This window comes from Pongo pygmaeus, chromosome 9, assembly GCF_028885625.2.
Source record: "Pongo pygmaeus isolate AG05252 chromosome 9, NHGRI_mPonPyg2-v2.0_pri, whole genome shotgun sequence".
NCBI classification, from domain to species: Eukaryota; Metazoa; Chordata; class Mammalia; order Primates; family Hominidae; genus Pongo; species Pongo pygmaeus.
Genome location: NC_072382.2, coordinates 19,291,899 through 19,416,583, shown reverse-complemented (window position 1 = coordinate 19,416,583; position 124,685 = coordinate 19,291,899). Strand labels below are relative to the sequence as shown.

At 43.3% G+C, this 124,685-nt stretch overlaps 1 protein-coding gene and 2 pseudogenes across 2 annotated transcripts; 1 reads left to right on the top strand and 2 right to left on the bottom strand.

Annotated features, from left to right (window-relative positions):
- Window positions 1-5,737: 5,737 nt before the first annotated feature.
- NUP160 (nucleoporin 160) lies at window positions 5,738-79,276 on the bottom strand. 2 transcript variants are annotated; one of them, XM_054439526.2, is made up of 36 exons: window positions 78,940-79,276; window positions 78,569-78,680; window positions 66,677-66,887; window positions 66,139-66,361; window positions 63,839-63,917; window positions 63,181-63,295; window positions 61,942-62,100; window positions 49,669-49,746; window positions 49,310-49,407; window positions 46,966-47,050; window positions 45,639-45,707; window positions 43,512-43,595; window positions 43,045-43,215; window positions 40,865-40,964; window positions 40,431-40,596; window positions 39,854-39,981; window positions 39,616-39,776; window positions 35,930-36,063; window positions 34,605-34,675; window positions 33,724-33,883; window positions 32,110-32,179; window positions 30,998-31,096; window positions 29,392-29,511; window positions 25,939-26,034; window positions 25,739-25,833; window positions 25,549-25,645; window positions 25,350-25,455; window positions 20,362-20,522; window positions 19,519-19,579; window positions 16,125-16,235; window positions 15,807-15,930; window positions 14,059-14,160; window positions 12,529-12,670; window positions 10,708-10,833; window positions 7,985-8,089; window positions 5,738-6,838 (listed from the first exon to the last, which is right to left on the bottom strand). In XM_054439526.2, the coding sequence occupies exons 1-36, from the start codon at window positions 79,037-79,039 to the stop codon at window positions 6,749-6,751; spliced, it is 4,209 nt and encodes a 1,402-aa protein (XP_054295501.1). In that variant the 5' UTR covers window positions 79,040-79,276; the 3' UTR covers window positions 5,738-6,748. The 2 variants fall into 2 exon arrangements, with proteins under 2 accessions (XP_054295501.1, XP_054295502.1); XM_054439527.2 differs by lacking the exon at window positions 78,569-78,680 and having other exon boundaries at window positions 78,940-79,062.
- LOC129007562 (protein yippee-like 5) lies at window positions 67,623-67,978 on the top strand (annotated as a pseudogene).
- Window positions 79,277-117,408: 38,132 nt separating the features above from the next.
- LOC129009206 (U2 spliceosomal RNA) lies at window positions 117,409-117,580 on the bottom strand (annotated as a pseudogene).
- Window positions 117,581-124,685: the final 7,105 nt, after the last annotated feature.

The window sequence follows — 124,685 nt, the reverse complement described above, 5'->3', positions numbered from 1 at the left end:
TTATTTTAATGTCATCATTTATTTTTGAAACAGGGTCTTGCTCTGTTGCCCAGGCTGGAGTACAATGGCATGATCATGGCTCACTGCAGCCTTTTCCTCTTGAGGCTTAAGGGATCATCCCACCTCAGCCTCCCAAGTAGCTGAGACTACAGGTGCATGCCACCAATCTCAGCTAATTTTTAAATTTTTGGTAGAGATAGGGTTTTGCCATGTTGTCTGTGCTGGTCTGGAACTCCTGGGTTCAAGCCGTCTGCCCATCTCAGTCTCCCAAAGCACTGGGATCACAAGCATGAGCCATTGCAGTTTGCCAGTTTATGTACTTATTTATTTCGAGATGGAGTTTCGTTCTTGTCGCCCAGGCTGGAGTGCAATGGTGTGATCTCAGCTCACTGCAACCTCTGCCTCCCTCCGGGGTTCAAGCGATTCTGCCTCAGCCTCCCAGGTAGCTGGGATTACAGGTGTGTGCCATCACGCCTGGCTAATTTTTGTATTTTTAGTAGAGATGGGGTTTCACCATGTTGGCCATGGCTGGTCTCAAACCCCTGAACCTCAGGTGATCCACCTGTCTCGGCCTCCCCAAAGTGCTGGGATTACAGCCGCGAGCTACCGTGCCCAGCTGCCAGTTTATTTTTAGGTAAAGATAGGGTCTTGTTTTGTTTCCCAGGATAGACTCAAACTCTTGGCCTCAAGCCGTCCACCTTAGCCTCCCAAAGTGCTGGGATTATAGTTGTAATGAACTGCAACCAGCTTGCTTTTTTAAAAAGCTCCTGAGATTATTCTAATGCTTAGCCAGAGTTGATAACCATTGGCTTTTTTCCCTAGCTTTATTGAGGCATAATTGATACAAATTGTATATATTTAAGGTATATAATATGATTTGATGTACATATACATAATGAAATGATTACCACCATCAGTCGTTCAATAAAATTTACAGGAGGTTGGACGGGCACGGTGGCTTATGCCTGTAATCCCAGCACTTTGGGACGCCGAGGCGGGCAGATCACAAGGTCAAGAGATCGAGACCATCCTGGCCAACATGGTGAAACCCCGTCTCTACTAAAAATACAAAAATTAGTTGGGCGTGGTGGCGTGTGCCTGTAGTCCCAGCTGCTCTCCAGAGGCTGAGACAGGAGAATCACTTGAACCCAGGAGGCGGAGGTTGCAGTGAGCCGAGATGGTGCCATTGCGCTCCAGCCTGGTAACAGAGCGAGACTCCATCTTTAAAAAAAAAAAAAAGAAAAGAAAGAAATTTATAGGAGGCAAGTCGGGGCACGGTGGCTCATGCCTGTAATCCCAGCACTTCGGGAGGCTGAGGCAGGTGGATCACCTGAGGTCCAGAGTTCAAGACCAGCCTGACCAACATGGTGAAACCCCATCTCTACTAAAAATACAAAAAGTAGCCGGGCGTGTTGGCATGTGGCTGTAATCTCAGGTACTCAGGAAGCTGAGGCAGGAGACTGGCTTGAACCTGGGGGGTGGAGATTGCAGTGAACTGAGATCACGCCATTGCACTCCAGCCTGGGTGATAAGAGCAAAACTCCGTCTTAAAAAAAAAAAAAAAGTATAGGAGGCCATTATTTTGGACTGAGCTCCTGTACTAGGCCCCAACAGACCATACCCAAATGGAGTTACTCATGCTAGAGTTCCATATCATTAAATTAAATAAGTTGTTTGGCTGGACATGATGGCTCATGCCTGTAATCCCAGCACTTTGGGAGGCTGAGGTGGGAGGATCACTTTAGTCCAGGATTTCAAGACCAGCCTGGGCAACATAGCAAGACCCCATCTCTATTAAAAAAAAGAAATGAAGTTGTTTATGTCACCATCTGGGAAATCAGGAGACAGAGATAATAGCCAAGTCCCCAAACAGGCCAGCTTTAGTCAGCATAAGGAAATCCTCTCTGTTTTAACCTTTACAAGGAAAGTAACTTTGAAACCATCTCCAGCCTGGGCAACATGGCAAAACTCCATCTCTACAAAAAATAATAAATTTTTTTTTTTTTTTTTGAGACGGAGTCTTGCTTTGTCTCCCAGGCTGGGGTGCAGTGGCGCGATCTCGGCTCACTGCAAGCTCCGCCTCCCGGGTTCACGCCATTCTCCTGCCTCAGCCTCCCGAGTAGCTGGGACTACAGGCGCCTGCCACCGCACCTGGCTAATTTTTGTATTTTTAGTAGAGATGGGGTTTCACTGTGTTAGCCAGGAAGGTCTCGATCTCCTGACCTTGTGATCCACCCACCTTGGCCTCCCAAAGTGCTGGGATTACAGGCGTGAGCCACTGCGCCCAGCCAAAATAATGCAAATTTGCCTGTAGTCCCAGCTACTCTGAAGGCTGAGGCAGGAGAATCAACTGAGCCCTGGAGGTCCAGCCTGTAGTGAGCCGTGATTGTGCCACTGCAGTCCATCTGGGGTGTGAGAACAAGACCCTGTCTAAATAAAAAAAGGAAGCCACCAAGCTGTGTTTTGTTGTTTTCTGCTTTCCTTAGCCTGTCTCTGTCCTCTGTTTAGCTTGTTGGAACACTCATTCTATTTTATGGAAGGAAGTGTTGCCCAGTTCACACAAGTGATAAATAAAAGCTAATTAAGATCTTTAGGCTGGGCACAGTGGCTCATGCCTGTAGTCCCAGCACTTTGGGAGGCTGAGGTGGGCGGATCATGAGGTCAAGAGTTTGAGACCAGCTTGGCCAACATGGTGAAACCCCGTCTCTACTAAGAATACAAAAATTAGCCCAGCATGGTGGTGCCCACCTGTAGTCCCAGCTACCTGGGAGGCTGAGGCAGGAGAATTGCTTAAACCCAGGAGGCAGAGGTTGCAGTGAGCCAAGATTGCGCCACTCCCATCCAGCCTGGGTGACAAAGCAAGACTCCATCTAGAAAAAAAGAAAAAAAAATCTTTAAACTAAATTTGTTGCAATTTGTCTTTTGACAAAGTCAATTAACATATCCACCACCTCATATAGTTACCTTTTTGTTTGTGTATGGTGAGAAGCCTTAAAATATATTATCTTAGCCAATTTCAAGTGTACAATACAGTATGATTAACTGTAGTAACCATACTTATGTAAGTGAGTGCAGGTCTGGTGGCTCGCCACTTGGAGAGCCCTGAAACAAGAGCAAGGTATGGTAGAAAGAAATACCAAAACTAGCAATGGGGAAGTGGCTAGATTCACATCCAAAGCAACCACTTCAAATTTCTGGGGAGAAGGCAAGGGTTTAAAAAGGGAAATGATATTGGTGGCATGCAGGCGCTGTGCTGAGTACAAGGTCCATGTGTCTCGTTTTGGTGGCTATCTTGGGTCTGTCACCTGGAGTGCAGGCACTGGTGTCATCTCAACAATGGCCGGGTGGTATTGTAGACTAACTACCTTGAGGTAATCTCTGGATTTTTGCAGCTGGGTCTCCATGCTCGGTCTGTCTCGAGATTAGCCCCTGGGTAAGCACATAATTAGATACAAGCATGCAGTTAGATAAATGTGCATGGTATAATGGAGTGTATGGTGAGAAAGGGAGGAACATGATATTTCAAAGAAAGTACATTTCAAGGCTAATATTTTAAGACTAAGGAGAAGAAAAAAGATTTCTGCAGCAAGCTTCAAGGTTACATATTGAAACTAGGGAAAAAAGAGAAAAAATGATATAAAATGCATTTTCAGGCTAGATTCGTTATGAAACTGTCTTTGCAAAAATCATTAACTCAGAAAATTATGACAGTGAAAGGTGTCAGACCTAAGTGACCCTATCGTGCTTCTAACCTCTAAACTGTCCTTGTTCATTCATTCCTAGGCATAGGCCAAACTACCTTTGGGAATGAATTTAGTGTAGTTTATGTAACAGTCCTTCCCAAAAAGCTAAACTGTTCTTGTAAAACAAATGAAAGGCCACCAGCCACAAAGTCAAGATGAGAGGGGCTGGATTTCTAAATATTACCAGCTGTTATTCTGGAGGTCATAAGATTTGCAACTTTCCTAATTATTCTTGAAGGTAACATCACTGTTGTCAACCTAAGATGGGCCTTTTGAGATGTCTTTTCAGGTTTTTCATTTCTCACAACCAGATGGCCCCACCTGGACCTGCCAACCAGTTCTGTGCCGCCACCCAGGAATTGACTCAGGAGAAGACAACAGCTTCGACTCCCTATGAGTTCATCCCCAAGCCAACCAATCAGCACTCCTGATTCACTGGCCCCCTACCCACCAAATTATCCTTAAAAACTCCGATCCCTGAGTTTTCAGGGGAACTGATTTGAGTAATAATAAAACTCCAGTCTCCCGCACAGCTGGCTCTGCGTGAATTACTCTCTCTTTTTTTTTTTGAAAAAAGACAGAATTTCACTCTTATTCCATGCTGGAGTGCAATGGCGAGATCTCGGCTCACTGCAACCTCTGCCTCCCAGGTTCAAGCGATTCTTCTGCCTCAGCCTCCTGAGTAGCTGGGATTACAGGTGCACACCACCACACCTGGCTAATTTTTGCATTTTTTTTTTTTTTTTTAGTAAAGACGGGATTTCACCATGTTGGTCAACTAGTCTCAAACTCCTGACCTCGTGATCTGCCCGCCTCAGCCTCCCAAAGTGCTGGGATTACAGGCGTGAGCCACTGCGCCTGGCCATGAATTACTTTCTCTGTTGCAATTCCCCTATAATCCCAGCACTTTGGGAGACTGAGGTGGGCAGATCACCTGAGGTTGGGAGTTCAAGACCAGCCTGCCCAACATGGAAAAACCTTGTCTCTACTAAAAATACAAAATTAGCTGGGCGTGGTGGCGCATGCCTGTAATCCCAGCTCCTCGGGAGGCTGAGGCAGAGAATCACTTGAACCCGCGAGGCGGAAGGTGCGGTGAGTGGAGATCACGCCACTGCACTCCAGCATGGGTAACAGGAGTGAAACTCCACCTGAAAAAAAAAAAAAAGCAGACTCAAAGCTGTGAGAAAAGTGAAGTGGAAGGATTGGGGGCATGCTCTGTTCTGGTCGGGACTCAAAATGAGGAAGGTAGAAGACAATGGACAGAAGAGCTGGGCTGGGTTGAGCATGGGTTCTAGGCCTTGAACCTAAACAACAAGCACAGGAAAAGTTGGTCAGCATCTTGTGAACTGCCACCATGGAAACCACTGCATTGATCAGCAACACAAATGGGGGGAGTGGGGGTTTCTGGAATAGGGCTAGTCTCTCACTACTTCTTGCCCTCCAGAAATGGCTACAATAGGGTTTGGTCTCATTGTCGCCCAGGCTGGAGTGCAGTGGCATGCTCAAGGCTCACTGCAACCTCTACCTCCTAGACTCAAGCCATCTTTCCGCCTCAGCCCCTCTAGTAGCTGGGGCTACAGGTATGCACCACTGTGACCAGCTAATTTTTTTTTTTTTTGAAAGATGTGGTTTTGCCATGTTGGTCTTGAACTCCTGATCTCAAGTGATCCGCCTGCCTCAGCTTCCCAAAGTGCTGAGATTATAGGAGTTAGCCACCACGCCTGGCCCTTGATGTTTTCATACTATGAGTTATGATCCATTAGTCACTCATGAAAACATCAGGATACACAGTAGGTGAGGATACAAATTTTGTGAAACTTTTCTTTTGATTATATATGTGTATGTAGGTCAAAATGTCTTTCTTACTGTCACTGAAAGCCACAGGTTTAGAGAGCTGGGAGGACAGGGGCTCTCCCAGTCCCTAATTGCATGAAATGCCTCATATTAATCATAGTAGAGCTAAAATGAAAAAAAAAGAAACACACACCTCAGTATCAACAGTACCACAGAGAAACTCACATTGTTAATTAAAGTATATAATGTAAATATGGTATTGAAAGTATAAAAATTAAAGGCTTATGAAAAACTCAAGAAGGGTCAAAAGGCTATACAAGCAAGTAGTATACAGATCGTTTCCTTAAAAGATAAATTTTAATATATAGAATAAAATCCAAGATGATTTTATTATTTTTCACTTTCCCAAAACTTGTGAGCATGAATGCTTCTGAATCTGACCAATGAAGTTTACATTTTGGTCCAATACATTATGAGACTAACTTGTATGATCAAGTCCAGCTTGATTATCATAAATCATAGAAGTTAACAATTTACTCTGAGAATCTGTTGCTAATATAGATGATGGATTTCCAATTTTTTCTTAGCTAAGAATTTACTCAACTTTAGCTCAGAACCAGATTCAAAATATCTTCTTTAATTAGCTGGTCATCATTTTAGGCTTAATCTAGGCAAATTATTTAATACTTGATTGAAAATCATACAAAACTTCCAAAATAAATAAAAGAGTACACAAAATTATTAGCTTTTGTGTACAATACAGAAAATACATGTCAGTTCTAGACCAAAATAATTGCATTAAAATACAAAAGGTGATAGGGAAGAATTAAAAGATTTGCAGTGACTGCTTTTGGTGGTCAGCTACAAGCCAACAACCCTCAGCTATTTTGGAAAGTGAAGGTGGGTCTTAATTTGCAGATAATGAATGTCTTCGGTAGTTTAAAAAAATATAAACTCTAAAAAAGCTTGTGAATCATATACAAGAGCAGCTATTTGAGACCAAGGTTGAACACCAGAAATTGTGTTAGCACCACCAGCAAGCACAGGGTCCTCTGACTCTTCCACCCTCCTATCTTGTGCAGAATGCAGACTTGAATGTTGTACACATCATTTACAGTTACAAAAATCGGCCTTGAGTACAGGGTTCCTGTAGGGTAGTCTTAAGCCCTAAGAGGCACCAAGCGGTTACAAAGGCTAGGTGACAATCCGGATCACAAGGTCCGACGATATAATAAATCCCGTGTTGCCTTATCAACTTTTTGCTGGTAGTCCTCCAATTTGTCAAGTATTTTCTGGGACAGCTATAAGAGAAAAGAAGGAAAACATTACATAACAGCTCAACAATGGAAAAATATTGAAGTTATTAATAACTTTGACTTCACCAAGTAGATTCCACCTTATAAAGATGTTAGCCACTCTGCTTCATAAAATCACCATTTGTTATAGGAGTCTCCTCTGTGACTCTACTGATAAAACTAGGCCTCTCTGTTACATACAACATTTCAGTCTCATTTTCTGAATGAATTTTCTAAGTATGGAAATCGTACCAGTATTTCTAATAAAAGGATCACTAACTCTTTTCTCAGAACCAGAGATGCTGCATCTGATATAACTAGTTATTAGCTGCCAAGTGAAATATAGAACTAATATTTTAGATAGGCTCAGGAGGCACTCTATCTCACTGGTAAACAAAATAAGCCATCACTATAATGACTCAAGGAAACACTATTGTTTTTTATGTTAAGGCAAGCAGAGCAAACATATGACTCCTGAGAAATGTTGTTGTATATGCCAACTTCCCTCAGGACAGTGATAATTTATCACACTGTATTTCTTTCTTTTTCAGGGTGGGGGAATGGAGTCTCACTCTGCCGTCTAGGATGGAGTGCAGTGGTGCGATCTTGGCTCACTGGAACCTCTGCCTCCCGGGTTCAAGCAATTCTCCTGCCTCAGCCTCCCGAGTAGCTGGGATTACAGGCACCCGCCACCATGCCTGGCTAGTTTTTGTATATTTAGTAGAGACGGGGTTTCACCATGTTGGCAAAGCTGGTCTCGAACTCCTGACCTCTCAGGTGATCTGCCCGTCTCAGCCTTCCAAAGTGCTGGGATTATAGGCGTGAGCCACTGCGCCCGGCCTGTCATGCTGTATTTCAAGTACCTGTTTACCTTGTAGGGTCTGCCCTACCAAACTAAAAGCTTTAAAGGACGGACCGACTGCTTGCCATTTGTCTCTGTATAATTAACACTTACACAGTTCCTCATTATGTTTTCTTGATCCCGTTGCTTAGATCCTCTGCCGTATCTATAAAGGGACTGGGCAGTTTGTTAAGGGCCAAAAATAGGCTTTTGTCCTCCCTTTCTAATCCCGGAGAACTGAAGATTAAGCTGTAAGGTGTAACTGCTAGTGCAGGGGCTTACAGAAGACGTCCATGAAAGGGCTGACTTACTGCGATGTTGTGACTGTTGGCACTGTTCTCTCCCAGAGCTTGGAGAAGCTGATCAATAGAGGAGTATGGAAGCCACACCATTGGGGCTGTTGCGGACAGTGGAAACTAAAAGGAAAATGTTTATTTGAAAACAGTCTGCAAAGTGTACCATTTCTTCTGGGTAGTTGCTTTCATAGGACTCTGTAGAATAAAATACCCTTTTTTTTTTTGAGACGGTCTTGTTCTGTCGCCCAGGCTGAGTGCAGTGGCACAATCTCAGCTCACTGCAACCTCCGCCTCCTGGGCTCAAGCGATTCTTGTGCCTCAGCCTCCTGAGTAGCTAGACTACAGATGTGCACCACCATGCCTAGCTAATTTTTTTATGTTTATTTTTAGTAGAGATGGGGTTTCACCATGTTGCCCAGGCTGGTCTTGAACTCCTGGCCTCAAGTGATCCACCTGCCGTGGCCTCCGAAAGTGAGCCACTGTGCCCGGCCAAATAAAATGCATTTTTTTCCCCCACCACAAGAAACTGTGTGTATACATGTGCATGCACATAATGGGAACCCTCTTTTCTCCAATTGGGAAACTTGTCATTTTTTTGGTTAAATTAAATATATTTAAAAATTCAGGTCAGCTGGGCCTGTAATTCCAACGTTTTGGGAGGCTGAGGCGGGCGGATCACAAGGTCAGGAGTTCGAGACCAGCCTGGCCAATATGGTGAAACCCCGTCTCTACTAAAAATACAAAAATCAGCCAGGTGTGGTGGCACACATGTAGTCCCCAGCTACTTGGGAGGCTGAGGCTGAAGAATTGCTTGAACCCGGGAGGCGGAGGTTACAGTGAGCCGAGATCGTGCCACTGCACTCAAGCCTGGGCGACAGAGCGAGACTCCGTCTTGGAAAAAATAAAAAAATAAAAAAATATTTCATGTCAACTTTCTGTTTTTTTCAGACAGGGTCTCACTCTGTCACTCAGGCTGGAGTGTAGTGGCATGATCATAGCTCACTGTACCCTCAACCTCCAGGGCTCATGTGATCCTCCCACCTCAGCTTCCCACATAGCTGGGACTACAGGCACGCACCACCATGACCAGCCAATTTTTTTCTATTTTTTGTAGATAAAGGTTCTCACTATGTTGCCAAGGCTGGTCTTGAACCTCTGGGTTTAAATGATCCTCCCACCTTGACCTCCGAAAGTGCTAGGATTACAGGTGTGGGCTAGTGCACCTGGCTGATTTCATGAGGGTTGAAGCTGTAGTTAACTACAACTATTTAGACCTGGCTCTTCTATTATATTTACCATCTGTATGAGCCTGTGATAACCTCTGAGCCTGTTCCCTCATGGGTTAAAAAATAGAAAATTAAAACATTTCTTCATAAGGCTGCTATAAGGATTAAATAAGAAAATGCTTGTAGAGACTTAACACAGTCCCGGCACACACACAATACCATTTTGTTTACCTCTCTCCACTGAATCCTAACTAATGCCATATTATTTTGATAGAGAAAGATGAAATTCCTATTTCATAAACAGGAGACTAGAGATTCCTAGAGTGTCAATATTTAGTTGTATAACTACAGATAGTAAAGGTTAAATACACTAATATATCGTTCAATTTACTCTCAGATTCTCACCTTACATAGCATGATAATAAAAAGAAATGCCTAGGCCGGACATGGTGGCTCACATGGGTAATCCCAGCACTTTGGGAGGCCGAGGGGGGTGGATCACTTGAGGTTAGGAGTTCCGGGACCAGCCTGGCCAACATGGTGAAGCCCCATCTCTACTAAAAATATTAAAAAATTAGCTGGATGTGGTGGCAGGTGCCTGTAATCCCAGCTACTCAGGAGGCTGAAGCAGGAGAATCACTTGAACCCGGGAGACGGAGGCTGCAGTGAGGAAGTAAGCGGAGGCTGTATCACTGCACTCCAGCTTGGGCCACAGAGCAAGACTCGGTCAAAAAAAAAAACAAAAAACAAAAAACAAAAAAAAAAACAACAAAAAAACCATACATACATATATATATATATATGCGCCTATACAGATAGATGTTCCTCAACTTATGGTGGGTTTGTTTTCCAATAAACCCACTATCAGTTGAAAATATCATAGGTTGAAAATACATATAATACACCTAACCTAATGAACAACACGGCTTAGCCTAGCCTACTTAACCATGCTCAGGACACTTAACCTATAAAGTTGGGCAAAATCATCTAACAGAAAGCCTACTTTATAATACACTGTTGAATATCTTGTGTAACTTATTGAATACTGCACTGCAAGTGAAAAACTCAACAGTTGTATGAGCATTTTATTTATTTATTATTTATTTATTTATTTTTGAGATGGAGTCTCGCTCTGTTGCCCAGGCTGGAGTGCAATGGCATGATCTCGGCTCACTGCAACCTCTGCCTCCCAGGTTCAAGCAATTGTCCTGCCTCAGCCTCCCAAGTAGCTGGGATTACAGGTGCATGCCACTGCATCTGGCTAATTTTTGTATTTTTAGTAGAGACGGGGCTTCACCATGTTGGCCAAGCTGGTTTCGAACTCCTGACCTCAGGTGATCTGTCCGCCTCGGCCTCCCAAAGTGCTGGGATTATAGGCATGAGTCACTGTGCCTGGCCATGAGTATTTTAAAGTATGATTTCTCATAAATGTTCATCACTTTCAAACCATTGTAAAGTTGAAAAATTGTAAGTCAAACCATTGTAAATTGGGGACCATTTGTATATGCCTACCTCAATTCCGAAGTATTGATGTCCTTTTCCCAATACAGCATCCACATATTCTGACACCAAATCCACAGCTTCTTCTAAAAGGTCATAGTTTAAGTATAAACGAAGCAATTCAGCAGCGTCAACCTTCTGTGAAAAGTCAGTGATTAAGAATATGTACCTGTTTCCCTCCTACTTGAGTACTGACCAAAGAATGTTGAGTGGCTGATTCCCTAACATTTGTATTTCTCAATATAATTAAATCAGTGCCTTGGTTTACTCATCTGTATCTTAGGATAAGAGCTGATAACAAATCTGGGGAGTTAGGGGGAAAAAAAAAAGTTAAATCCCTAAGAGCTGTTACCTCTAGGCAGTTTGGGAGGCCCTTATCTGTTAAATAGCCTTCTTCCCCTGTTTTATGACCTAAGACATATTTTAACTTCTCTCCACTTCAGTTTCCACAGTTGTAAAGTCAACAAACTTTTCCTGAATACTAAAGTGACAATATATTCACATAATACGAAATATATGAATGACAAATGCAAAAGAAGTTCAAAGAATCACCAGCTTTAAATCTGAAGTCTCTATTTGGAAGAGCTCTATTAATTAAGTATGCTTTCTATATTCCGATTTGATCACAATCTTACCTTTACCATCTTACCTGCCTTCCCTACTTTCCTATTTATTTATTTTTTTGAGACAGAGTCTTGCTCTGTCGCCCAGGCTTGGGGGCAGTGGTGCAACCTCAGATCACTGTAACCTCCGCCTCTGGAGTAGCTGAGATTACAGGCACGCACCATCACATCCAGATAATTTTTGTATTTTTAGTGGAGATGGGGTTTCACCATGTTGGCCAGGCTGGTCTTGAATTCCTGACCTCAGGTGATCTGCCTGCCTTGGCCTCCCAAACTGCTGGGTTTACAGGCATGAGTCACCGTGCCCGGCCTCCTTTCTACCTTTAAAAAGAAAAAAAAAACAAAAAGAAAAAAAAAAAAAACTTTCCTGATTTTAACCTTTAGATTTTCTCTTTCCTTATCCTACTAAAGGTGGGTCAGATGCAGAAGTTCTCAAACTTTAGCATGCATCAAAATCAAATTAGGAGCTTCTTAAAATATAGATTTCTGGCTCCTAGCCTGAGATAATCTGATTCTGTAAGTCTAGGATGAGGAATCTGTATTTTGAAGAAGACTGCCATCTGAATAATTCTGATGCAGACAGTCTAAGAACCCATTTTTGATTTTTAATAGGTGAAACTGGGAGTGGAGAAGGAACCAATCGGAAACTGGTTGTGCTCAATTAGTTGTAAACACTACGGCACTCAGACCAGCCATACTGTTATATTATTTGAAAAGTACTCCACCGACTCCTGTGAGTTTTTTGAGGTATGAAGAGTAAATCCTGTGTCATGCATATGCTCATTGTTCTAAATATAAACTCATTGTTCAGTGAATATAATAGTAGTCATTAACCTAATTCCTAATCTATGAAACTTCAAATCTAAATACACAGTAGTACTGTGGAAGTGAATTTGAATTGTTCTTATGGTTTTAGCTATGATGAAAAGCTTCCCAAAGTACGTAAGTCAATATGTTCCCATAAGTTATCACCCCATCTTTTTCTTTTTCTTTATATATTTTTAAATTTGAATAGAGATGGGGTCTCCCTATGTTGCCCAAGCTGGTCTCAAACTCCTGGGCTCAAGCCATCCTCCCCTGTTGGCCTACCAATGTGTGGGCATGACAGGTATGAGCCACTGCAATCAGTCCATATTTTTAATCATCTCATGAAGTTATCCAGAATCATAAAGAGTGGGTTCTTACTCTGTACAAGTTATAATCTGCTTACCTTGTAACTGTTTATAAGCCAATTAGGCAGAGGCACTCCATGAGACAAGAGCTTGTTGATTACACAGTGGTGATACAAGTTATTCTGGACTTTGTACCTCTCCAGGTAAGTGGATAATAGTCGCCATGCTTCATCTGTAGCACTTGAAAAAAACAAAAATGACTAATGAGTTTCAGATTCTTAATAGCTATTTAGAGTACCATTCAAAGCATGTATTTACAAGGAAAACTTTTTTTTGAGACAGGGTCTTGCTCTGTCACCCAGGCTGGAGTGGAGTGGTGTGATCTCAGCTCACTGCAGCCTCAGCCCCAGATTCTCCCATTTCAGCTTCCTAAATAGCTGGGAATACAGGCATGCACCACTATGCCCGGCTAATTTTGTTTATGTTTTGTAGAGACAAGGACTTGCTATGTTGTCCACGCTGGTATTAAACTCCAGAGCTAAAGTGATCCTCCGACCTTGTCCTCCCTAAGTGTTGGGATTACAGGCAGGAGTCACCATGCCCAGCCTTACAAGGAAAACTTTAGAAATTAACAACTGAATCAATAATATAGCTAAATGGGAACAAATATTATTTGGGCTAATGTGACTTAGGGGGATAGTACTAGAAACTAGATGTCTTGGGTTCGTATATTCCTCTCCCAGTAATGTATTTAGTATTTAGTAAACAAACGTATTTAGTAAACGAACGTTATTTGTTTGGCTATTAATACATAATTCATTTAACTCCTTTGTTTCTGCATTTCTAAAACAAGAAACTGGTTCAGAACACTGGTTCTCAAACCTGATCAAGCATTAGAATCATGCAGAAGTTCTAACTTAGAAGACTAGGGTGATTTCTCATAATCTGTATTTTAATAAGTTATTCTGATGTGCTAATTTAGGGGTTGAAAACTAATGTCAGAGAACTTCCAAATTCTAAAGTGCTATCACTCTAAAGTGCTAAGCTGTATAATACCAAGTGCAATCGCAGTTCAGAAAGGGAAGTTTACTGAGGGTTAGGAATGTTAGAGAAGGTTTCTGAAGAAGCTGAAGTACATTTACGTGGACACAAAGTGGGTGCACTGGGGAAGTATATGAACAGAAGAGATCTGAAGAAGGTATAGTGGATGATGGGGGCTGATGGGTGACAGACTGCTGAACAGCAGCTGGAGACAAGCTATAAGAGGACACTGTGACGAAACCATGCAGTGACTGCTCAATGGAAGAAATGGGGGAAAAAAGGAGGATAACACTCTGAAACAAGTAAATACAGATTGTTGCCTGTAAGAGTACCCTTTCCTGATATGAAACAGTAAGTCTTTGAGGAGGGGGATATGGAGAAGGAGACATTTCATAGGCAAAGACATCCTAGTTTGGACAATAAACGACATGATGTCACCTTAATTATAAACTTTCCAGCCCCTATAAAAACTTAGCCAAAAAGAAAGAAAACAGTGAAATGATCTATATAGGACAATTTAGTCAGAGAAAGACAGTTACAGCTTTTAGAAAGGCAAAACCACCCAGGGCTGAACACCAGGGCTGTACCTAGACTCCTTAGTAGTGATGACAGATGAGAGCTGATTGGCTGCTAGCCAGGCCCAGGCTTCTGCTTGTGCTGCCTCTCCTCCAAATTGCAATTTGATGCATCTGGAATGAAAATGGTTCCACACTTGAAAACCGAACGCTGAAACATACCACTTTAATTTGATACTAAAACTGGAGAGATAGATGACAACTTCATCTCTAGTCTTTTGCTGAATTCACTACTGGAATATTGGATCATCTCTTCCTCAAGTTACGCAACTGGATACCTACAAGGACATGAGTAAGCATTAAGAGACAATTTACTTCCAAGATAAAACTAATGATGAAAAATTCTTTCTTCTTTTTTTTTTTTTTTGAGATGGAGTCTTGCTCTGTCACCCAGGCTGCAGTGCAGTGGCGCAATCTCGGCTCACTGCAACCTCCACCTCCCAGGTTCAAGTGATTCTCCTGCCTCAGCCTCCCGAGTACCTGGGACTACAGGCCCATGCCACCATGCCTGGCTAATTTTTTGTATATTTAGTAGAGACGGGGTTTCACTGTGTTAGCCAGGATGGTCTTGATCTCCTGACCTCATGATCCGCCCGCCTAGGTCTCCCAAAGTGCTGGGATAACAGGCATGAGCCACCGCACCTGGCCTCTTTTTTTTTTTTTAATTAAGATGGAGTCTCGCTCTGTTGCCCAGGCTGGAGTGCAGTGGCGCAACCTCAACTCACTGTAACCTCCGTCTCCCAGGCTCAAGCGATTCTCCTGCCTTAGCCTCCCGAGTAGCTGGGATTACAGGCACACGCCACCTCTCCTGGCTAACTTTTGTATTTTTAGTAGAGATGGGGTTTCGTCATGTTGGCCGGGCAGGTCTCAAACTCCTGACCTCAAGTGATCTGCCCACCTTGGCCTCCCAACGTGATGGCATTACAGGCGTGAGCCACCGCACCCGGCTGAAAAATTCTGAAAGTTCAAAATTATTTCTAATTCACAAACTTCTTTTTTTTTTTTTTTTTTGGAAACAGAGTCTTGCTTTGTTGCCCAGGCTCGAGTGCAGAGGCGTGATCTCAGCTCACTGCAACCTGCAACCTCCACCTCCCAAGTTCAAGCGATTCTTGTGCCTCAGCCTCCTGAGAGGCTGAAATTACTGTTGTGTGCCACACCTGGCTAATTTTTGTATTTTTAGTAGAGACAGGGTTTCACCATGTTGGCCAGGCTGGTCCCAAGTGATCCACCCGCCACAGCCTCCCAAAGTATTTATTAGTAGGATTACAGATGTGAGCCACCGTGCCTGGCCAAGAAATTCTTCTTCTTTTTTTTGAGACAGAGTCTCGCTCTGTCGCCCAGGCTGGAGTGCGGTGGCGCGATCTCGGCTCATTGCAAGCTCCGTCTCCCAGGTTCACGCCCTTCTCCTGCCTCAGCCTTCCGAGTAGCTGGGACTACAGGCGCCCGCCACCATGTCCGGCTAATTTTTTTTGTATTATTTTTAGTAGAGATGGGGTTTCACTGTGTTAGCCAGGATGGTCTCAATCTCCTGGCCTGGTGATCCGCCCGCCTCGGCCTCCCAAAGTGCTGGGATTAGAGACGTGAGCCACCGCACTCAGCCTGAAATTCTTTTTAAGAATGCTTGGATGGATTAAACAAAACACTTCTTCAAACCATAAATGGTATATGGGCTACTTGGCTTATGACGACTGTTTCACACTGAGCAAGAGGATAATATATTTGCATTAGAAAAGACTATAAAAAGATAATTTTATACATACTTGAAGGCAAGCCCTTCAAAGACTGGCGTTAAGGGAAGCTTAAAAGTCTGACAGAGTGATATGGCAGTGTCAAAGAGGCCCGCCTGAACCAAGAGAGTGACCATTTCCTCTGCTGATGAACTTCCTGTGAAAATGGAAAAAGATTATTTCGTGTAGCCAAGGTATACACAAATGAAACCAAAGATTTTGCTTTGTTGATGAGTATCTCTGAGTAATAACCCATGCTTTATACCCATCTACCATGCTACATACACTGCCTGGACCTAAAATGTGCTCTTGGTGCTGACAAGTCAGAGGCTTTAACTCTTGAATTCCTACCAGCAACTGCAACCGCTGATGGATCATGCTGAGCCAAAGTGAGGCGGATGCGAGCCAAGGAACACTCTTTCTCCAGATCTTCCAGTTCCAGGATTTCAATCTGTCGATTTGCTATACATCAAAGAAAAATATTTTGAACTCCCAAAATACAAAGAAGTATCCATTAGATTAACGCAACCTGTCAGTTTCCACTGAACATTAAGTAACATTCAATCTAATTTCCAAATGCATGAAGGAAGGAGAAAACAGGGAACTAAATAAATGCTAACTTAAACAAATTATGCAATATCCCATGTCAAATCAAAGTATTTTAACAACTGCAGTTGAGGAGGTGCTTACAAGGTAGTACATGTAATTTCATTTAACTCTTTAAACTTTTTTTTTTTTTAAGGAAACAAATCTCGATCTGTCACCCAGGCTGGAGTGCAGTGGCATGATCTCGGCTCACTGCAACCTCCGCCTCTTGGGTTCATGTGATTCTCTGCTTCAGCCTTCCGAGTAGCTGGGATTACAGGTGTGCACCACCATGCCCAGCTAATTTTTGTATTTTTAGTAGACACGGGGTTTCACCATGTTGGCCAGGCTGTTCTTAAACTCCTGACCTCAGGTGATCCAGCCACCTCAGCCTCCCAACGTGCTGGGATTACAGGCATGAGCCACTGTGCCCGGCCTAAAAAATATTTTTTCTACAGGGTCTTGCTATGTTGCCCAGGCTGGTCTTGAACTCCTGAGCTCAAACGACCCTCCTGCCTTGGCCTCCCAAAATGCTGGGATTACAAGGCATGAGCCACTGCACCTGGCCTCATTTAACTATTATAATTGTGAAATACTGTCTGTCATCTCTATCAATAAGAAAGAAATATGACCAAACTGTGAGAGGCAGAATTAAAACCAGGTGTGTCCAAATCTAGAGCCTCGGCTCTTTATGGAAGGATGTCATGCCTCTGTGGTAATAGCAAAGAACCTGATAAAAAAAAGGTTGGAACTAAGTTGATTTAAATACAACATACAAGAAAAAAAACCACACTCTTATTTAAGCATTTTCATTTCTCTTACTGTTGTACAACATTTTCGAAGTGCTACCAGACAACCTTTAGCAGATTAGAATGCTGAAAATAAACTAAAAAGGAACTTTACAATATTTTTACAGCAATGTAATTATTATATATAATATATAGTATATAACAATGTTACTACTATGTATAGTATATAACAATGTAACTGTATATGTTACAATATAGCTACTGTCTAAATTACATGTATAGTTGACCCTTCAACAATGCAGGGGTTAGGGATGCTGACTCCTGAGCAGTTGAAACTCTGCATATAACATTTCATTACCCAAAAACTTAGCTACTAATAGCCTACTACTGACCAGAAGCCTTACTGACAACCTAAACAGTCGATTCACACATATTTTGTATTTTCTATAACTTTTTTTTTTTTTTTTGAGACGGAGTTTTGCCCTTATTGCCCAGACTGGAGTGCAATGGCGCGATCTCAGCTCAATGCAACCTCTCCCTCCCGGGTACAAGTGATTCTTCTGCCTCAGCCTCCCAAGTAGCTAGGATTACAGGAATGCGCCACCACGCCCAGCTAATTTTTTTATTTTTAGTAGAGACAGGGTTTCTCCATGTTGGTCAGGTTGGTCTCAAACTCCCAACCTCAGGTGATCCGTGCTGGGATTACAGGCGTGAGCCACTGTGCCTGGCCTATATACTGTACTCTTGGCTGTGGTTGTTTTGAGACGGAGTCTTGCTCTTGTTGCCCAGGCTGGAGTGCAGTGGCGCGATCTCAGCCCACTGCAACCTCAGCCTCCCGACTTCAAGCAATTCTCCTGCCTCAGCTGCCTGAGTAGCTGGGATTACAGGCACCTGCCACCACACCCAGCTAATTTTTTGTAGTTTTAAAGAGACGGGGTTTCATCATGTTGGCCAGGTTGGTCTTGAACTCCTGACCTCAGGTGATCCACCCGCCTCGGCCTCCCGAAGTGCAGGGATTACAGGCATGAGCCACCGCACCCGGCCTATACTGTACTCTTAAAAGAAAATGTTATTAAGAAAATCATAGGGAAGGCAGGCACAGTGGCTCATCCCTGTAGTCCCAGCACTGTGGGAGTCTGAGGTAGGAGGATTGCTTGAGTCCAGGAGTTTGAGGCTGCAGTGAGCCATGATTGTGTCACTGCATTGCAGACTAGGCAACGGAGTGAGACCCTGTTTCAAAAACAAAAACAAACAGGTTTAGGCAAGTGTCCTTTCCCCTCAGTGATTTTCCTTAATGGTGTCTGGGAACTCTTCTGCTGCTCCTTGGTCAGCAGAAGCTGCTTCTCCTGTATCTTGACATTTTAAAAGCCGTATCTCTTTCTTCAATTGTCAAACCATCCTTTGCTGGCATTAAATTCTCCAGCTTTAGATCTTTTACCTTCCTTTTGCTTTAAGTTGTTGTGTAATAACTTTTTTTTTGCAAATCATGTTAGAGTCTATAGATATGCCTTTTTTATAGCAATACTGTACCCACATAAAAGCTGGACTTTCAGTATGAGATAAAAATGTATTTTGCAAAAAGCACAAGGTTTTTGTACCTACTGGCGAAGCTGAAGCAACAGCTTCACAAATTTTCTCTTCTTTTTTTTACAATGTTCCTTACACTGGATTCATTTTTCTTGAAATGGCAGGCAACCTCAGCTGCCGGCCTCAATCTACAGTAGATATCAAGCAGTTCAACTCTTTCTTGTCATGTTATGACTTTTTTCTGCTCTTTGGGAGCACTTTCAGCGTCACTAGTGACACTTCGTATGGGTCCCACTAAACATTATTTTTTTTGAGGCAGAGTCTTACTCTGTTGCCCAGGCTGGAGTGCAGTGGCACAATCTGTGCTCACGGCAACCTCCGCTTCCTGGATTCAAGCAATTCTCCTGTCTCAGCCTCCTGAGTAGCCGGAATTACAGGTGAGGGCCACTACTGCCCAGCTAATTTTTGTATTTTTAGTAGAGATGGGGTTTCGCCACGTTGACCAGGCTGGTCTTGAACACCTGACCTCAGGTGATCCACCTGCCTCGGCCTCCCAAGGTGCTAGGATTACAGGTGTGAGCCACCACACCCGGCTTCCTTAACTTTTTCAATATTTCTAGGCTATGTGGTTCAACTGGGAGTTTTTTCAAATTGTGACAATCTCCAGAAAAAGAATCCAATATACTTATTGAAAACAAAAATCTGTGTATAATAGATGCCTGCAGTTAAAACTTGTGTTTTACAAGGGCAACTGTTACTACTATAACATTTATATATTACTATTATATGTAGCTTATTTAACTACATATTTCTATCATAATACAACTAACAATAACAATATTACTACTGTCTAGCAAAGAACCAGTGTGAGACTCCTGACTCACTGGGGGCAGCTGTGCATTCTCCATCATGATTCCTCTTAGGGGATGCTCCAGGACGATCATACTGATAAAACAAAACAAGCAATTTAACTGTGAAAATCAGTATTTTATTTTGATATCATTAACTGTGATTCAGAGCTTTTATGCTTAAATTTTCTCAATGGAAATTATTTTTGTTTCGACCAGCAGAGCTCTTCTTACAGAGGTACTGTAACTATGAGACAAAGAAAGTTCTTTGCCAAGTTGTTAACTTAACCATAACATATTACTGAGTCCAAGGACAGGGATTTGATCTCCATGTAAATCAACTAATTTTTCTTGGTTCCAGAGTTATATATATAACAGAAACAGCTGCATGTATCTGACCCATCAGTATGATAGGAAAAACTCAAAGTGTGTGTCCTTTAAAACAGTAACTGTAGTCTGCATTAACAAACACAATAGAAATAAAAGCAGCTACCATTTACTGAGCACATTTTGTGGGCCAGGCACTGTTACTGTTCTAAGCAATCGACTTGAATTATCTCATTAATACCCAAACAATCCTATAAAGTAGATATTATCCACATTTTATGCCGGAGAACGACAAAAGATTAAGTAACTTGTCTGAATTGGGTCAGGTCTAACTCCAAAACCACTCTGCAATATTTCTTCCTACAATAATTCTGAACTTGAGAACTAAAGGGGTAGTAATATACAACAACTGAATTGTAAACATAGATTTTCTTCACAAATATCTCAGTAGAAATTGTAAATCAAAAGAAGCAAAATGACGTAATAGTTTTGAAAGGACCAAAACAAGTAGATTTAATGACCCCAAAATTCCAGGATGAAATGTTTTCATACCACTGCACCAGACACTGGCTGCACAATCCACGCATACTCTGGACGAATAAGTCGTAAACAATTGAGAGCAGCCAGATAACAGTTGCCTTGTTTCTCAAGTCCCCGGAGAGTTCGAACTTCTCTGCCAAGCCGCATTCCATACTCAAACATCACTGTGCCAGCTATGAGGAGATAATAAATTAGACTTTAGAACTTCCAAATTTTTTTTCTTTTTTTGGAGACAGAGTCTTGCTCTGTCGCCCAGGCTGGAGTGCAATGGCTTGATCTCAGCTCACTGCAACCTCCACCTCCCTGGTTCAAGCGATTCTCCTGCCTCAGCCTCCTGAGTAGCTGGGATTATAGGCATACGACCACCACGCCTGGCTAATTTTTGTATTTTTGGTAGAGAGTTTAGTAGCGAGTTTCACCATGTTGGTCTCGAATTTGTGGCCTCGTGATCCGCCCACCACAGCCTCCCAAAGTGCTGGGATTACAGGTGTGAGCCACCACGCCCGGCCTTCCAAAATTTGTTTCTCTAGAGATACGCAGAGAGAATGCTATCCCTAATCAAATGTTAAAATTTAAAAAATTGGGTTTGATGTAACCCCTGCCCCCACCCCCCAAAATCACATGTTGGTGAGGATGTGGAGAAACTGGAACCCTTTTGTACTGTTGCTGGGAATGTCAAATGGTGCAGCTGCTATGGAAAACAGTATGGCAGTTCCTCAAAAAATTGAAAGCGAAATTATCATGTCATCCAGTAATTCCACTTTTGGGTATATACCCCAAAGAATGGAAAGAGGGGTCTCAAAGAGATATTTCTACACCCATGTTCATAGCAGCATTATCCACAATAGCCAAAGGTGAAAGCAATCCAAGTGTCCATTGATGGATGAACAAAATTTGACATATAAATACAACAGAAAATCATTTAATTATCTTTAAGACATCTTTTTTTTTTTCTTTTGAGACGGAGTTTTGTTCTTGTTGCCAAAGGTGGCATGCAATGGTGCAGTCTCAGCTCATTGCAACCTCTGCTTCCTGGGTTCAAGCGATTCTCCTGCCTCAGCCCCACAAGTAGCCAGGTTACAGGCGCCCACCACCACACCTGGCTAATTTTTAAAGACATTTTTAAAGAAGAAAATACTGATGCCACTACAAGGATGAACCCTGAAGACATTATGCTAGGTGAAATAAGACAGTCACAAAAAGACACATACTATATGATTCAAGTAGACAAATTCATAGAGATGGGTGGTAAAATGGTGGTTGCCAGGGAATCGGTGTTGGGAGGAACAAGTAGTTGTTTAATGGGTATATAGCTTCAGTTTTGCAAGATGAAAAGTGTTCTGGAGATTGGTTACACAATATTGTGAATGCACTTAACACTCCTGAACTGTACACTTAAAAATGGTTAAGATAGCGGGCGTGGTGGCTCATGCCTGTGATCCCAGCACTCTGGGAAGCCAAGATGGGCGGATCATGAGGTCAGGAGATCGAGACCATCCTGGCCAACAGGGTGAAACCCCATCTCTACTAAAAATACAAAAAAATAGCCAGGCATGGTGGCAGCCTCGGGAGGCTGAGGCAGGAGAATGGCGTGAACCCGGGAGGCGGAGTTTGCAGTGAGCTGAGATTGCGCCACTGCACTCCAGCCTGGGCGACAGAGCGAGACTCCGTCTCAAAAACAAAAACAAAAATAAAAGAACATAGATTATCAGTTGGGTACAGTGGCTCACGCCTGTAATCCCAACACTTTGGGAGGCAGAGGTAGACAGATCACCCGAGTCCAGAAATTTAAGACCAGCCTGACCAACATGGTGAAACGTCTTCTCTACTAAAAATACAAAAATTAGGGGCTGGGTGTGGTGACTCATGCCTGTAATCCCAGCACTTTGGGAGGCTGAAGCAGGTGGATCATTTGAGGTCAGGAGTTCAAGACCAGCCTGACCAACACATGGTGAAACCCTCTCTCTACTAAAAATGCAAAAAAAATTGTCGGGCGTGGTGGTACATGCCTGCAGTCCCAGCTACTCAGGAGTCTGAGGCAGGAGAATCGCTTGAACCTGGGAAGGCGGAGGTTGCAGTGAGCCGAGATTATGCCACTGAACTCCAGCCTAGGTGACACAGCGGGACTCTGTCTCGAAAACAAACAAACAAAACAAACAAAAAACAAAACAAAACAAAACAAAAACTAGCTGGGCATGGTGGTAGGCGCCTGTAATCCCAGCTACTCGAGAGGCTGAGGCAGGAGAATTGCTTGAACCTGGAAGTGGAGGTGTGAGCCGAGATCGAGACACTGCACTCCAGGCTGATTGACAGTGAGACTGTCTCAAAAAAAAAAAAAGAAAAGAAAAAGAACATAGATTCTCATTTTTATAATACTTTAGTTGCACATGTTCAATAAGATACTGAAAAGTCCATTGTTCTGGGACAGCATGGGACTCCAGAAATTAAAATATCATTAAAAATTCTTTTAGTTTTCAAATAAAGCTATTTTTCATTTCAACAAATATTTTTGAACACCTGCAATATGTAAGGCACTTTCAGAAGAACAGCCTTGCTCTAGAAAAACCTGAACATTAATCTTGCTAAACTGGTACTAAGCAGGTTGATATAATGTTGTTGTGAAAGCAGATACTGAGAGATCTTTAATAATTTATATTTCCCTTCCTATATGATTCAAGAAAATAAAGAAGATGCAAATATGTTTTACTATTAGGAATCTTAAGAACCTGCCTATGAATAAACTCCATCTATTTTTTTCCAACGAAAATCAGCAAGAAACCAAAGAAAATTCTAAGTAAAAATGGTACAAAAATGTTAGACATTCCACAGTGATTATATTGTAAAATATAATCTTAAAACAATCTCACATTCCGTTCATTTTAGCTGTTCTGATAAATAATTCATTGATAATATAAGTCCAAATTAAGATACATTCTACAAAAATGACTGACCTTTATGCTTCAAAAATATCAATGTCATCAAAGGCAAAGTGAGGCTCCAGATTAAAGGAGCCTAAAGCCATCGCACAACTAAATGCAGTGTGTATTCTAGATCCAGGGTGAGGGCAGTATGGGAGGGATGCGCTATAAAACACATTATTGGCCAGGTGCAGTGGCTCACGGCTGTAATTCCAGCACTTTGGGAAATGGAGGCGGGTGGATCACCTGAGGTCAGGAGTTCAAGACCAGCCTGACCAACATGGTGAAACCCCGTCTCTACTAAAAATATAAAAAAATTAGCCGGGCGTGGTGGTAGGCAACTGTAATCCCAGCTACTCGGGAGGCTAAGGCAGGAGAATAATTTGAACCTGGGAGGTGGAGGTTGCAGCGAGCAGGCACGGTGCCACTGCACTCTACCCTGGGCAATGGAGTGAGACTTCATCTCAAAAAAAAAAAAAGGAGCAGCTGTGGAAGCCCAGACACCAGGAAAGTGAGATCTTCGACACAGAAAAAGAGAAATACGAGATTACAGAGCAGAGCAGGATCAATCAGAAAGCTGTGGACTCACAAATTTTACCAAAAATCAAAGCTATTCCTTAGCTCCAGGGCTACCTGCGATCTGTGTTTGCCCTGACAAATGGAATTTATCCTTACAAATTGCTGTTCTAAATGTCTTAAGAAGAACCTAATTAAATAACTGATGACATAAAAAAGATCATGATGTCTTTAACTTCCTCCCAGAAGGACCAGCAAAAACAAACAAGTAAGTAAATAAATAAATGGGTATTGAGAGAGAGAGGAAGGGGGAAGAAATGAAAGGAGGGAAGAGGAGAGAGATAAGAAAATGATGTAAAATATTAACAATTGGGGAATTTAGGTGAAAGGTATATAGGGAGATATTCATTGCATTAATGTTTTAACTTTTCTGTAGACTTGACAAATTTTACATTAAAAAGTTGAATGAAGAAAAAAGAATTCACCAGGATATCATTTGATAACTTCTAAATGTAATATTTTTTTGAGACAGGGTCTCGCTCTATCACCTAGGCTGGAGTGCAGTGACATGATTTTGGCTCACTGCAACCTCCACCTTCTGGGTTCAAGAATAGCTGAGATTACAGGCAACCGCCACCATGCCCGGCTATTTTTTGTATTTTCAGTAGAGAGGGGATTTCACCATGTCGGCCAGGCTGGTCTCGAACTCCTGACATTAAGCGATCCACCTGCCTTGGCCTCCTCAAGTACTGGGATTACAGGTGTGGGCCACCGCGCCCAGCCCTAAATGTAAATTTTAGTCCCCTCTTTAAGGATTTTGCATTTAATTGAGGGGATGTGGGACAATCTAACTACAGCTAATGTAGAATATCATCTATTATACTCATAACCTAAGCACATTTAAGCAGTCAGAATTTTGCTCTAAGAACTAAAATGTGGAAAGGGAGAAGGCTAATGGTGAAATAGCACAGGAACTCAAAATCAGTCTCAAAAATTCATGCTGTCTCTAGTGAAAAAGCTAATTTCCTTTATTTATTTATTTATGAGATGGAGTTTTGCTTTTCGCCCAGGATGGAGTGAAGTGGCATGATCTTGGCTCACTGTAATCTCCGCCCCCCACCCCACCCTGTTCAAGCAATTCTTCTGCCTCAGCCTCCTGAGTAGCTGGGATTACAGGTGCCCGCCACCACATATGGCTAATTTTTGTATTTTTAGTAGAGAAGGGGTTTGGCCATGTTGGCCAGGCTGGTCTTGAACTCCTGACCTCAGGTGATCCACCTGCCTTGGCCTCCCAAAGTGCTAGGATTACAGGTGTGAGCCACTGCGCTAATTTCCTTTATAACTGGACAGAAGATGCACACAGAATGCCATTTCAGTGGCAACGCCTTGAGAAAGTTCTAGAATGGAAGTAAGGGCATATCTTCAAGGTAATCTTCACAAGGTTTAAGCTAATCTTGTACTTAAACACATATTAAAAATTACCTAAGTCCAACACACAATATTTTGATAAAACATGATTAAACTAATAAGGCTGTCTGCAAGAAACTGTCTGGTTACATTGCTCACCCTTGCGGTAATTGTGGCGATAGATGTGAAAGGCATACAGAAGTTCGTAGTAATTGTGAGTCATAAGGTCCACGGCTCTAGCACGTGACTCAATTATTCCCACAACCTAGAGAAGGGGAAACAATCAGATAACTAAGTCAGTAGCAATCATGGCAACCACCATACTTGTTGAAAGCCATCACTGGATAACTAAAATTACCTCATTATGCAGATTCACATAGGGAAACTCTACAAGATCCTGTAGCTGTGAGCGTTCACAAAGAACTACCACCAACTGCCGTAAACAATCTAATTGCCTAGAAGGAAAGAAAGGAATATGAGGGCAAACTATCTTAGTAGGTTAAACAGAGTTGGTAAATTGTCTTCTCTAAAAAAGACCATGAAATTACCTGCTGGAATCAGGAATTTGGGTTAAGGCTTCATATGCTTGGCTATTGTGACCCAAATCCAAATGATGTTTGAAAATGCATGTCCTTAGAGTAGCCTAAATATCAAATGTAGATCAAATATCACAAAGAGCAATAGAAATGAACATACCACACCCACAACAAACCTTAAAGAAAACAACCAAATTGCAGCCAATTCTTACCTGACTTTTCCAGTCATCACCTGCTTCAGTTATGGCTGATGTAGCCAACTGAATAACCAGTTCAGGCAAACCAATGACATCTAGTAATCGTAAAACCTAACGGGAAATAGAAGAAATTTCTGTTAAAATTAATATTGTAATGTATTTCAAACTAAATTATGGTTTAAAATTATTGAGAAAGGTAAGCAGTCCGGCATGGTGGCTCACACCTCCAATCCCAGTACTCTGGGAGGCTGAGGCAGCAGGATTGCTCAAGGCCAGCCTGGGCAATATGGCAAGACCCCCATTTCTACAAAAAAATTTTAAAAAATTAGCTGCGTGTGGTGGCATGCACCTGTAGTTTTAGCGACTTGGGAGGCTGAGGTGGAAAGACTGCTTGAACCCAGGAGTTCAAGGTTGCAGTGAACTTTAATCCTGCCACTGCATTTCAGCCTGGGTGGTACAGCACGACCCTGTCTCTATCCTCAGTGCCTAGTATACAGTAGTCTCTCCGTAAATACTTGTTGAGGCTGGGTCTGGTGGCTCACACCTGTCATTCTGACCAACATGGCAAGACCCCATCTCTATTAACAAAAAAAAAAAAAAAAAAAAAAAAAAAGCAAGCTTGTTGAATGAAAGAATAAATACGATTTCACTACTAACTGTTCAAGTCACAGATGAATGTAAAGAATAGTAAATAAATTAACACCATAGTTTTATAAAAACCCTAAAGATAATTTATTAAATGACTGACATAATCCTTTTTTTTTTGAGACAGGGTCTCTATCAATCAGGCTGGAGCACAATGGTGTGATCTTGGCTCACTGCAACCCCCACCTCCTGGGTTCAAGTGATTCTCCTGCCTCGGCCTCCTGTGTAGCTGGGATTATAGGCATGCCCCACCACGTCCAGCTAATTTTTGTGTTTTTAGTAGAGATGGGGTTTCACCATGGTGGTTAGATTGGTTTTGATCCCCTGACCTCAGGTGATCTGCCTGCCTCAGCTTCCCAAAGTGCTAAGGTTACAGGTGTGAGCCACTGTGCCCGGCCTGACAAACATTTTTGATTGTCCACCCTGTCAACGTCTGCCCACTCCCCTAACCATGCACATTTCCCTATCTCATATACGTGAAATTCTCTAATACATATGTATGATGCATCCAAAATACACGTTTATAAAGGATGAAGATAAAATAAAAAGTTTTAAAATTATTTTTATTAACTTTTTGAGACCGGGTCCTGCTCTGTTGCCCAGGCTGGAGTGCAGTGGCGTGATCATAGCTCAGTGTAGCCTCGACCTCCTGGGCTCAAGTGATCATCCCATCTCAGCCACCTGAGCAGCTGGGACCACAGGCATGCACCACCACGCCCAGCTAATTTTTTAATTTTTTGTAGAGATGGGGTCTTCCTATGTTGTCTGGGCTAATCTCAAACTCCTAGGCTCCAGCGATCCTCCTGCCTTAGCCTCTCAAAGTGTTGGGATTACAGGCGTGAGCCACTGCACCCACTATAATGGACCTGGAAAATTCTTATCTTCTAGTGACATCATAGCCACCGCATGTATTGCTCACATGTTTTTGGTGATGCTGGTGTAAACAAACCTACTGTGCTGCCAGTCATATAAAAAGTATAGCATGGCCAGGCACTGTGGCTCATGCCTATAATCCCAGCACTTTGGGAGGCCGAGGCAGGTGGATCACTAGAGGCCAGGAGTTCGAGACCAGCCTGGCCAACATGGTGAAACCCTGTCCCTACCAAAAATACAAAAATTAGTGGGGTGTGGTGGCGCACACCTGTAATCCCAGCTACCTGGGACACGGAGGCAGGAGAATCGCTTCAACCTGGGAGACAGAGGTTGCAGAGAGCCCAGATCACACTACTGCACTGGGCAACAGACTCGGTCTCAAAAAAAAAGGAAAAAAAAAAAGTATAGTATATACGATTATATAAAGCACATAATCCTTTTTTTTTAATTTTGAGACAGGTCTCACTCTGTCACCCAGGCTGGACTGGAATTCAAAAGAATTGTCATTAGTAGTAAAGTAGAGGGTTGTTTTTTTTTTTTTTTTTCTTTGAGGTGGAGTCTTGTTTTGTCATCCAGGCTGGAGTGCAGTGGCACGATCTCGGCTCACTGCAACCTCCACCGCCTCCTGGGTTCAAGTGATTCTCCTGCCTCAGGCTCCTGAGTAGCTGGGATTACAGGTGCACACCACCACGCCCGGCTAATTTTTGTATTTTTAGTAGAGATGGGGTTTCACCATGTTGGTCAGGCTGAGTCTCGAACTCCTGACCTCGTGATCTGCCCACCTCACCCTCCCAAAGTGCTGGGATTACAGGTGTGAGCCACCGCGTCCGGCCAAGGGTTAAGAGCTACAAATCTACTTCAGTGTAAATTCATTTATCTAATAAGCAATTAACAAAACAGTGAAGACTGCTTTTGTGGCATTTACTTTCTGGTGGGAAATCCAGATAAATTCCAGTCTAAAATATAAAATCAAGTATGGTGAAATGTTATACAATCTGGAAGTGTGTACAACAGGATGAATAAAAAAGCTTTTCTGCACAGGCCAGGCAGAGGGCACTATCTGAGGAAGTGACAGATAAGCAGAGACCTGAGTGGAATGAGGGTGTGAGGAAGGGCATTTCAGGCTGACAGAACAGCAGGCAGAAAGGCCCTAAGAGAATAGAGCATGCACTTGACTTGAATGAGACAGTAAGAAGGTCACCATTGTTACAATGGAGTGACAAGAGGAAAGAGGGGCAGGAAACAGGTCAAGAGGACCCTCAAGTCCAAATTATAAACTAAGGCTAAATACAGCATTACTAGTCAATTCCCAGAAATATCAGCAAGACTAATAAAGTGCAAATTAAGTAATAAAATTCTAACGGCAACTGGGCTAATACAATACCATGATGAAAATTTCATTTCAGTTAAAAATATTTATCACATTTCACCATTTAACCCTAATTATAGATCCTGGGAAAAAATTTTAACTTAAAATATGTTTCTTTAATTTCTTTTTGTTTTTTTTGGAGACGGAGTCTCGCTCTGTCACCCAGGCTAGAGTGCAGTGGCATGATCTTGGCTCACTACAACCTCCACCTCAAGGTTCAAGTGATTCTCCTGCCTCAGCCTCCCAAGTAGGAGGGATTACAGGCACCCGCCACCATGCCAGTCTAATTTTTGTATTTTTAGTAGACGCAGGGTTTTGGCATGTTGGCCAGGCTGGTCTCAAACTCCTGACCTCAGGTGATCTGCCTGCCTTGGCCTCCCAAAGTGCTGGGATTACAGTCATGAGCCACCGTGCCCGGCCATGTTTCTTTAATTTCTCTAGGCAAATTCTTTTTTTTTAAATTTGGAAGTTCAGGGAGCAACTAAATTTTTGTAGTATTTTTCTCCAAAAATAGCAAAGCAATGTATTTCAGATGTGTTTTTACACAGGGTGGTATAAGGCCAAACCAAGACATGATGTACCTTGTCATAATACTGCAGCCTGGGGGAAGACACGATCTCCCCATCCTCTGAGCGAATCAAGCGATCCAAGAATTCCTCTTTGCCTACTTCAGATGCTGCCTGACAAAAACATTCCAGAGCCTGGAGAAATAAAATATAAAATGACTTGTAACAGATCATTCAAATTCTAGGTGCTATAAATCAGGGGTTCACATGCAAGGGAAAGCCAAAAAAGAGACAAGATTACTTAACATGGTCTACTCTGTGTACAGTTTCTGACACATCTGAATTCTATGTGATGCATTCATATTTTAAAAAATGTATCTCACATTTAACTTAAGTGCTACCAATTAAAAAGTAAACATTGGCCAGGTGCGGTGGCTCACGCCTGTAACCCCAGCACTTCGGGAGGCTGAGGCGGGTGGATCACGAGGTGAGGAGTTTGAGACCAGTCTGACCAACATGGTGAAACTCCATATCTACTAAAAACACAAAAATTAGCTGGGCATGGTGGCATGCACCTGTAATCCCAGCTACTCAGGAGGCTGAGGCAGCAGAATCACTTGAACGTGGTGGGCGGAGGTTGCAGTGAGCTAAGATCATGCCACTGAACTCTAGCCTTCCAGCCTGGGTGACAGAGCAAGACTGTCTCCAAAAAAAAAAGAAAGTAACCCTTAATAAGATGACTGACACATACATATATAATAAGGCAACTGTAGCAATATGTTAACAATTGTAGAATTTGAGTGATAGGTATATACTGTTCACTGTAAAAAGTCTTTAAACTTTCCTGTCTGTTTGAAAATTTACATAATAGAACATCAGGGAAAAAATTAAAACTTTAAACTACCGTAATGAGAAAAAAGCAGCATAAAACAATAAAAAAAATGTATTTAATAAGTAAATTTGGGCTGGGTGCAGTGGCTCATGCCTGTAGTCCCAACACTTTGGGAGGCTGAGGCGGGCAGATCACTTGAGCCCAGGAGTTCGTGACCAGCCTGGGCAACATGGGAAAACCCCATCTCTACAAAAAATTAAAAAATTAGCCAGGAATGGTGGCTCACGCCTGTAGTCCCAGCTACTTGAGAGGCTGAGGTAGGAGAATCACTTGAGCCCAGGAGGTTGAGGCAGCAGTGAGCCGTTGATTACGCCACTGCACTCCAGTCTGGGTGACAGAGCAAGACTCTGTCTAAAAGAAATAATAAAATAAGTAAATAAATTTGATTTATAAAAATGTATCCTGGCCAAACACGGTGGCTTATGCCTGTAATCCCAGCACTGGGGGAGGCCAAGGTGGGAGGATCGCTTGAGTCCAGCCTGTGCAACATAGTGAGACCCTGATTTTACAAAATAATAATAATAATAAAAGGAATCTCTAAAAACACACAGGGGCAGGAGAGTTCTAATATTTTCTTATGTTCTTGAGTCTTATCTAAATTGCAGAATACAAGAAAGTAAATAGTCCTTACATGTATATAATGCCTTTGACTGGCATTAGTACAGTCTTCTTTAACTTTATCTAGAGGATTCTATGTCTCCCATCCCCTAAAATCTAGTCAAATGGAAGCTAAGCAACTTCCTTGCATTAAAGTTTATAAAGTTTATTTGCCATTCAAATGTAGTTTACCTTCTGTCCTTCTCCTGTAACTAGGTAACACCTTCCCAGCATAAATCGACAGGAACCAACATTGACTTGACACCAGGGATGTAGCAGTTGAATATAATCCTTAAAGGCATAAAAGGTGCTTTGTGATTAGAAAATAAATGTTAATTAAGGAAATACTCATTCCCAAGTTCTTCTTCACAGAGGATGAAAAGACAGTGTTTGAACGAATGTTTTATTTCCTGACATAATTCTGAGATTAAAACCTACCCCTGTTGCCTTCCTTCCTCATCCATTCCCCCTTTCCTTACACAAACACGAGGCCAGTAACACACATACACATACTTTACATCTCAGCAATTTTCCAATTTTTGGTATTTATTGGTTCAATGACTAGATTCCAGTAAAGGATTTATATGAAAACAATAGTACATTTGTATTACTATAAAGAAAACCTAGCAGAGATAATTTCTTCAAAAGACACTCTAGAGGCCAGGCGCGGTGGCTCATGCCTGTAATCCCAGCACTTTGGGGAGACGGGTGGATCACCTGAGGTCAGGAGTTCGAGACCAGCCTCGCCAACATGGTGAAACCCAGTCACTACTAAAAATACAAAAATTAGCTGGGCGCGGTGGCACGTGCCTGTAATCCCAGCTACTCGGGAGGCTGAGACAGGAGAATTGCTTGAACCCAGGAGGTGGAGGATTCAGTGAGCCAAGATCATGCCACTGTACTCCAGCCTGGGCAACAGAGTGAGACTCTGTTTCAGGAAAAAAAAAAAAAAGATACTCTAGAAAAAATAATGTTAGGAATTATACTGTCCAGAGAGAAGTAGAGAAAAATCTCTTTCTTTAAAAATTTATTTTATTACTTTCTTTAAAAGCCTTTAGAACCAGGTATTCTCTCAGCCAAGTACTAACCATGCCCAACCCTATTTAGCTTCATAGATCAGACAAGATCAAGCAAGTTCAGGATGGTATAGAAATAGAGAACAATCTCTTTGGGGTATGTCTTTGCATAATCAAGTTTAAATTATTGTGGTTCTTTAAAATGCAGTTAACATTTACAAAGAAAAAAATTCAGCAATCCCATGCTTTACAAGAATGTGTAGACGTGAAATGTTCAAAGGAACTCACCTGCAATTGTACATATTGGCAATTTCCCATCAAACATTCTAGAAAGAGACAACCAGGATTGCTAGGCCATCTAGTCATTGGTTAAGGATATTTCTTAATTTTTGTTGGCAAATCTTAAACATATACATTGGGCATCAAATTCAGAAAAGTCCATAAAATAGCTTAATTTACAAAAACAAGGCAGAGAAGTTGGCCAACCACATGTTCTTTCATCATCACTAGAATACAGTTAAACAGTTACTTTTATACCAGGAGACTTGTTATAGCGCTTAGAACTCAGGTAACTATGGAATAAAGCATCTATTTCACCAGGCACGGTGGCTCACTCCTGCAATCCCTGTACTTCGGAAGGTTAAGGTGGGAGGACTGCTTGAGCCCAGGAAATCAAGACCAGCCTGGGCAACACATAAGAGTCCTGTCTCTAAAAATAAATAAAATTTTAAAAGCCTGTATTTCATTCCTGGGTGTTTATTTTCAATTCCAGCTGGTGTACCGCAGAACACAGTATTGGTGCCAGTGGACATCCAGCACATAACATGGTACCTGGCATATAGAGCCATTCAATAAATATTTGTTGAATGAATAATGTCTTTTTCTTTTTTTGAGACAGAGTCTCACTCTGTCTCCCGGGCTGGAGTGCAAGGGCATGATCTCAGCTCACTGCAACCTTTGCCTCCAAGGTTCAAGTGATTCTCCTCCCTCAGCCTCCTGAGTAGCTGGGACTACAGGCGCACGCCACCAAGCCCAGCTAATTTTTGTATTTTTCTGTAGAGGTGAGGTTTCACCATGTTGGTCAGGCTGGTCTTGAACTGCTGGCCTCAAGTGATCTGCCTGCCTTGGCCTCCCAAAGTGCTGGGATTATAGGCGTGAGCCACTGCAGCAGCACCCAGCCAAATGAATAATGTCCTTTTTTTTTTTTTTTTGAGACGGAGTCTCACTCTGTTGCCCAGGCTGGAGTGCAGTGGCGCAATCTCGGCTCACTGCAAGCTCCGCCTCCCAGGTTCATGCCATTCTCCTGCCTCAGCTTCCCAAGTAGCTGGGACTACAGGCGCCTGCCACCATGCCTGGCTAATTTTTTTTGTATTTTTAGTACAGACAGGGTTTCACGGTGTTATCCAGGATGGTCTCGATCACCTGACCTCGTGATCTGGCCGCTTCTGCCTCCCAAAGTGCTGGGATTACAGGTGTGAGCCACCGCGCCCGGCCAAATAATGTCTTAAAACAGACCTAGGTATTTCATTACATAGGCAGAATAAGAACCTTAGACTATTTAGATAGAAGAGAGCTGCTTTTTTCTTTTGAGAAGGAGTCTTGCTCTGCCGCCCAGGCTGCAGTGTGGTGGCACGAGCTTGGCTCACTGCAACCTCCACCTCCCAAATTCAAGCGATTCTCAGCCTTCCGAGTCGCTGGGATTACAGGTGCAGGCCACCACGCCTGACTAATTTTTGTATTTTTAGTAGAGGTGGGGTTTCACCATGTTGGCCAGGCTGGTCTCGAACTCCTGGCCGTAAGTGATAAGCCCACCTCCACCTCCCAAAGTGCTGGGATTACAGGTGTGAGCCAACGTGCCTGGCCAGACGAGAGCTTTTCACTGGCTTTTAAATAAAAGGATACAAAAGCTGCAATAAATAACTGGTAATTGCAGTAATCATTTCAGGCCAATTCAATCCAGTTTGGCTCAGAGGTGCCTTTGGCTGAGAGAAGAGGTGAAATATAATGTGTTTTCTTGCAACTTCTTGGAAGAATAACTCCACAATAGTCTGAGGACTAGATACTTAAAAAGAAAAAGTTATGACAGTTTTGTGTAGTGGTAATTATCAATTTTCAATTAAAATAGTCTATCAATTCATTTTATGCTTGTAACAAATAATTTAGCACTTCAAAACAGAAAATGTATCATGGGTATATATCCAGTGGCAATATAAATAAAAGTAGTTTGTAAACTGTGAAGCACTATAAAAATGCAATAAAAACACCATTCACATCAAAGTTATAGTCATTTCTTTTCACTGATCTCACAACACTTAAGTGCCTTCCCTAGAAATTCTTCATGATAAATACAATTAGCTCCAGGATTTCAACTTTTATACCAGAACAATACAAAATAAATTCTCCAGAATAATGGTTTTCAAACATGAGGGATACTTTTAAATATCTGTTGACTAAGATTACAGAAGTTACCATGAACGTAATAAATTTTAAAATGATTTTGTTAATCACTGGAGCATCAAAACAGAATGGGAAAGCAGCAATATATACACACACACACACACACACACATACATATATACCATATCCTTAACATATGCCTGATCTGGTACTAGTTTCACAGACCCCATGCCACAAACGGAGATCTCAGGCTACAGCTTACTCATGCCTTCTGAAAGCAAAGAGCCCAGCCAAACTTTCTATGGCAAAGTGGCAAAAGACCACTTTAATGAATATGCAATAAATTCCCAGTTTAAAATGAAATGTGTACATAGTCCACTCCTTACCAAACCTATTTGCCATTAAAGCACCAGAGTCTGTTAATTCCAGTACTGATAAGTGTTGGAGATTAGACTCCCTGTGAGAAAAGGGGAAAAGACAGCTTAGTAAATTCTCCTATGCTAAACATTACTTCTACAAGCTCTTCTACGAAGAACACTGTCAATTTAATTAATAAATTACATATAAAAGCTCCACTGCAAGCACAAAAAAAATTGGAAATCATTATAATATAGATTGTTGCCCATAATATCACTTCGTGACCCTTCAATGAGGAGCCAGAGCAAACAGGATGGTTTATCTTATTGAAAATGTGAATCTCGGCGGGGTGTGGTGGCTCATGCCTGTAATCCCAGCACTATGGGAGGCCGAGGCGGGTGGATCACCTGAGGTCAGGAGTTCAAGACCAGCCTGGCCAACATGGTGAAATGCCACCTGTACTAAAAATACCAAAAATTAGCCAGGTGTGATGGCAGGCGCCTCTGAACCCAGCTACTCTGGAGGCTGAGGCAGGAATATTGTTTGAATCAGGGAGGTGAAGGTTGCAGTGAGCCGAGATCACACCATTGCACTCCAGCGTGGGCAACAAGAGCGAAACTCCATCTCCAAGAAAAAAAAAAAGTGAATCTTGTAATTCTCGGATTTGGCTATAAAGAAGCTCAGCCTACCTAAAGTAACTAGCGTAACATTTTGTGTATGGTCTTTCCTTCTGGTTTCATCTTATTTTATATTCAACATAATTTATATGTACATACAAACATGTAATACATAAGTATATGTAATACATAATTTATCTGTACACATACATACAGTCTATGATTACATGTGACTTATTTTCATTCTTGTAAGTTGCCTTCAACCTGTAACAAATAAAGGCACCAAAAAGCTCTCTGAATCTTAACGGCATATAATTTTACAGCATACTGTTAAAAATCTTTTTCCCGGCTGGGTGTGGTGGCTCACGCCTGTAATCCCAGCACTTTGGGAGGCCAAGGCAGCCAAATCACCTGAGGTCAGGAGTTTGAGACCAGCCTGGCCAACATGGTGAAACCCCATCTCTACAAAAGTACAAAATTAGCTGGGCATGATGGCAGGTGCCTGAAATCTCAGCTACTTGGGAGGCTGAGGCAGAAGAATCACTTGAACCTGGGAGGCGGAGGTTGCAGTGAGCCGAGATCATGCCATTGCACTCCAGCCTGGGTGAGAGAGAGCGAGACTCTGTCTCAAAACAAAAACAAAAACAAAAACACTAAAACTTTTTCCCTTTAAGACAAGGGGAAAAATAATTAAACTCACAATTTACATTTTAAATAATTGGGATAATGAAACTCACAGTGTGTCAAGTGGAACATCAGTTGCCAAGCACTCACTTCCCCATTTAATGAGGTAATAAGATAAGAGTAGGGGAGCTGTTCGATGTAGTAGGTCTTGCTGAGCTTGAAAGAGCTGACCAGTTCCCCAAATCACCTATACGTTATGGGTGGGTGGACCAGACAAGAAATTACAGCAATTAGTAATGGTAACTCTTACGGCTCAGGTGGAGGTAAAATAAAATAACAAATACGAAGGTCACAATACTGTAAAAGCAACACGTTTCACATTTTACGGTAGCAAGTGGCAAAATATCTTCCCAAACATTAACAGTCAAAAAATAATCAAAAACAGCTCACCAAGTAATGGAAGCTGATGATGAAAAGAAACCAACAATAAAAAGCTTAACTTTCATTAAATCTATGGGTTCAGAATTAAATAAGAGGGCCAGGCACAGTGGCTCACACCTGTAATCCCAGCACTTTGGGAGGCTGAAGCAGGCAGATCACTTGACCCAAAAGTTCGACACCAGACTGGACAACATGGTGAAACCCCGTCTCCAGTAAAAATTACAAAAATTAGCCAGGCATGGTGGCGGGCGCCTGTATTCCCAACTACTTGGGAGGCTGAGGCAGGAGAATCGCTTGAACCCAGGAGGCGGAGGTTGCAGTGAGCTGAGATCGCGCCATTGCACTCCAGCTTAGGTGACAGAGCAAGACTCCATCTTAAAAAACAAACAAACAAAAAAACATTAGCCTGTGTGGTGGTATGTACCTGTAGTCCCAGGTACTCAGGAGGCTGAACTGAGCCCAGGAAATCAAGGCTGCAGTGGGCCGAGATCGAGCCACTGCACTACTTCAGTCTGGGCACAACAGAAGTGAGACCTTGTCTCAAAAAAAAAAAAAAAAAAGAAAAAGAATTGAAGAGATGAAGAGACACAGGGAAATCTAAGTTCTCTCATATACTGCTGGTGTTGGGTAAAAAAACAGGTATGACCATTATTATAAGCAAATTTGGCAGTACTACCAAAACCCTTAAAATGTGCATTACCTGTAGACCAAATTCTAGTTCTTAGAACTTATTCTAGAGATATAATTAAAGATGTACAGAAAGTGGCCAGGCATGGTGGTTCACACCTGTAATCCCAGCACTTTGGTAGGCTGAGGCAGGCAGATCACTTGAGGCCAGGAGTTCGAGACCAGTCTGGCCAATATGGCGAAACCCCATCTCTATTAAAAATATAAAAATTAGCCAGTGTAGTGGTGCGCATCTGTAATCCCAGCTACCTGGGAGGCTGAGATATGAGAATTGCTTGAACCCAGGAGGCGGAGGTTGCAGATTGCACCACTGCGCTCTAGCCTGGGCTACAGAGCAAGACTCTCAAAAAAAAAAAAAAAAAAGTGCAGAAAATTATGGACATAAGGGAAAAACTGGCAACAAAAAGAAAAATGTTGATGAGATTTATAAAGTGGAAGAACAGAACAACCAGATTACAAAAAATACTATGTAGTTTATTTAAATTTTACAAACAAACCAAAAAGAATGTGCATGGAAAAAAAGTATATAGCAAAATTTAAGTAGTAATCACTGGGTAGAAAATTATAAATTTTTAAAATTTTTGCTTATATATATTTTGTAAAGGTTCTACAATGAATATCTTATTACTTCTGTGTTCAGAAAAACTGACAAAACTTATAATTTAAAAAACAAAAAACCTGAAAAAAATGGAAGAATCTACATAGATCAAAAAGAACTTAGTAAAGGTTAACCAACCTAACAGACTTTCAGGAAAGGTTCATTTTTCAACTTGGTGATCTTAAACAAATTATCTTCCCAATTTTTTTTTTCTTTTTTTTTGAGATAGGGTCTCACTCTGTCATGTAGGCAGAAGTGCAGTGGCGCAATCACAGCTCACTGCAGCCTCAACCTCCCGGGCTCAGGTAATTCTCCCATCTCAGCCTCCCAAGTAGCGAGGACTACAGGCTTGCTGCACCATGCCCGGCTAATTTTTGTATATTTTTGTAGAGTTGAGGGTTTGCCCAGACTGGTCTCAAACTTCTAGGCTCAAGCAACCAGCCCACCTTGGCCTCCCAAAGTGCTGGGACTACAGGTATGAGCCACCACATCTGGCCTTTTTCTTACTCTTGCTTGAAATTCTACCATTAGCAATGTATCTGGGTTAATAAGTTCTTTTTTTTTTTTTTTTTTTTTTTTTTGGAGACAGAATCTCGCTCTGTCACCCATGCTGGAGTGCAGTGGTGCAATCTCGCCTCACTGCAAACTCTGCCTCCTGGGTTCAAGTAATTCTCATGCCTTAGCCTCCTGAATGGCTGGGATTACAGGAGTGTGCCACCAGACCCAGCTAACTTTTTTGTTTTAATAGACATGGAGTTTGGTCATGTTGGCCACGCTGGTCTCGAACTCCTGGCCTCAAGTGATCTGCCCACCTCAGCCTCCCAAAGTGCTGGGATTACAGGTGTGAGCCACTGTGCCCAGCCTGAGTTAATACATTCTGACTTAAAATGTGTAAGTACATTTATACATTTTAAGTCAGAATTAAAATGGGAGCCCCAAAGGACTTTTGGCTATGTACACATTAATATGAATTGGTTTAATTAGATTGCTTCTTTGACAGGCTCAAATGAGATTACTGACTTAGAAAAAAAATGGGACATCTGACTGTGGGGAGAAAAATAATTTCTTAGCATGGGACATTCAGTAGGGTGGGTGATTAGGACTATATATTAGCAACAAGAGTCTGGTGGTCTAAGAACAGAATTAAAAAGAAAGCACAGAATAGAGTTAGGAGGACCACAAAGATAAACCTGCATCTCAAAACTGTGTTTAGGGTAAGCCTTGCACTGTAGAGAGTTCTTAGGTTGGGCGAGGTGGCTCATGCCTGTAATCCCAGCACTTTGGGAGGCCGAGGTAGGTGGATCACCTGATGTCAGGAGTTTAAGATCAGCCTGATCAACATGGTGAAACCCTGTCTCTACTAAAAATACAAAAATTAGCCGGACACGGCGGCACGCACCTGTAATCCCAGCTACTTAGGAGGCTGAGGCAGGAGAATTGCTTGAGCTGAGATAAGGCCACTGCACTCCAGCCTGGGCAACAGAGCAAGATTGTCTCAAGAAAAAAAGAGAGAGAGACAGGAAAAAAAAAGAGTTTTCTTTTTCTTCCTCCATACTAAAGGGTACGCTTACCACATTCATAGTTACTAATAATACTACATTTTGGGAGAGCCAACCTGGGAAAATTTTCCACTACTACACATACAAAGGTTAAGAGTAAAGCAATCTGCTTCATATATGTTTTTTTAAATCTACTGTTAAGTTCCAGGGTACATGTGCAGGATGTGCAGGTTTGTTACGTAGGTAAACGTGTGCCATGATGGTTTGCTGCACAGATCAACCCATCACCTAAGTGTTAGGCCCAGGATCCATTAGCTATTCTTCCTGATGTTCTCCCTCCCCACCATCCCCTCCATATATGCTCTTAATCTATAATCTCACAAGGATTACAATGCTTATTCATTCTTAATTCAAAAATATTTACAGAGCATCTCATAAGGCCAAGCTTGGGGGAATAAAGCAGTGAACCAAGACAAAAGTATCTGTGCTAGTAGGGCTGACATTTTGCTCCTAAGTGCTTGTAGGCCTATATCAGGTTTTAGATTTTACAAGTTTTCCCTCAAGCAGTACTTACAGCATCTCCAAGCCTCATTAACAGCTGCTGTAAGATCAAAAGATCTCTGCAGATCAGGAAACGAGTACTGGCGATTTTATGCACCCCTCTGCACACAATATACCCTGCTGTGTTACTACCATAGAGCTGGGAAAGATTCATTCGAATATTCAAAGGCTGAGCTGTAAAAAGAAGAAAAATGGAGTTGAATGCATCATTGTTTTAATCAAAGAGGCACATTTGTTGTTCTGTCATTTACCTGGATTGAATCCCTTTTCCATTTCCACTTCTGTTTCATAATCCATTTCCCGTATAAGTAGTCCAATTGCATGGATTGGGTTCCTAATCTCTTGCAGTTTACTACAAATATCCTCCATCACATTTTCTCTATAAGGACAATTACAAAACTCTTATTACTACCGAGAATACGTAAGGCAAGTTCTATATGTCCTATAAGCTAAATACATTATGAAACAAGAGAACCAGATAAAGGAATGAAGATAATCACTCTGGCGTATAAGATACAGTCCCTCTACATAGCAAATTTCCTCTCAGTTTTTCATAAACAACACACAAAACAAATGTGAGAACACTTTTGCTTTTTAGAATTTTTAGCTCAGTTAATTGTTAAAGCATATTTTACAAGTCTATTTCTAGACTTGAAGTCGTGTTAAATTTTCTGTTAAAAGTAGAAATATGTATTTAGAATCATGGCACATCAGTTTGACTTTAAGCTACTACTTCGTACGCTCTGGAACATACATTAAAATCCCAACTTTGGCGCTAAAAATGCTGAATTTCCATTAGGAAATGCACTTTACCCTAATTCTCCTTACACATCAATAGTGATCAAATCTTCCAGAATCTGCTCTGCAGCCTTTTCCGGAGACTGTAGGTTATAACAACTCATTTCCATTATAACTGACATATCCATAGTTACTGATTCTTCAATCAGCCGGAGGCATTTTATAAGACATATGACATCCCGAGCGATATCCACATCTACAAATAAGAGAAAGTTAACATTTATGTCTTAAGCCAATGACAATCTATGGATTGATATTACATTAAAATGTTAATAATTAAATGACAAGAAATCTATCTGAGGTCTCAGAGATGCTTTGGTCTCTTAAGTGTTCATTAAAATATTTGTGGTGTGGTAAAGTGACCAAGACAGGTGTGGCAATCGATATTTTTTGTATCCATGTGAAACGAAGCATAGGGTTTATATAGGAAGGTGATTAAATATGGACATAACAATTACTATTACCATCAGATATGGTTGTCTCATCTTCTGTCAAAAGGTTCTCATAAGGCAGGAGATACAGATGATCCACTAAGGAGGAGGGAATAAGGAAAGACAGGTACCCCTGGAAATACAAATTTTCCAGTTACATTTTTTTCAGTAAAATTTTAAAGGTATAAAATAATTGAGATGTGCATCTTATCATGAGGACACACGAGAGAAACCCAAGTTGCAATACACTCTATAAAATAATAGGTGTAGTCTTGGCTGGGCACAGTGGCTCACATGTGTGATCCCAGCAGTTTGGGAGGCTGAGGTGGGAGGATCACTTGAGCCAAGGAGTTCAAGACCAGCCTGGGCATCATGATGAAACCCCATCTCTAAAAAAAAAAAATTAGCCAAGTGTGGTGGCACGCAGCTTTAGTTCTAGCTACTAGGGAGGCTGGGGTGGGAGGATCACCTGAGCCTGGGAGGTTGAAGCTGCAGTGAGCCTTAAGAGTGCCACTGGGCCAGGCGCAGTGGCTCACGCCTGTAATCCCAGCACTTTGGGAGGCCGAGGTGGGTGGATCACAAGGGCAGGAGATAGAGACCATCCTGGCTAACACAGTGAAACCCCGTCTCTACTAAAAATACAAAAAATTAGCCAGGCGTGGTGGCGGGCGCCTGTAGTACCAGCTACTCGGGAGGCTGAGGCAGGAGAATGGCGTAAACCCAGGAGGCAGAGGTTGCAGTGAGTTGAGATCATGCCACTGCACTCCAGCCTGGGCGACAGAGCGAGACTCCGTCTCAAAAAAAAAAAAGAGTGCCACTTTACTGCAGCCTGGGTGACACAGCAAGACCCTGCCTCAAAAAAACAAAACAAAACAAAACAAAAAAAAACAAAAGTAGTCTTCAAATAACGTCATTCCCATGAAAGACAAAGAAACGCTGATAACAGTTTGAGGTTAAGCTAAAGAGACACAATAACTAAATATATATATTAGATTGGATCCTGGACTTTGGGAGGCCAAGGTGGGCGGATCACCTGAGCCCAGGAATTTGAGACCAGCCTGGTCACAACATGGCGAAACTCCGTGTCTACTAAAAATACAAAACTAGCCAGGTGTGGTGGCGCGTGCCTGTAATCCCAGCTACTCTGGAGGATAGGCAGGAGAATCTCTTGAACTCAGTAGGCGGAGGTTGCAGTGAGCCGAGATTGCACCACTGGACTCTAGCCTGGGCGACAGAGCAAGACTCCGTCTCAAAAAAAAAAAAAAACAAAAACCAAAAAACATTGGATCCTGGATCAGGAAAAAAAATTATGGGCACAATTGGCAAAATCTGAATATAAACAATATATATATTATATTTGGCAAAATTTGAATATAAACTGTATAATATTACATCAATATCAAATAACCTGATTTTTAAATTGTGCTGTGGTTATTCAATATCTGTGTTCTTAGATACATGCTGAAATATTTAAGGATATTTAAGAATAAAGGAGCATGATATCTACAACTAACTTTTCAGTAGTTCAGGAAAAACTGTTTAGAGAAAGAAGAAAAGCAAATGGAAGTTAACAAATGATGAATCCAGATGAAGGGTATACAAGAATTCTTTGTGCTATTCTTGTAACTCTTACCTTAAGTTGGAAATTACTTCAATATAAAAAGTAAATAGGCCGGGTGTGGTGGCTCACGCCTGTAATCCCAACACTTTGGGAGGCTGAGGCGGGTGAATCACCTAAGGACAGGAGTTCAAGACCGGCCTGACCAATATGATGAAACCCCATCTCTACTAAAAATACAAAAATTAGCCGGGCGTGATGGTGTACACCTGTAGTCCCAGCTACTCAGGAGGCTGAGACAGGAGAATTGCTTGAACCCCGGAGGCGGAGGTTGCAGTGAGCTGAGATCATGCCACTGCACTCCAGCCTGGGTGACAGAGCAAGACTCCAACTCAAAAAAAGAAAAAAAAAAAAAAAAAGTAAATAAATACAATAAAATACAAAAAAAGTATAGAGAATAACACAGAAAACTATTTAAATGAATGAATCACAATTTTAGGGGAAAAAATACAAATGCAAAGTCCTAAATGCTAACTGCAACATTCACCAGACTAACATTCGGCAAGAGCCACTGAACTTGTTTTCTGAAGGCATTTTGTTATAAAAGCCACTGAACTGTCTCAAGAAGATCTTCTCTATGCTTTAGCTCACTTACTTTTTTCAGCAGGCACACCATGTTTGTGTGTGGATTCAAATGTAGGGCAAGAGGATGAGAGAGGGCTTCTTGATACTGAAGACAACAGGCATAGAACTTGCACCAGAATTCTTGTTGTAAATTTCGAAACTCCTCCTGGGAGAATTCATACTCTGTTACACTTCCTTGAAGCTGGCAAAGAAGAAATGAAAGAAATTAAACTTTTGATGCCATTCAGGACCTCTGTCCACAAAAAATATAATTGTCCAATATCATTGTACTAAGCTACGGCCAAATGAATATTCCTTACGTATTAAAGGCCATAGACTATGCAAATGTGTATCTGATTCTCTAGTTAAAAGGTTTAAACATTTATACGTTCCAACGAACAAGGTCAAGTGAAGAATTCTAATAATTCCTCGGTCAGTACCAATCTGCCCTATATCAAGATGGAAGGAATTCTTATTCTTTCTCTACCCAAGCCTCACCTCATTTTCAACAGCTAAAGTAACTTCTTTCTTCAGTTCACTCCAGGAAAGATCCAAATTCCTCTCAGTTCCTCGGCAGAAAATCTAACATTAAAAGACATTTTAGACTTCTATATAATAGCCAAAACTGAATGAAAAATATTTCAGTTTAGAAGACATAGAGGCAATGTAAAACTATATAAGAGATTTGGCATACCTGGAACACACATCACCTGAGAGAAAGTTAAGAAACTGGGTGTATTTAGTCTGGAGAAAGGTGACCTGGAAAGATTCTTAAAATACCTGAAGGGTTGATTTATAGAAGAGAGGCTTCCTTTTCAATGACACAGTTTGGGAATAATAACTCCCACAAGAGGTAGTGAGAAAGTGGTCAGTGGAGGTAGAGACAATTAAAGGCTGAATAACTATCACAAAAGCCTCAGAAGGCATTTCTGTTTTATGTGGGAGGTCAGACTAAAAGATTCTAATATAATTTTCAGTTATATGAGTTATTGTATTTTATATCCATCCATGAAGCTAAGTAGTAATTTAAAGAAGCCTATGCAAGCTGGGTGCGGTGGCTCATGCCTATAATCCCAGCACTTTGGGAGGCTGAGGCGGGTGGATCTTTGAGGCCAGGAGTTCGAGACAAGCCTGGTCAATATGGCAAAACCTTGTCTCTACTAAAAACTACAAAAATTAGCCAGGTGTAGTGGCATGTGTCTGTAGTCCCAGCTACTCGGGAGGCTGAGGCAGGAGAATCACTTGAACCCAGGAGGTGGAGATTGCAGTGAGCCAAGATCGTGCCACTGCACTCCAGCCTGGGCAACAGAGCGAGACTCTGCCTCAAAGGAAAAAAAAAAAAGTCTATGTAACTTTTTTGTTGTTGTTTTAATAGAGATGGGAATCTTGCCATGCTACCCAGGCTGGTCTTGGAACTCCTGAGCTCAAGTAATCCACCCCCTTGGCCTCCCAATGTGCTGAGATTACAGGCGTGAGCCACTGCACCCAGCCAGAAGCCTGTGTAACCTTAAAAAATCCTTTCAGTTTTTTTTTTGTTTTTTGTTTTTAAAAGATAGGGTCTCACTCTGTTTCCCAGGCTGGAATGCAGTGGCATGATCAAAGCTCACCACACCCTTTACCTCCTGGGCTAAAGCAGTCCTCCAACCTAGGGCTCCTGAGTAGCTGGGACCACAGGTACATGCCACCACACTGGCTATTTTTCTATTTTTTTTTTTTTTTTTTTTTAAGAGATGGGGTCTCCCTCTGTTGCCCAGGCTGCTCTCAAACTCCTGGGCTCAACAAGTGATCTTCCCGCTTCAGCCTCCCAAAATTTTGGGATTACAGGTGTGAGTCACCACCGTTGGCCAAAGAATCCTTTTGTAAAGCACTGGGCTTCTCTTATATAATGAATTTGAAGCTAAAAACCTTTTTTTTTTTTTTTTTGAGATGGAGTCTCACTCTGCCGCCAGGTTGGAGTGCAGTGGCGCAATCTTGGCTCACTGCAACCTCTGCCTCCCAGGTTCAAGAGATACATTCTTCTGCCTCACCCTCCTGAGTAGCTGGGACTATAGGCGTGCGCCACCATGCCCGGCTAATTTTTGTATTTTTAGTAGAGACGGGGTTTCACCATGTTGGCCAGGATGGTCTCGATCTTTTGACCCCGTGATCCATCTGCCTCAGCCTCCTGAAGTGCTGGGATTACAGGCGTGAGCCACTAGGCCCGGCCTACAGTTTTCTTGAATCTGAACCAAGTCAGACCTTCACTGTCCTAATAAAAAGGTCAAAACAGTATAACCAAAACTAAACAAAAAACCACTTTAAGTTTCTCTCAAGTACAGAGATTCTATGCAGTGCAGTATGGTATCTTTTTACAGTACTGTAGGTAGAGGTTTCTCTTTCTAACTCTGGCATGTGTCACTGATTACTGGGAAAGTGGTCCCCCCCCCAACCTCTCCACCAGGAATACTGTATTTAATGGAAAGAACATTAAAAAAATTATAAAAGTATTTACAAACACACATATGTATCAATACAGAAGTACATTCAGTGTTTAATATATGCAAAAACTTAATAGTAATTAATTATATAATACAGTAATAAAATAAGAAATAGTCTTAAACAAACAGTAAATTTTTTTTTGCTGACCTGTAAAGCCTTACATAAAGCTTCATTTGTGAATTGTCCTGGTGTAAAAAGACTTTGCAGATACATCTCCTGTTAGAACATTAAAACAAAAGTTACTATTGTCCTAAACAAAATTTGGAATTCAACACATAACACCAAAGTCTGAGTTTCTACTATATGAACATTGCCATTTTGCCCTTCTATATGTGGGCAATAACAGTAGTACGGTTACATGTTTTCATACTGAAAGTGAAGACTGCAATGTCTTTGAGTCAACTAGAGGTACTATACTTAAAATGGTGTGCTCCTCACGGAGAGCTTCATTGGGTTCTGACAGAAAACAAGCTTTGTCAAATGCCAATCTTAAATGGAAGAAGCAAATCTAATTGGTGATATACATTGGTAAGAGAACAAGTAAACGAAGCTGGTTTCTACACCATCTATGGTATTCATTTTATGACTCACATGTAAAAGAAATGGAACCAGTAATAATAGGTATTATATGCAAACAAAACAAAACAAAACAAAACAAACAGCAATAAACTCTCACAAGTAGGGAAATGAAGTAGAGAGAACAACATGGAAAAATCTCATATTGCCTAATGATTTTGACCAACTCTCCTAAACCAGATTTGCCCCCAAGTAGTAAATCTGACTAACAGTCATTCAAGTTTCCTTCCTTCTACTGAGCTTTTGGTAGATGATAAAATGACCAAAATGAAGGAGAAAAACAACAATTTTAGTAATCAGCGTATGATTTTGGCTTTTAGACAAAAGCCAAGTGCCAGTAGTTAACTGGAACGATAAATAACTACCACCAATAAACTCTTGGGATTAAGAGTGCAGTAATATTCAAGATTTCTGAAGTATGTTTTCTACTCCTGCAAATAGTCACTGTTTCAGATCCCAAGCCCATAATCTTTAATGTCATTTTAACACTAAGGCATCAACTGAAAGCTTTTTTATTTATCCTGATGGTGTCCCTTAAAAATGTGGAGATTTGGCCGGGCACAGTGGCTCACGCCTGTAATCCCAGCACTTTGGGAGGCCGAGGTGGGTGGATCACCTGAGGTCAGGAGTTCGAGACCAGCCTGACCAACATGGTGAAACCCCATCTCTACAAAACTACAAAAATTAGCTGGGTGTGGTGGTGCGTGACTGTAGTCCCAGCTACTCGGGAGGCTGAGGCAGGAGAATTGCTTGAACCTGGGAGGCAGAGGTTGCAGTGAGCCAAGATCATGCCACTGCACCCCAGCCTGGGCCACAGAGTGAGAGACTGTCTCAAAAAAAAAAAAAAAAAAGATCAAAGTAAATCATTCCCTTATATAACATCTGAGCATTTACTTACTCTGGGGTCTTGATCATCTCTGATGACAATCTCTTCCTCTGGCAGAGGCTGCATAAAAACTGGATTCCACTGACCTGCAACATTACTAGAGACAAAAAAGTCCACCAGTTTATATAGAAATGATCACTAAAAATGAAATGTATGCTGTTGGCAGTATCTGGGCAGGGAGGACCCCATCACAGAACCCTGCAATGACTGCTTCATCAATTCTATTAAAAACATTTTTTTTTTAATAAGAAAGAAAGAAACATTTTTAGCAGAGCCTAGTTTTTATACAAGTTTGCTTACCAAGTTTTAATAAGTACCTTCCTAAAATTGAAACTCATTGTTTCAGATCCCAAGCCCATAATCTTTAATGTCATTTTAACACTAAGGCATCAAATACAAAGAATAGCTAACTTTTATTCTGCATTTACTATTTGCTAGATATTATGCTAGATGCAGTTTTAGACATTATTCATGTATGCCTTATAATTCTTTGAAGGATATAGTACTCCCATTTCACAGATGTACAGAGTGAGGCTGAGGGTACGTCAGAGCTAGTAAATTGCACAACTAGGATTCCAACCCTGCTCCAACTCTGCCTGCAGCCTGTGCTTTCTGACTACTTGCTCAAATGCCATCTATAAGTAGTACTTTTTTTTATCTTCTGAGGTATGGCTTCAGGTCAACCTGGCAGGCAATCATTCCCAGAATTCTACCTTAGGCTCTAGAGTTATCAGGGACCCAGAGGGTTCAATTAATTCAGTGGTCTTCAAGGGAGCCTCTACAGATGTTTCAGGGGTTAGACAAGTGTTTGCTTCAAAATGGTTTGTTTTTTATTTTTGGCCAAATTTAGCAGTGGAGGGCTGTATACCAACTTTAGTGACACTAATGTTAAGTTCTGACAATCCATTATCATGGGACCAGCCAAAAATTGTTTTGTAAAATGTATTTTTAACTACCTAAAGCTTGCAAACTAATATCATGTACATTAAAAAATATTAGATACTAAATATATCTAACATTAGATATAATCAACATTAAATTGTGTTATAATTTTATACTCATAAAATACTACACATTCATAGCTCACTGAAGCCTGAACTCCGAGGCTCAAGCAATCCTCCTGCCTCAGTCTAAGGTGCATCATGCCACTACACCTGGCTGGTTTATTTTATTTATTTATATTTATTTATTTATTTTTGAGATGGAGTCTCGCTTTGTCGCCTAGGCTGGAGTGAATGGCATGATCTTGGTTCACTGCAACCTCCGTCTCCCAGGTTCAAGAGATTCTCCTGCCTCAGCCTCCTGAGTAGTTGGGATTACAGGCACATGCCACCATGCCTGGCTAATTTTTGTATTTTTAGTAGAGATGGGGTTTCACCATGTTGGCCAGGCTGGTCTCAAACTTCCAACCTCGTGATCTACCCACTTCAGCCTCCCAAAGTACTGGGATTACAGGCATAAGCCACCGCGCCCGGCCGCTAGTTTATTTTTTATAGAGACAAGGTCTTGTTATGTTGCCCGGACAGGTCTTGAACCATGGCCTCAGGCAATCCTCCCACCTTAGCCTCACAAAGTGCTTGGATTACAGGTATGAGCCACTGTGCCCGGCCCTGTTTTAAAATAAATTTGAGAAGCACTGCACTTGTCCAATCTATTTCTCATCTCATGATGAGAAAATTGGAAACACAAAGGCTATAGTGTCCTAAGGAAGTTGCAGGAATCAGGAATAGTCTTAGCTTAGAAACAAAGAAAACTCCCAGATTAGAGGTATTTTGGATATGTGCTATCTCTCCCAAGAAATATGACATTTTATCTTAGTCCAATCCCCAAAATTCTCATTTTGTCCTAAAACAAAAATGTAAAAAATAACACAAAATGCACAAGAGGTATTTCAGGAAGACAGTAACAAGACGAAAATCCAGGGCTGAATTATTCGAATGAAAACTCTTGACTTGGTTCTACATAAAAAGCTCTCGTCTTTTTTTTCTTTTTTTTTTTTTTTGAGATAGAGTCTTACTCTGTTGCCCAGGCTGGAGTGCAGTGGAGCAATGTTGGTTCACTGCAATCTCCGCCTCCTGGGTTCAAGCGATTCTCATGCTACAGCCTTGCCTCCCGAGTAGCTGGGATTATAGGCACCTGCCACCAGGCCCAGCTAATTTTTTGTGTTTTTAGTAGAGATGGGGTTTCACCATGTTGCCCAGCCTGGTCTCGAACTCCTGAGCTTAAGTGATTTGCCTGCCTCGGCCTCTCAAAGTGTTAGGATTATAGGCATGAGACACGGTGCCCGGCCTCTCTTGTCTTCTTAGCATGAAATTGCTTGGGGTGAGGTAGGATGACAGAATTAAGTGACCCATACTGTTCAAAGTTGATGTATTTCACTACTGTTTGGTTCTCAGCATCATGCCACAGGGCCCAGATATCCGTGGAAGTTAAGGCAAAGTCAATCAGTGTCTCCTAGGAGGAAATGTGGGAAAAAAAGGGATAAAATAAGAAAGTAGTAGTTCATGGTGACTTACTTTTTCATCAGTAGGAGAGGTAAATGTATGAAAACAAAACATGGTACCACATGAATTTGGTAAAGTCTAAATGAAATTTTGTTCCATATATCATGAAATAATTCCATTTTAAGACTACAATCCCATTATACCAAAACAGAGTTAGCCAATACTTCTTTTTCTTGTACTTATGTGATATGCAAAGGATGAATCAACCTACCTGAGAAGTGAACAGTGAAGAAATGTGATCTAGACTATAGCGGTTACCCTCAGTGCTCACCAACTGGAAAATGCAGAACTGTTAAAACACAAGATGATCATTTATTACCTGAAATAATCAACATGTTACTTTTCAAAGCAAGGGCTATTACCATTCAGAAACCTTAAAAAAATTTTTTTTTTTTTGAAACAGTCTTGCTCTGTCGCCCAGGTTGGAGTACAATGGCACGATCTCAGCTCACTGCAACCTCCGCCTCCTAAGTTCAAGCTATTCTCCTGCCTCAGCCACCCGAGTAGCTGGGATTACAGGTACCCGCCACCATGCCTGGCTAATTTTTGTATTTTTAGTAGAGACGGGGTTTCACTGTGTTGGCCAGGCTGGTCTCGAACTCCTGACTTCATGATGCGCCTGCCTTGGCCTCCCAAAGAACTGGTATTACAGGTGTGAGCCACTGCACCTGGCCAAAAATTTTTTTTCTTTTTCTTTTTTTTTTAATACTTTAAGTTCTAGGGTACATGTGCACAACATGCAGGTTTGTTACATATGTATACACGTGCCATGTTGGTGTGCTGCACCCATTAATTCATTTACATTACGTATACCTCCTAATGTTATCTCTCCCCACTCCCCCCACCCCACGATAGGTCCCACTGTGTGATGTTCCCCACCCTGTGTCCAAGTGTTCTCATTGTTCAGTTCCCACCTATGAGTGAGAACATGTGGTGTTTGGTTTTCTGTCCTTGCGATAGTTTTCTCAAAATGATGGTTTCCAGCTTCATCCGTGTCCCTACAAAGGACATGAACTCATCCTTTTTTATGGCTGCATAGTATTCCATGGTGTATATGTGCCACATTTTCTTAATCCAGTCTGTCATTGATGGACACTTGGGTTGGTTCCAAGTCTTTGCTATTGTGAATAGTGCCACAATAAATATACATGTGCATGTGTCTTTATAGCAGCATGATTTATAATCCTTTGGGTATATACCCAGCAATGGGATGGCTGGGTCAAATGGTATTTACTGTAGAAATGATCCCTGAAAGTATAGTCTTCAAAAATTTTTTTCTTTTTCACCCACACAGGCCAGGTAGAACCACTTTATTTTAATGTAGTAAAATACACATAACGTCAAATTTACCATCTTAACTATTTTTAGCAGTGTTAAGTATATTCACACTGGTATACAACCAATCTATAGAACTCTTTTCATCTTCACCTTGCATAACTAAAACTCTATACTCAATAAACAATTTCCCATTTCCCTTCAACTCCTAGCCCCTGGTAACCACCACTTTACTTTCTGTCTCTATAAACTTGACTACTCTAGGTACTCCATGTAAGTGGAAGGATCATATATTATTGGTGCTTTTGTGACTGGTTTATGTCGTTTAGCATAATGTCTTCAAGGATCGCCCACGTAATAGCATGTGTCAGCATTTCCTTCCTTTTTTTTTTTTTATTTTTTTTTTGATAAGGAGCCTCGCTCTATCGCCCAGGCTGGAGTGCAGTGGTGAGATCTCGGCTCACTGCAAGCTCTGCCTCCCAGGTTCCTGCCATTCTCCTGCCTCAGCCTACCGAGTAACTGGGACTACAGGTGCCTGTCACCATGCCTAGCTAATTTTTTTGTATTTTTAGTAGAGTCGGGGTTTCACCGTGTTAGCCAGGATGGTCTCCATCTCCCGACCTTGTGATCTGCCCGCCTTGGCCTCCCAAAGTGCTGGGATTACAGGCATGAGCCACCACACCCGGCCCGTCACCCAGGCTGGAGTGCAGTGGTACGATCTTGGCTCACTGCAACCTCTGCCTCCTGGGTTCAAGCGATTCTCCTGCCTCAGCCTCGCGAGTAGTTGGGATTTACAGGCACGCACCACCATGCCCAGCTAGTTTTCATATTTTAGTAGAGACAGGGTTTCACCATGTTGGTCAGGCTGGTCTCAAACTCCTGACCTCAAGTGATCCACCCGCCTCGGCCTCCTAAAATGTTGGGATTACAGGCGTGAGCCATGCAGCCTAATTTTTGTATTTTTAGTAGAGACAGGGTTTTACCATGTTGGCCAGGCTGGTCTTGAACTCCTGACCTCAGGTCATCTGCCCACCTCGGCCTCCTAAAGTGCTGGGATTACAGGCGTGAGCCACTAAGTCCAGCCTAAATTAACTGTTTTTATAAAGAAAATTTACTGTAAATTGATAAGAGTGATGATGACCCTTTACTTATATGCAGCTGTTCACAAAAAAAGTATTAAAGAAAAAAAAGTAGCAAAATTCCCTTTTGAGAAACATAGGGTATGAAATATGAAAAAAAATATGTAGTGCTTATATCCATTCTAGCCTGAACCTGTGTTTTAAAACCTACAAATCTCAATCCATTAGTGGGACATAAAATCAATTTAGCAGGTCTCAAACAGCATTAAACAAACAAACAAACAAACAAAAACCCAACAGTCCAAGCTGGTCTTACATTCCTGAACTCAAATGATCCTCCTGCATCAGCCCCGAGTAGCAGGAACTATAGATGTGCACCATCAGGCCCAGCCGAAGATCAGTTTTTGTGAAGAAAAAAGAAACAAAATACTACAAGTTCACTATAATCTGGATAGGCTAATAGTGTTACATAGCTGTCAAAAAAGTTATTCTGATTTTAGGCTTCAATGAAGAATCATAATGCTCAAAACAAAGGAAGTAATAGCTCTGCTCAATTTGACACACTCCTGAACTACTACATTCATTCCAGATCTAACCTTTAGAGCAGTGGTTCTCAAAATGTGGTCCACAGATTCCTAGAGGTCCCTCAGACCATTTCAGGGGGTCAGTGAGGTAAAAATCCCTTCCTTTTTTTTTTTTGAGACAGAGTCTCTCTCTGTCACTTAGGCTGGAGTGCTATGGCACAATCTCCGCTTACTGCAACATCTGCCTCCTGGGTTCAAGCAATTCTCCTGCCTCAGTCACCTGAGTAGCTGGGATTAAAGATGCCTGCCACCATGCCTGGTTAATTTTTGTATTTTTAGTACAGTCGGGGTTTCACCATGTTGGCCAGGCTGGTCTCAAACTCCTGACCTCAGGTGATCTGCCTGCCTTGGCCTCCCAAAGTGTTGGGATTACAGGTGTGAGCCACTGCACCCAGCCCCAAACTCTTTGCATAATAACACTACATTATTTGCCTTTTCACTTTGTTAATATTTGCATCAATGATGCAAAACCAGTAGAGGGTAAAATTACTGGTGTCTTAACATAAATCAAGGCAGTGGGACAAAACTGAACACCCTTTCAAGAGAAAAACACTCAAGAAACTAGGAATAAAGGGGAACCTCCTCAACACGATACAAAGGGCACTTATGAAAAATTCAGGCTGGATGCTGTGGTTCACACCTGTAATCTCAGCACGTTGGGAAGCCGAGGTGGGTGGACTGCTTGAACTCAGGAGTTTGAGACCAGGCAACATGGCAAAACCCCATCTCTACCAAAAATACAAAAAATTAGCCATGCGTGGTAGCACACATACTTGGGAGGCTGAGGTGGGAGGATCGCTTGAACCTGAGAGGTGGAGGTTGCAGTGAGCTGAGATTGCGCCACTGCACTTCAACTTGGGTGACAGAGTGAGACACTGTCTCAAAAAAAAAAAAAAAAAAATTCAGAGCTTACTGTTGCATCACAATGAAAAAAAGAAAAATTCACAGCTAGCATTATACTTAATGGTGAAACACCGATAACTTCTCCCTTAGCAATACAAATCAGGAATGAGGCAAAGATGCATAGCATGGCCAACATGGTGAAACCTCATCTCTACCAAAAAACAACAATACAAAAATTAGCTGGGCATGGTGGCACATGCCCGTGGTCCCAGCAACTCTACTCAGAAGGCTGAGGTGGGAGAATCGCTTGAACCAGGAGGTTGCAATGAGCTGAGAGTGCGTTCACTGCGCTCCAGCCTGAGTGACAGAGTGAAAAAAAAGACAACAAAAAAGATGCAGGTTCTTGCCACTTCTATTCAACATTGTACTCCAGGATCTAGCCAGGACAATTAGCACCCACCTCCCTCCAAAAAATTTTTTAAAAACCCTACAAGAAAGAAGGAAAAGAAAAGAAAGAAAATGCATCTAGTTTAGAAAGGAAGTAATAAAACTAACTTTTTTTTGTGAGACAGGGTTCCGCTCTGTTGCTCAGGTTGAAGTACAGTGAGGCAATCAGGAACACTTTAGCCTCAACCATCCAGGCTCAAGTGATCCTGCCATCTCAGCCCCTCAAATAGCTGGTACTATAGGAATGAGCCACCATGCTCAGCTAATTTTTGCTATTTTATAGAGACAGGGTTTCGCCATGTTGCCCAGGTTGGTCTGGAACTCCTGAGCTCAAGCAATCCGCCCACCTCGGCCTCCCAAAGTGCTGGAATTACAGGTGTGAGCCATTGTAATCAAAAGTTTATTTTCAAGTGACATTATCTTGTATAAAGAAAATCCTAACGAATCCATTACAAAATCTATCAGAACTAATAAATGAGTTCAGCAAAGTTGCAAGATACAATTATGAATGTATAAAAATCAACTGTATTTCTATAAACTTCCAATGAGCACTCTGAAAATGAAATTAAGAAAATAATTTCATTTATAATAGCATCAAGAAAATTTCATTTACAATAGCATCAAAGAATCAAATATTTAAGAAGAAATTGAACAAAAGTATAAAACTTACACTCTGCAAACTAAAGCATCCCATGTTCATGGATCAGAAGACTTAATATTGCTAAGACGGCAATATTTTATAATATCATCTATAGAGGCAACACAATTTTTATCAGAATCTCAGCTGACTTCTTTGTAGAAACTGACAAGCTGATTCTAAAACTCATATGGAATTGAATGGGACCCAAAAGAGCCAAAACAATCTTGAAAAAGAAGAACAAAGTAAGAGGGCTCACACTTCCTGGTGTCAAAATTTCCTACAAAGCAAGAGTAATCAAGTGTGGTACCGGCACAAGGTCAGATATATAGATCAATGGAACAGAATTGAGAGCCTAGAAATAAAACCATGTGTCTAAGGTCAAATGATTTTGAGAAGGGTGCCAAGACCATTCAGTGTTAAGAACTATCTTTTCAACAAATGGTGCTGAGAAAACTGGATATCTACAAGCAAAAGAATGAAGTTGAATGCTTACCTCACACTATTAAAAAAAAACCCACAAAACTAAAAAAAAGAATCAAAGTCCTAAATATAAAAGCTAAAAGTATAAAACTCTGAGAAGAAAACATAAGAGTAAATCGTTATGACCTTAGGTTTGGCAAAGGATTCTTAAGGTATGACACTATGAACAAAAGCAACAAAAGAAAAAATAGATAATCTGAACTTCATCAAAATTAAAAACGTGCTTCATGGGACACCATCAAGAAAGTGAAAAGACAGCTCACGTGGTAGAAAATACTACTTGCAAGTCATAAATCTGATTAGAGATTTAGATCCAGAATAATACAGTTACATACTATATAATGATGCTTTGGTATATGGACTACATATACAATGGTGACTCCATAAGATTAAGTTTATAATACCATTTTGTTTGTTTCTTTGTTTTTCAGACAGAATCTTGCTCTGTTGCCGAGGCTGGATGGTGCGATCCCGGCTCACTGCAACCTCTGCCTCCAAGTTTCAAGCTATTCTCGTGCCTCAGTCTCACAAGTAACTGGGATTACAGGCACATGCCACCATGCCCGGCTAATTTTTTGTATTTTTAGTAGAGATGGGGTTTCACTTATATTGGCCAGGCCGGTCTCAAATACCTGGCCTCAAGTGATCTGCCCACCTTGGCCTCCCAAAGTGCTAGGATTACAGGCATGAGCCACTGCACTGGCCTGTTTACAGAATTCTTACAATTCAATAACAAAAAAGACGAACTAATTAAAAAATGGGCAAATGAGAAGACTGAAGCTGGATCCTTTCCTTACACGATATACAAAAATCAACTCAAGATGGATTAAAGACTTAAACATAACACGTAAAACTATAAAAACCCTGGAAGACAACCATAGGCAATACCATCCTGAACATACGAACGGGCAAAGATTTCAAGACGAAGACACCAAAAGCAATCTCAACAAAAGCAAAAATGGACAAGTGGGATCTAATTAAACTTAAAAGCTTCTGCATAGCAAAAGAAACTTTCAACAGAGTAAACAGACAACCCACAGAATGGGAGAAAATATTTGCAAACTATGCATCTGACGAGGGTCTGATTTCCAACCTCTATAAGGAACTTAAATTTACAAATGAAAGGCAAACAACCTCATTAAAAAGTGGGCAAAGGACATGAACAGACACTTTTCAAAAAAGAAGCATGCAGCTAACAAGCATATGAATTAAAGTTCACTATCACCGATCATTAGAGAAATGCAAATCAAAACCACAATGAGATACCATCGCTATTAAAAAGTCAAAAAATAACAGATGCTGGCGAGGTTGCAGAGAAAAGGGAACATTTATACAATGTTGGTGGGACTGTAAATTACTGCAACCATTGTGGAAAGCAGTGTGGTGATTCCTCTAAGAACTAAAGACTAAAAACAGAACTACCATTCGACTCAGCAATCCCATTACTGGGTATATAACCCAAAGGAATACAAATCATTCTACCATAAAGACAAATGCACATGAATGTTCATTACAGCACTGTTCACAATAGCAAAGACATAGAATCAACCTAAATGCCCATCAATGACAGACTGGATAAAACATGGTACATATACATCATGGAATATATGCAGCCACAAAAAAGAACGAGATATGTCTTTTGTGGAAATATGGATGGAAGTGGAGGTCATTATCCTCAGCAAAATAATGCAGGAACAGAAAACCAAATACCACATGTTCTCACTTATAAATGGGAGCTAAATGATGAGAACTTATGAACACGAAGAAGGAAACAACAGACATTAGGGACTACTTGAGGGTGGAGGTTGGGAGGAGGGAGAGGAGCAGAAAAGATAGCTATTAGGTGCTGCGCTTAATTCCTGGGTGATGAGCAAATCTTAGAACAAAGCCCCATGACATGAGTTCACCTATGTAATAAAGCTTCACATGTACCCTCAAACCTAAAACAAAAGTTTAAAAAAAAAAAAAAAAAAAGGGCAGCCAGGCGTGGCGGCTCATGCCTGTAATCCCAGCACTTTGCGAGGCTGAGGCTGGCGGATCACCTGAGGTCAGGAGTTCGAGACCAGCCTGGCCAACATGGTGAAACCCAGTCTCTACAAAAACACAAAAATTAGCCAGACATGATGGCGTGAGCCTGTAATCCCAGCTACTTGGGAGGCTGAGGCGGGAGAATCGCTTGAACCTGGGAGGCGGAGGTTGCAGTGAGCTGAGATCACGCCACTGCACTCCAGCCTGGGCGACAGAGCAAGATTCCATCTCAACAACAACAACAACAACAACAACAACAAAAAAGCAAATGATCTGAATAAACATTTCTAGAAGGAAGATACACAAATAACCAATAAGCACTAAAAAGATGCTTGGCATCATTAGTTATCAGGAAATTAAAACAAAAACCATAATGAGATAATACTTCATACCCACTAGGATGTCTAGAATTAAAAAGTCAGATAATAACAACTATTGACAAGTATACAGCAGCAGTATTCATAATAGATAAAGGGTAGAAACAACAAAAATGTCCAACATAAATGAAAAAATTCCAACACAAATGAATAAATAAATGGTGGTATACAACTGAAAATTATTCAGCCATAAAAGGAATTGAAACCACCTTCGCAAAAATCATAACAGTGAGAAAATTATGACAATGAAAGAGGTCTGGGCCAGGTGCAGTGGCTCACGCCTGTAATCCCAGCACTTTGGGAGGCCGAGGCAGGCGGATTACCTGAGATCAGGAGAGACCAGACTGGCCAACATGGCAAAACCTCAGCTCTACTAAAAAAATACAAAAAATTAGCCAGGCATGGTGGCATTCGCCTGTAATCCCAGCTACTTGGGAAGCTGAGGCAGGAGAACTGCTTGAACCTGGGAGGCAGAGGTTGCAGTGAGCTGAGATCGCGCCACTGTATTCCAGCCTGAGTGACAAAGCGAGACTCTCTCTCAAAAAAAAAAAAAAAAAAATGAGAGAGATCTGATCTAACAAATTCCATCTTTTTTTTTTTTTTTTTTCCTGACAGAATCTCGGTCCGTCACCAGGCTGGAGTGCAGTGGCGCAATCTCGGCTCACTGCAACCTCTGCCTCCCAGGTTCAAGCTGTTCTCCTGCCTCAGCCTCCTGAGCAGCTGGGACTACAGGCACACGCCACTATGCCCAGCTAATTTTTGTATTGTTAGTAGAGACGGAGTTTTACCATATTGGCCAGGAGGGTCTCCATCTCCTGACCTCATGATCCGCCCACCTCAGCCTCCCAAAGTGTTGGGATTACAGGCGTGAGCCACTGCGCTGGCCCACAATTCCATCTTGTCTTTAATCTCCAAACTGCCTCTGGTCATTCCTGAGCATGGGCAAGGCTCACTTTGGGAGAAATTTAATTTATAGTTTAAATAATAATAGCCCTTCCCCCAAACCAAACCACCTTGGTAAAACTAATGAAAGGCCACCAGGTTAGGAAGATGAGAGGAGCCCGAATTCATAGTTAAATGATTACCAGTCATTATTCCGGAGGTCATAAGATTTGCAACTTCCCCAATTACTTCTGTAAATAACATCACCATTGTAGCACCTTACACTGGCCTTTTAAAATATGTTTTCGGTTTTTTACATTTCTGGCCCTAGCCAGATGAGCAACTCTTCTGTGGCCCCAACCCAGAAGCAGACTCAGCGCATAGGATGGTCTTCCACACTCCTACAATTGCATCTCCAACCAGTCAGCAGCACTCATAGCCTCATCCTGCCTGCCAAACTATCTTTGAAAAACCCTAGCCTCTAAATTTTCAGGGGGGCTGATCTGAGTAACAGTAAAACTCCGGTCTCCCGTTTAGCTGGCTCTATGTGTATTAAACTCTCTCTATTCCAATTCCTGTCTTGATAAATCAGCTCTATGTATTGGGCACTTACAGAATGAAGTGCTGACAACACATGCTACATGGATGAACCTTGAAAATATTAAGCTAAGTGAAAGAAGCCAGTCACAGAAAACCACTTATATGATTCCACTGACATAATATGACCAGAATAAGTAACTTGATAGAGACAGAAAATAGATTAGCAGTTGTGTAGAGCTGGGAAGAGATGGGGGAAGGGAAGAATGATAGCTAAAGGGTATGTGGTTTCTTTTTGAGGTGATGGAAATGTTCTAAAGTTGACTATGATAATGGTTGCTCATATCTGTGGATATACTAAAACTCATTGAATGGTATACTTTAAATGGATGAGTGAATTACATCTCAAGAAAGCTGTTTAAATAAATGAATAGGCTGGGCGTGGTGGCTCGCACCTGTAATCCCAGCACTTTGGGAGGCTGAGGCGGGTGAATCACCTGAGGTCAGGAGTTTGAGACCAGACTGGCCAACATGGTGAAACCCCGTCTCTATTAAAAATACAAAAAATTAGCCGGGCATGGTGGCAGGTACCTGTAATCCCAGCTACTCTGGAGGCTGACGCAGGAGAATTGCTTGAACCCAGGAGGCAGAGGTTGCAGTGAGTTGAGGTCACGCCACTGCACTCCAGCCTGGGTGACAAGAGCGCCAAACTCCATCACAAAAGAAAAAAAAAAAGAATAAAGTGAACCTGTCATTTCAGGGAAAACAAATGACAGTATTTGTTGCCAATGATACATTTCAAGTTTTAAAGTGAAAACTATAATTTCAGAAAACTCTGTATCCACTAACATGAACTCCAGAGCTTCTCAAGGCTCTTCTGAGAGATCACCAATGATAATATAATCAATGATAATAATTGTGCAGAAAGGGTTAACATAGCAGGCCTGAGGCTGCTCTCCTCAGAAAGTCTTGCTTGTACTCTGGGAGGCCGAGGTGGTCAGATCACAAGGTCAGGAGTTCGAGACCAGCCTGGCCAATATGGTGAAACCCTGTCCCTACTAAAAATACAAAATTAGCTGGGTGTGGTGGCGGGCACCTGTAGTCCCAGCTACTCGGGAGGCTGAGTCAGGAGAATTGCTTGAACCTGGGAGGCGGAGGTTGCAGTGAGCTGAGATCACACCACTGCACTCCAGCCTGGGCGACAGAGCAAGACTCCGTCTCAAAAAAAAAAGAAAAAGAAAGGCTTGCAAAGTTGGCAGTGTTCCCATGGTTCCCTAACTGGTAAGGATGTTTTACTGTGCCTAGACTGTTTGCACAAACAGTGCAGTTTATGCAGAATATTTGTTTTCCTTCCAGGAGCCTGGAAATTTGGTTCATGCTAGGCAGAGGGTCCCTACATGACCAGTCCCCCATAAAAATCTTGGGCACTGTGCCTCTAGCAAGCTTTCCTGGGAAACAACATTTTACACACGTCATCACAATTCAGTGCTGGAAGAATTAAGCATGTCCTGTGAGACTCTACTGGGAGGGGACTCTTAGATGATTGTGTCTGACCTCAGGCTTTACTCCATGTGCCTTTTCCCTTTTTTCACTTTGCTTTGTATCTGTTCACTGTAATACATTTTAGCTGTCAGCACAACTACATACTGAGCCCTATGAGTCCTTTCAGAGTATTACTGGACATGGAGGTGAGGTGGTCTTGGGGATTACTCCCCAAAACAGTAATTTAGATACTGCATAATAAAATGTGTCAATCCACATCCAGCCAGTTTTAATTTCTAATAAATTATAGATATAACCCACATAAACAAAATCTCTTTGCAGTTCTTGGTAAGAGTATAATAGGGTCCCGAGACCAAAAGTTTGAGAACCACTATTTTAGTGTGACAAACTAATTGTTAACATGTCGAGGAGATTGATCAACAGGATGTTACATGAATAACAATGGAAGGAACTAAGGAAGTTAGAGCAGGGTCAATTCTTCTACCACAGACAACCTACATGCAGAGAAGAGCGTACTAAGAGGAGATAGATAGGTATGTTCAAATAGTTCAAGGGATGTCCTCCAGAAGAGAGAATAGAACAATTATGTGCAATCAAGATAAATGTCTTGATAGCATGATACTTTTGGGCCATAATATTAGGAAAAAACTCCAAGAATGAGCTCTTCCTCTTCCCTTCCATTCCGTTCCTGAGCAATTCAATCTAAAAACCAATAGGTACCTAGAGCAAGGTAGATATCCTTGCTGGCCAGAAGGTAAGGGTGGGGAACTTGGGGGGCTGGGGTTCGGCATAAGGAGTCAGTCTGAACAGGCTGAAGAGAACATCGGTGCAGCCATGTCCCAGCACAGGAGTGAGAACACTAGTGAGTGAGAAGGGCACACATGCAGGGGTGATATGGCCAGGTGTGATGAGGCAAGAGCCTAGGGACATAAGAAGAGTGTCCACATTTGGGACTGCCTGACTTTGGTGGGAGGATCAGGAACAGTATGAGACAGCTTCCACGTGGACAGAAAGCTTGGTGCAGGATGGAAACTCAGGTTGGGTGAGGAGGAGGTCCATTGCATGGGGGCAGTCTGGTGGTCTCAGGGCCCAAACAGGGTAAGGAGGGCATCCACATTGGAGCAGCAATGTGGAGTGGGCTATGAGATCCCAACAGAAGTGAGAAGGGCATCCAGGAAGGGCTGTGGCCTAGCGTGGGGACTCAGTGGGGGAATCAGAGCTCCTGCATAGTAAGGGAGACAGACCTTACCTCACTGCGCTGTTATTAGGATTAAATGGATAAAATGCATATAGCATATGAGCCCAGAGTAAGCACAATCCCAGTGTTTGCTATTATTAATGTGCATAAAGGGACTGGCACAGCACCAAACACACAATACTCAACAAATGGCTGTTTATTAAATGATTACACTATTACATCACATCCTACATATCTCATCTACAGACAGCAGCTACTGTCTGGATGCTAAGCAAATTTATTTAGAAAAATTAACTTAACCATAACCACTTAACATCTACATCCCTTTCAGGAATTCTGTTTTTTCACCTAGAACTCCTAATTTGCTCTTCTTGTTTAGTTTCTGTTAACTTGTTAGTTTCCTTTCATGTTACTTTAAACTCTCTACTTCCTTTCATATTGACCCCTCCTTCAAGATCTTCTAATTCACATAGTAGCACAAAACCCAACCATCACCTCAGAAACACATTTAGGTCGGTGAAAAGAGCTTGAACAGACTCACTGAGTCTACAGCCATTTCTCCACATCAGTACACACAGAATAACTTGGTATGTGTCTTATTTGTTTCATACCTGTCCTCGTTTTGGTGCATGCATGTATATCCCCAAATAGAGTCCCATGGCGGGGGAATAAGCAAGCCGTAATTTGTGTCCAGTTCCAGCAGTAAGCCGAAGGTCTTTCTTCACAGGGACATACTCCAGCATGTCAGCTACCATTAGGCACATTTGCTCCTGTCCAAGAAAATAGTTAATAGGTGATATTCAAGGGATATTCAGGCTAGAAGAACATACCTTCTGAAAGGATGGACCTTTCATTTTATCTACCGCTCTATCTAGTTTATCTGCTAAAAGACCTTGCAAGGTTTTTGTTTTAAAAGGGCTAACACGGGCCGGGCGCAGTGGCTCACGTCTGTAATCCCAGCACTTTGGGAGGACGGGGTGGGTGGACAACCTGAGGTCAGGACTTCGAGACCAGCCTGGCCAACATAGTGAAACCCCATCTCTACTAAAAAGTACAAAAATTAGCCAGGTGCAGTGGTGCATGCCTGTTATCCCAGCTACTTGGGAAGCTGAGGCAGGAGAATCACTTGAACCTGGGAGGTGGAGGTTGCAGTGAGGTGAGACTGCGCCATTGCATTCCAGCCTGAGTGACAGAGCGAGACTCTGTTTCGGGGAAAGATAAAAAGAGGGAGGGAGGGGCTAACATGAAAAACATCTCTTCAGTCTGAAATATAAGATCAGACTTATATAAAATATAAGCTGTATTTTTTTTAGATGAATCTTGAAAACCATTTTACCAACTTACATTTTTAAAACATATTTGTTGCTCTTAAATGAAAGGTCCAGTCTGGGTAATATGGCAAAACCCCGTCTACAAAAAATACAAAAATTAGCCAGGTGTGGTAGCGTGCTCCTGTAGTCCCAGCTATTTGAGCAGCTGAGGTGGAGAATTGCTTGAGCCTGGGAGGCGGAGGCTGCAGTGAGCTATATTCATGCCACTGTACTCCAGCCTGGGTGACAAAGTGAGACTGTATCAAAAAATTAAAAAATTTTTAAAAAGTGAAAGGTATACTTTGTACTACTCTTTCAGTGTTCCTGTTAGGTTGATAATTTTTCCAAATAAAAAGACAGTAAGTTAGGAGGAAGATATATGCAAAATAAAGCTAAATGAAACTGTCTGAATCTGGCAGTGACCAATAAGTTCCAAACCAATTGATTTAATAATCTTTAAGAGAAACAGCAAAATTTATTTCAATTCTCATGATTCACAATCCTGTTTTAACTTACAGCAACTATAAATGTAGCACTTACCTTGTAAGACCACATTCGTAGTTTATGATCCTGACACAGAGCAAAGATGAAGGCATCATGCTCCACACAATGAACAGCAAGACTGAGGGGACGATCTGAAGGCGACTGGTCACCCCTAAAACATAAGACCCAGTTTTAGAGTTTTACTGCTGCAAGGAATCTGATCATTAGAACTTGCAATTCAAGAAATATAATAAAATTATAAATGTACACTTTTAGCAGAAGGACCAAGAGCTTATATACTGGTATAAGACAACTACATTTCTATTTGGTTTATCACCAATTACTATAATAAAATTTAAAAGGCTCTACATAACAATGGGAGACTGTTTCCTTTTATATTGTTTTCCTGTAACCATCAAAAACTTTCTACTTCTAATAATTTTACACGAAACTGGATTTGGGTAAGTCAGGGCAGAACACTGAAGTGGATATTGTGGGAATATAAACAGGCCGATTTATGCTGACAAGGCATCCAATTGCAGATGAAAGGGACTCGGGAGTGTGGCTTTCCTCAGATGGAATTTAATGTTATTCTGACTGTTCTCCTTTCCAGTATAATGTTTGCCTTGGAATAAGACTGGAAACAATAACTGCCGACCAGTGCAAAAAGATTAAATTCTTGGGCCCTTTGATTTACCTGCCAGACACCACTCACCTGATGGCTGTTGGCATCCAGCCTGTAAGCAATCGTTGCATTACTGAACTCTGTTTCAGTTCCACAACTGACACCATACCTGCAATGATATCCAAGGCACCTCTTGAACACACTTAGAAAAACCCAAAGGCAAGAATGATGTAACCATGAACAAGGTCTTTATAATAGGCAACAGACTTCTGTATTTCTGTACTAACAAAGTTTTAGGATGTAACTTTCCTGCATATATCACATCTAAAATATTTTGAATCATTATTAGATCCATAAAAATAGCATTTTTATACTTCTCGTGGAAATTTTTGCCTTTTACAGTCAGTAACCCATATTGCCACCCAGCAGAATTACTTCATTCTTTCTAAAACAATCACTAGGTACCTTTCATGTGCCAGGCACAGTTCTAGATGGTGGTGACATAGCAGTAAACAAAACAAATTTTAAAACTCCTGTCCTCCTGGAACTTATATTCCTTTGGGGGAAGGGGAGAAGCAGAGACAGTTAAATTAAGTAGAATGGTAGTAAGTCAGAAAAATAAGACAAAAGGAGTACCGAGAGTGCCAGGATATAGGGAGGGCAGGCAGGGGCACTGCAATTTTGAAAAGGATGGTCAGGGAAGGCCTCAACGAGGTGACATTGAGTAAAGACCTAAAGGAGCTGAGGGAATGAGCCAAGCTAGTAGCTGACAATACCAACCAAATGCCTTGAAGTAGGGGTGTTCCTGGCATATTCAAGGAATTACAAGAAGGCATGTGGCTGGTGAAAAGGAGGGGAAGAGTGAACAGATGAAGTTAGAGACAGCAGTGGGTCACTCTAGGCCAGTTTAAGGATTCTGGGTTTATTCAGCATAACATGATATATTTGAAACCCAACTTGGGTCATGTTGGCCAGGTGTGGTGGCTCACGCCTGTAATCCCAGCACTTTGGGAAGCTGAGGCAGGCGGATCACTTGAGGCCAGGAGTTTGAGACCAGCCTAGTCAATGTGGCAAAACCCCGTCTCTACTAAAAATTCAAAAATTAGCCAGGTGTGGTGGTGGGCACCTGTAATCCCAGCTACTCAGGAGGCTGAGACACGAGAATCACTTGAACCTGGGGGGCGGAGGTTGCAGTGAGCCAAGATGGCACCACTGCATTCCAGCCTGGGTGACAGTGAGACTCTGTCTCAAAAGAAAGAAAGAAAGGAGGCCAGGTACGGTGGCTCAAGCCTGTAATCCCAACACTTTGGGAGGCTGAGGTGGACAGATCACAAGGTCAGGAGTTCGAGACCAGCTTGGCCAACATGGTGAAACCCTGTCTCTACTAAAAATACAAAAATTAGCCGGGCATGGTGGCAAATGCCTGTAATCCCAGCTGCTCAGGAGACTGATGCAGGAGAATTGCATGAACCCAGGAGGTGGAGGTTGCAGTGAGCTGAGATCGTGCCACTGTACTCCAGCCTGGGCGACAGAGAGAAATTCCATCTCAAAAAAAAAAAAAAAGAAAAAAAGAAAAGGTGCATCATGTCACTGCACTATATAAAGGATGGCTTTACACAGTGCAGTGACATGACCCAACTTGGGTTTTTTTTTTTTGACATGGAGTTTCGCTCTTGTTGCCCAGGCTGGAGTGCAACGGCACGATCTTGGCTTATCACAACCTCCGCCTCTTGGGTTCAAGCGATTCTCTTGCCTCAGCCTCCCGAGTAGCTGGGATTACAGGCATGGGCCACCACGCCCAGCTACTTTTGTATTTTTAGTAGAGACGGGGTTTCTCCATGTTGGTCAGGCTGGTCTGAAACTCCCGACCTCAGGTGACCCGCCCGCCTTGGCCTCCAAGAGTGCTGGGATTACAGACGTGAGCCACAGCGCCTGGCCCTTGGGTTTTAAATATATCAGTCCACCTGAGAAGTTTCTGAAGAGGGTTAAGACAGATCTGGGGAGATATATATAAAGCTAATACAATAATCCAGGCAAGACACAGTGGCAACTTGGTGCAGGGTATTTAATGTCTTTGTTTCAATTAATTTAATTATAATGTTATAATGCCTCCATCTTAGGGCAGACAATTAGGCAACGCATCTCTACTACAGGATTTAGAATAGGCTGTCTTATACTTGTCTATTTGTTTTTCCGTGCTCCAATATGCTTTATAGTTCCTTATCCACTGTATAAAAGTAAAGCATTAGGGACTCATTAGGCAAGCAATAATGAATGACCAGTTCCGGGGCAGTAGAGATGCAATCCCTGCATTGGATGATGAGGTTGAACTGTTTCAATGTTAACATTCCTTGTTTAAAGTGAAATCCATGCTCAGTTCCCATTCTTACCAGGTATGTCATAAGGAGGTAGCTTAAGAACAAAGATTCCCCCAGAAGCACATGGTAAGGCAAACAGGGCCTCCCCATCACTGCTAAGCCAGGCTGTTGAGGCGGTGGAATTAGGAGATATTCCAGGTACTGCTGGAATTAACTGATAGTTGCAAGGATCTGTGAAATCAACTTTTCCAATGTCAGTGAATATTGACTGCATGTGACTTTCAACTATCAACTCCTGTTGAGTAATTAAAAAGAAAAATCTATTAAATCAAAATAACCAGAATTTTGCTCAGTTCCTCTCTATTGCTAAAAAAGTTTTTAAAGTAAAAAACTGTCAAGTTTAAGAAGAAAGCTATTCTTCTTAATGAAAACTAATTCTCAACTTAAAATGTATGCCTGATCATTTTAAGCAGTAGCTATCAAAGTATGCTTGGTGAGGGATAATGAGAATCCAAATTTCCTTCAATTCCAAAAGATATCGCTCCAGCACTAAATTTGTGACACCCAGAGTAATTTGGGAAATAAAAGATATTGCACTTAGCCAACTTACACTCCTATACATCCGGGAGGGGTGTGGTAAAAGTAACCTGTGCACTGTTTGATTGGTTAACATCAAGATTATCACATGATTCTGAGTCTCAGAGACATAAACCCCTCCAGGTAAAACACTGCAATTTTGGAATTTTAGGCGAACGGCATTATTCAACAGATTTATGTCCAGTGACTCCTCCATCAGCTCCAATGTATCTCCAGAGGTCTTCCTGTTGAAAAAGAGACATTTGTTTGAAAAGTTTATGCTTTTCTCACTGACTGTTGTACTGAAATATATGAGAACAGTGTCCAAGTGAACTCACCAAATTTGAAAATTTTGGATAAACAGATTTGGACCACTTTTGCATTCCAAATAATATTATGCACATTTATAAAAAACAGCATAACAAAATTCAAATTTCACTGTGATTCTGTTACATAGAGACATTTCCAAACTTGATAGGCCATTTATTTAGGACAATATTTTATGCAATTAAACTCTACTATAATAAAAATTAATACCATACCCTGGCCATTGCTTGTAGTGGAATGTGGCCTCCATATATACAGCATCAAACAAAACTGACCTTAATAATTGCGGTTATTTCCTGTTTCTATTACTTCTCAACCAGCAATAGCATGCGTGCACACACATACACATACACACACAGAATAGCAATTTTATACATGCACTTACATGTATATGCAAAAATATTACTAAAATAAATATTTTAATATAAAAATACCTTCACAAATTGAACATATCAGGGTTAGTCTCTATACTGATAAGCTATTCTAACTTTCATTATTACTCCTCAAAAGGAGCTTGTTTATTTATTTTTTTCTTTTTTCTCCCACTCTCCCCAAAAGGAGCTTGTTTATTAATCCCAGCTTGGGCAGTGAGGAGCCACTGGCAGCCACAGATCTCACCGCTGCACAGGGTTTTTAGAACTTCAGCCATAAAAATGGGCAGAATTTTCCTTGATCATATTCGTGGTACCTGTCCATTTTCTTATGCAAACTGTGATACAATCCTGACCAACCGCTCAGAATTCATCTCCACTTGGTTCACAGACGCCACTGGCAGAGCATTTCTTTTTAACAAGGTAGTGAACCTGCAGTACAATGAAGTTCAAGATTGGGTCATGCTCACTGGCCACCACATGGTTCGACATGTGAGCTGAAAAACTGCAGTAGCAAACTGGGATGGATCTACGAGTTTGCCACCGAAGACAGCCAGCGTTACAAGGAAGGCCATGTGATCCTGGAACGTGCTCTAGTTCGAGAGACTGAGGGCTCTAAGGAGCATGTACCATCTGATAATTTTTTTTTTTTTTTTTTTTTGAGACAGGGTCTCACTCTGTCAGGCTAGGGTGCAGTGGTGCAATCACAGCTCACTACAGCCTCGAACTCCTGGGCTCAGGCAATCCTCCCACCTCAACCTCCTCAGCAGCTGGGACTACAGGTGTGCACCACCACACCTGGCTAATTTTTGTATTTTTTAGTAGAGACGGGGGTTTCACCATGTTGGCCAGGCTGATCTTGAACTCCTGACCTCAAGTGATCCACCCACCTCAGCCTCCGAAAGGGCTGGGATTACAGACAGTCTGATAACTCTTGAAGAAAAAGAGATAAATCCATCTTTTCCCAGGTCTCCTTTGCTGAAAACAAAAATCTACTTACATATATCGTCACCTTAGCATCACAGTCAGATTCATGAATGGAGTAACAAGAGGTTGTGAGAATCTAAGATGAAACCTTTTTTTTCAAGTTTTGTATTTTCCATCCAACAGCAGTGTGTACAGAGAATATTATGCAGATGCTGTTAATTTTTTCCCCCATGTTTACACCTTGAGGCAGAAGAGTCTATCTGCAGCTACATGGTAGGCTATGTAAGAAAAAAATTGGGGCTATTAGAGTGGAAAAGTGTGCTTTATGTAAATTTTGAAAGGAAAATATGTCAGAAGTATAGTTTTTAAACTCAGTTGGGCTCGTTTTAAACTTTTTTTTTAAAACCCCGTTATTTCACTTGATTTGCTAGCATCAGAGAAGAGATCCAAATCAGTGCCCAGTGCTAAAGACTCAGTGTTAACATGGCTTGTGCTGGCCAATGTGCCATTATCTTCTTGGAAATGAACCATAGCACTAGAGCCCATTCTTCCTTGTCAGTCTTGACACAAAGATGTCACCATTTCTAATTATTTGTCACTACACAATCGGTGTTGATTGGAAACTTTTTCTGAAATGGGGCAGAACTGCTGTCTTTTTCCATTAACTTAAGCATAGTAATATAAATAAAGTAATAATTGGGAAAAAAATAAAAAAGGAGCTTGTTATTAACAATGATGGTAAGTTCTGTGAGTGTAGAGATAGCCCCTATGTTCTTACAGCCCAAGTATTAATACTTTTCCTCTAGGGAAAGTATGTGCGTATACACTTGGATATCCTTAGACCCAGCAAAGTGCCTAGGACACAGCTAGCATTCAATAAATGCTTTTGATAAAATGCATGCAAACTAAAAACAAAAACAAAAACAAAAACTTTATTCAAACTCAAGTTGCAACAGAGGAGATAAAGCATTTTGCCCAAGGCCATTAGGTCTGACTTTAAATTTAGATTTAAACTCTTAACAACCCTACATCCAATGTCTACCAGACTCAGCACAGAAGCTGTCATGTTACTTTACTCTAACAAGGATATTTCTTACTTTTGACTTCTAAGTATTTGTCATCTTTAAAAATCACTAGTACATATTTACTTGTCTATGTCCTTGACTCAGAAGGTATGATCTGTCAAAGCCTGTTGCTTTCCTCTTCCTGACTCTGCTCCTTCTCTTCCATCTCTATGATTAAACTAGTACCCACTTTGTGAACTACTGCAGGTTTATCCTTAGTACCTCTTCCTCAGCAGCACCAGCTGACACTTAGTGATTGTCAAAGGAGATGGCTCTACTTCTTGCTGGGGTCACATCTTTCCTAGAATGATGAAATGAACTCTTTCTTGCAGAACAAACCAAGATTAAAAATTTAACCAACTAGTTTTACTTTTCCTCTTTTTAAATTTTAATTTTTTTAGAGGTTGGGTCTCACTATGTTGCCCAGGCTGGTCTTGAACTCCTGGGCTCAAGTGATCCTCCCGCCTCAGTCTCCTAAAGTGCTGGGGTTACAGTGCTGGAGTTACAGACGTGAGCCACCACGCCCAGCTAGTTTATTTTTCTTCACTTCCAGCTCCTAGCTCTATCGGCTTTGCTCCTCTCAGGTAAATATATTCTTATATTTTATTAAAATTATTCTAGGCCGGGCGCGGTGACTCACACCTATAATCCCAGCACTTTGGGAGGCCAAGGAGGGTGGATGATGAGGTCAGGGGATCGAGACCATCCTGGCTAACACAGTGAAACCCCGTCTCTACTAAAAATACAAAAAAATTAGCTAGGCATGGTGGCAGGTGCCTATAGTTTCAGCTACTTGGGAGGCTGAGGCAGGAGAACCACTTGAACCCGGGAAGCGGAGCTTGCAGTGAGCTGAGATGGTGCCACTACACTCTAGCCTGGGCGACAGAACAAGACTCAGTTAAAAAAAACAAAAACAAAAACAAAAACACATATATATATACATATACATATACATATATATTCGGACTATGTCTTTTTCCAAGCATCTCATAATCTCAAATTCCCTTCATTTTAATTAACTTCCTTTTTTCAAGTAGTTTTCTAAAGTATTTTTCCTCTCCCTCCATTTTTTGAGACAGGGTCTTGCTCTGTCACCCATGCTGGAGTGCAGCGGCACCATCTCGACTCAGTACAAACCTCCACCTACCAGGCTCAAGTGATCCTGCTACCTCAGCCTCCCGAGTAACTGGGATTACAGGTGGGACTATGGGCTCGCACCATCATGTTCAGCTATTTTTCAAATGTTTTATATAGGGCCCCACTGTGTTAACCAGACTGGTCTTGAACTTCTGGGCTAAAGTGATCTTCCTGCCTCAGCCTCCCAAAAGTGAGCCATCACACCAGGCCTTTTTTCCTTCCTTTTTAGAGAATGTTCCCTTGACTAATGACAGGAGAAATCTTACCCAAAAAGTATCCCACCACAAATTCTTCTTTCCTGAAACTCAGCCTTTACTCCCAGAACTGTCATCTTTGACATATGTAACTATTTTGGTTGCTTTTGATTCAGTTGACTGTTTTATCTTACCCATAACTGAAGAGAAAAAATATCTATGTTATGAATAAATCCAGGCTTTTCATAGAGCTAGAAGAGTTTTTTTGTTTGTTTTTTTGAGACTGAGTCTCGTTCTGTCGCCCAGGCTGGAGTGCAGTGGTACGATCTCGGCTCACTGCAACCCCACCTCTTGGGTTCAAGCAATTCTCCTGCCTCAGCCTCCTGAGTAGCTGGGATTCCAGGTGCCCGCCATCACACCCGGCTAATTTTTGTATTTTTAGTAGAGACAGGGTTTCACCATGTTGGCCAGGCTGCTCTTGAACTCCTGACCTCAAGTGATCTACCTGCCTCAGCCTCCCAAAGTGCTGGGATTACAGGTGTGAGCCACCATGCCTGGCCCTCTTACTTGATCTCTTAGCAGCATTCCACATACATGACATTGCCTTCCTTTTTAAATAGTCTCTTCTCATGAATCCTATGATGCTACCTTCTCCCAGTTTTCCTCCCACATTCCTGTCCATTTCTTCCCCTTCTCCTCGACCTGACCCCTATATGCTAGATTTCCTCAAACCTTGATCCTGGATCATCTTCTCTCACCGTACACTTTCTCCCAAGGCACATCTTATCTACTCCCAAGGATGTAAGTACCTTTTCAGTGCTGATGATTTCCCAGAGCTACTTTGCTTCTGGTAACTCAGAGCATCAGTACAATTTTCTGGATCCTCAACCTCATCTCTGAATAATTCTTTCGCTTTCCTGCCTTATGGTTAAAGTTGGCTCCTGGATCTCCCGTGAGGACAGTGACCCCAGAGTTTTCTCTACCATCCCCTTTGGGGTGGGGCCTCAAGGAAAACATACAGATGTCCTTGTTCCCCACTGGCATTCTAGGCCACTGTTCCTCCTCTGCTACCCGAATCACTCAGCTCTGAAGCTCATGTAATCAGATACCACCTGCTACCCATGCTCACTGCAGTTGATTTTAGCTCCTGGCCCACTGTCACTCTCTCCCACACTACTCTCGCCATAATGCTTAATGATTTCAATATCAGGGCCAGGTACGGTGGCTCATGGCCTATGATCCCAGCATTTTGGGAGGCCAAGACAGGAGGATTTCTTCAGCCCAGGAGTACGAGATCAGCCTGGGCAACACAGCAAAACCCTATCTCTACAAAATAAAAAAATTAGCCAGGCATGGTGATGCCCGCCTGTAATCTCAGCCACTTGGGAGGCTGAGATGGGAGGATCGATTGAGCCTAGTTCAGGCTGCAGTAGGCCATAACTGCATTGTACTCCAGCCTGGGTGACAGAGTGAAACTCTGACTCTAAAAAAGCAAACCAACAAATGAATAAACAATATCCAATTATCCTAACACTCCACCTTCTCAGTTCCCCAAATTCCTTTCCTCTAGTGATTGCTCTCAACTGCATCTACTAGGTCATTCCCAACTGCACATAGATATATTATTATATTTTATTATTATTTTTATTTTTTTATTTATGAAGTATTTATTGATGATTCTTGGGTGTTTCTCGGAGAGGGGGATATGGCAGGGTCATAGGATAATAGTGGAGAGAAGGTCAGGAGATAAACACATGAACAAAGGTCTCTGGTTTTCCTAGGCAGAGGTCCCTGCGGCCTTCTGCAGTGTTTGTGCCCCTGGGTACTTGAGATTAGGGAGTGGTGATGACTCTTAAAGAGCATGCTGCCTTCAAGCATCTGTTTAACAAAGCACATCTTGCACCGCCCTTAATCCATTTAACCCTGAGTTGACACAGCACATGTTTCAGAGAGCACGGGGCTGGGGGAAAGGCCATAGATCAACAGCATCCCAAGGCAGAAGAATTTCTCCTAGTCAGAACAAAATGGAGTCTCCTATGCCCACCTCTTTCTATACAGACACAGCAACAATCTGAACTCTCCTTCCTTTCCCCACACTTCCCCCCCTTCTTTTCAACAAAACCGCCATCGTCCTCATGGCCCGCTCCCAATGGTCGCTGTCTCTTCGGAGCTGTTGGGTACACCTCCCAGACGGGGCGGCCGGGCAGAGGCGCTCCTCACCTCCCAGACAGGGCGGCCGGGCAGAGGCGCTCCTCACCTCCCAGACAGGGCGGCCGGGCAGAGGCGCTCCTCACTTCCCAGATGGGGCCGCCGGGCAGAGGCGCTCCTCACTTCCCAGATGGGGCGGCCGGGCAGAGACGCTCCTCACCTCCTAGATGGGGTGGCCGGGCAGAGGCGCTCCTCACTTCCTCCCAGACGGGGTGGCAGCCAGGCAGAGGCGCTCCTCACCTCCCAGACGGGGCAGCCGGGCAGAGGCGCTCCTCACCTCCCAGAGGGGGCGGCCGGGCAGAGGCGCTCCTCACTTCCCAGAGGGGGCGGCCGGGCAGAGGCGCTCCTCACTTCCCAGATGGGGCGGCCGGGCAGAGGTGCTCCTCACCTCCCAGACGGGGCGGCCGGGCAGAGGCGCTCCTCACTTCCCAGACGGGGTGGCGGCTGGGCAGAGGCGCTCCTCACTTCCCAGAGGGGGCAGCCGGGCAGAGGCGCTCCTCACTTCCTCCCAGACGGGGTGGCGGCCAGGCAGAGGCACTCCTCACTTCCCAGACGGGGTGGCCAGGCAGAGGTGCTCCTCACTTCCCAGACGGGGCGGCCGGGCAGAGGTGCTCCTCACTTCCTCCCAGACAGGGTGGCGGCTGGGCAGAGGCGCTCCTCACCTCCCAGACGGGGTGGCCAGGCAGAGGCGCGCCTCACTTCCCAGACGGGGTGGCGGCTGGGCAGAGGCGCTCCTCACTTCCCAGATGGGGCAGCCAGGCAGAGGCGCGCCTCACTTCCTCCCAGACGGGGTGGCAGCCAGGCAGAGGCACTCCTCACTTCCCAGACGGGGTGGCCGGGCAGAGGCGCTCCTCACTTCCCAGACGGGGCGGCCGGGCAGAGGTGCTCCTCACTTCCTCCCAGACAGGGTGGCGGCTGGGCAGAGGCGCTCCTCACCTCCCAGACGGGGTAGCCAGGCAGAGGCACTCCTCACTTCCCATACGGGGTGGATATTATTATATTTTCTCTGTTCCTCCCTTGCTCTCTGGCTACCATGTGATTTCTCTGCTTCCCTTATAGCAATACACCTTGGAAGGGCTATTCTATACTCACAATTCCTCTCCTCCCTTTCTCTCTTGAACCCACTCCACCGAGGCTTCTGTACGACTACTGCAGAAATTCCTGACCAGGTCATCAATGACCATGATCCAAAGGCCAATTTTTGTTTCTCATCTTGCCTGGCTTAAATGCAACACTGACAGTTTTTCACTCTCCTCCTCCTTGAAACACTTCCCTTAGCTTCTGGGATGCCACATTCTTTATTCAACTCTCACTTTAGTTACTCCTTCTTGGGATCCTTTGTTGGTTTGCCATTTTTCTAAATGTTGGCGTGCCCCAGGGTTCAGTCCCAGACTGCTCTACTCAAGCGGCTCTCAACTGGGGGCGATTCTTCCTCATTCACCAGGATATGAAGCAGTATCTAGAGATATTTTTGGTTATTGTAACTGGGGTAGAAGTGGCGGTATAGATGTGCTATTGGTATGCAGAGGGTAGAGGCCAGGAATGCTGTTTAACACCCTATAGCGTACAGGACAGCCTTCCACAATGAAGACTTAGCTGACAATAATAGTGCAGAAGGTGAAAAATCCTAATTTATTCTCACTTTCTAGGTGATCTCATTCAGTGGAACAGCTTTAAGCACGATCTAATGCCAACAATTTCACAATCTGTATCTTCAGCCCAACTTCTCCACTCAACTCCTGACTACTGTCTCAACACTCACTTGGATATCTAACAGGCATCTCAGATTACACCTGTCCAAAACAGAACTCCTGGACTCACTGAACCTGAAGAAAACAAAAGTACCTGCTTCACCTATACGTTTTTCCATCACAATAAATGACATCTCCCTAACTTCCAATTGCTCAAGCCAAAAATCTAGGGCTCACCTGTGACTCTTTGCTTTCTGTATACTCCCCATCCAACGCAACAGTAATTCTAACAAATTCACTTTGAAAACATATCCACAATCACAACATTTCTCACTGCCTCTGTCACTACCACCCTGATCTAAGCCACCATCATGTGTGAATTGTGGCACCAGCCTCCTAACTGGTCTCCCTGCACCCACCCTTTCCTCCACCATGCTCTATTCTCAAGATAGCAGTCAAAGCAATCCTTTAGAAGCCCAGATCTTAGATCATGTCATTTCTCCACTTTAACCTTCCACAGCTTCTTCTCATCTTACTCAGAGCAAAAGCCAAAGCTTAAAATAACCAACAAAGCCCTGATCTGGCCCTCAACTATCTCTTTCTTATTATTCTACCCTTTGTTCACTCAGCTGCAGACTCCTGGCTCCTTTCCACTCTTTGAACACAACAGGCTCCTGTTTCGGGGTTCTTTGCACTTTTTATTCCTTTTTCTTGGAAAGCTCCACCTGAAATACTCATTCCCCAGATATCCTTTCTTCTGCTCAAATGTCAACTTACCCCTGGCTCTTGCCCAACCACCCTACATAAAACATTAACTCCCACAGGTATTCCTCTTCCCTCTTATGCTGTTCCCTTTTCCCTATTCCATTTATCAACTGACAAACTGTCAGAGGCATGTGAACCAGAACAAATCCATCTTGGATAGGAGTTGGGTAAAATGAGACTGAAACCTACTGGGGTGCATTCCCAGACAGTTAAGGCATTCTAAGTCACAGGATGAGATAGGAGGTCAGTACAAAATACAGGTCATAAAGACCTTGCTGATAAAACAGGCTGCAATAAAGAAGCAAGCCAAAACTCACCAAAACCAAAATGGTGACAAGGGTGACCTCCAGTCGTCCTCACTGCTACACTCCCATCAACGCCATGACAGTTTACAAATGCCATGGCAACATCAGGAAGTTACATCAGGAAGTCTAAAAAGTGGAGGCATGAACAATCTACCCGTTTAGCATATCATCAAGAAATAACCATAAAAATGGGCAACCAGCAGCCCTCGGGGCTACTCTGTTTATGGAGTAGCCATTCTTTTATTTACTTTTTTTTTGAGATGCAGTTTTGCTCTTGTTGCCCAGGCTGGAGTGCAATGGTGTGATCTCAGCTCACTGAACCCTCCACCTCCTGGGTTCAAGCTATTCTCCTGCCTCAGCCTCCCAAGTAGCTGGGACTACAGGCATGTGCCACCATGCCCAGCTAATTTTGTATTTTTAGTACAGACACGGTTTCACCATGTTAGTCAGGCTGGTCTCGAACTCCTGACCTCAGGTGATCCACCTGCCTTGGCCTCCTAAAGTACTGGGATTACAGGTGTGAGCCACCATGCCTGGCCTCCTTTACTTTCTTAATAAACTTGCTTTCACTTTGCACTGCGGACTTGCCCTGAATTCTTTCTTGTGCGAGATCCAAGAACCCTCCTTTGGGGTCTGGATCGGCACCCTTTTCCTGTAACAAAACTGCATGTACTTGGGGTTTTTTGGTTATTGTTGTTGTTGCCTATCTTCCTCCATGAGAGTAGGGACTTTGTTTTGTTCCCTGCTATATCCCTGTTCCCTAAAAACAGACTGAAATACATTAGGCAAGCAAATTTTCTTTCTTTCTTCCTGTTTTTTTAAAAGAGATGGGGTCTTACCCTTTTTCCTACCTGGAGTGCAGTGGCATGATCGGATCCTCCCGCCTCAGCCTCCTGAGTAGTTAAGATGAAAGGCACACGCCACTCCGCCTGGCTTATTTTAAAAAATCAGGCTGGACACAGTGGCTCACGCCTGTAATCCTAGCAAATTGGGAGGCCGAGAACGGGGCACTGCTTGAGTCCGGCAGTTCAAGACCAGTCTGCACAACAAGGCAAAACCCCATCTCTACAAAAACAAATAGAAAAATTAGCTGGGCATGGTGGTGCATACCTGTAATTCCAGCTACTTGGAAGGCTGAGGTGGGAGGGTCACTTGAACCCCGGAGGCGGAGATTGCAGTGAGCCATAATTGCACCAATGCACTCCAGCCTGGACAATGGAGCCAGACTGTCTCTCAAAAAGAAAAAAAAAAAAAAGAAAGAAAAAAATTTTTTTTTGTAGAAATGGGGTCTTGAACTCCCGGCCTCAAGAGATCCTCCCACCTCAGCCCCCCAAAGTGCTGGGATTACAGGTGTGAGCCACTGTGCCCAGCCAAAATATTTAATTAAATGAAATTTGTATCTCTAACATAAAGTCTCTCTTTTGAGCCTTAGACCTGTAAACTTCAATGCCTACTTGACATTTCCAAAGGGCTGCTCCCCAGGTACTTCAAATTTACTATGTCCAATAGAATTATTCATATCTTTCGAAAATCCATCTTCTATGTATCTCTGTAAATGGCAACCCCTCCCCACTCACATCTGGTTAGTCACATGAGACACCAGGGAGCTGTCCTTGTTCTATCCTTTTCTTTTACCATCCCTTACCCCATATTCAATCCACCACCAAGTCCTAGTGAATCTATCTTCCAAAGGTATCTTGAATCCATCTACTTTTCTATTTCTAGTCATTCCCACAATTGAGCCACCAGCAACCCTTACTTGGGCCATAATAAAAGCAAAAATTTTTTTGTATTATACCCATCTAATCCAAATCCACTTTCCACAAAGCAGACTGAGATCTTCTAAAAATACATTTAAAAAAATTTAGATTCAGGGGTACATGTGCAGGTTTGTTACATGAGTATATTGTGTGTATATTCCTATATACATGAGGTTTGGGCTTCTAATGATCCTGCTGCCCAAGTTGTGAACACAGTATCCGATAGGTTTTCCAACCTTTGCTCCCCTCCCTCCCTCCTTTTGGAATCCCTAGTGTTAACTGTTCCCATCCAAAAATGCAATTTTGATGTTAGTAACTCTTTAAAAACCTTTCAATTATTACTCAATGTACTTAGGATAAAATCCAAAAATCCTTAAAAATGGCCTAAGGGTCCCTCATGGTCCGAGTCCTGCCTACCTCTCCAGCCTCAGTATCTCACATCACTTTCTGTTTTACCCACTGCACTTAAGCCACACAGATCTTTGGTCAGTTCCAAACCCGCCATATTCTTTCCACTTCATGACCTTTGCATATGGTGATCCTACTTGCTGGACTCCTCTCTGTCCACTCCCCATGCCTGGCTAACCTCGTGTCCTTTAGATCTCAGGGTAACTGTGAATTCCTTAAAGCCTTTCCCTGCCCTACTAATTATATTTGGTCCTCTTATTAGCCTCTCATAACCCCTATATTTTTCCTCTAGGGCAAGCTTTCCTCCAAAAAATTTCCCCATGAAAAGTGGGTCCACATCTATTCTGACATTGCTACAACGTCTTGCATGATGAAAATTGCAGTTTTGTTCATTTCATCCTGGTACCTAGCACAATACCTGACATATTGAAGCTCGAACATATTTGTACAATGAAGGAAGCTGTAAAGCACTATAAAAACATAACGGGTTCATGTTTAAAACTGGTCTTATGGGCTTTATCCCCCTAAGCTACATTTCCTCTGCTTCTGGTGTTGCTCGGTGTTATGTGTGTGTGGGGGGAGGGGGAGAGGTATCTCTTCTAGAACTCTGTGTCTGAGTTTTCCCGATTCTGATACGAACTGAAAAAACAATCTTTCTCTTTCCCTAAGTGTCAATTACCGCTTCTAGAATAGCACTTTGGGTACAGCGACGAAAATTTATACACCAAACCCTACCTTCCAGGGGAGTTTGGCGAACCACAGCACTTACCAATGAATGAACCTGTTTCTGGTTACGGAGAACAACTTGCCACTCTCCACATAGTAAAAGCCTCCCGCGCTTTCACTGTATTTTACGGCGCCAGTCACGGCATTTGCAGTCCCTGCAAAATGAACGTGGTCAGCCTGCACAGGCGTCTTCTGAGAAATGACAGGGACTAAGGGAGCTGACAAAGCAGAGAGTGACAGACTGACAACCCATACAAAGAAAAGAGGAAAACGTCGGACATCAAGGAATCTCTGATCCCGGGGCTAGAGGCATGTGGACTCAGGAGGATGAACCAGGGAGTCAGGGACCCTGGGACCCATGAGAGGAGCCCGAGGGGACAGATCGGATCGCACCCTCACTGGCCATTTCCGTACCGATGCTGCAGACTGTGAATTCCCGAAAGTGCCTCGGCCTTTCGCGCTCAGCTCCGCTTAGCTCCACGAAGCTCCGTTCCAGAGCTCCCGCCGCCGCCATCTTCCCGCCGTCGCCGCGATGCCCGACGGGACAAAGGCAGGGCCCCGCGGTGCTGTCACTTCCGGGGGTGGGGCGGGCGGAGCTGCGGACAAGTGAAGCATCCCGGGAGTAGAAAGGCGGCTCCGGCCCTTCGTTGCGGGGCTTCCACCGGGAGAATGAGGGTGGGCAGCGAGGAATCCAGAAGAGAAGGGGGCAGGGGAGGCAGACTCTATCTGCGGGAACCTTCCAGTGGCCGGCTGGAACGCCTCCGGAGGGCGGTGCTCTTTTCTCAGCGGCCGCAGGGCAGGGGGCGGGGCCGGGTTGGTTTCTGTTTCTAAAACGCGGGGCTCAGTCTCCCAGGAGGGGCGAGGTCCGGGGATTCCCGGCATTTCGGCGTCCTCTGCCGGATCCCGGGTTTATGGTCACCTCTCCCTCGGTTAGGGTGTCTGTCTGCAAATCTTTGGCGATCCTCCCTTCGCTCTTCAGTGGCGACACTTGGGATGGCGGGGTGAGGAAGGGGTAGTGAGGGAAAGGCCTTTGGTTTTGGCCTTGCTGAGGTTACCTGAGTGCTACTCACTTGGATACGTGAAAGGAATTTGCCATTCATTCCACCCGTGATGTTGCGCTTGGCTGTCAATGCAGTAAGGGCCCATAGTGGGTGTTTAGAAGATATTGTGGGAGTAGATGTTCAAAATCGAGGAAAATGCTAATCTTCAGCGGGGAAGGTTTTGTTCCTTAGTGATAGCCAGCGCTTGTTAAGCACTTCTATTACCAGTGACCACAACCATTCCGTGTCATTCTCCGTTTCATTTATCTAGTTCCGACCATCATTTTCTATCTTTCCACTTCACTCCCTCTGGAACACCAACTTTGGCAGTGCAGTCCCCTCATTCTACCTGGAATCCATTGTTCTACAAAATCTTCACTGTCCCTCACTTCTTTGGTGTTTCTTTCTTATCCTGAATACCATTAAATTACTTCATTGCCTAACTCTTCATCAGTAAAAACTACAACTTCGACTACATTCAAATCTGTAGCTGAACATGACTGGAGAAAACTATACACCCGGGTCGGGCGTGGTGGCTCACGCCTGTAATCCCAGCACTTTGGGAGGCCAAGGCGTGAGGATCACTTGAGGTCAGGAGTTCGAGACCAGCCTGGCCAACATGGTGAAACCCGGTCTGTACCAAAAATAGAAAAATTAGCCGGGCGCGGTGGCTCACGCCTGTAATCCCAGCACTCTGGGAGGCAGAGGTGGGTGGATCACGAGGTAAGGAGTTTGAGACCAACCTGGCCAACATGGTGAAACCCTATCTCTACTAAAGATACAAAAAATTAGCTGGGCATGGTGGTGCACGCCTGTAATCCCAGCTACTCGGGAGGCTGAGGCAGGAGAATCGCTTGAATCTGGGAGGCAGAGGTTGCAGCGAGCTAAGATCGCGCCACTGCACTCCAGCCTGGGTGACAGAGCGAGACTGTCTCAAAAAAAAAAAAAAAAAAAAGAAAAAAGAAAAATTAGCTGGGCATGATGGTGCGCTCATGTAATCCCGGCTACTCGGGAAGCTGAGGCAGGAGAATCGCTTGAACCCGGGAGGTGGAGGTTACAGTGAGCCGAGATCTCGCCGTTGCACTCCAGCCTGGGCAACAAAAGCGAAACTCCGTCTCAAAAAAAAAAAAAAAAAAGAAAAGAAAGAAAACAGAAAAGTATACACCCATACAGACATGCCTCCCCCTAACTCCATCAGGACCATGTACCTTGAGTGGGCCCATAATGCTGCCCAGCAAACACATTGTATTTGCCTTCTCCATTTATTGTTCTAAATGAGTATTTCATAACTCCTATCACCTCCATTGCCTCCTTTGTCATCCTGACTCTCAGCTTGCTCCTTCATTTAGAAAGTTAAAGCAATCAGAGGCTGAGATGGAAGGATGGCTTGAGGCCAGGAGTTCAAGACAAGCCTGGGCAACATACCCCCATCTCTAATAAAAATTAAAAAAAAATTAGCCAGGCATAGTGGTGTGCCTCTGTAGTCCCAGCTATAGGAGGATTTCTTGAGCCCAGGAGTTGGAGGATACAGTGAGCTACAATCCAGCCACTGCACTCCAACATGGCCAGAAAGAGACCCATCTGGAAAGAAGGAAGGAGGAAGGGAGGACTTCCTCTACAATGACATCTCCCCACCTACCAGCATCTGTAACCACATATTTTGCCTTCCCTTCCTGTTACTATAAACTGTCTCTCAGCTTATGCAGAGACAACCTTTCTACTTCCTTAGAACACCTGCTCAAGGACAGCATTCCAGCAATTCAATTATTTCCATTTTCAGTCTTTTTCCTTTTTTTCTTAGTACTGTATGTACTAAGCATACAAACATTCCCTCAACTTCCACTCTCTGCAGCTACTACTCCATATCTCTTCTCCTCTCACCCACAGCAAAACTCAAAACTCAAGAGTGTTTTAATTCCTTCTCTCATTCTCTTATATATATATGTATATTTTATTTATTGAGATGGAGTTTCACTATTGTTGGCCAGGCTGGAGTGCAATGGCACGATCTCGGCTCACTGCAACCTCCGCCTCCTGGGTTCAAGCGATTCTCCTGCCTCAGCCTCCCAAGTAGCTGGGATTACAGGCATGCGCTGCCCTGCCTGGGTAATTTTTTTTGTATTTTTAGTAGAGACAGGGTTTCACCATGTTGGTCAGGCTGGTCTTGAACTCCTTACCTCAAATGATCCACTTGCCTCGGCCTCCCAAAGTGCTGGGATTACAGGCATGAGCCACTGTGTCTGGCCTCATTAAATCCATGTTTTTCAGGCTTTTGCTCCTACTGCCTTGCTGAAACTGCTTTTTTCCAGGTTATCAAAGGCATCCACATTACCTATCTAATACTAAACTGCTATTTCTTTTTTCTGACACAGAATCTTGCTCTGTTATCCAGGCTGGGGTGCAGTGATGTGATCCCAGCTCATTGCAGCTGCAAACTCCTGGGATGAGAGGATCCTCCTGCCTCAGCCTCTCGAGTAGCTGGGGCCACAAGCTTGTGCCACCATGCCCTGCCAAATTTTTTATTTTTTATTTTTTGTAGAGACAAGGTCTTCCTATGTTGCCCAGGCTGGTCTCAAACTCCAGGCCTCAAGTGATCCTCCTGCCTCTGCCTCCCAAAGTGCTGGGATTACAGGCGTGAGCCACAGTGCCTGGCCTGAACTGTTATTTCTAAGCTTATTTGACTACTTGTAGAATTTGACCAATTGCTTGCTTCTTCCTCATGGAAACACATTCTTCATGTGGCATCAAGGACGCCACTCTCTTGATTCTACCTATTTCACTAACCGTTCCTTTTCAGACTCCTTTCCTAGATGCTCCTCTTTTCCCCAACCTCTTGATGTTGGAGTGTCCAGAGTTCAGTTCTTGGTCCTTTCCATCTACAAACACTCCCCTGAGAATCTCACCCAGTCTTCTGGCTTTAAATACTACCTTGTTATATGCTGATCATCCCCAAATGTATACCTCCTGTCTAAGCTTCTCCCCCCAAGTCCAGGTTTATATATTCAACTGCCTATTTTTTATCTTAGATTTAACATGTCTGAAACTGAAGTCCTAACCTCTCTCCCCACACTTACTTTCCCCATCTCAGTTACCAGCACTGTTCCAGTTGCTCAGCCTCTCGAGTAGCTGGGATTACAGGTGTTTGCCACCACGCCTGGCTTATTTTTTTGTGTATTTAGTAGAGATGAGGTTTCACAGTGTTAGCCAGGATGGTCTCAATCTCCTGACCTTATGATCTGCCTGCCTCAGCCTCCCAAAATGCTGAGATTACAGGTGTGAGCCACAGCACCTGGCCACACTTCAAATGTTATTATTTACAAATTCCTGGTTATCTAAGTTATAACTGCTCATGACACTGATGCGCCACAGTAGAGAGAACTATTCTGAAGACTGATTATTTCCACTTTCATATCTAGAGGTCAGACCTCTTTTGCCAAGTTCTCAGCCTTTTATATTCAGTTGCTTCCTTGATGCCCCTTGGATTTCCCATGGACATCTCAAATTCAACATATCCAAAATGTTACCCCTCTCTATATACTCTCACTATATACTCTCACATGTAGTCTATATCTGTGTGGACATCACCACTGTGGCCCAGTCTAGAAATCTAGTAATTACCCTGGACTTTTCTGTTTTAATCCCAACACCCAAATCTCATATATCCATATGGCAAAAGAAAGATGGCCACAAATTCTTTGACATTGTTCCCATCCAGAAGTGTAGCCTTCTTTGTCCCCTCCCCTTAAATCTGAAGGGTTCTGTAACTGCTATAAGGAATATAATATAGCAAAAGTGATGCTGTGCCAGCCTAGCTTAAGAGAGTCTACATCTCTCTTGGAAGACTGGCTGTAGGGGAAGCAAGCTGCCATGTAAAAAATTTGGCTACGCCCGGGCCATCCTAGGCAGATTGCAGGGAGAGACCACACACAGAGACTCTAATGCTACTTGAAGTGAGAGATGCCTGGTAAGTCCCCAGGTCCCAGATATTTTGTAGAGCAGAGATGAGTCATCACCACTGAGCCCTGTCCAAATTGCATATTAATGAGCTAAATACATGATTGCTATTTTATTTTAATTAATCAAATTAATTAATTAATTAATTAATTAATTTTGGGACAGAATCTCACTCTGTCGCCCAGGCTGGAGTGCAGTGGCGCAATCTTGGCTCACTGCAACCTCCAGCTCCTGGGTTCAAGTAGAGATGGGGTTTTACCATGTTGGCCAGGCTGGTCTTGAACTCCTGACCTCAAGTGATCCACCCATCTCAGCCTCCCAAAATGCTAGGATTACAGGCATGAGCCACCGCGCCCGGCCTCAACGTACATATTTAATGTAGTAATGTTTTTTCATTTTTTTCTCAGAAAAAAATGTTAAATTGATGAGGCATCTTTCAGTTTTATAGGAATCTAGGAATTACATTTTTTGGCAGTGAACACTTTTTAGCTTTAGATCACTGTCTTATCTCCAACATCCATCAGAATTCCGGGAACTTCACGTTACCTAATAAATGTTTGAGGAATAATTAAATGAATGAATAAGTGCATATATGCATTTTTGGAAAACTCAAATACCCTTTGAACTATTAATGTTCTGGGGGATGGTTATAACATAAATTGAATCATATCGCCATCTAGTGGTTAGGTAGTGACTTCGTTTAGAAACAAAATGCAGAGTGTTACCAATATTGTGCAGCAAGTTTTATTTAAATACTTTTTTTTTTTTTCCGGATGGAGTCTTGCTCTGTTGCTCACGCTGGAGTGAAGTGGCGCGATCTCTGCTCGCTGCAACCTCTACCTCCCAGGTTCAAGCGATTCTCCTGCCTCAGTCTCCTGAGTAGCTGGGATTCCAGGCACGTGCCACCACACCTGGCTAATTTTCATACTTTTAGTAGAGATGGGGTTTCACTGTGTTGGTCAAGCTGGTCTTGAACATCCGACCTCGTGATCCGCCCGCCTCGGCCTCCCAAAGTGCTGGGATTCCCAAAGGCGTGAGCCACCGTGCCCGGACTTTTTCTTTCTTTTTTTTTTTTTTTGAGACGGAGTCTCGCTCTGCCGCCCAGGCTAAAGTGCAGTGGGGCATGATCTCAGCTCACTGCAATCTCTGCCTCCTGAGTTCAAGTGATTCTCCTGCCTCAGCCTCCTGAGTACCTGGGATTACAGGTGCCCGACACCACGCCCAGCTAATTGTTGTATTTTTAGTAGAAACAGGGTTTCACCATCTTGGCCAGGCTGGTCTCGAACTCCTGACCTCGTGATCCACCCGCTTCGGCCTCCCAAAGTGCTAGGATTACAGGTATGAGCCACTGCCCCCGGCTGAACGATACTGTTAATTGAACTTTAAGCAGATTTTCATAACCAACTTGATAGCTACTCCTTGAAAGAAGAATTTGGTGGTTTAAACAAGTGTGGGAAATGATGATAAATAAAGTTAAACATATTTCTTTCTTGAAGAACTTTTCAAAGACATTAATATAATAGCTTTGTGAAGTTCCAAGAAGGCCTTATGCATGATATGCTTTCCAGACTCTTTGACATACAGAATACTCTTTTCAAGGAGCAACTCATTGGACCATTGTTCTTCGAGAATATATTTTGGAAAACATGGCTTTAGTGTCATTTTGCCCATATGTTAAAAATATCAGCTGGGCACGGTGGCTCACACCTATAATCCCAGCATTTTGGGAGGCTGAAGCAGGAGGATTGGTTGAGCCCAGGAGTTTGAGACCACCCTGGGCAACATAGTGAGACTCCATCTCTACGAAAAAAAATTATCCAAGTATTGTAGTGTACACCTGTAGTTTCAGCTACTTGGGAGGCTGGGGCAGGAGAATCCCTTGAGCCCAGAAGTTCAAGGTTATAATGAGCTATGACTGTGCCACTGCACTCCAGCCTGGGTGACAGAGCGAGACTCTGTTTCTAAAAAAAAAAGCAGAATTGTGGAATAAATGAAGTATGTCAGTGACTTCTCAATTCCGTTTTCAGTATTCTTTCTACCCACTTAGAAAACCACCAGGACTTTAGACTCCAGGGCCTTTGAGGGGCCCTGAAAGCCCAGGGCTCCCACCTAGATTTGACCCTCCTGTGCTTTGGACTTATCCTTGGGAACTATACACCCTGGATTGTTTTCACCTTTCAGGCAATATTTTCTATAAATTTCTCTTTTTTTACTTTTTTTTTTTTTTTTCTGAGACAGGGTGTCACTCTGTCACCCAGGTTGGAGTGTAGTGGCCTGATCTCTGCTCACTGCAACCTCCACCTCCCAGGTTCAAGTGATTCTCCTGCTTCAGCCTCCCAAGCAGCTGGGACTACAGGCTTGCACCACCACGCCCAGCTAATTTTTATATTTTTAGTAGAGACGGGGTTTCACCATGTTGGCCAGGCTGGTCTCAAACTCCTGACCTCAGGTGAGCCTCCCATCTCGGCCTCCCAAAGTATTGCAATTACAGGTGTGAGCCACCATGCCCGGCCTTTTAAAAATTTTTTTTTAATTTTTTGAGACAGAGTCTCACTCTGTCACGCAGGCTGGAGTATAAGGTGCAATCTTGTCTCATTGCAACCTCCACCTCCCAGGTTCAAGCAATTCTCGTGTCTCAGCCTCCCAGTAGCTGGGATTTCAGGCGTGTACCTCTAACAACATTTTTGTATTTTTAGTAGAGATAGGGTTTCGCCATGTTGGCCAGGCTGGTCTCGAACTCCTTACCTCAAGTGATCCACTTGCCTCGGCCTCCCAGAGTGCTGGGATTACAGGCGTGAGCCACTGTGCCTGGCCAATTTTCTGTAAATTTCAATTATGATTCATTATATGATTAGTTAAATGTTACTTCTGTATCTTTGTAGGAGGTTCCATGTAATTTAATTCACAAAATCAAAACAAACTCTTGCTAGGGTGGGCAAGGTAGCTCACTCCTGTAATCCCAGCAGTTTGGGAGGCTGAGGTGACAGATCACTTGAGGTCAGGAGTTCAAGACCAGCCTAGCCAACATGGTGAAACCCCATTTCTACTAAAAATATAAAAAAAATTAACCAGGCATGGTGGCGTGCACCTGTAATCCCAGCTACTAGGGAGGCTGAGGCAGAAGAACTGCTTGAACCTGGGTGGTGGAGGTTGCAGTGGTGCCATAGTGAGCCGAGGTGGCACCACTGCACTCTAGCCTGGGCGACAAAACAAGACTCCATCTCAAAAAAAAAAAAAAAAAAAATCCTCGCTTGAACCATATGTTCTGAGTTTTACTTCTGAAAATATGAATGCCTTAAAACTAGCTCCGGTATAACTGGAAATGAGTTGACATTATAGTAATTCACACTGAGGTGCTGATGACTATAAAAGCTTCATAAATTGCCTTTCCCAGAGGTAAGGCATGGCAACATACACTACCTTAACTGGTAGGGCTTTGCCCCTCCTCCCTCTCTTGCTAATCAGTTGTGGGAGTCCTTTTCTACTGCCTCGGTATCATTTTCAACAGAGTGATTCAGAGAGCTATCAGCTGACTGGAATTGGCACGTGATCTATATACTCCACTTACCATCTGATTCAAAGGGATTAAACTCTAGTGGTGGAATTGGAGGCATCAACAAAGAACCAGATGTGCAGGTAGCCTCAGTAGGGGCAGTTAAGTTCATCTCAGTAAAATATGATTAATATTAGTCTTTTTTTTTTCTTTTTTAAGATAGAGTCTCGCTCTGTTGCCCAGGCTGGAGTGAAGTGGCACCATCTCCACTCACTGCAACCTCTGTCTTTTGGGTTCAAGAATTGTCCTGCCTTAGCCTCCCGAGTAGCTAGGATTACAGGTGCTCACCACCACGCCCAGCGAATTTTTGTATTTTTAGTAGAGACAGGGTTTCACCACGTTGGCCAGGCTGGTCTTGAACTCCTGACCTCAGGTGATCCACCCGCCTTGGCCTTTCAAAGTGCTGGGATTACAGGCATAAGCCACCGCGCCTGGCCAATATTAGTCTTAAAAAACAAGGTGGGCCAGGCATGCTCTCACCATTAGCCAGGCTGGTCTCGAACTCGAGGTGGGCACAGGAGTTTGAGACAAGCTTGGGCAACGTGGCGAAACCCCATCTCTACAAAAAGTACAAAAATTAGCCAGGTGTGGTGGTACACGCCTGTAGTATCAGCTACTCTGGAGGCTGAGGTGGGAGGGAGGATGACCTGAGCCCAGGGAGGTTGAGGCTGCAGTGAGCTAGCTGAGATCACATCACCGGGCAACAGAGACCCTGTTTAAAAAAAAAAAATCGAGATCAAAAGTTGATCCAGTAAAAAGGGTTATTTGCATGTATAGAGTCCAAAAATGCTTTTTTTTTTAGACAGGGTCTCACTCTGTTACCCAGGGTGGAGTGCAGTGGCATGATCATGGCTCGCTGCAACCTCTGCCTCCCGGGTTCAAGTGATTCTCCTGCCTCAGCCTCCCAAGTAGCTGGGATTACAGGCACGCACCACCACGGCCGGCTCATAGTTTTGTATTTTTAGTAAAGACAGGGTTTTACCATGTTGGTCAGGCTGGTCTTGAACTCCTGACCTCAAGTGATCTGCCTGCCTCCGCCTCCCAAAGTGCTGGCATTACAGGTGTGAGCCACTGCGCCTGGCCTCAGAAGTGCTTTTTAATATAAAAGTGTACAATACAATTAAGAGGCTAGAAATTCAGATATTTGAGTAGAGATTCTCACCTATATCTAGACCCTCTTGAAGTCGCACCCACTTCAAACCCTCCCTTCTCATTCGGTCTGTCTTAAAACCTCAGGGCTATCACTTCCTTTGTTGCTGCATGATCATGGGCAATGCCAATCAATGTGCTCACGTCTTTATGTCTTTCTCTGCAAAATAATGATGGCAATAAATATCAGTTGAGAGATTTTTGCAGTCTGTTTCATTCTTTTCTCTTTTCATCTGCTCCTGATAATTTTTTTTAATATCCTTCTCCTGTGCTACCCCTACAAAGAATAAAAAGCTTCAAATCATAAAAATAGGATGAGTTTTTAGAAGTATCACTCCTTCCTCATTTTGCCTGCCAAGTTTCAATTTGGTGCAGGTGCTGAAAGATGTTTATAGGCAAATAAAATAAGTCACTTCCACATCTCAGAGCAAGGATGCTCAGTGACCCGAGTAGGGGTTAGAACTTTGATGAGAGGCTCCAGTTTGAGGTCAGAGGCCAATGCTTTTCCAAACCCCCAGACTTTAGTCTTGTTTTGGCTTGCATTTGTCACTGCCCAAATCTTGCAAGAATTTCTGGAAATTAAATTAGTCAAAATGTGTGACTACAATTTCAGAGCTGGCAAAGCCTCTATAGGCAGCCACAGGTCCACACCCAGTGATTGTTTATATTTCTCTCGCATCCTCCAGGATCTTGCTTACGCACCAGTTTCTCTTGAGTAACCGTGTGTGGAGCCAAGTCAGTAACGGTAATGTTCCTTGTCTGCCTCCTTGGGCTGGTCCTGACGCTGGCCTCGACAATGCCAGGCTCGGGAACTATTTGTTTCTGAATTCCAGCCAAGAAGTCTAACAATTCTCTCCTTTCCTTTCCATCGCCCTCTTCTTCCTTACTAATGCCAAGTCTGGGATTTTCCTTGTCTAAAGACCACAGGGGCAAGGAAATGAACTTTCTTGGGATACCACAGACCACTTAACAGAAAATGTGCCCTTTGTTCTCATTCAAATGCCTTTTCCTTAAATGATATTTCTTTTCTTTTTTTTGAGACAGAGTCTTGCTCTGTCACCTATGCTGGAGTGCAGTGGCATGATCTCAGCTTACTGCAACCTCCGCCTCCCAGGTTCAAGCGATTCTCCTGCCTCAGCCTCCCGAGTAGCTGGGATTACAGGCGTCCACCACCATGCCTGGCTAATTTTTGTGTTTTTAGTAGAGACAGGGTTTCACCACGTTGGCCAGGCTGGTCTCCAACTCCTGACCTCAGGTGATCCCCCCACCTTGGCCTCCCAAAATGCTGGGATTATAGGCGTGAGCCACCGTGCCTGTCTCAAAAAAAAAAAAAAAAAAAAAAGAAAAAAAAAAAAAGAAAGGAGTACCTCAAAAAGAAAAAGTGATTTGCCTAGGCATTTAGTCAGGCAATTCTATTAGTTGTGTCTGAATCCATTCTTTAAACATTTTAAAATGCTTTTAGCTCCTAGCAACCATATCCAAAACAAAGGAAGCAAACGCTTGTATTTACCTACAGGAAATAGAAAGATGCAGGTCTGGCTGTTGATCACTGATTCCACTATGAGCCACAAAATTTTACTGCATTTGGCCAAACTCCGGGACAGTTCAGTAGGGATTGCTGTTGACACAAATAGGGATTCCAGTTCCCACTTGGCCTTGGCAAGTCACTTCATTTCTCTGGGCCTCAGTTTCCTCATCTGTAAAGTGAGGCCTCTGGGCTTCATGATCTCTTAGGTTTCCTGGTTTACAACTAGGAAAATGCTAAGATAAAACTATAGGTTTAAACATCTTTAAAAAGTCAGAAAAACATCTATAACATTTTAAAATAACAATCTCTAGTGGATAAAAATATGTGTACAGTACAGTTTGACTCAGCAATTTCACTCAGTGTTTTATCCTAAGGAAACAATCACAGATATGCTTCAAGATACAAGGATTATATGGCTCATGCCTATAATCCCAGCACTTTGGGAGGCTGAGGCAGGTGAATCACCTGAGGTCAGGAGTTCGAGACTAGGCTGGCCAACATGGTGAAACCCCGTCTCTACTAAAAATACAAAAAAATTAGCCGGGTGTGGTGGCACGTACCTGTGATTCCACTTACTCAGGAGGCGGAGGCAGGAGAATCGCTTACACCTTGGAGGTGGAGGTTGCAGTGAGCTGAAATCGCGCCACGACACTCCAGCCTGGGCAACAGAGCGAGACTCAAAAACAAACAAAAGGATGACTGTCACAGTGTTTGCTTTTTTTCCCAAAATAAACATTTAATTTTAGAATAGGTTTAGATTTACAAAGAAATTGTAAAGGTAGTACAGAGAGTTCCTGTATACTCCATCTATTCTCTCTCCCCAGCTCCCCTGTTGTTAACAGTTTATGTTAGTATTGTCAGAGGCATTCGAACCAGAGAGACTCCATTTTGAGTGAGGGCTGGAAAAATGAGGCCAGGACTTGCTGAGCTACATTCTCAGAAAGTTAGGCATTCCTAGCCTCTAGATGTTTACGGCTAAGGGGACAAATTAATAATGCTTACTGAACAGACCCAGACTTGGGAGTGTCCAGATATCCCAATATCTGGAGAACAAAGGTATTCCTAATTTTGCTTTAAAGATAATAATATTGATTTTTGAAAAATATAGTAATTAAAAAACTTAATCCTTTATCACAAACCCTTGTAGCAGAGCACATCTCCCCATATATGCAAGCTTTGTACCTAGGGTGGATGCGTTCCTCCTCTTACTTTTGGGAACATCCTACTCTGTCTATGGAGTAGCTGTCCTTTCACCACTTTACTTTCCTAATACACTTGTTTTTGCTTTGCACTGCGGACTCATCCTGAATTCTTTCTTGTGTGAGATCCAAGAACCCTCTCTTGGGGTCTGGATCGGGACCTCTTTCCTATCTGTAACAGTATGAAACATTGGTCACAACTAATGAACCAATACATATATATATATTTTTGAGACGGAGTCTCGCTCTGTCACCCAGGCTGGAGTGCAGTGGCCCGATCTCGGCTCACTGCAATCTCCACCTCCCTGATTCTAGCAATTCTCCTGCCTCAGTCTCTAGAATAGCTGGGATTACAGACGCCTGCCACCATGCCTGGCTAGTTTTTGTAGTTTTAGTAGAGATGGGGTTTCACCATTTTGGCCAGGCTGGTCTTGAATTCTTGACCTCAAGATCTGCCCACCTCAGCTTCCCAAGGTGCTGGGATTACAGGCATGAGCCACCACGCCCAGACTAATAAACCAATATTGTACATTATTATTAACTAAAATCCATACTTTTTTTTTCCAATTTTAAGAGACAAGGTCTCATTCTGTCGCTCAGACTGGAGTGCAGTGGCATGATCATAGCTCACTGCAGCCTCAATCTCCCAGGCTCAAGTGATCCTCCCTCCTCAGCCTCCCAGGTAGCTGGGACTACAGGCGCATGCCACCATGCCTGGCTAATTTTTAAATGTTTTGTAGAGATGGAATCTCTCTATGTTGCCCAAGCTAGTCAGGAATTCCCCTTGACAGTTTTGAGAAGTACTGAACAAGTATTTTGTAGAATGTCTTTTGTCTGATTTTTCTCTTAAAAAATCATGATTAGATTAGGGTTATGAGAGGAAGACCACAGAGGTAAAGTGCCATTCTTGTCCCAGCACAGCAGGGGTACATGCTGTCTACATGACTTTTCACTGATTATGTTAAGCTTAGTCACTTAGCTAAGGTAGTGTTTGCCAGATTTCACTGAGCTTTTTTTTTTCTTTTTTTGAGGCGGAGTCTCACTCACTCTGTCACCCAGGCTGGAGTGCAGTGGTGCGATCTCAGCTCACTGCAACCTCTGCCTCCTGGGTTCCAGCGATTCTTCTGCCTCAACGTCCTGAGTAGCTGGGATTAAAGGCGTGTGCCACCACACCTGGCTATTTTTGTATTTTTAGTAGAGACGGGGTTTCACCATGTTGGCCAGGCTGGTCTCGAATCCTGACCTTGTGATCCACCTGCCTCGGCCTCCCAAAGTGCTGGGATTACAGGTTTGAGCCACCGCGCCCAGCCTCACTGTGCTATTTTTTTAAATAAGAAAAGTTCTTAAGCAAACTAGAGGTCAATACAGGACTTTAAACTCCATGGGGGCAAGATCTTTGCCTGCTTTGCTCACCACTGTGTATCCAGTGCTGAGCACAGTTCTGACAAATAGTAGGTGTTAATTAGAATTTGTTGAATGAGGGTCAGGCATGGTGGCTCACGCCTGTAATCCCAGCACTTTAAGAGGCCGAGGCCGGTGGATCACCTGAGGTTACGAGTTCGAGACCAGTTGGCCAACATGGTGAAACCCCGTCTCTACTAAAAGTACAAAAATTCGCTGGGTGTGGTGGTGCATGCCTGTAATCCCAGCTACTTGGGAGGCTGAGGCAGGAGAATCGCTTGAACCTAGGAGGCAGAAGTTGCAGTGAGTCGAAATCATGCCACTGCACTCTAGCCTGGGCCACAGAGCGAGACTCGTCTCAAAAAAAAAAAAAAAAAAGAATTTGTTGAATGAAAGAGAGGGGAGTTAAATAAATTAACTTCTCCAATATGATGGAATACTGGCAATTATCATAAACATTTGATGATGTGAAAAAATGTAAAGTATTTATTGTTCAGTGAACAAAACAATTAGAAAACAATTTCTATACATTCAATTTTCTATGAAGTGTGTTTGTGTGTGCAGAAAAATAACTAGAAGAATGTTGTCAACATGTTAACAGTGGTCATTGGTTATTGCTGGATGGGAAGGGAATGGGGATTTTTATTTTTTTCCTTGTTCCATATTTTTAAAAATTGTCACAATAAAAAGGAATTACTTTTTGAATCAGAAAAAAGGAATAAAAATGGAGAAAAGTTTTAACCTTCAAAAAGATTCCTGAGCAAGGAAAACAGATATTCCAATACAATACTCAGCAACCACGTTATTTAGCCATGTATTAGTATCTGTGAAGGAACTGAAATCAGTGGTGCAGTGCAAAGAGAGTGTTGTCTTCAAAATTCTGCAGTTTCTAGGAAACAGGGTACACTAGGCACCATCTGTTTCTGATTTAGAGCATTAGAGTTACAAGATCATAAGCTGTATCTTTGTTACTCTCATAACAAATCGTTTAAAGTTAAAAAAAAAAGGGTAAAGAGCAAAACCAAATGCACAGGATGCCAGAGTGAATGGCATTATTGTATCATTTGCTTTCTCTTCCCAGGGGCTTTGCATTTTAAAAACACATGTTGTGGTTTTTCTGTGATTATCTTTCCACTTCCTGTGTTGTATCTCCTTACTGTAAATATCCTTTTGTATAGTCATGTTTTTTTTCCCTTGCGTCTTACATGTGTGTCTTTCTTAATAGTCACTTTCTCCAGTCTTCTACTGTTTATTTTCCCTAATACTAATTTGTATGAGTCCATTGGTATTTTTATTCTCCAACAAGATTTTTTTAGAACCCTGGTTTCAAATCCTAGTCCCATCTTTTATTAACTGTATGGTCTGGGGGAAATCACATAATTTCTCTGAATGTTTCCCTCTGAAAATAAGGACAATATTAGGTAACCAATGGGAGTATTGCAAGGATTAAATGAGTTTAATATAAATACGTAGAGGATCTAGCCTAGGGATGGGCACAAACATGGCACTTAACCCTTGGTATCTTTTCCTTCCTTCTCTCCTTCTGTGTATCCTCTAATACTATGTCTCAAGTTATCTTTCTAAAACACCAACACATACTAAAGGATCAAGTCTAACCTTAGCAGGTTTTCAGGGTCCTCCTCAAATGAGCCCCAACCCATCTTTGTGGTCTTACTACCTTCTGGGCACATTCCTTATACACATTACTCTCCAACCACACCAAATTACTAGCTGTTGCCTAAATATATGTTACTGTTTCTTCTCTCCCTGACTTTGCAAGTGCCATTTTCTGTGTCTGCAAGTCTTTCCTGATCTTATCTGACAAACTCATTTGCAAAGCCTTCTCTGACAGCTTGAGGCCCCCATGCTTCCCTCTGACCATAGTAATTTGTTCAAACCTTTACGAATATAATTCCTTATTCAAGTGTCTGTATCATTCACTCATGTATTCGACAAATACTTACCCAGCTGCTACTATGTGCCAGGCACTGGGAGTGCAAAGTCTGGTGGAATTCTGAGATTCCTGTCCTGTCCTGTCTTGGTGTTTAGCACTGGCGAAAAGCAAGCACTCAGTATTTGTTTGTTGAATGTTGAATAAAATGAGAGCTTTTTTCTTCAGTAGTCAAACTGAAAATTATAATGCTACCAAACACTTCCTCAAAGATAAAGGACACATTTTCTTTTACATGTAACATATTATTGTGTTTATTAACAATTCCAGGGGGCTCAGAAATATTCCTTTGCTTCGAATGTTCTCCGTCTGGAAGAGTTTAGCTAATTAAACCAAAGACTACAGATGAATTGGCCCAATTTATCTCCAGGACAAAATCCTTTTTTTTCCTCCAGAGGATTCCTCAGATAAATATCAAGGGTCAATGTTACTTTTAGTAACATACAGTTTTTGAAAGTCTTAAAAATATTTTAAATTTCTAAATTCGGTTTAAAAATACTTTTGAAAATCTTATTTTTAGTTTAAATTTACCAGTGAACTTTAGTCTACACAAAAGCATTTGTTTTGACTCGAAATGATGCCAAATCACCAACTGGTGAATAAATTGGTAATTAATCCACAAAAGGGAAGTTAGAAAAAAATGCTTTCTCTTCCCCCCCGCCTTTTTTTTTTTTTTTTTTTTTTGGTAAGTTTAGATCCCTGTTAGCGATGATATTCTGTGCAGATTGAAAGCTGACTCAGAGAAAGCTATTATTATCCTTCCTTTTTCAGGGTTTAAAGTTTTCATTATTAACATTTGTCGACATTTTTTAGCTTTCATTCTCGTCCTCACCCTCTTCCCTTCTCCATTCCCTTCTAATGTGTAGAAACATGTGAGCCCTGTTTTCTTGGATTCATTTGGATCCCCCTTTGTGCACTTAACAGGACAATTATGAAAATTCATGTGCTGATTACATGCTGATTTTTTTGAGCTTCAGAATGAAAACACTGTAGGCCAGTCGCGATGGATCATGCTTGTAACCCCAGCACTTTGGGATGCCAAGGCAGGCGGATCACCCGAGGTCGGGAGTTTGAGACCAACCTGGCCAACATGGTGAAACCCCATCTCTATCAAAAATACAAAAATTAGCTGGGTGTGGTGGTGGGTGCCTGTAATCCCAGCTACTCAGAAGGCTGAGGCAGGAGAATTGCTTGAACCTGGGAGGCAGAGGTTGCAGTGAGCTGAGATCATGCCACTGCACTCCAGTCTGGGCAACAAGAGTGAGACTCTGCCTCAAATAAAAGAAAAAAAGAAAAAGAAAAAGAAAACACTGTATAACTTCAAATTAACATCAATTAAATAATGTCCACAATAGCTGAGTTTTATTTATGTAAATTTAGTTATTCCGCTAAGCTGAATTTTTTTTCTCTAGTTGGAGACAATTTATCCATCTCCTGGGTTATATCATGAGATTTAAACTGATGGGCCCTGATAGGAAGAAGCTAAATTAGATTTTAATCAAAGAGATACTCTGCAAAACTTGGTAGTGCAGAAAGGAAATCTAATGTCCAATACTGCCATCTTTGCCAGGCAATGTCCTTGTATGCACAACTGACTCAACAGAATTTTCTTTTTTTTTTTGAGACAGCGTTTCATTCTTGTTGCCCAGGCTGGAGTGCAGTGGCATGATCTCAGCTCACTGCAACCTCTGCCTCCCGGGTTCAAGCGATTCTCCCACCTCAGCCTCCCTAGTAGCTAGGATTACAGGCATGCACCACCACCCCTGGCTAATTTTGTATCTTTAGTAGAGACAGGGTTTCTCCGTGTTGGTCAGACTGCTCTCGAACTCCTGACCTCAGGTGATCCACCTGCCTCAGCCTCCCAAAGTGCTGGGATTACAGGCATGAGCCACTGTCCCTGGCCAGAATTTTTTCTTTTTTTTTTTTGAGACGGAGTCTCGCTCTTGTTGCCCAGGCTGGGGTGCAGTGGCGCAATCTCGGCTCACTGCAACCTCTGCCTCCTGGGTTTAAGGGATTTCCCTGCCTCAGCCTCTCGAGTAGCTGGGACTACAGGCGTGTGCCACCAGGCTTGGCTAATTTTTTGTACTTTAGTAGAGACGGGGTTTCACCATGTTGGTCAGGATGGTCTTGATCTCCTGACCTCGTGATCCACCCACCTCGGCCTCCCAAAGTGCTTGGATTACAGGCGTGAGCCACTGCTCTCAGCCCAGAATTTTCTTAAAAGGTAAAGCACACAGGGGTAGGTTGGAAAGAGAATTTTCGAGAGTGAAACAGAACACAGAATTTTTAGAGTGAAACTACTCTGTATGATGCTATGATGGTAGATACATGTCAAAACTCACAGAACATTCAACTTGAGGCCACGAGTTCAAGACCAACCTGGCCAGCATGGTGAAACCCCATCTCTACTACAAATACAAAAATTAGCTGAATGTGGTGGTATGCACCTGTAATCCTAGCTACTTGGGAGGCTGAGGCAGAAGAATCACCTGAACATGGGAGGCAGAGGTTGCAGTCAGCCGAGATTGTGCCACTTCAACCTGGGCTATAGAGCAAGACTCCTTCAAAAAAAAAAAAAAAAAAAAGCTAAAGTCAGTATGGGGCCAAAGAACCTACAGAAGTTCATCTGGCTCCATTTAAATGAGGCCCTCTTTGAGTGCTCGTTCACATCCTATTCAACCCTCCTTTACATGCCCTCCTGGGACTGTCTCTCAGCCTTTCCCAAGACTGTCTTCCTCCTTCCAAATTCTTCTTCTTCTTTTTTTTGAGACGGAGTTTCGCTCTGTCGCCAGGCTGGAGTGCAGTGGTGCAATCTTGGCTCACTGCAACCTTCGCCTCCCAGCTTCAAGCGATTCTCCTGCCTCAGCCTCCTGAATAGCTGGGACTACAGGCATGTGCCACCATGCCCAGCTAATTTTTGTATTGTTAGTAGAGATGGGGTTTCGCCATGTTGGCCAGGATGGTCTCGATCTCTTGACCTTGTGATCCGCCCACCTTGACCTCTCAAAGTATTGGGGGGATTACAGGCATGAGCCACTGTGCCTGGCCCTCTTTTTTTTTTTTTTTTGAGACAGGGTCTTGCTCTGTTGCCCAGGCTGAAGTGCGGTGGTGCAATCTCAGCTCACTGCAACCTATGCCTCTCAGGCTCAAGCCATCCTTCTACCTCAGTCTCCTGAGTAGCTGGGGCTACAGGCATGCACCACCACACCTGGCTAATTTTCATATTTTTTGTAGAGATGGGGTTTCGCCATGTTGCCCAGGCTGGTCTCGAACCCCTGAGCTCAAGTGATCCACCTGCCTCGGCCTCCCAAAGTGCTGGGATTACAGTGTGAGCCACTGCACCCAGCCCCCATTCTTCTTTGTGGGGACAAAAAGGTCAAACAAGGACCAGGGTTGGGGAATGGCTGGGGAATTCAGATAATTGAGTTAAAGAAAAACAGATAGGTTCTTTGGTCACCATAGTTTCAAATAATAGATTTGATCCAATCCTGAATGGTGTTTGGCATTTTATAGGGCCTCAAAAGTTTGGATAGCTGTCACCACACACTTCTCTCATTCCTCTTCTCTAAGGCCCCCAAGCATTTCCTCGGAAATCATTCTATTCATCCTTTATTCCCTGGTAGTGTCAGAGGAGATTAGTCACGTTTTCCAGCCTCTGGCAGAAATGCTTCTGCTAACTTGTGCCTTGGTATTATAAGGAAGGTCCATGAAATTCATCACTGTGTTTTGAGAAAGATATTATTGACCGGGCACCATGGCTCATGACTATAATCCCTTTGAGATCAGCCTGGACAACATGGCAAGACCCCGTTCTCTACAAAAAATACAAAAATTAGCCAGGTGTGATGGTGTTCACCTGTAGTCCTGTAGTCCCAGCTACTTGGGAGGCTGAGGTGGGAGGATGGAAGTCCAGGAGGCAGAGGTTGCAGTGAGCCGAGATCAAGTCACTGCACTCCAGCCTGAATGACAGAGCCAGACCCTTTCTCAAAAAAAAAAAAAAAAAAAAAAGCTGGTGTGCAGTGGCTCAAGCCTGTAATCACAGCATTTTGGGAGGCCGAGGCAGGTGGATCACCTGAGGTCGGGAGTTTGAGACCAGCCTGACCAACATGGAGAAACCTCATCTCTATAAAAATACAAGATTAGCTGTGTGTGGTGGCACATGCCTGTAATCCCAGCTACTCAGGAGGCTGAGGCAGGAGACTCGCTTGAACCTGGGAGGCAGAGGTTGCGGTGAGTTGAGATCACACCTATGCGCTCCAGCCTGGGCAACAAGAGGGAAACTCCGTCTCAAAAAAAAAAAAAAAAAAAAAAAAAAAAGGTATTAGGGAAATTCCTTTGGGAGGACTCATGGGAAAGATTATAGCTCTGGAAGAATTGTGCTGCACCTATGCAACTGATATGTTTATCCTTTAGGGACTATGCATTTTGTACCTCATCTGATTTCTCCCTTTGTGTTGATTACCAGGAGTTTCTTTTCTTCTTATATTTTTCTGAGATGGAGTCTCGCTCTGTCACCCAGGCTGGAGTGCAGTGGTGCAATCTCAGCTCACTGCAACTTCCATCTCCCCAGTTTAAGCGGTTCTCCTGCCACAGCCTCCCTAGTAGCTGAGATTACAGGCATCCGTCACCATGCCCAGCTAACTTTTTTATTTTCTGGTAGAGATGGGGTTTCACCATGTTGGTCAGGTTGGTCTCAAACTCCTGACCTCAAGTGATCCACCTGCCTCGGCCTCCCAAAGTGCTGGGATTACAGGCATGAGCCATTGCACCTGGCCTTACCAGGAGTTTCTGAGCCAACTTTTATGCCATCTATAGCAAAAACTTCATGACTTGCATCTTACCTCTATACCTTTACTTTCCCTTTGCTATGTGGTTTCTATTTCAAATTTATTTTATCTTGCTATAGTGTTCGTATATTTATAAGTGGCCTTTAGATTCTTCTTGTAAGAAGATAGGGTATAGATAAATAAGTAAAATAGACATTTGTGGATAAGAAAATCCAGAGAAAAGTGAGTTCTTTAAGGCAGCAGATAGCTCCATTGATAAAACCTAGGCTTGCCACAGATTACCCACAGTACAGTGAAGATTGTATTAGAAAATGCAATGCCCTTTTATAAGCGCCATGTCAATCCTTATAATATGGATAAATAAAGCAGCGGATGTGTGAATTGCATTTAAGTCATGGAGCCCAGGAACCATTGAATGAATGGTAAAGCAGTACTCTAGGAAGGTCTTTTTCAACTTGGTTGTTAGTGCAGATTAGATTCTTCTACAGGAGAAAAGTCTCAAGTGACCCAAAGAAAGTGATTCATAGGGGACAAAAGCAGAGAGTGGTGACAGAAGCCTAAGACGGTGTCCCAGAGGGAAAGTGGGCAGTGCCAAGCAGAAACTACAAAAAAAAAAAAATAAGCATTTGTTGAAAGGCAAGTTCATAAGCCATCCAAACCAGGGTCACAAGCTCCCAGCAGAGTTGCTAGAATCTCTGCTGATGAATTGAAGGAAATTTGCAATAAGGAAAAATACACCCATTTGAAAAGAAATCCAGTTCATAAGGTCAGCCCAACCCAAAACATCAGTGAACAGGAATTTGGTTCACTGAACAATACCAGTCTTGGTCCTACAGTGGCCAACGCATTCCTTTACAAAGTGAACACAGTTCACACCTATTTTTGTACTGAAAATTCTACAGAATAGCTTTAAGAAAAATCCTGGACAGCCAGGAACTCTACAAAAATTTGACCTTGTTTTCTAGCACAGCTGGGTGGCAGTTTGTGTCCCTTTTACGATGTTAGCAATTGCCAGTTTCACTCAACTGCCACAAATGGGGGTAGTAAAATTCCAATTACCTCATACATGGAAACTCTATTAGGAGAGACAGACAATGTCACATTTATGATATTTTACATTTAAATACCAGCAAGTAACAAATGCCCACAGGCTATGCCAAGGACAAATAAATAATATCAATCTCTTGTAGATATGATGACCACAATAATTATAATCGCTCATACTTACATAGTATTTGCTATGTGGCAGGCATGGTGCTAAACATTAACACACATTAACTCATTTAATTTTATCCTCACAACAATCTCCTTTAAGGTAGTCACATAAGGTAGCTACATATAGGCTTGGCCATTTCCTTCTCTCCTCCCCTCCCCTCTCCTCCCCTTCTCTGTCTCTCTCTCTCTCTCTTTCCTTCCTTCCTTCCTTCCTTCCTTCCTTCTCTTTCTCTCTTTCTTTCTTTCTTTTCTTTCTTGACAGGGTCTCATTCTGTCACCCAGGCTGGAGTTCACTGAAATCATCATGGCTCACTGCAGCCTCGACCTCCCAGGCTCAATATATTCTCCCATCTCAGCCTCCCGAGTAGCTGGACTATAGGCATGTGCCACCATGCCTGGCTAACTTTTGTATTTTTTTTTGTAGAGACAAGAGACAAGGTTTCACCTTATTGCACAGGCTGGTCTTGTTAAACTCCTGGGCTCAAGCAATCTGCCTGCCTTAGCCTCCCAAAGTGCTGGGATTACAGGAGTAAGGCACCGCACCCGGCCTGGCTTTGCCATTTCCAATGTGTCTATACTTACACATCTCACTGTCACACACCGAGTCAAAATTACCCCTGATCTTCAATATTTACTACCCCCTTCAAATTCTTTGGGCAAGTGTGGTAAGGACTACCGGATCTACCATTCATTGAATCCCTGCACTGTGCCCAGCTCTGTGCTAGGTGCACACATCCATCACAACCCCCCCACTTTTTTTTTTTGAGGCAGAGTTCCCCTATTTTTGCCCAGGTTGGAGGGCAGTGGTGTCATCTTGGTTCACTGCAACTTCTGCCTCCCAGGTTCAAGCTATTCTCATGCCTCAGCCTCCCGAATAGCTGGGATTACAGGTGCCCACAACCACCCCGGGCTAATTTTGTATTTTTAGTAGAGACGGGGTTTCACCATGTTGGCCAGGCTGGTCTCAAACTCCTGACCACCTCGGGTGATCTGTCTGCCTCCACCTCCCAAAGTGCTAGGATTACAGGCATGAGTCCCTGCACCTGCCCAGAATTTGCATCCTTAACTATGATTCTATACTGTCATGTGCCAGACTCCATTTGAGGGGCTGGGTGTCTCAACTGCTTTCAGGCTTAAGATTTTGAAATATGTTGGAACATCTAATTTTTGAGCTTCTATAACTGGTCTTAAGTCATGGAGTTGGGGACATTTGCAGTTCTTTTCATAGGAATAAAGTAAACTTGGGTACATCCCAACAAGTGAGATGCACTGATTCCACCATAAGAACCATGTGGTGAGGGCCATGCCCTAGGGGTGGGGGAGCTATAAGACAGAAGAGCTGGGCCTCTGATGGAATGAACTGCTTCCCCATGGAGGGGGACAGACTTGTTTTGTTTAAACCACTCTATTGGGTCTTTGACACCTGCACATGCACCTTACTAACAGACCTCTGAAATTTTTTTTTTTTTTTTTGAGACAGAGTCTCACTCTGTTGCTCAGGCTGGAGTGCAGTGGGGTAATCTTGGCTCACTGCAACCTCTGCCTCGCAGGTTCAAGTGATTCTCATGCTTCAGCCTTCTGAGTAGCTGGGATTACAGGCATGTGCCACCACACCCAGCTAATTTTTGTATTTTTAGTAAAGATGGGATTTCACCATGTTGTCCAGGCTGGTCTCGAACTCCTGGCCTCAAGTTATCAGCCTGCCTTAGTCTCCCAAAGCACTGAGATTACAGGCGTGAGCCACTGCACCTGGCCGATATACCCTCTAAAAATTAAACTACTTGTTTTGATCACCTCCTATTTATCTGTTGGGAAGAGAGGGATGCTTGCCCTAGAGTTATGGAGATGGCCAAACCCATGACACCCAACACTGGGCAGATGAGATCCACAGCAGTTTATTAGTCACATAGATTCAGGCAGGGGAGGACTCTGCCCCTCACAGAGCCGCATGGCGGTTACACCCAGGAAAAGAGTGAACTGTCAGGGGCTGGAAGGGTCAAGCTTTGCAGTATCAAGAGGGAGAGGGGCTTCCTGATTTCTTAAGGAGGATGTGATTGGCTTGTTTGAATAATTCCATGGGAACTGAAACCTGCTACTCAGAAATAAGCAGGAATGGCACCTAGTCCATTTGATAGTGAGGGTTATCTGGCTAGAGGATCTTATCCACCGGAGCAGAGTGGGGAGGAAAACTTGCTGTCAGGCCACTCAAGGTCCCCCACACCCAGTTCTACCAGATGTCAAGAGAGCACATAATATTGATTTTAGGGTGGGGTGTGGTGGCTCACGCCTGTAATCCCAGCACTTTGGGAGGCCGAGGCGGTAGATCACGAGGTCAGGAGATCGAGACCATCCTGGTTAACACGGTGAAACCCTGTCTGTAATAAAAATACAAAAAATTAGCTGGGTGTGGTGGCGGGCAAGTGTGGTCCCAGCTACTCGGGAGGCTGAGGCAGGAGAATGGTGTGAACCCAGGAGGTGGAGCTTGCAGTGAGCTGAGATCGCGCCACTGCACTCCAGCCTGGGCGACAGACCGAGACTCCGTCTCAAAAAAAAAAATTGATTTTAGGCCTTACATCACACTACTGACATATGCAGGGAATCAGAGCCAGGTTATGTAGCCCCTCTGGAAACAATAATGTGACTCCAAGGACATAAATGTAAGCTGATTAGAAGTCTTTTTTTTTTTTTTTCCGAGATGGAGTTTCCCTCTTGTTGCCCAGGCTAGAGTGCAATGGCGCGATCTCAGCTCACCGCAGCCTCTGCCTCCTAGGTTTAAGCAATTCTCCTGCTTCAGCCTTCTGAGCAGCTGGGACTACAGGCACCTGCCACCACGGCCAGCTAATTTTTGTATTTTTAGTAGAGACAGGGTTTCACCATGTTGGTCAGGCTGGTCTCGAACTCCTCTCCTGACCTCATGATCTGCCTGCCTTGGCCTCCCAAAGTGCTGGGATTACAGCCGTGACCCACTGTGCCTGGCCAGAAGTCTTAAATAGAAAAGAAAGGATGTATTCATTAAATAAGGATTTGATCACACCAAAAGATGGAACATTTCCTGTTCGTTCAAGCACTGACCAGGAAGACTCAGCCAACATCCTTGTAGGATTTCTGGTCCCATTGACTAGTCACCCTTGTTGTGGAGATGGACGCATCTGATTAGGAGAGTCCGATGCCATTCGCCTTTAAGTCCTTGTTCTCCGCAGCAAGCACCTTCTCATTCATTCATTTGCATTCAACAGATTTATTCAAAACTGACTTTTTTTTTTTTTTTGAGATGGAGTCTTGCTCTGTTGCCCAGGCTGGAGTGCAGTAGCGCAATTTCAGCTCACTGCAGCCTCCGCCTTCCAGTTTCAAGTGATTCTCCCTGCCTCAGCCTCCCGAGTAGCTGGGATTGCAGGCACCTGCCACCACACCTGGCTAATTTTTGTATTTTTAGTAGAGACGAGGTTTCGCCATGTTGACCAGGCTGGTCTCGAACTCCTTACCTCAGGTGATCCACCCGCTGTGGCCTCTCAAAGTGCTGGGATTACAGGTGTGAGCCACCGCGCCCAGCCAAAACTGACTTTTTGATTTGCTGAAGGCCTAGGAGGCCCCAGGCACTGTGCTGAGGTACTAGGTATGTCAGGGAGAACAAGAACTGGTTGGCCCTTGATTTCATAGGGCTGCAAGTCTTGGCAGGGAGAAAGATAATAAAGCAAGTAAGGACACACATAAATAAATACCATAAAAGAAAACAAAACATAAGGTCTTCGAGGAAAGTAACAAGACCTGCATGAGTCAGCTCCTGTTCTTCCTTCCAGGGTTCACTCATGCCACCTTCCCCTCCATCCCTAAGTCCCAGCCCCAATGGTCTTGTACTCACTCTTGCTCGGCCCCTTGTCTGTTTCTTATGTACACCTGTTATAGTTTATAATTACAATGAATGTTGGAGGTTTTGTTGTTGTTGTTTTGGAGACAGGGTCTTGCTCTGTTGCCCAGGCTGGAATGCTGTGGCACAATCATGGTGAATTTTTTAACAGTCACTCTTGTTTGAATGTAAGTTCCAGGAGGTCAGTAATTATATCTATTTGTACACCTTTGTGTCACCATCATTCATATACCCATAGGCTCCTAGTGGGCATTCAGAAGTTATTTGAGGGTGGGTGCGGTGGCTCACACCTGTAATCTCAGCACTTTGGGAGGCCGAGGCAGGCAGATCACCTGAGGTCAGGAGTTCAAGATTAGCCTGGCCAACATGGCGAAACCCTGTCTCTACTAAAAATACAAAAATTAGCCGGGCGTGGTGGCGGGTGCCTGTAATCCCAGCTACTCTGGAGGCTGAGGCAGGAGAATTGCTTGAACCTGGGAGGCAGAGGTTACAGTGAGCCAAGATCATGCCATTGTACTCTAGCCTGGGCAACAAGAGTGAAACTCTGTCTTAAAAAAAAAAATTAGCCAGGCATGGTGGCAGGCGCCTGTAATTCCAGCTACTCTGGAGGTTGAGGCAGGAGAATTGCTTGAACCTGGGAGGCGGAGGTTGCAGCGATCCAAGATCGTGCCATTGCACTCCAGCCTGGGCGACAAGAGAGAAACTCCGTCTCAAAAATATAAAAAAAAAAAAAAAAAAAAAAGAAATAAAAAATAAAAATACAAAATAATTCGCTGGGTGTGGTGACACATGCCTGTGATCCCAGCTAGTTGGGAGGCTGAGGCCAAGAATCGCTTGAACCCAGGAGGCAGAGGTTTTGTAGCGAGCCAAGATCACGCCACTGCGCTTGGGCGACAGAGTAAGACTGTCTCAAAAAAGAAAAAAATGAATTGATTATTCAAAGAATGCATGCACAGGGTGACCTGGATGGAGTTGGGGCAGGTCAGGGAAGGTGTCCTATCGTTTTTATGCTCCACTTTCAATCTGCTCAGCTTCACCTGTGTCTTGCTCCAGCTCTGCAGGGGCTCTGCCTGATTTCATGCAGGTGCAACCTGACAGCACATTGCTTCCTGCCTGTACCTCATGTTTCTGTTTTCTTTTCTGGCGCTGGCCTGTTGATGCTACCAGGAGGCCTTCTCAGTGCCCATGCCCACACATACACAGCCTGAAAATGCAGTGGAGTTCACATCCACGGGTGAGGCTTTGAACAATGGGAGATAGGAGCCAGAGGGCAATATTTTCCCTTTGCTCCTCCTCTGAAAGAGGGTCCCAAGACAGCCTCTATTAGACTCCTTGGGGATGTGGTCCTGCAGATGAAGCAATCAGTTGCATTGGGAGATGGCCCATGCATCCTCGCATTGGCTGTTCCTCCTTCTCTGCTTTTCTCCCTGTGTATTCCTCTCTCCTGCTCCCTGTGTTTGTCTTCCCTATTGAAACAGTAGCCAACAGCACTTTGCCTTGGGCTTCACTTACTAGGGAACCCAGAAGAACACAGCAACTTCTTTCAGAATCTGATATTTGAGCGGAGACCTGTCAGATGAGTGAATTAGGCAAACAAAACAAAACAAAAACAAAAACAAAACAAACAAAACAAAAGAAAAAAGAGAGAGAGAGAAAAAAAAATGATGAAGGGGCCCGGGCGTGGTGGCTCATGCCTGTAATCCCAGCACTTTGGGAGGCTGAGGCAGGTGGATCACCTGAGGTCTGAAGTTTGAAACCAGCCTGGCCAACATGGTGAAATCCCGTCTCTACTAAAAATACAAAAATTGGACGGGTTTGGTGGTGCATGCCTGTAATCCCAGCCACTCAGGAGGCTGAGGCAGGAGAGTCACTTGAACCCGGGAGGCGGAGGTTGCAGTGAGCCAAGATCATGCCACTGTACTCCAGCCTAGGCCACAGAGCGAGACTCTATCTCAGAAAAAAAAAAAAAGCTGAAGAACGGTGGGAGTTGGCTTCCAGGCAGGCAGTATTCTTTCTAAGCCAGGGGAGAGGCCAGTGCGTGGGGGAACTAAAAGGCCTCTGTGCCATCTTGGGGAGGGGAAGGATGTAAGGGAGAGATGAAGGGGCAGTGAGAAGTCAGTTCACACAGGGCCTTCCTTGTAGGAGTTTGGGTTTTATTCTGACGTAAGGAGAGCCACTGGAAGGCTGATGCAGGAGCATGACAGTATCACGTTATGATTTATTTTATTTTATTTTATTTGAGATGGAGTTTTGCTCTTGTTGTCCAGGCTGGAGTGCAGTGGCACAATCTCAGCTCACTGTAACTTCCACCTCCCGGGTTCAAGTGATTCTCCTGCCTCAGCCTTCTGAGTAGCTGGGATTACAAGTGCCTGCCACCACACCTGGCTAATTTTTGTATTTTTATTAGAGATGCGGTTTTGCCATGTTGGCCAGGCTGGTCTTAAACTCCTGACCTCAGGTGATCTGCCACCCTCAGCTTCTCAAAGTGCTGGGATTACAGGCATGAGCCATTGTGCCTGGCCACATTATGATTTATTTTAAAAGAGCATTTAGATGCCATGTGGAAAATAACCATTTTTAGCTTTGAGGAAGGAGCCAGAGTAAGGTAGGGACACCAGCTAGGAGCTTCTACAGGAGTCCAGATGAGAAATGATAGCTGCTTAGGGCAGGGTAGCTGACTGGAGAGAAGTGGATGAATCTGAAACATACTTTTGAAGTACAATCCTTCTGACTTATTGGTGGGTTGGATGGGGTAGGAGAGAATGGGGGAAAGAGGAGGAAAGTATGGCTCCCAGGCTTCTGGTTGGAATGGTGGGTGAGAATGATGGAGTAAAGATTAGAGGAGAAGATAAAGAACTAAGTTTTGGGCCAGGTGCAGTGGCTCACACCTGTAACCCCAGCACTTTGGGAGGCCGAGGTGGGTGGATCACCTGAGGTGAGGAGTTCAAGACCAGCCTGACCAACATGGTGAAACCCCATCTCTACTAAATACAAAAAATTAGCCGGGCGTAGTGGCAGGTGCCTGTAATCCCAGTTACTTGGGAGGCTGAGGCAGGAGAATCACTTGAACCCAGGAGGCGAAGGTTACAGTGAGCTGAGATTGTGCCACTGCACTCTAGCCTGGGCAACAAGAACAAAACTCTGTCTCAAAAAAAAAAAATAAATAAATAAAATAAAAAAAGAAGAACTTACTTTTGGATATGTTGATATGTTAGTTTTTTGTTTTGTTTGTTTTTTGATATGTTAGTTTTAAGATATCTTTATTTTTTAAATTTATTTTTATTATTTATTTAATTATTCATTTGAGACAGGATGGTGCAATCTTGGCTCACTGGTACTTCTGCCTCCTGGATTCAAGCAATCCTCTTGGCTCAGACTCCCAAGTAGCTGGGATTACAGGCACATGCCACCACGCCCACCTAATTTAGTAGAGATGGGGTTTCACCATGTTGACCAGGCTGGTCTCAGACTCCTGACCTCAAGTGATAGGCCCACCTTGGCCACCCAAAGTGCTGGGATTATAGGCATGAGCCACTGTGCCTGGTTGATTTCACTGTGACCTTGAATTTCTGGGCTCAAACAGTCCTCCTGAGTAGCTGGGACCACAGTCACGTGCCACTGCGCCCAGCTGATTTAAAAAAAACTTTTTGTATAGGTGGAGTCCTGCTTTGTCATAAAGGCTGGTCTCAAGCTTCAATCTGTCCTCCCACCTTGGCCTCCCAAAGTGCTGGGATTACAGGCATGAGCCACTGTGCCCAGCCTGCTATTGGGCGAGCCAGCCCCCAGTATTTCAACGTAGGTTCTTTCTATTTTCCATAAGTATCGGCCAGCTGAGAAATAAAGAAAAAGAGAAAGAGTACAAAGAGAGGAATTTTTTTTTTTTTGAGACGGAGTCTTGCACTCTCGCCCAGGCTGGAGTGCAGTGGTGCCATCTCAGCTCACTGCAAGCTCTGCCTCCCGGGTTCACGTCATTCTCCTGCCTGCCTCAGCCTCCGGAGTAGCTGGGACTACAGGCGTGTGCCACCATGCCTGGCTAATTTTTTGTATTTTTAGTAGAGACAGAGTTTCACCGTGTTAGCGAGGATGGTCTCGATCTCCTGACCTTGTGATCTGCCTGCCTCAGCCTCCCAAAGTGCTGGGATTACAGGTGTGAGCCACCATGCCTGGCCCCAAGAGAGGAATTTTACAGCTGGGCCACCGGGGGTGATATCACATATTGGTAGGACCATGACGCCTACCTGAGCCACAAAACCAGGAGTTTTATTAAGGATTTCAAAAGGGGAGGGGGTGCAAGAACAGGGAGTAGGTCACAAGATCACATGCTTCAAAGGGCAAAAAGGAGAACAAAGATCATATGCTTCTGAGGAAACAGGACAAGGGCAAAATCGGAAACTCCTGGTAAGGATCCAGCAAAGATCACAAGGCAAAGGGCAAAAGCAGAATTACTAATAAGGGTCTATGTTCAGTGGTGCACGTATTGTCTTGATAAACATCTTAAACAACAGAAAACAGGGTTCAAGAGCAGAGAACCAGTCTGACCTCAAATTTACCAGGGCGGGGTTTTTCCCCACCCTAGTAAGCCTGAGGGTACTGCGGGAGACCAGGGCGTATTTCAGTCCTTATCTCAACTGCATAAGACAGACACTCCCAGAGCGGCCATTTATAGACCTCCCCCAGGAATGCATTCCTTTCCCGGAGTATTAATCCTTGCTAGGAAAAGAATTTGGCAATATCTTCCCTACTTGCATGTCTGTTTATAGGCTCTCTGCAAGAGGAAAAATATGGCTCTATTTTGCCTGACCCCGCAGGCAGTCAGACCTTATGGTTGTCTTCCCTTGTTCCCTGAAAATTGCTGTTATTCTGTTCTTTTTCAAGGTGCACTGATTTCATATTGTTCAAACACACATGTTTTACAATCAATTTGTACAGTTAACAATTATCATAGTGGCCCTGAGGTGACGTACATCCTCAGCTTACGAAGATAACAGGATTAAGAGATTAAAGTAAGACAGGTGTAAGAAATTATGAAAGTATTATTTGGGAACTGGTAAATGTCCATGAAATCTTCACAATTTATGTTCCTCTGCCGTGGCTCCAGCCAGTCCCTCCATTCGGGGTCCCTGACTTCCCACAACAGCCTGGCATGTCTTTAAATCATTCAAGTGGAGATGTCAAATAGACATCTAGGTATATGAGACAAGTGCTCAAAAGAGTAGTCCAGGGTAAAGTTACACATTTGGGAGCAGGACTGGTTACATAATTTGTGGGACCCAGTGCACAATGAAGATAAATAGCTTCATGCTAAAAAATTATTAATAACTTCCAGATGTCAAGAGGATAACATCAAACCAAGCACGGAGACCTCCAGGTAACTGCACAGGTCACTTGCCCATGAAGCCTATATGTGATATTTAATTTGGAAATTGATCAGATTATTTATGGAGAGAGAGTTATCAGGAGAAGGAATGGGGACCCCAAATAGGACCTTGAAACCTGTGTATATGCTGGTAGTCACAATGAGACAATACTGTACGATCCCACTTATATGAGATACCTAGAATAGTCAAATGCATAGAGATGGAAAGTAAAATGGCAGTTGCCAAGAGCTGGAGGGAGGTGGGAATGGTGAGTTCGTGCTTAATGGGTACAGAGTTTCACTGTGGGAAGAAAAATTTCTGGAGATGGATGGTGGTGATGGTTGCACAACAATATGAATGTATTTAGGGCTACGGAGCCATACACTTAATTAAAATGGTTAAAAATGTCAAATTTTGTTATGTGTATTTCACCATACACACACACAAAAAATGCTGGCCAGGCATGGTGGCTCACACCTGTAATCCCAGCACTTTGGGGGGCCTAGGCAGGCAGATCACCTGAGGTTAGGAGTTTGAGACCAGCCCGGTCAACATGGTGAAACCCTGTCTCTACTAAAAATACAAAAATTAGCTGGGTGTGGTGGTGTGCGCCTGTAATGCGAGCTACTCGGGAGTCTGAGGCAGGAGAATTGCTTGAATCTGGGAGGTGGAGGTTGCAGTGAGCCGAGATTGCGCCACTGCACTCCAGCCTGGGCGACAAGAGCAAGACTCCCTCTCAAAAAAAAAAAAAAATTGCTTTTCTCTCTACACTTCTATTATCCTTCATGTGCCTGGCTTTTCTTTTCCTACCTCTCTGGCCACTTTTCAGTCTCCTCAATTCCTTCTCTACCTGAATGAGAAATGCTGCAGTTCTTCCTTTCTTCCTCTATTCCTTCCTCCCTCTTTCCCCTCCCCTCCCTCCCTCACTTTCTTCTCTTCCCTCCCTCACTCCCTCCCTCCCCTCTCCTCTCCCTCCCTCCCTCCCTCCCTTCCTTCCTTCCTTCCTCTTCCTCCACAAATATTTGTCTACTGTGTGCTAGGAATAAACAGGGAACAAAAGATACAAAGTCTCTCCCTCATGGAGCATATAGTCTACTGATTGAGAGATGATCTATAAACAAATAAACAAGTAAATATGCAGTATTTTAGATGTTCATAGAGCTACAGAAAAAAAAAAGCAGATTAAGGGGAATTGGAAGAACCAAGGATGGGAAGAGGGTTGCTATTTTTTTTTTTTTGGAGACAGAGTCTTGCTCTCTCGCCCAGGCTGGAGTTCAGTGGCACGATCTTGGCTCACTGCAACCTCTGCCTCCCTGGTTCAAGCAATTCTCCTGTCTCAGCCTCCCAGGTAGCTGGGACTACAAGCATGTGCCACCATGCCTGGCTAATTTTTTTGTATTTTTAGCAGAGGTGGGGTTTCACCATGTTGGCCAGGCTGGTCTCGAACTCCCGACCCCAAGTGATCCGCCTGCCTTGGCCTCCCAAAGTGCTGGGATTACAGACATCAGCCACTACGCCCGGCCAGGGTCGTTATTTTTTACAAGATGGTCTGATAAAGTTACATTCGAGTAGAGAACTGAAGACAGTGGGAGAGCAAGCAATACTGTTATCTGGAAGAGCCTTCTAAGAGGATCACAGCAAGTGCAAAGGCCCTGAGGAAGAACAGAGGGTCCCAAGATTGGAATAGGCGGAAGAAGGAATGGGTGGTAAGGAAGAAAGATGATTTGAGAAAATTGTCTGTGCTGAAGAGCAGAGAAATATTATTATTATTATTATTATTATTTTTAGAGAAAGGGTCCCACTCTGTTGCCCAGGCTGGAGTGCAGTGGCATGATCATAGCTCACTGCAACCTTGAACTCCTGGACTCAAGACTCAAGTGATCCTCCTGCCCCAGCCTCCTGAGTAGCTAGGACTATAGGCATGCACAATCATGTCTGGCTAATTTTTTTTTTAAGTGAAAACAAATTTATTAGAGAAGTAAATAAACAAGCAGGCATGGTGGCTCATGCCTGTAATCCCAGCACTTTGGGAGGCTGAGACAGGTGGATCACCTAAGGCCAGGAGTTCAAAACCAGCCTGGCCAACGTGGTGAAACCCCATCTCTACTAAAAATAGAAAAATTAGCCAGGCGTGGTGGTGGGTGCCTATAATTCCAGCTACTTGGGAGGCTGAGGAAGGAGAATTGCTTGAACCCAGGAGGTGGAGGTTGCAGTGAGTTGAGATCGTACCACTGCACTCCAGCCTGGGTGACAGAGTGAGACTCCATCTCAAGAAAAAAAAAAAAGTAAATAAACAAAAGAATGGCTACTCCATAAGCAAAGCAGCCTAATTTTTATTTATTTATTTATTATTATTATTATTTTTTTGTAGAGACAGGGTCTCTCTATGTTACCCAGGCTGGTCTCAAATAATCCTCCTGCCTCAGCCTCCCGAAGAGCTGGGATTACAGGTGTGAGCCACAGTGCCCAGTCAAGAAATACTATTTATTGAAGGTTTGCTATGCTCTGACTTTGTGTGAAGTGCAAGGTTAGAGCAGAGAACCGACAGAAGTGGTTCCTGACCTCATGGAGTTGACAGTCCCGCAGAGGAGAGACAGGTTTGACAAACAATGATTCAGCTCCACTTTCGATGAGTTCTCTGAGAGAGTGGTGGAGGGTGAAGGGAGTGTATTACAGTAAGACAACACTGAAAGAGGGGAAGGGAGGAGGGATCAGAGGGGGCGTCTTGGAGGAAGTGACACTTGACAGATTACGATTTGATGTCCTCTGTGCATCCACCTTCAGGGAGTGATGCCCTGGTTCTGGTGACATGGGCACTCAGGGTCCCCACGGCAGTTCCTTCTCATTGAGTGTCACCTCCGTCATTTGGCTTCAAGAACTGGAATATGCAAATGGCAGTCAGTTATGTATGATCAAATGACACTGGCTACATGCTCAAGAACGAATTTAGCATCTACCACCAGTATTCCCACAGTATTCCCAAATAACTTCTGTATCCTCCCCACCTCCAGACACATGCATACACACACGACCTCACACACATTCTCAAACCAGCCTGTCAGTCTACCTCACCCTCCTCTTCAGTTTTAGCTTCCACTGGTCTAGGTCCCTGGCTCATGAAGCCAGTTGATGGAGCCTCATGGTGGCCAAAGTTGAAGGGACTCAATGTGGGGACACCGAAGTGTGTGCCCAGGCCATCTCTCCAGCCTTCTAAAACCACCTGCCTTGGGGAGAGGAAGTGGGGAGAATGTCATCTGCTCTATTTGTACTCCAGAGCAGCTCTGCTTGTGCCCCCACAAAGTCTCTCATCCAAGTTTTCTGTCAACTTTCTGTTCATAGAGTTTCACTTCCAGTTCAAGGGCTAGATGGGGAGTTGACATATGACCTTGGGCAAATTACTTACCTTCCTTGTGTTGCAATTTTCTCATCTGTAAATGAGGATAACAAAAGTACCTACTTCAGATTAAGTGAAAAAAATTCATGTAAGTGTTTAACATAGTGACTAGCACATATTAGGTGCCCAGTAAATGTTAGCTCTTATTATTACTTTCATCATTATGATTATTTACTGGAGAATTTGGCTACATTAAATGTCTGAGCTCCAGCTCAGCTAGCCAAAGTCTACAGTTCAAAGTCTACTGTTATAACTGTAATCCCAGCACTTTGGGAGGCCGAGGCAGGTGGATCACTTGAGGTCAGGAGTTCAAGACCAGCCTGGCCAACATGGCGAAACCCTGTCTCTACTAAAAATACAAAAATTAGCCAAGTGTGATGGTACACACCTGTAATCCCAGCTATAAGGGAGGCTGAGGCATGAGAATAGCTGGAACCCAGGAGGCAGAGGTTGCAGTGAGCCAAGATTGTGCCACCACTCTACTCCAGCCTGGGTGACACAGCAAGAGTCTGTCTCAAAAAACAAAACAAAACAAACAAACAAACAAAAAACAAAGTCTACTGTTAAATAAATTGGCATTCCAGTTTCATCCAATCGGGTGTACGAACTTAGCTAATGTGTGTCTGCCCCTAAGAGCTAAAGCTGCCCTGGGGCCTCCCAGTCTCTTCCTTAGCCAGGCAGTGTGGTTCTGAGTACCAGAACCTCCTCAGAAAGCTCCTGAGGAAAACCCTCTGCCAAAATGTAAAACCAAGGGAAAAGGATAAAGGCAACAATTTTGGACCAGGCTGGCATGAACTGTGATCCCAGTCTGCCATACTTATTTTTTTATTCTAAAATAACAGAGATAACATACACAATGGGCTTTCTAACTTGCCACTTTTCCCTTATCTTTTTTCCCTTTGTGAGCCTAAAACATCATGTTCTGTCATGCAGTCTTTCAAAAAGAAGGAAAGAAAAAAAAAAAGAAAAAAACAATAACAACAAAAATCCTTGGCCATTCCAGTTCCCTGCTGACCCAGAGAAGAACAGACTATCTGATATTTCAGCTGGAAGGCAAGGTGGCAGATTCTTTCCAATGGGGTGGCGACTTCCTCCTTACTTTCAGAACACACCCCTTCCCAAAAATACGCCCTCTTGGGCAAGTAGCACAAAGGGAGCAGACCCGGCTCTGGGCGTCAGCAGATGCCTACATCCCTTCCTTTTCCTTTTACACCCAGTGGCCTGGGAATGGCACAAGAGCTTGGGGAATTTGCCCCACCAGTCTGTGTGTGGCCTGGTCAGGCCCGGAAGTGGCCTCTCTCTCATCTCTTACCCTCTTGATCCATCTTCCAAAACAACTGCCAGAAGTGATTTTCCTGAAACCCAAATCGGATCATTATTTCATTCCACCTGCTTATGCTTGTTAACTTGTCATGGCCTTTTGTGTCCCCCAAAAGGGTTCTCAATCTCTATCCTGGGGTCTATGCATGGTTAGCTACAAAAGAATGATATTATTCAGATGCAGATTCTAGGCGGTGGCTCACGCCTGTAATCCCAGCACTTTGGGAGGCTGAGGAGGGCAGATCACTTGAGGTCAGGAGTTTGAGACCCGCCTGGCCAGCATGATGAAACCCCGTCCCTACTAAAAATACAAAAAAAAAAAATCAGCCGGGCATGGTGGCACATGCCTGTAATCCCAGCACTCGGAAGGCTGAGGCAGGAGGATCCCTTGAACTCAGGAGGCGGAGGTTGCAGTGAGCAAAGATCATGCCACTGCACTCCAGCCTGGGGGACAGAGCGAGACTCCATCTTAAAAGAAAAAAAAAGTGTAGATTCTAGAGTTTGAGATAGAACCTGTGGATATGTAGGTATTAGTCTGGATTCTTTAGGTTGCAAGTGACAGAAACTTCAAATTAGCTTAGGTCAAAAAAGAAATTCAGACTGGTGTGGTGGCTGATCCTTGTAATCTTAGGACTTTGGGAGGCCCCTGCAGGAGGATCCTTTGAGCCCAGGAATTCGAGACCAGCCTGGGCAACATAACAAGACCCCATCTCTACAAACAAACAAACAAACCCATTATTTCCTTTGAGTAGGAAATTCAAGTCTCAATTATACCTGCAGGATTTTTTTTTTTTTTTTTTTTTTGAGATGGAGTCTCGCTGTGTCGCCCAAGCTGGAGTGTGGTGGCACGATCTCGGCTCACTGCAAGCTCCGCCTCCCAGGTTCATGCCATTCTCCTGCCTCAGCCTCCCAAGTACCTGGGACTACAGGTGCCTGCCACCACGCCCAGCTAATTTTTTTTTTTTTTTGGTATTTTTAGTAGAGACAGGGTTTCACCGTGTTAGCCAGGATGGTCTCTCTCGATCTGCTGACCTCGTGATCCACCCGTCTCAGCCTCTCAAAGTGCTGGGATTACAGGCATGAGCCACTGCGCCCGGCCTACTTGCAGGATTTTTTAACTTATGGAGGTGACTGCATGATGACATGGAGAAGTCCATGCCATTGAAAGAATAATTAATTTATTATTATTATTAATTTATTTATTTTGAGATGGAGTCTCACTGTGTCACCAAGGCTGGAGTGCAGTGGCCAGATCTTGGCTGGCTGCAACATCCGCCTCCTGGGTTCAAGCGATTCTTCTGCCTCAGCCTCCCGAGCAGCTGGGACTACAAGCACGCGTCACCACACCCAGCGAATTTTTGAAACCCTATCTCTACGGGGTTTCACCATATTGGCCAGGCTGGTCTTGAACTCCTGGCCTCGTGATCCACCCACTTATGCCTCCCAAAGTGCTGGGATTACAGGCGTGAGCCACCGCGCCCGGCCGAAAGAATAATTTATTACTTACATTTCCCAAGAGAAGGGGGCATGGCATGCCTCACATGCAGACCCAAATGGAGAAACACCAGGTTTGGTCAGGAGGCAGAAGGGAGTGAGGGGAAGGCATAGGTCACAGCCTTTATTGGGGTTTCAGCACAAAAGTCAAAGCATGGTTGGGTAAACCGTTTAGATCAATTGGATACATTAAATACGAACAGGAAAAAACAAAAAAAAAAAGCAGTCCAGGCTCGGTGGCTCACGTCTGTAATCCCAGCACTTTGGGAGGCCTAGGCGGGTGGATCTCCTGAAGTCAGGAGTTCCAGACCAGCCTGGCCAACATGGTGAAACCCCGTGTCCACTAAAAATACAAAAATTAGCTCGGTGTGGTAGTGGGTGCCTGTAATCCCAGCTACTCAGGAAGTTGAGGCAGGAGAATCGCTTGAACCTGGGAGGTGGAGGTTGCAATGAGCCGAGATTGTGCCACTGCACTCCAGCCTGAGTGACAGAAAAAAAAAAGAAAGAAAAAAGAAAAAAAAAAAGCAGTTTAGGATTGGCTAGTTTGAATAATTCCAGCAGGTAGCTGGGTGTAGTGGTGTATATCTGTAGTCCTACAGGAGGATCTGAGACAGGAGGATCGCTGTGCCCAGGAGTTTGAGTTTATAGTGAGCAATGATTACACCACTGCACTCCAGCTTGGGCAAAAGAGCAAGACCCTGTCTCTAAATAAATATATAAATACATACATACATTTTAAAAAGTATATCATTCAGCCATAAAAAGGAATTAAGGTACATGATACATGCTATTATACAACTTGGATGAATCTTAAAAACATGCTAAGTGAAGGAAGCCAGACACAAAAGGCTACATATTGTATGATTCCATATATCATACAATACATGTATGTCTGAAATGTCCAGAATAGGCAAATCCATAGAGAGAGAAGCAGATTAGCCACGGGCTGGGGGAAGTGGAGAATGGGGAGTCACTGCTTAATGGCTATGGAGTTTCCTTTTGGGGCGATGAAAATGTTCTAGAGCTAGACAGTGGTAATGGTTGCATGACAGTGTAGGAATGTGCTAAATGCCACTAAATTGCACACTTTAAAATAATTTAAAGGGAGATTTTCTTTTTTGAGGCGCGGTTTTGCTCTTCTTGCCCAGGCTAGAGTGCAATGGCAAGGTCTCAGCTCACTGCAACCTCTGCCTCCCAGGTTCAAGCGATTCTCCTGTCTCAGCCTCCTGAATAGCTGGGACTATAGGTGTGAGCCACCACACCTGGCTAATTTTTTGTATTTTTAGTAGAGATGGGGTTTCACCATGTTAGCCAGGCTGGTCTCGAACTCCTGACCTCAGGTGATCCACCTGTCTTGGCCTCCCAAAGTGCTGGGATTACAGGAGTGAGCCACTGTGCCCGGCCTTTTTTTTTTTTTTTTTTTTTTAAGAGAGATAAGATCTCACTATGTTGCCTCGGCTGGTCTTGAATTCCTGAGCCCAGGTGTTCCTCTCACCTCAGCCTCCCAAAGTGCTGGGTTTACAGGTGTGAGCCACCGCACCTGGCTGAAAGGGTGAATTTTATGTTATTCTAATTTCACCACAACAAAAGCATCTTAATCATAACACTTATTGCCCTTTATTGTAATTTTTCGGTTTTCATCTCTGCCTCCTCTACTCAACGTGGGTAGGTTCTGTCTCCACTTCTTGAATTCTGCCCCAACACAATAGTGTGCTCATTAAAACACTGGCAGAAGGAAGATGAACCTGTTGATGGCAAGCAATGGCTACAGGCTGAGTGTGGATTATCTGCTTTATATTATGTATTGGTTTTCTACACTTGATCTTAGCCAAAAGGCCGAGAAGCCATATGTATTGGTTTTCTATTGCTGTGTAACTAATGACCACAAATCTAGAGGCTGAACACAACACATCGATTGTCTCACAGCCCTGTGTGTCAGGAGCCTGGGCATGGCCTTGCTGGGTCTTCCACTCAGGGTCTCACCAAGCTTCAATCAAGGCGGCTGCATTCTAACCTTGAGGCTCCACTATGAATTAATTAACTTCCAGGCTCATTCAGGCTGTTGGGAGGATTCATTTTCTTTTTCTCTTTTTCTTTTTTTTTTTGAGATGGAGTTTCACTCTTGTCGCCCAGGCTAGAGTGCAATGGCACAATCTCGGCTCACTGCAAGCTTCGCCTCCCGGGTTCAAGCGATTCTCCTGCCTCAGCCTCCTGAGTAGCTGAGATTACAGGCATGTGCCACCACGCCTGGCTAATTTTTTGTATTTTTAGTAGAGACAGGGTTTCTCCATGTTGGTCAGACTGGTCTCGAACTCCCGACCTCCGGTGATTCGCCCGCCTCGGCCTCCCAAAGTGCTGGGATTACAGGCGTGAGCCACGGTGCCTGGCCTCATTTTCTTATGGTTGTGTGACTGAGGTCTCTGTTTTCTTACTGGCTGCAGGTGGGGCTGTTCTTAGCTACCAGTGACTGCCCACAGTTCCTTGCCATGGGACCCTCTCCATGGGCCCCCTCTCATAGCATGGCAGCTTACTTCTTTCAAGCCAGCAATGGAGTGACAGTCTCTCTAGCATGTATGCTAGCAGGATGGACCCTTATGTATATGATCATAACTTTAAACATCTTTATCACATTCTATTGGTTACAAGCAAGTCAAAGGTCCTACTCACACCCATGCAGGGTGTGAATGCAGGGGCCACCCTAGAACTCCTCCTCTACAATTAGCTATGATTTATTGAGAATCTGCTGTGTACCAGACACTATACTCAGCACTTTTCATTAATTATTTCATTTCATCCTCAAACAACCTTAAGAGGTAAATGCTAGATAATACTAAACAACCTTAAGAGTTAAACAACTAGAGTTGTTTTACAGATTTGGAAATTGAAGCTCAGAGAAACTGGTCTTTGACTTGTTCAAAGTTCCACAACCAATAAGTTTAACTTATTCAAACTTCAAAGTTCCACTTATTCAAACTGCAAAGTTTTACAACCGATAAGTGACAAATCGGGAACTCAAACCCAAGACTATTTGATCTTAAAACCACCCCTATGCTTTGATTCTCTCCTTTTAAATAATTTGTCCAGAAAACTTGTTTAAAAATCGTCCACTTCTTCCTCTTTCTAAAGGGTAACGACAGAAGTAGGAAACACACATTCTTTGTTTTGCTTTTCTTGAAAGCCCTTAGTTGAGAGATTCTTAGTTGAGATTCTTGAATTCATATTTTCAAGCATAGTCAGAATGGATACTTCCTGCTAAGAAGAAGCCAGCGCTTCTAGGAAATGTTATGTTGCGGAATTAGGGCAGCCTGCCACAGCACAAGACAAAACCTGACCTGGATTTTATCAACATCATTAAAAAATAATTGTAGTGATGCCTCATAGTTATGTAGTAAGTTATAAATTAATTTCTCAGCCAGGCATGGTGGCTCAGGCCTGTAATCCCAGCATTTTAGGAGGCTGAGGTGGGTGGATCACCTGAAGTCAGGAGTTTGAGACCAGCCTGGCCAACATGCTGAAATCCAGTCTCTACTAAAAATACAAAAAAAAAAAAAAAAATTTAGCCAGGTGTGGTGGTGCATGCCTATAGTCCCAGCTACTTGAGAGGCTGAGGCAGGAGAATTGCTTGAACCTGGGAGGCAGAGGTTGCAGTGAGCTGAGATCTGGTCATTGCACTCCAGGATGGGCAACAGAGTGAGACTTTGTCTCAAAAAAAAAAAATAATAATGTCTCATTTTATTCTCAGTGTTCCTGTGAGTCAGCCAGGCCAGGGATTTTGTATATTTAGTGTGGCGGTTATTCTATGGATACAGCCAATTTTGTATTTTGGCTTAAAAAATTTATGTTGGCCAGGCGCAGTGGCTCACGCCTGTAATCCCAGCACTTTGGGAGGCCGAGGTGGGTGGATCACCTGAGGTCAGGAGTTCGAGACCAGCCTGGCCAACATGGTGAAACCCCATCTCTACTAAAAAAATACAAAAAAAAAAAAAAAAAAAATCAGCCAGGTGTGGTGGTGCACACCTTTAATCCCAGCTACTCGGGAGGCTGAGGCAGGAGAATCACTTGAACCTGGGAGGTGGAGGTTACAGTAAGCTGAGATGGCACCACTGTACTCCAGCCTGGGTGACAGAGACTCTGTCTCAAAAAACAAAACAAAACAAAACAAAAAACACAAAAACTAGCCAGGCATGGTGGTGGGCGCCTCTAATCCCAGCTACTTGGAAGGCTGAGGGAAGGAGAATCGCTTGAACCCGGGAGGCAGAGGTTGCAGTGAGCCGAGATCACGCCATTGCACTCCAGCCTGGGTGACAGAGCAAGACTCCATCTCGAAAAAAGAAAAAATTTGTTATCACATGAGCATTTTTCGATGTACTTCTCCTTAGACATGATTTTAAATAGCTGCCTAATATTCCATGTATATTCATAGTATTCTATGTATATCTTCTCCCTAGACATGATTGGAAATGACTGCCTAATATTCAATTTAATGGATATATTTTAGCTTACTAAAATGTTTTACCTTCTGATTCTATGGTGAGTGGAAAAAAACAAAAAGAAAGAAAATGTTTTCCTGATCTTGGCTATTTAGGTTGCTTCTTTTTTTATCACTATTACAAAAGTATTGAGGGCTGGGCACGGTGGCCCATGCCTGTAATCCAGCACTTTGGGAGGCTGAGGCGGGTGGATCAGTTGAGGCCAGGAATTCGAGACCAGCCTGGCCAATATGGTGAAACCCTATCTCTACTAAAAATACAACAATTAGCCAGGCATAGTGGCACGTGCCTGTAGTTTCAGTTACTCAGGAGGCTGAGGCATGAGAATTGCTTGAACCCAAGAGGTGGAGGTTGCAATGAGCCAAGATCACACCACTGCACTCCAGCCTGGGTGACAGAGTGAGACTCTGTCTCAAAAAAAAAAAGAAAAGAAAAATGAAAAAAAAAAAGTATTGTGATGAACATGTTTGCTAAAAACTGCTCCCACACGTACATCTGTACACATGTTTAGGATGGAGTACTAGGAAAGGAATGGTGGACAACAGTCTCAAGGCTCTTGGTGCATATAGAGGTATGATTATAACCCTATTTTACAGGTAAGGAAACAGACTCAGAGTAAAATCTGACCAAGTTCACAGGACTCATCAATGCACAGCTGAAACCTGGGTCTAAGTCTTACGCTTCCAACTCTGATGTTCTTTCGTTACAACTTGCTGCCCATGGTGTGGTCCATGGACCAGCAGCCTTGGCAAATCTTGGAAGCTTGTTAGGAATGCATAATCTCAGGCCCTACCCAAGACCTTGAGAATCAGAATCTGCATTTACCATGATCCTGAGATGCCTCTATACGTATCAGTGTTTGAGAAGCAAGCACTACTTACAACATATCCTGCCCTGTGAAGGATGCCTCTGAAGTGCTTTGAAATAAGGCAAAACATCACTGGCTTTGGTGTTACCGGTTAATCCTCAGCTTCAAAACATCTCTAAGATTTCCTTGTTAAGGGCTGTATGGATTGTGCCCACTTCAAGAAACGATTTGCTAATTTCACTGTAAACATTGGAATCTTTAACTTACTTCTATATTATCCCTGGACATGGCCATCACTTCTGCTCAAAATTGTACAAGTAGTATTTCAGAATAATTTTCAATAAGAAAGTATCAGGGTGAGGGAGAAAGTGCATTCCACCAGGAGTTCTGGCCTAAGTTCCACCATTAACAAGCTGGTGACCTGGACGAACTATCCTTGATGAATGACCTTTAAGCCACTGAGTTATCCCTTATTGAGTCAGAAACTGTGAAACTGGGAAGAGGACAATTTTATAAACCATAAAGCACTGGACGCATCTGTGGGGAGCATATATTTAGATATCATTTTCCTCAAATGAAGGTGTTTACACCACATGATCCTTGGGGAATGTATTCACAGGACCAAACCCTTCTGAGGAAGCCTATTTTGGATTGGATTCCACCTGTGCTCTCCAGGGATATAATGACAGAGAGATATGAATCAAATCAGGATATGGGTAGAGTGAGAGCTTGGATTCTCAAAGGGTCTTCAAAGTCCCTTTTAAATCTCAAAACTTATGATCTCATGCCATTCTAACATGAAAAAAAGAATCAGAGAATTCTAATGTCGCTAGTCATTCTGCACAGCTCCCTGCTTCCAGGAAAGAGAGCAGCTCTTCCATTCTTTAAAAGTGTTAATTTATAGAAGAATAGATTTTAAATGTTTTCACCACAAAAAAAAAAAAAAAGATTACTATATGAGGTGATGAATTTGTTAAGTAGCAGGATTGAATCATTCCACGTTGTGAACATATAGCAAAACATCACATTGTACCCCATAAATATATACAACTGTTATTTGTCAATTAAAAACAAAATAATGAGGCCGGACATGGTGGCTCATGCCTATAATCCCAGACTTTGGGAGGCCGAGGTGGACAGATCACCTGAGGTCAGGAGTTCGAGACCAGCCTGGCCAACATGGTAAAACTGTGTATCTGCTAAAAATACAAAAATTAGCTAGGCGTGGTGGTGCACACCTGTAATCCCAGCTACTCTGGAGGCTGAGGTAGGAGAATCGCTTGAACTCAGAGGCAGAGGTTGCAGTGAGCCAAGATCATGCCACTGCATTCCAGCCTGGGTGACAGAGTGAGACTGTGCCTTTAAAAAAACAAACAAACAAACAAAAAACATATATATATATACGTATAAAAGATACTTAATTTTCCCTAAGGGGTTACAGAAAGCTTCTTAGAAGAGATGTCCCTTGGGCTGAAGAGGAGATAGCCAGGGGGAAAAGGGAGTGAAGGGTATTTCAAGCAGAGGAAACAGCAAATGCTCAGGGAACAGCAAATGCAAAGATGCCATGGGAACTGAGAACATGACAGAGAGTTAAGCATGGCTCGTGGCAGGTATGAGAAAGACTGGGTAAGATGCAGGAGTGGGTGGCGAGATTCAGTGTAGCTCTTGCAGACAGACTGATCCAAAGCCTCCGTTGCATAACTGTTTCAGAGAGGAGTTAGCATGCAGGTATCGTGGAAAAATACCTGTTTGGAATGACCTTTAGTCTGCAGAAGGTACCATATCAAGAAATCCATTGGCATCATCCTGAACCAGAACTTATATTTCTCCTCTTGCCTGGGTTTACTCTTTTCCCCCCTCTCTTTAGCATAACTACTTCATCTTTCTCTGAAAGAAAATGAAGTCTTGGCATTGGCAGCTTTTGATCCAGTGTTCGTTTGATCTGGTTGATTCAGGAAACAGATGCATCCTCTTGGTCTCAGCACAAATCACTGGGGTGTCTTTCTTTCTTTTTTTTTTTTTTTTTTTGTTTGGCGAAAGCCAGATCTATGTCTCAATCAGCACAGAGGAAAAAAGTAATTACTGAAGTATTAGTGTTAATATTATTTCCTGATATGAGCTGCTGCATTCCTTGCTTGTATCTGGTTTTCTCCCTAGGCTGAGGTCAAAAAGTTTAAAACAAATCCTTCTTGGATAAAGCCTGTATTAATTATTTTTAACCTTGTTTGCATTGGAGACCTCTTTGAGACATTAATGAAAAAGATAAACCCTCTCCTCAAAACAAATTCATCTTTTCCTATACCCACAAGATGTAACATGGTTTCAAGAGATTCGCAAACCTCTTAAAGCCCCTGAGGACCCTTAAGGAATCCAAAGACCTTGGTTAAGAAGCTCTAAACAGTTAAAAATAATATAGAAGAGGGCCTGGCGCGGTAGCTCCTGCCTGTGTGGTGGCTCATGCCTGCTATCCCAGCACTTCGGGAGGCTGGGGCGGGGTGGGGGGGGTGGATCACCTGAGGTCAGGAGTTCGAGACCAGCCTGGCCAACATGGCGAAACCCCATCTCTACTAAAAATACAAAAAATTAGCCAGGCGTGGTGGCAGGTGCCTGTAATCCCAGCTACTTGGGAGGCTGAGGCAGGAAAATCACTTGAACCAGGGAGGTGGAGGTTGCAGTGAGCCAAGATTGTGCCATTGCACTCTAGCCTGGGCAACAAGAGCAAAAATTCATCTAAAAAATGTGTATATATATATAAAATATATAGAACTGCTTATTGAAATTGGACTGTGCCAGGTGCCTGCTAATTCTGGTGGTATATTTTGGAAAGTCAAAATAAATCTGAATTGTATTGGCCATATAGTTGCTGAAGCCTCTGCTATAGATTAGATTCAGTGGGCAGACTTCAGTATTGCCAATGTCCCCACCTCCATGAAAACTCAAACATGAGTAAAGGTCCCAGAGAGAGAAGGAAGAGGAGCAGAAAATAACTTGAGACTTCTCATTTTCTAAAGTTAAGTCCTTAGCCTTAGTGTCAGAAGACTTTGTTTTATTTTTTAATTAATTAGTTTATTTACTTTGAGATGGAGTCTTGCTCTGTTGCCCAGGCTGGAGTGCAGTGGCGTAATCTCGGTTCACTGCAACCTACACCTCCCAGGTTCAAGCGATTCTCCTGCCTCAGCCTCCAGAGTAGCTGGGACTACAGGCCAGCGCCATAAAAATTAGCCCAGCTAATTTTTATATTTTTAATAGAGATGGGGTTTCACTATATTGGCCAGGCTGGTCATGAACTCCCGACCACAGGTGATCCACCTGCCTCAGCCTCCCAAAAAAACCTTGTTTTAATATTAGCTTTACCAGTTTCTACCTTTGTAAATTTTTTTTTTTTTTTGAGATGGAGTTTTGCTTTTGTTGCCCAGGCTGGAGTGCAACGGTGCGATCTCAGCTCGCTGCAACTTTCGCCTCCTGGGTTCAAGCGATTCTCCTGCCTCAGCCTCCCCAGTAGCTGGGATTACAGGCATGCACCACCACGCCCGGCTAATGTTGTATTTTTAGGAGAGACAGGGTTTCTCCATGTTGGTCATGGACCTCATGTGATCTGCCCACCTCGGCCTCCCAAAGTGCTGAGATTACAGACGTGAGCCACTGAGCCCAGCCT

What these genes read in the sequence shown, in the direction of transcription:
- NUP160 (XM_054439526.2), bottom strand. Translation starts at nt 79,039, where the DNA reads ATGGCGGCGGCGGGAGCTCTGGAACGGAGCTTCGTGGAGCTAAGCGGA. An exon ending in CTTCACTGTTCACTTCTCAG is followed by an intron (nt 49,408 to 49,668) that starts GTAGGTTGATTC and finishes ATTTCCTCCTAG; the next exon opens with GAGACACTGATTGACTTTGC. An exon ending in GAGATGATCAAGACCCCAGA is followed by an intron (nt 45,708 to 46,965) that starts GTAAGTAAATGC and finishes ATGTTCTAACAG; the next exon opens with GAGATGTATCTGCAAAGTCT.